General features: G+C 39.6%; 5 protein-coding genes across 5 annotated transcripts; 3 read left to right on the top strand and 2 right to left on the bottom strand.

Annotated features, from left to right (window-relative positions):
• Positions 1 to 1,419: 1,419 nt before the first annotated feature.
• Positions 1,420 to 25,842, bottom strand: LOC139734641 (uncharacterized; the record flags this gene model as incomplete). The annotated part of the gene is made up of 13 exons (XM_071645427.1): positions 25,528 to 25,842; positions 24,451 to 24,656; positions 23,641 to 23,971; positions 22,207 to 22,404; positions 21,398 to 21,518; positions 20,482 to 20,751; positions 18,184 to 19,229; positions 14,191 to 14,331; positions 12,971 to 13,171; positions 11,589 to 11,650; positions 6,392 to 6,542; positions 4,464 to 4,655; positions 1,420 to 1,510 (listed from the first exon to the last, which is right to left on the bottom strand). Coding segments are annotated over exons 1-13 (3,325 nt in total), but the record flags the coding sequence as incomplete, so codon positions are not given.
• A 20,490-nt stretch (positions 25,843 to 46,332) lies between these two features.
• On the top strand, positions 46,333 to 50,751 carry LOC139734640 (uncharacterized). Its single transcript, XM_071645426.1, has one exon. The coding sequence runs from the start codon at positions 46,333 to 46,335 to the stop codon at positions 50,749 to 50,751; it is 4,419 nt and encodes a 1,472-aa protein (XP_071501527.1).
• Positions 50,752 to 61,628: 10,877 nt separating this feature from the next.
• LOC139734633 (eukaryotic translation initiation factor 3 subunit M-like) lies at positions 61,629 to 77,454 on the top strand. The gene is made up of 10 exons (XM_071645419.1): positions 61,629 to 61,745; positions 66,283 to 66,418; positions 67,312 to 67,450; positions 68,621 to 68,744; positions 69,272 to 69,366; positions 70,225 to 70,408; positions 70,972 to 71,053; positions 72,219 to 72,362; positions 73,838 to 73,898; positions 75,082 to 77,454. The coding sequence occupies exons 1-10, from the start codon at positions 61,704 to 61,706 to the stop codon at positions 75,209 to 75,211; spliced, it is 1,137 nt and encodes a 378-aa protein (XP_071501520.1). The 5' UTR covers positions 61,629 to 61,703; the 3' UTR covers positions 75,212 to 77,454.
• Positions 77,455 to 78,942: 1,488 nt separating this feature from the next.
• On the bottom strand, positions 78,943 to 82,828 carry LOC139734632 (ciliary microtubule-associated protein 3-like). Its single transcript, XM_071645418.1, has 5 exons — positions 82,763 to 82,828; positions 81,983 to 82,137; positions 80,400 to 80,498; positions 79,861 to 79,994; positions 78,943 to 79,378 (listed from the first exon to the last, which is right to left on the bottom strand). Exons 1-5 carry the CDS (start codon positions 82,788 to 82,790, stop codon positions 79,168 to 79,170), a joined length of 627 nt encoding a protein of 208 aa, XP_071501519.1. The 5' UTR covers positions 82,791 to 82,828; the 3' UTR covers positions 78,943 to 79,167.
• Positions 82,829 to 83,221: 393 nt separating this feature from the next.
• On the top strand, positions 83,222 to 103,272 carry LOC139734631 (general transcription factor IIH subunit 1-like). The gene is made up of 13 exons (XM_071645417.1): positions 83,222 to 83,320; positions 85,753 to 85,909; positions 88,891 to 89,092; positions 90,062 to 90,158; positions 91,598 to 91,778; positions 92,291 to 92,440; positions 93,682 to 93,761; positions 94,760 to 94,872; positions 97,148 to 97,396; positions 98,047 to 98,164; positions 100,366 to 100,456; positions 101,189 to 101,397; positions 102,995 to 103,272. Exons 2-13 carry the CDS (start codon positions 85,756 to 85,758, stop codon positions 103,082 to 103,084), a joined length of 1,734 nt encoding a protein of 577 aa, XP_071501518.1. The 5' UTR covers positions 83,222 to 83,320; positions 85,753 to 85,755; the 3' UTR covers positions 103,085 to 103,272.
• Positions 103,273 to 122,962: the final 19,690 nt, after the last annotated feature.

Genomic DNA, 122,962 nt, shown 5'->3' with positions numbered 1-122,962 from the left:
ACCTTCAGTTATAGAATTCACTGGAGACTTGGAGATAAGAAAGAGTAGTTGGCATCAGTGAAGGGCTTGGCATTGGGTAAACAAATCCAGGCACCCGTTTAATCAAAAGATAAAATCATTTTCGAATTTCCTTACCACACAGGCTGCCATAGACTTAGAGTTAAAATCAACTTTATTATCAATTTTAACTCTTCATAAAACAGGGCCCAGGAAGGATGTTGGGAGGTTACCTAAACTCTGAAATTCAGTCACGTGTGTGGGAACGGGGCTCCACAGCGGTTGCCGGTGCAACCAGAGTTCAAAGACCTTTTCAATGCTGCCGAGGTTGATTCCGACTTGGGGCAACCAGAGTTCAAAGACCTTTTTAAGTTGCCAAGGTTGATTCTCATTGACATCAGAATGGTACATATCAAATGGATAGGTAAGTATTAAGCAAGATGACGTAGGCTCTCTTTATATATGCCCAGGGGCTTTTCTTAACATGCCCAGGCTCTTCCATAGAGAATCTATTATTCATCCAGACTTGACAAGCTGGGGATTAGCAAGCCCGCTCAAGAGTATCAAATGTGCCAATCAAGTCCAACAAGGCTCCCAAGGTGACATAATAGGGATTAGGGGAGATGGGACTCCTGGGTCATCTCTCTATTCACTGGCAAATCAGTTTCTAGACATCTGTGCGCAGACTTCATAGTGTGTTGTGTGTATTATGAAACTCACGAAGGGTTTGAGGCAAGGACACAGCTCCACACTCATTTGAGAAGTCATATTTGTGTGGGGGGGGGGGGGGGGGGGATGGGGAGGGGGACTCCCAAAACCACAAACCAATTTCCTAAGAAAAAGTGCACTATATACTCAGCTTCTAAGCTCTTTAATGATCTCCCTATAGGTCTTAGGACAATTAATATCAAATTATTTATAACAGAAATAGAGAATAGAGCTGTATGATTGCATGCAACAATTTATATTTAATCTATATCCCAGTGCTAATTTTGTGCATTCAAATATTTGCCCACAGACAGGTCTGTTTATTCATTTGACTCCCCCCCCCCCCCCCTCCCCACCCCCGAAATGAAAATTAATGCACAAGACTACATGCAGTGTTTTTTGGTTTTTTTTTTTCACTGGGGATTTAAATATATAGACTGCATGTACCTCAAATTGCATTTTCAATATGCGCTTGTGCATTGAGAGCGTTTTAAGTTTCTATTGACAGACTAGTGCCACACAAGAGAATCGGTGACTCGGTCTGCGCAAACGGAAAGCATGGCACAACCATGACCTCCTCTGAGCTTCCAACCCCCCAATGGGGTAAAATTGACATGGGGTGGGGAGGGGGAATGAAAGAGGGTATGAATAGCTTGTGTAGGTATGGACGAGCTGCATATCTACAGGCAAGGGACGGAGAGAGAGAGAACTCACCGTACAGGTTTATCATGGGAATGAATCGCAAGACATTGTGGCAGGCATTCTGGTGCTGTTCTGACATGTGGTTGCACACCCTCTGGAGTTGCTGTAAAAAAGGGAATAGGGAGGAAGACATGAGGAAGAGTTTGTTCTTGCATTTCAATTAGCCATAATAAGATCTTACTTGTTCACAAAAATTTCCCATTCATTTCCCCCTTGAAGTGGGTATAGAGAAAAAGACTTAATATGGAGAAATTAAGAAAAATAACAAACAAATATACAAGAATTGGAAATCAAATACATTGGAAACCAATTTTCATTCACGAATAAGTGCCATTCACCCAGTGATGATCAAATTCCAAGCCACTTTGCACTTTCAGATTACAAAGATATCAGAATTTTGAGATATTGCAAAAACTTTGTACATTTAATATGCAAAAAAAAAATGCATATCACACAAGAACTTAATGCTTTACACATGTTTCAACAAAATAAAATACTGAAAACAAGGCAATCGCCGAATTGTGTCTCGCCCATTCGCGTACAAGGAATTAATATTTTTTATAACTCCCCCAAGTTAATTGACCTGCTTATGACCTTTGACCTTGTGGTGACCTTCAACACCCTAAGGGACATTCACCATCCAAGTTTGGTCACAAACGGACAAAGGGATCAAAAGTAATGAGCCATAATCGAAACGTGCCATAAAAACTTAACATTGGGCCCTAAAAATTTGTTGACCCCTTTCTGTGACCTTTGACCTTGTGATGACCTTTAACTCCCCAAGGGACATCTACCGTCCAAGTTTGGTCACATACGGACATAGGGATCAAAAGTTATGAGCCACAATCAAAACGTGCCCTAAAAAATAACATTGGGCCCTAAAAGTTTGTTGACCCGTCTGTGACCTTTGACCTTGTGACGACCTTCACCTCCCCAAGGGACATCTTCCATCGAAGTTTGGTCACAAACGGACAAAGGGATCAAAAGTTATGAAACGGCACCATAACATGAAGGTACCCCCAGTGCATCTATGACCCAAGTTAGGTTGTAATCCAAGCAACTTATGTGAAGTTATTTGTCAAAAGAGAGTCTTGCAGGTAAACTTTAACATAGAAAAGAGAGTCTTGCACATACTCTTTAATTTATGACCTCAAATGACCTTTGACATCATCACATGACCTCTGACAACACCATAACATGAAGATACCCCTAGTGCTTCTATCACCCAAGTGTGGCTGCCATTGCTGTAACAGATGCCAAGTTATGCATCATAAGAGAGTCTTGCAGGTAAACTTTAACATTTGTGACGGACGACGGACGGACGACGGACGGACGACGGACGGACGACGGACGGACGACGGACGACGGACGGACGCCATTTGGATCCCTTAGTCTCGCCTTCACCTCCGGTGGGCGAGACAAAAAAGTATTACAAACTTATTTCTCACTTCAATCCATATATGCATACCAATTTTCATTGCCGTAGAGCCATCCGCCAATGTATATCAAACTTGTGGAATACATGTGAAACTTTCCATCAATACTACTACATTGTAACTGGATCAAAATGGGTAAAAATCAGTAGTAGCCGAACTCTTTGGTTACTTTTGAGTGAAATGTCATGTATCTCATCACTTGCAGAGTTTGTAGGATCCAGTATGTTGGGGAAACCAAGACAACACTCAAAAGATGCTTCTATGGACACCGATCTACCATCAACACAGGCAAGCTCGATACTCCAGTGGGCCACCATTTCAATCTACCCGATCATTCCATCACTGATATGACTCTACAGGGCATTGAATCTTTAGGCACTCGTCCAGACACAGTCAGAACCAGCAGAGAGAAGCTCTGGATAAAACAACTTCACACAATCCAACCTCATGGCCTCAATAGCCAGGAGGAAAATGACTAACCATCTTTATTTTTATATATTATATATAACTGTTTTTTAATTACTATTATTATCATCATTTTCTTTTCAATTCTAAATTTTATTTTGTTCTTGTTTTGTGCTTTTTCAAACTGCAGACCCTTTTATTCCCCATTGATTCCTTCCTCTTGTCAGAGTCTCTTCTATTCAGCCTTTTACCACCTACACGTACACACACTTTTTTGTTTGTGTTTATACATATTTGTGCTTACTATGAACATTTATGCGTGCTTATCAACATATACATTTTTTTCTTACCCTTGGATTTTGTGTCCCCACCCCCTTTTTCATAATCACATGTGGTTTGATTATTATTATTTCAATTTCTTTTATCAATATCATTATCATTATTGGAATTATCATTATTGTTTACATACTTTGATATGTTTGACTACTTGCATTTGTTGGTTGACTCTCACTTTCATTTTGTTACCTCCTCTTAGTACACCTTATTAGGGCTGGTTGCTCAGCCCCCACCCCCCCCCCCCTTCCCCTTGCTGTTGCTATTTCACTCTTTTCCTTTCTTGTTTGATGTTGCCTCCCTATTCATCCTTTTCATTCAGTGGTTGCCTCCATGGTCCTTGGAATCATCACTGACCCTCCTCTGCCTTTTGTCTGTCCATCCTCCTGCTCTAATCCCCCTCCCTTTACCTGTTGGGCTCCTTGCCCATGACCTCCTACCCTCTCCTTTTGTTTTCTTTGTTCTGTGTCCCTAGCCTGTCCCTGATTGTTCCTGTTGTGTGAAGTCCTTATGTGATTGCTTTCCCTGCCTGTTTGTCATTTTGCCTCTGATGAAGATTCTGCAAGGATCAAAAGCTCAGGTCCCTTTTGACTCTACTTTTGAGTGAGTTATACAGGAGGACTTAATGCAGGCCAAACTGGTTTACCATTTTTTTTTTTACCTTTTCGTTATATCCCCAGTTTTGTATTTTTTTTTTTCACAGTTAGATCTTTTACCATATAAAGACATGATCTTCCCAGAATTTCCAATAAGTAACATCTGCTCTATTAAAGAGAAAATCTTGTCTATTAAAGAGAAAATCTTGTCTTTTTACTTTGATAACAGCCAATGCTGTTATCAAAGTTAAAAGAGTATCATGTAGAATTATGACCATACACGTACCTCTTGCAAAACTGGATGGTGTTGGAAGCCAACGCAACTAATCAGGCTCTCCCGTCCTCGTAGGTGATGGGCCTGATTTTGGACCAGGGCCACCCGATCAAAGGTCGCACAGAGGATGTACAGCAGGCAAGCAGAGAAACTCGTCAAGAGGCCAGGAACCCAGATGAAGAGCACGCCCCCAGTGTCCAAAGTCTGCACGAAGCAAAGTGACAGCAACATTGATGAGATTGGTTGATGTTTTTTGTACTGCTTGTTTTTCTGGATTTGATCATGTTGATGTCTACATTACTGTATACGCCAAATATTTAGTGAGGTTTTTATTTTTGCGAATTTCGCGAGTCGGGTGCTATTCGCAAAATTAAAGACACACGAAAAATTTGACTTTGATCTCGATATGAATGTGACATATTGGTATGCCCATTTCTCTGTTCAGTTCAGTACTCCACGATCGCGAATTTAACCACTCGCGAATCCGTCAGGAAGTCGTGATTTGCGAAAATTTGGACTCGCTAAATATATGGCATATACAGTATATGGCTTGTTCTTCATTCTTCCTCTCCCTTCTTTCCCTCATTCCTCTCTCCTCCTATCTCTCTTCCTTCTTCATCTCTTCCATCATTCCCTTCTCCTTCTTCCAATTTATTCTTCTCCCTCGTCCTTCTCTCCTTCCTTTATCCTCCTCCTCTCTCTCCCTCCTTCCTCCTCTCCTCCTACTCCATCTCTCTCCTTCCCCTTCTCTTCCTCTTTTCTGTTCTTCCTGTCTTCCCTTCATCCTTCCCTCGTTCCTTTCCCTCCATCATTCCCCCTCTCTTTCAATGTATCACCTCCTTCCCTCCCTCCAACTCCATCATCCTCTTCGTATGTCTCTTCCTCCCTTGTCTCCCTCCTACTCTGTCATTCTCCTTCTCCTCCCTCAACCCCTCCTACTTCTCCTTCTTGCCTTATTTCTTTTTCCTTCCTTCCTCTCTCCTCCTCCTCCTCCATTTGCTCCTCTCTTCATTCCTTGTCTCTCCTTCCTCACACCCCTTCTTAAGTCTCCTCCATCATTCATCTTTTCCTTCTGCTTCTTGAAATTTTTGAAGGCATCCGTGGCGGTAGAATGTTGGTTGGCAGAAGGCTTAATGGTGCACCACGCATTCTTTCTAGGGTATGTGTGTGACCCTGAAAAGGGCCTACCAAATTCCAACGTTTCGGCAAGCATCTTCTTACCGTTCTCACGGTGAGAAAATGCTTGCCGAAACGTCAGGATTGGGTAGGCCCTTTTCGGGGCCACACACAAACCCTAGAAAGAATGCGTGGTGCACCATTAAGCCTTCTACCACCCAACCTCCTGCTTCTCCACCTCACTACTTTCCCCTTGTTTGCCCCCTTCCTCACTTCCTTTTCCCTCCCTCATCATGCCTCTTCTTCTCTTGTCTTTCTTCCCCTCCTTTGCCAATCCCTCACTCTACTTCTCCTCCATTCCTCTTCTTCTCCTTTGTCTCTCCTTCTCCCATCCCTCCTTCCTCTCTGCTCATCCCTCCATCTCCTTCTCCTCCATCATTCCTAGTCTCCTTCCTTTCTTCTCTTCTCTCTCTCTTCCTTCCCTCCTCATCCTTCTTTTTCCTTTTCTTTGTCTTCCTCTCTTCACCTTGCCCTTGACCTCTTTCCTCGCTTTTCTTTCTTCGTCGCTCTTGCGGGTTTATCTTCCAGCACCTTCACACTTGTGCATTACAGGACACTCCCGTTATAACGTACACGGTTATAACAAAATTCCGGTTACAACAAAGTAAAAATCAGGCCGCAACATTATCCACTCTCAGTATCTTTATTGTTTATTTGTTCGGTAATAACGGAATTTCTATATAACGAAAGAACATTGCCGGTCCCGAGGACTTCGTTATAACGGGAGTCCACTGTACTGATGGCAAAATTTTGCCGGATCTTACTCTGACAGCAGCGAGGCAGGTGAGGGCAAAGCTCCGCTTGACATTGGCATCCAGCTCAGCAGCGCAAGGTTTGGCGCCCTCTGTAGGCAGTGCTGGATTAAGGAGTCTAACACAGAGACCAGACAGCTTCTTTCTTCCATCCTCACAATTGCTACAGGGTTGGGCATGAATTCAGATAGGACAGAGAACTTCATTTTCAAACATCTCCTTCGAGCTTCAAAAAATAATGGGATTACAATATCAGTACACTCAAACCTGCAAACAGCAACCACTCAGGGAACACATACAGAAGGCTCTTCTAGAAAGGTGGCCCCTGTTAACAGGTTTGACTAATTATGTAATCATTACATCACAATTGAGTCTTAATGTTAACAGCAGTGGTACAAAAGAATTTCAAAGTAATCAAAAGTTCATGCCAAAATGTAATACCGGTATGCTGTGTTTAGTAATGCATTCAATCTTTAAGGCAAATATACAATTGTACATGTAGATTTGTCTAATGCAACAATAGCAGTAGAACACATCAGTGATGTTTGAGAAAAAATTCAGAGAATTTGTTCAAATGTCATAAATTTATAAAGTTTTGGTGCTGCCATTGCTGGATTAGAAAACGACAACAGTCCACAATGGCAGTGGCGTATCTAGGGGGGGGGGGGGGCAAGGGGGGCACGTGCCCCGGGCGCCACTCCATGGGGGCGCCGAAAACGAAAAAAAAAAAGAAGAAGAAGAAAAAAAAAAAGAAGACAAAAAAAAAAAAAAAAAAACTCGCCCGGACCGGGGGGGGGGGGGGTGGGGGGGAAGAAAACCAAATCAAACAAGATAAAAACAAAAAATGACAATGTTAATTATGTTCACACAAGAATTCCATGTTTTGTAATCTGAAATTTAGGCTCGCTCGCTGCGCTTGCTCGACAAAATGAATAGAAAAGAAGATAAGAACAAAACGTGATGATAACGCGGACAAAATGACAATGTATATTGTGTTCACACATGCCATTGTTAGAAAGCAAAATGTTACACGGAGCAGCGGCTGCAATTTTATTTCTTTCGTTCTGAAGCGATCGCCTACTGGATCAAACGAGGGTACCAAAGGTGTCGAACATTACGGGGGGGGGGGGGGGGGGGGGGGGGGGGGGGCGCAAAAAAATCAAACAAGATAAGAACAAAACGTAATGATGACGCGGAAATATACAAATTTCGGCTCACTCGCGCGTAATAATTTAGAGTATTTTTTTTCAAGTCCTCAGTTTGTTGGTATATATCGTTATCTATATATAAGGCCGTCACTATATCTTGATTAGAATTGTAAGATTTAATAAGCAAAAAAATGGCAAGAATTCCATGTTTTGTAAGCTGAAATACAGAAATTTTCGGCTCGCTCGCTGCGCTCGCTCGCCAAAATTTATCAAAAAAGAAGATAAGAACAAAACGTGATGATGGCGCGGAAATATACGAATTTCGGCTCACTCGTGCGTACTAATTTGGAATATTTTTTCAACTCCTCAGTTTGTTGGTATAAAGCGTTATCTATAAGGCCGTCACTTATATATCTTGATTAGAATTGTAAGATTTAATAAGCAAAAAATGACAAGAATTCCATGTTTTGTAAGCTGAAATACAGAAATTTTCTGCTCGCTCGCTGCGCTCGCTCACCAAAATGTATCAAAAAAGAAGATAAGAACAAGATGATGGCACGGAAATATACAAATTTTGGCTCACTCGTGCGTACTAATTTGGAATATTTTTTCAACTCCTCAGTTTGTTGGTATAAATCGTTATCTATAAGGCCGTCACTTATATATCTTGATTAGAATTGTAAGATTTAATAAGCAAAAAATGACAAGATTTCCATGTTTTGTAAGCTGAAATACAGAAATTTTCGGCTCGTTCGCTGCGCTCGCTCGCCAAAATTTATCCAAAAAAAGATAAGAACAAAACGTGATGATGGCGCGGAAATATACGAATTTCGGCTCACTCGTGCGTACTAATTTGGAATATTTTTTAAACTCCTCAGTTGGTTGGTATAAATCATTATCTATAAGGCCGTCACTTATATATCTTGATTAGAATTGTAAGATTTAATAAGCAAAAAAACGACAAGAATTCCATGTTTTGTAAGCTGAAATACACAAATTTTCTGCTCGCTTGCTGCGCTCGCTCGCCAAAATTTATCAAAACAAGGAAAAGTAGAAATTACGCGGTGCGTAATATATGTCCCCGCCGGAAGTAGCATTTTGTAGCAAAATGTGCAATATAGGTAAAAAATCAAGGTCAAAGGTCAAAGAAGTCAAAGGTCAAAATTCTGTGTAAAAGTTTTGAAGCCCTCACCTAGTGCCATCACATAAAGCAAACGGAATCGAAATCGGGTTAGAAATGGCGAAGGAGTAGCATTTTATAGCCAATGTACAATACAGGTCAAAAATCAAGGTCAACGGTCAAAGAAGTCAAAGGTCAAAATTCTGTGTAAAGTTTTGAAGCCCTCACCTAGTGCCATCACATAAAGCAAACGGAATCGAAATCGGGTTAGAAATGGCGAAGGAGTAGCATTTTGTAGCCAATGTACAATACAGGTCAAAAATCAAGGTCAAAGGTCAAAGAAGGCAAAGGTCAAAATTCTGTGTAGAAGTTTTGAAGCCCTCACCTAGTGCCATCACATAAAGCAAACGGAATCGAAATCGGGTTAGAAATGGCGAAGGAGTAGCATTTTGTAGCAAAATGTACAATATAGGTCAAAAATCAAGGTCAAAGGTCAAAGAAGGCAAAGGTCAAAATTCTGTGTAGAAGTTTTGAAGCCCTCACCTAGTGCCATCACATTAAGCAAACGGAATCGAAATCGGGTTAGAAATGGTGAAGGAGTAGCATTTTGTAGCAAAATGTACAATATAGGTCAAAAATCAAGGTCAAAGGTCAAAGAAGGCAAAGGTCAAAATTCTGTGTACAAGTTTTGAAGCCCTCACCTAGTGCCACCACATAAAGCAAACAGAATCGAAATCGGGTTAGAAATGGCGAAGGAGTAGCATTTTGTAGCAAAATGTACAATATAGGTCAAAAATCAAGGTCAAAGGTCAAAGAAGTCAAAGGTCAAAATTCTGTGTAGAACTTTTGAAGCCCTCACCTAGTGCCATCATATAAAGCAAACGGAATCGAAATCGGGTTAGAAATGGCGAAGGAGTAGCATTTTGTAGCAAAATGTACAATATAGGTCAAAGGTCAAGGTCAAAGGTCACGACTGAAATACTGTGTAGAAGTTTCAAAGCTCCCATGTAGTGCTATCATATAAAGCAAACAGAATCAAAATTGGCTCATAAATGACAGAGAAGTAGCAAATTGAAGATTTTGATCACACACGGACGCACACACGGACACACGGACGGACACACGGACGGACGGACACACGGACACACACACGTATGGAGCCCGTTTCATAGTCCCCTGCTCGAACTCGTTCGGCGGGGACAAAAAAAGAAGAAGGAGAAGATAAGAACCAAACGTAATGATGGCGCGGAAATATACGAATTTCGGCTCACTCGTGCGTACTAATTTGGAATATTTTTTCAACTCCTCAGTTTGTTGGTATAAAGCGTTATCTATAAGGCCGTCACTTACATATCTTGATTAGAATTGTAAGATTTAATAAGCAAAAAATGACAAGAATTCCATGTTTTGTAAGCTGAAATACAGAAATTTTCTGCTCGCTCGCTGCGCTCGCTCGCCAAAATTTATCCCAAAAAAGATAAGAACAAAACGTGATGATGGCGCGGAAATATACGAATTTCGGCTCACTCGTGCGTACTAATTTGGAATATTTTTTAAACTCCTCAGTTGGTTGGTATAAATCATTATCTATAAGGCCGTCACTTATATATCTTGATTAGAATTGTAAGATTTAATAAGCAAAAAAACGACAAGAATTCCATGTTTTGTAAGCTGAAATACACAAATTTTCTGCTCGCTTGCTGCGCTCGCTCGCCAAAATTTATCAAAAAAAAAGAAGAAGGAGAAGATAAGAACCAAACGTAATGATGGCGCGGAAATATACGAATTTCGGCTCACTCGTAAGTACTAATTTGGAGTATTTTTTCAAGTCCTAAGTTTGTTGGTATAAATCGTTATCTATAAGGCCGTCACAATATCTTGATTAGAATTGTAAGATTTAGTAAGCAAAAAATGACAAGAATTCCATGTATTGTAAGCTGAAATACAAAAATTTGTCAAAAAGAAGAAGATATGAACCAAACGTGATGATGACGCGAAATATACAAAAATTTTCGGCTCGCTCGCTGCGCTCGCTCGCCAATATCTATCTAAATTTATTACATTTAAATCACCCTCAAAAAGACCCCTTTTAAGTGCTTGAAAAAGCATATGTGGACCTTTTTTCTAAAAGTCCCTACCGGGATGGGGTTGGGGTTGAACACTTTTTCAGAAATTAGGGGCGCAATTTTCGCGCTTGCCCCGGGCGCCGTTTTCCCTAGATACGCCACTGCACGATGGCACTGCAGAACAACGATATGAAAAAATATACAAAGAATTCCACAAAATTTCATATCTCATAAAAAGTATACATTCCTTTGACATGTTACTAACATTTATTATTAAAGGGTATCTAATCATTCCCCCTGCTTTCTGAAAGAGATAAATCATTGACTCTTTCATTATGCTACAAAAATGAAATTTTGCCAGTTGAAGGGCAATTTGTCAGTCAGTTCCAATAAAATAAACACAACTGGATGCAAAAGTCATTAATTTGAATAAATACACAGTGCTCACTGCTACAAGGGATTTGAACCATCACTCTTTATCACGTGGAAGCGCAGTAGTCTAGTGGATATGACGCCTGTCTAGCAATCAGAAGATATGATTCGTTCAAATCCAGCCTGAGTATGTATGCCCATGATTTTTATCACCATGGCTAGTACTAAAACACTGAATAATTGGTGTTTATTTGCTTTGATGAAGGGCAATTCATCAATCAGTTGCAATATCTAATGTTCTGGGTTACAATGCTTGCCACATGAATTCTCTCCCTGGTTTTTACACCTCATTAAGCCGGCAAATCACAGAAAAATACACTTAACCCATTGAAGATGAGTCCCCAGAATACTCGGGCAGGTATCTATGGAAAATGCATGTTATAGCAAAACCAGCCCATCCTCAACGGGTTAAGCTGCTGGCGGTGAAGATCAGATTTACTTACTGACAGACTGTTGTCTCAAGTGTTTCCAGACACAAACCACTCTCCATGCCTGCAGGTTCAAGCTGTTGATTAAAGAAATAATGTAACATTTCATACTCAAGTACATATAAATACCATCAATACATGGAGATTATTTTTACAGCAAAATTCAGTTGCAGTTTCAGCTGTACCCATATTTCATGGGGGGGGGGGGGGGTATATCAAAATCAAATATAAATCTATCAACTCAAACAAGCAAATATATATTGAAACTTTGTTTATTTATTTATTTATTTATTTATTTATTTATTTATTTATTTATTTAGTCATATTTATACAGGGTGGCCCTATCAGTAGTCAACGCACTGTTCTCCCTAGAGGCCCTGTGTCACAAACTCATTCATAAAAGTCAAACGAAACAGACAAATAACACTACAGAAATATACAACAGAGATTACACTTTGTATTACACAAGCAAAATAAAAAACATGTAAAATGTAAAATGCAGAAAGTAAATGCAGAGGAAAAAAACAAACAGACAATGCATTACACTACACACACACACACAAACAGCCCACTTACAACTGACTTTACTTATTGAATAAAGTACTATCCAGAAAGAAGCAAATAGTGGCCAGAACTTGATTGTGTACATTTTATTTCACCCCATTCATTCCATTCATCCCCTCCCCCACTGCCCCACTCCAATGCCATGCATACACCATATGGCGGGACGTTTATAGATGTCACTAAAACATACAAAAACATTGCCTCATGACTCTGTTGCATATTGAAATAAAACAACAAAACTCCAAGACACAATGAAGAAGAAGGTTGTATAGTTTTGGCTGAGACCTAATTTCAGATTTCTGACATTTTCTTGGCGAGATAATGAGAAACCTCACGTGAAATGTGAAAGAGCGTGTAATTCCAAGAGGAATTCAACATTTATTTCATGAAAATTGGTTTTGAAATGGCTGAGACATCCAGAACAGAGCAATCCTAATATAAGGTGGGACCCACCTTTTATTAGGATTCCAAGAGGAATTCAACGATTATTTCATGAAAATTGGTTTTGAAATGGCTGAGACATCCAAAAAGAGCAATCCTAATTTAAGGGGGAACCACCTTTTATTAGGATCATTTTGTTTTACTTTGTTTTTGGATGTCTCAGCCATTCCCAAACAAATTTTCATCAAATAAACTTTGAATTCCTCTTAGAATGGTATGCTCTTGTCCGATTTCAAAAATGGTTTCTTGGTATCTCGCGAAGAGTTAAAAGCCCAATCCTCATCTACATCTAATACTATACTATCCCTTTAACTTTCAAGTCGGACTTACTTGACGAAGATAAAAGATATAAAACAAAAAAATGGAAACAAAATTCTAAAACATTCACTCACCACCACCCTCACTCCATGGGAAGTGGCAAGGTTACCGAGGGGCTCCATACCCCGCCCAACAAGCAGCCACACCTCTTTGCTCGCCACATCCTCAGCTCTCTTTCTTTGGTTCAAATGATTCTCAACCTCTGAGATCACGGGGAGTGGGAGGTCGATAACCTCTTGACTTGTAGAGTCATCCGCACTAGTCTGCTTGAGGACCTGCAAGTGGTAAACAATGCCACTTATTACTGTCCACACTTTCAGGCTACTGTGGAACAGATTAATACATTTGTAATGTATTTAACAAAACATATAAACATATATACACACACACACACAATCTTGAAAGCAAATGGGACATTACAGAATATGTTTCTTCCACTGGCCCAAATGGGCATTTGTGCATACGCCCCACTGGCAGCTCATACAGTGTATATGACCCGCTACAACAAAAGCATCCGAAAGTCGGGGGAGGACAATTTTCTGAAAATGGCATGACATTATTCCCTTAATCTTCTACTTTAATTTCATATATAGCAAAACTAATAAAAAACACTCGGTTGCGGAGATATCAATGATTTTATTAGCGCATGTCAAGTGGTTGAGGCAATCAGTTTCGAGAAAAACACCTTCAAAGTTTTCCTTCCGACGCTATCAGTTTTCACCGCTTGACTATAGAAGGCATGTTCCTAGCAATCTTCATGATGTTCATTCAAGCTTAATAGTGCCAGCGGTCTACGCATGACCAATCAGTAATCAGCATGCCACGCACTGACCAATAAGATCATTCCCTCGTTGCTAGGGGCGGAGTTTAGCTGCGGCGCTAAATCCAAATCTTTGGATACGTTTCACTTACGTTGAAAGTCGGAAAATCATGGCCCAGAAAAACTATTTCTTGCCTTTCCTTCGATCATTTAGCTTCAAAATTTCGGCAGATGATAGACAAAACATTAGACTACAAAATCATGCCAAAAGCAGAAATCCGGTTGTATTGACCAATTTTGGTGATGCGACTTCAAACTCGATTTTCTCGGCTCAGCCGTCAGCGACTTTAGGATCCTTTTGTCGTAGCGGGTCACATGTATTAACCACTTCCAACTAATCACTTCAAGCTGCCAGTCAGTTACGAGTCTAGACTCCTTTTGAAAACATACGTGATGCTGCTTAAATTGATGGCTTTTGTCATAACTACATCTGCAGAACAGTACAGCACTACAACATAAACAATGTTACGGTACCTGCACATTGCTGCGGACTTTCCTCCACTGCTCGTACAGCCGCGATTCGCAAAACGGTGACATGAGCACCGCCTCCGGTGGTCGACCCGTGACTGGCTTCCAGGAAGATGCTGGTAGGGCGCCATGGCCCTCCAACGCGATCTAGGGTGGGAAAAGAAAAAGTGCACCAAGTTTGAACTCTTCTGACAGCCTCACTCTTGCAACACACATTTGTTATATATACAGGCGACTCCCGTTTTAACGAAGTCCTTGAGACCAGTAGTTTTCTTTCATTATATCAAAATCTTGTTATAGCTGAACAATAAATCATATAATGATATTATAGGCAATAATTTTGGGACCTGAATTCTTACTTTCAACGTAACAGAATTTTTTTATAACTCTCTTTGATATGACGGGAGTGCACTGTAATCTTGGTTCACAAGTTTTCATGTTCCGCCCAGTCACTGCTATACAGTAAGTTTATTTTTCCTTTAGGCTTTAGCTGGTGGCATTATGAATTGTGATTTTCCCTTGTGATGCAGATCAGAGGAAATTATTACGGAGCGGTCTTGAAGTTGCACATTATATTTTGCACAAAAACAACGGTTAAAGTGAAAACAAAGTTCTGGTTAAGCTGGTATCTCACTGAGCCGCGAACGTTTGCGAACGTAGCGAATTTGAGATTCGCCAACTTTTCTGACGAATGTTTGCGAAAAATCAAAGTTCGCTTCTGCCATTAGCGACAGTTAGCGACTTTTAGCGACAATTAGCAACACTTCAGCGAATGTTTGCGAAAGTGTTTGCGAAACACAGGTGGCGACTATTAGCGAATGTTAGCAAATGTTAGCGACAATTTTGCAAGTGTTAGCGACAATTTTGCAAATGTTAGCGACAGTTTTGCAAATATTACCAACTGTTTGCAAATCCTTTGCGACAATTTGCGAATGTTCTTGGACCTAGACAGGTACCAGGCGATTATGTGTAGTCAGACCCATAAAACGAACGTAAAACCTTCCCCTGAATTCAGATCTCTTGTGACAACCGTTCAAGATGGATTTCCAGTATGGAAATAAATTTCTGCCAAGAAGAGGCTCAACGTGTTGCTATCCTTGAAGAGCTGCTTTGTCTGGCTGCTGCTATAGCTATTGTGCAGCATAAGAGAAAGAAAATAAAGAAAAACAAGAAAGGAGGAAGAAAAAAAAGACTGTTGGGGTCAGAGAGTGGTTGTTGCAGAGGACAGACTTTGGTCAATATGAAAAGCATTTGCAGCAATTACAATCATGATGGAAATGTCAAGAGCTTCAAGAACTTTCTTAGAGTGGAACCTTGTCTGTTTCAGAAGCTTTTATATAGGAACCATATGGTTACTTGTTCGCTAGCAGTGGCGAATCAAATAAAAATGTTTTAATAGCGACACCGTATTATGACCGTTTGCGAATTCTTAGGAGTGTTTTGCAACTGTTTGCAACTGTTAGCGAAAATACAAATTCGCAAAGGTTCGCAAAGGTTCGCAAAGAAATTTTTAACATGTTCAAAATTTCTTTGCGAAAAGAACTGTTTGCGACAATAAAAACCGTTTGCGTACTTTCTTGCGACTGTTAACGAACATTTTGCAACCCTTTACGAACCCTGGCGAAATCCCAAATTCGCTACGTTCGCAAACGTTCGCCGCTCAGTGAGATACCCCCTTAAGGGCTTGACAACCCGTCTGGCACCATTTCATATTTGCTTGCAATATATCGAAAGAGTCTACATAGAAACTTACCTGGCTGACGTGGTTTGCCAGAATGATGAGTCGTTTTGGAGTATTTTGAGAAAAATAACAAAAGTCGGAAAACTGACTTTTATTCAAGAAGGCTCCAGACTAACTCGGTCTCAGGAAAAACTCGACCCTATTTCAGACAATTTGCACGCAGTTCGTGATCGCCATATTCTCTACTGTATAATACGAAACGAGGCCTAACTGAACAGACAGGAAATTGGGTGATTTCAAGTTCGGTGCTAGTGCTAGTGCTAGTGCTATCTCAGCACTAGCACCGGCGATAAAACCGAACTTGAAATCACGTCGGTGTTGGGAATTGACCTCAAAATTATGACGTATTTCCGGTTGCTGGTGCTGGGCTCGGTGTTGAATGTCGTCTGCTGAACCATGGCTGAACCGAGCTCCGCCGATTGTGTTAGCGATTTATGTGCTTTTTCGCCATTGACTAACACTAGCCCCTAGGGATTAACATTTTCGTCATTTCAAGTTCGGTGCTGGTGTTAGCGTTGCCGTGCGAGACTCATATTCACGTCCATAATAGATGCACGTTTTACGTGCAAAGTCTATGCTAATGCAGTGGTCGCCCACGTAACGTACACGAACACTCTCGACATGGCTTCATAAATCTGAGCCTGGGAGCAAAATTAAGATAGTTGTATTTTGGGGAGTGGATGAAATTTGTGGCATTTTAATATTTCTTCCCCACTATGTCCCTAAAACTAAGCAATTTTGGCTACATCTTTTAATATTTGACTGTAATCACGCGCAATCACTTTTTTCGTCGCGCAATTCTCGCGGAGCTCGCGGTGCTGTGATTCCAACACCTAGTGCTGGTGATCGATAATTTTGATCGGTATCGCCTCGTTAATCTGACAGTCGGTGTTGGAGCTCGATTTAACGCTGTTATTCGGGGGCTAGCACTAGCACTAGCACTAGCACCGAACTTGAAATCACCCAGTGCATGCTAATCCTGTACAAAACAAATGGACAGCGCGCGGTTATCACCTCAGTTGCTGAGACGTTTGGTCTTTGAAGTTTTTGTTGTTGTTTATCAAGCGTCTCTGATTGTTTGTAGAGGTGCTTGATAGGCGCACACTAATTTTGCATGCGCGCCAAAGAGGTTTTTGATGCGCGCCAAAGAGGTTTTTGATGCGCGCGTTGTAACAACTCGGACCATTACTGCGAGTAGCCTGTAACACTGTGTAACCCTAAGCGCTACAATGAAGTAGTTTATACAGGCCGCTCCCATAGTTACAACACTGTACAATCCAGAGGGATAACCAATACAACTCATGCCACGGGTCGTCAAAGCGAGGCCGAGTAATCCCCGAGTCCGAGTTTAGCCTGACCCCGCATTTTCGTCGTTACCCATCGAATATCTTGTTATAATAGCGTTATTCCGCACATTTCCTAGGCATATGTTCACATTTGGGAGCGAAATTTGACAACTTTTGCAAGCAGTACCAGAACTTTGTTTGGGCTTTAATGCCGGTAGCATTCAAACCTAAAATATGATCTCAAGATCTGCAGTGTGGGGAAATGTCTACATTGGTTGGCTGTACACCAATTCACACTGAATGTTCTTGTAAGACACCATGAAGATACCATTTTTCTAGAAGCTCTTTCTAAGAAATATTACACAAGTTTTCAAACAAGCTCTGTCTACACCACTGCACTCTACTCTGAAACTGATATCACCTAAGTTTGCTACACTGGTAAGCCAGTTAGAAACACTTTTCTAATCTAACTATCTGCAAATTTTGACTGTCCAAACCAATTTTGGCTATTTAAACAGACAGAGAAACATGCAAACATAAAACAAACAGGGGGCAGAAATTCTCATATCCCTCATTAATGTAAACAATAATGTTGCATGCATTAGGCATTCCTCCATTTTCTTTTTCTGAAAATTTGACAGGCCTGGGAGTAAAAGACATTTTCAAACATGTACATACTAAATAATTTGAGTGGTGGCATATTGTTATCACAAAACGAAATTCTGGTATTGGTGAATGAATACAATAGTCTGATGTACAGTCTCATTTTCGTGTAAAGTGAAAAGGATTGCACTGAGAAAGCAGTCTTGAGTACAGACCTGGCTGAAAGATGAAATAAAGCTTCTAATTTTTTTGTTCATGTTGATTTCAATCTATCATAATGCATTTCAATATTCGTGTGGAGACATAGACACGTGGCCACCTGTCAAGGTGAAAAACCATATCTTTCTGATCTTTTTTTCCAAATCTCACCATTGGCATGTCTTGTCTGATAATTCTGTCACAAACAGAAGAAGCAGAATCATCCATGTCCATATCCTCTGATATTGATGAGGGAAAAACTACAGCGCCCTCAATGCCAGCCTCCACACCACCATCTTGATGATGTCTTGGGTGGGATTCCTCCATTACAACATCCTTGCAATTGCTTGGAGTTCTCTCGGCACAGGTTTCAATGTCTGTGACCAGCTGCAAATGCACGTCTGTTTGGACGAGGGCGTCAACTTCTGAGGAGACCCCTGAGCTGTCTTGATAAAAGGCACCTGGATTCTCTTGGTGAGTCTTCATGTCAGCTCCTTTTGCTAAATTGACACTAGCATGGCTTGGATTTGAACAATCATTGCGAACATCATCAGCCCTTCTCTCATGTATCGAGTCAGAGGCATCTTTGTGGGAAACCCCAAGCGAGGCTTCCTCATGTGGACTACTGGGATGAGTTGCTAGTTCTTGACAGAGAGAACCAAACGTTCTTTGAACCTCCTGCAAAGACGTCTGTGGATCAGCTTGCCCTCCTCCTGCATCAAGTTCTGATCTTCCTAACTGTGTTAAAGCGGAGGATTCCTGCATCCCGCCAGGGTCTCCATCGACTTCCATGGCCCCCTCCTGCGGGCAAGTTGCATCACAGGACTTCAGGCATCTCTTGTCCCGTGACCAACAGATGCTGCTCCAATCTCCTCCAGCATCCTCAGTGTGAGTCAAGCGAGAGGCATCTCCTGCACCATGAGCACCACCAGCTCCTGGAGTTGCATTCTCTGACTCCACGGAGCAGTCCCCCATGGTGGCATCTCCTCGATGGTCGATAGCACAAGTTCCAGTAATCTTACTCCATGACTCCACATCACCCATCTTCCTCGTGGGTGCATGCCCGTCTCCCACTCCTTGCGTCCCACCCACTCCTTGCTCCAAGAGGCTCCGTTGAATGTCCAGGAGCTGCTCCGCCCAGGGTTTGTGCTCTCTCTCCTGCCTCTCCTCCAGGCTACCACTGAGTCTGTCCCGAAGATGCTTGGCAAACATACCACCAGCATTGACCTACAGCATAAGAGAGATCAAATGAGACAGTTATGGAACCCTTTCCTATGTAGCACCGTCTCATTAAAAAAAAAAAAAAACCAAGGGAGATTGTGGAATTTGAAAACTTTCTCATCATATCTGATCTTGATAAAACTTGTACTGTTCTGCTTGGGTACTTTAACTCTACATTAACTTGAACTTGGAATTGTGTTTTATGTTAGATACATCTAGGACAACACAACTTCTTTATCTTATCAACTTGGCAAAAACAAAAACCTATGTTCTCACTTGTATGCAAGCTTTGTTCTCTCTCTTGTGAATGAAGTCAGTTATTCAGAATTTTTTCCAATAGTATAAGACATCATTGAAAAAAAAAAAATATCTGGGGAATTACAGACCTTGGGTCTAAAGGTCAGAATGAGGATGCCCAAATTAACATTTTTCCATGTCATGCCTCAATAGCAAGTTTGAATGAAATCAGGCAAAAAAATGTGGCAAGTACAGTGAACACAAGGAGTGCGAACCAGCTGCCTGTCAATGCACAGCTACCAATCCTCCCTGATTCTACAAGAAGCCTGCAGCTGAAATTTGAATGATTTCTTCGAGTCCTGACTCCTCAAAAGAACATTTAACCTCATTAATGGAAACTGTTGATGCCAGTTGAGATGCATATAACACACAAATACGGCCCTGAAAGCTGCTTGGATCCTCCCTGGTTATGATGTGTGAATACTGGCAGCCTTGTGAATGTTGCGACATAGAGGGCAGCATCACCAAATAACCCAACCTAACATGACATCACTACACATAAAGCTAGAATTACCAACCGCAAATTTCCAAAGTCTGAATGAAATCCATTGAGTAATGAATGCGTTATTGTATTTGAAGCATTTGTCTATATATGCTCATTTGGTCATGATGACCTTTGGTCCTGTAAGAAAACAAACAAAGACGGCAGCATAACTGGGGGATATCTATTGCAGTTTTACCATAGCACACATCTTGTCACAAAACTGGAGGAACTATCACTAAAAACAATAGGCATCTTCAAGTGTAGATTGTGTAGATTGTGTCAAGATACACATAATATAGTATTTAAAAAAATCCATTAGGAGTGTGGCTGTACATACAGCATTTACAAGAAAAGTGAAGCTGCAGGACATCAGTTTTGTCAAAAAGGAACCTCTGGAGACTTTATTTATCTTAGTGGAAAACTCCCACATCAGGTCAAATCAAGAATCTTGACGAGAGCTACGGCAGATACCTTTGACCCATAATTCGGAATCAGCTTCTGGTTCCGCTTCACTGCCCTCAGGTGACAGCGCCTGGCATAGGCCTCCACGCACTGCTCCCTCACGCGCTGGATGTGTTGCCGCTTGGCCTCATCCGGGGACTGGTAGAGCAGGAGGTTCTCCCTTATCGCCTTCACCTGGGACTCGGTGAACTTTCGGCAGCACTCCTCCAACTCCTTGACGAAGGACCTGGGAAGATCGGACGGCCTGAACAGGGGTGTGTCACCGGCCTCGGGTCCTGAGAGGTAGAGGAATGGGTGGGGGGGGGGGGGGGGGGCAAAAAATGAAATAGCATGACTCATAAAATATCATTGTGTGTTTTATCAAACAGGGAAACTCGGTCAATAATGCACAGAAAAATCTTGTGAAGCACTAGCCAGTGACCCACCCTTGAACACTCCCTGAGCAGAGAGGGTGGAAGGGGGGGGGGGGGGGACCAGGAGTAAGGCATCAATTGCATCCCCTGTCCAAAGGCCACACATACGTTGCCCAGTTTGTGTTGGTAACTTGACTGAAAAAAAATAATGCATAGATTCGTGACAAGATGCACTGCATGTGTAATGCACTGATTATTTTCAACACAAAAATTACCACATCCAATATAACAGGCAAGCATTTTTTGAGGCATCACAATCTACACAAAATACTGACAAGCATAAAATCATAAATTGACAAATCTCACTGAAAATGGCTCAGCCCAGAAATTTAATCACATATCAGCGTCCACTCGAAAAGTTTGTTAATTTGAGCATGTGGTTCACAATATATGCCTACTATGGTCGAGTATGAGTGTTATGAAGAGCAAGGAAAATCTGTCGTAACTAAAATGTAATCTGTACAATATAATGAGAATATGGCAAAAGAAGATGAAAGCCAGTTCTTACCAAAGTGCTCCAGTAACTTGGTCAGCTGGGGTTGGAGCTTGTCTGTACCACAGAACTCTTTGCAGATGACATACACCTCCGAATTTCCCGCCTTACTACACGACGGTTTGACCACAGTCACCTGGTATGCAAACGAGTAATGCAATTATACAAGCCATATTCAAGAGATACCGTATACACCGAATATTTTGCGAGGTTTTTATTTTTGCGAATTTTGCAAATTAGACGCTATTTGCAAAATCAAAGACACAAGAAAATAATGACCCCGAGTCCAATGTGAATGTGATGCACATGTATGCATTTCTCCGCAGAGTGACTGTTTTCCATCATCGCGAATTCAACCACTAGCGAAATCGTCGGGAAGTCCCGATTCGCGAAAATTTAGATTGCTAAGTACTTGGCATATACAGTACAAGTGACTGGATATGAATCAAGACAGTGCACATAAAGTATTTTGCGGTTCATTATTATACACATGCAATATCACAAATTCTGTGTGTGCTTAGGCTGGATACTTCATGTGTCCACTACAGATCTTTATGGAAGAACCATGGAGTGCGTATGAGCAAGCTACAATGAGACAATGAATGGCTTCACGTGTAAAGTAACCTCTGAAGGACTATGATTGGGTACTATCACCTGAGGGGACAACCAACACTACTAGAAAACTTAAACTAAGGACCTCATGACCAAGGTCCCTAGTTGCACAGAGTTCTTTTGCTGTCTATGTATGTAATCTGCTCCTCAATTGGAGGATGGCTATTTATTACCACACTTTTTCTTGTTGCTTAAGATTTTCTGCAGCGCACCTCTTCGAAAGCACAGTTGAGGATGTACATGAGGCATGCTGTGTTTGTGTTGAACATGGTGAACATCTTGATGAGGAAAGAGCCCCCAGGGGCCAGGATTTGAACAGCCGTGAGTGCCTGGCAGTAGAGGAGGGGAAAGACGCGCCGCTCCTGGTGGGATGGGTCATCCTGGCAATTCACGCTGCCGTCTGCTGTCACCTTGGAAACAGAAAAGCAGAAAGCATGAGAAACTTCCTTGTGATCTCACTTAGTAAACCAAGCTTTCTCTCATGTTTTGAGATGGGATAGGGAATAAGGGGCCATTATATATCACATTAAAGACTGTCTTAACCCTTTGAGGACAAACTGATTTTGCTATAGCACACAATTCCCACAGACACCTGCCTGAGTATATTCAGGACTAGTCTTCAACATATATTGAAATTCACTTTGTCACACCAGTTTCCACATTTTGTTGGGAGAAAAATTAACATTTTATTAACATTTCATTAATCATGCAACATAATAACTCATAATATCATGTCATTACGACAGTCAAAACACCAGTGTTACAATGATGCAACCAAAAGGTAAAACTGAAGACTGGTCACATGACTGTTCTCAGCCAATCATTTGATTTGGATCCATAAAACCATTTTATTATAATAAAATATGATACATACCAGCTGATTCTACTGAATAGTTTGTAGAATGCATTAGGAAATTTCAAATCAATGTCTTCACTATATCTTTATACAATCACAGATGTATACACACTAAATTGCATTGACTTCCTAAGATGGGGTTTACACTCATCAATTACAGATTATGGGGCACATCCCAAACTTGATATTCTTGGTGACAAAGAAAAATATTAGAAGAAATGATCAAAGAAAATGGGATTTCCACAGAATACCATTTTCTTCGCTCATTTCATTCATACTATATATTTCTATAGTTTGTTTCCCAATTTGTTTGAATCCATTATTACTAAAAAAAAGTATACCGTAAACATGGAACTTTCTGTATGAGAATTCCTCAATTTGGCAACTTATTGTAAAGACTACCATTCACATTTTTTTCCGGTCCAAGCACAAATATTTTATCAATAAATTGATAACAGATATTACCTTATTTCCATCAACCAGAAATCTGCCTTCCAATTCAATGAAACAGAATGCAGAAATACAGTGTGTATATACATGTGCAAGTAGCCAACTTGATGCACAAAATAATGATTTGCTTTGCCTTTGAATAGAAATTGTGCAAGTTGCCACTTTGATGGGCAAAATAGTGATTCACTTTGCCTTTGAACAAAAATTGTGCAAGTCACCAATTTGATGTGCAAAACAGTAATTCACTTTGCCTTTCAATAATTCCCCCTATGGATGCATTCAAGCTGAATTGAATTTCTCTTCAACATCCTGAGAAGATGCAGTTACAGGTTGTACTCACAAGGTTCACCACCCCACCCATCCTGGAGGTAATTAGCTGCCGCAGACCTTGAAGGTTTTCCGGGCTCATAACGTCACCCGTGTTATCCTCCCCAAAGTACCAGCAGTCCGGGGTGTGGAGAATGAGCCGATCGTCCACGATGGTGCAGCTGGGGCTGTTACCCTCGTAGTGGGGGTTCAGGCTCGTCGCCAGCCACCGCCAGTCGACGCTCGTCCTCTCTTGGTCCGTCTGGAGGAAATGGTTGAGGCTGGCAATGAAGGCCCCGGGAGCCTCACAGATATGAACAGAATTGAGTTCCCCAGTTTTAAGGCAGCTACTTGGTATCAAGTGTCTGAGATAGTGGGGGAAAAACAACCAAACACAAGGAAACATATCAGCACAGATAGATAAAACTGAGATACAGTTAAAAACAAGTTCTAGCACCTCATATACACTGTACATGATGCACAATATATTCCATTCAAATGCCGTTCTTACATCGACTGTCACAGTGGGCATTTTTATGGTGTATAAATTTTCGTGCATTTCGTGCAACATCAAACTTGTGCAAAAATGTAATAAAATATTAATCTCTTTGAATCTACCAAATTAAAAACACACAAAATTCATTCAACCCAGCTGAGTGCAAAATGGTAATTGCATGAAAATTTCTACATTTACAGTATACAGGAAAATTGATCAATAAATGAACACAAACACAAACACACACACACACACATTGTACATGTCATTAAGAGCAGAATACTTTAGTGCTTGAGATCCCCTTCAAGGAACATCCCTGAGCGATTAATGTTATGAATGTAGGCACACCTGGTCGAGACGATCTCGTGAAACTTGCACCAGGCTTGCGTGCCGAGCTCGATGTGGTAGCGCCGCCGAAGGTGCGACATGACGAGACCGCCGCGGTGCGTGGAGGAGGTGTGGCTGTGCCAGTCCGTGATTTCCTTGTCGCTCAGGCCGTCCTGGACTCTCCTCAATTTCTGCTTCAGCTCACTCACGACAAAATTCCATTCATCCTTATCATCAAAATAGATAGAGAAAGAGGTTGTGATGTTGACACTGTTTTTCATTATCTCCACAACACATTGTCAAAGTTTGACAGAAAGTCTGGTACAGACCGATCTCACTTCTTGCTTGCTGCGCATTTTAATTCATGATTTCCGTTTAAATTTTGCTCCCGTGTGGATGTGATTCTTGTTTTGTTTTTTGTTTTTTCACTTTTTATCATCTCCTCAACTTCAACATCAGGATTGTCCCACAAACTGGGGCTAAAATTCTGGCAAAAGATTGGTGACCCTATGGCCCAAATTCATGAAGGTGGTACAATCTTTGTCCATGGTTTAAACCGACAAACATATGGGGTGCCAAGTGTCGTAACGAAATAGGCCATGCAACAATTGGCGCCCCATACAAAACTACAATCTCTGTGAATTCGGGCCTATGAGTAACAAAAACAGAACAAAAAAAAATGACATACTATGTATATAATTCTAGCTGCACTATTACTCTCTGATTGAATTGAAGGAAATTAATTCTTACTTGTATAGACATCTGGCATTTAGTTATAAGGAAAACTGGAGTAGGGATATGCATTTAAACAAAAAAAATAATAAAGCGCACTTCAACGATAGAATATGTTTTCTTTGCATTGTGTAACAATACAATTATGTATGTACTCCAATCCATTTGTACCCTCTATGCGATTCGCCACTGCTACCCAAAACAACCTGCACTAGACCACTCTATATGTGACCCTGGACCTCAAAACAAACAAAAAGTCGCCAGACATGAATTTTTAGCTAAGACCATATTTTGAAAGAGCAGACTTTAAGCTTTAAAATGATGTATGCCAGGGCTTGTGTAAATCCCAAAGGAGAAGCATCATACCATTTCTTCCTTGAAGTCCATTCCAGGAAACACGTCCTCCGTTGGTGGAAGAACCCATGGCTCTTTGACCGAAGTCTTATCAAAGTTGAAGCTATTACTGAAGAGTGCATTGACCTCCTGCTGGACAGTATCCGGCGACGTTCGCCTTCTCATCTGGCCCCGCCTCTTCCCTCTGTTGCCATGGAAACTGCATTCACCATACCGCTGACCACGCCCTTGGTCATGAGAGCGATACTCATGTTGCCTCTTGTTGCTTCTCCACTTGTTGTCATGGTAATGTCCATGGGGTGGGTTTTTTTGCCCTTCTGTTTCCATCATGGAAATAAGTTCAAGGCAGACTAAAAGCACATATACTGATGAAATGATGAAACGAGATTCCAAGATCACCAAGACTGCCCAGGGTTGCGTATCTACAGCCTGGATGATTTGAAATACAGAAATTGGACATCATGATGCAAATTCCAGTGAGATGACTTAATTCTTTACTGATCTTAACCCCCCCCCCCCCCAAAAAAAAAAAAAAAAAAAATACAGTTAAATTGTAGCGAATTACAGCAAATCACTAACTACATTTTGTATACATCCAAAAACAGAAACTGCATGAGACAACACACTTGTCTTAATTGTATTTGACTGTCTGTTGCTTCAAAGTGCTCAGCTGTGTGGACAAATCCTCATTTGGACTCAGAAATTCCTCTGAAACACATGAGGAAATCATAATCCTCGTCTTTAAATCCTTGAAAAAGAAAATTTATATCAGTAGGGGTGCAATATGGACACCTCATCTAAAAGATACTCAAAGGATGGCTTGAAAGGAGTTGAACAAATAATAAACACATGATAGAACACGATCAATGATAATGATGTTACAAAATATATTAAGTACATACAGTCAAACCTGCCTTAGCGGCCACCTGTCTATAGCGACCACCTGTCTATAGCGGCCACTGAAAAACCCCTGGAGAGAAAAGCCCTGTTAAAGACCCTGTGTATAGCAACCACCTGTCTAACGCGGCCAGTGGCCACAAATTTTGTTTCCCGTGGTAGATTTTAACCTGTCTATAGCGGCCAAAAACCCAATGGAGCCGTAGCCGACCCGATAATTCAGCATGTTTTTCTGCTTTGTAGCCGTGCGGGCAATGTTCAGTGATCACCACCGCTGCATTTATCCCTCATTCAGTCATAATAATGCACTAGTGTTAAGCTTTCTTCACGACAATACACATACTACTGCGCAACAATTTCATATACACTGGCATGGTTTAATGAATGAAACACACGATGTGTGCATACGTACAGTGCATGTAAGGATACAACGATGATACATGTACATGATTGTAAGCAATGCACACAAAGTTGGATTACCTGTCTATAGCAGCCACCTGTCTATAACGGCCACTTTTTCCGTCTCCCTTGGGTGGCCGCTATAGACAGGTTTGACTGTACTATATTAGTCCTGCAATTAAACACTGCAAAACCATAGAATAGTCCCTAGAAGGATTAGAAAATAAAAATCCAGTTTGGTTTAAATGGTCATGAAGTTACCTGATAAATGAATTGCCTATCAAACCGTTGGCAATAAATGTAATTTATTTTTTAATCAGATTTTCCATTGTGTGTCTAAAATAATCTTCCTCCCACCTACAACTCACTCTATCTGACTCACAGTAACTAAATGAGTGGCATGTTGATTTAATTATGCAAGATTATGATTCATATATTATACAACACCTATTTAGAATGTAGCTATCCGATTGGTCGATTGCCCATCACGTGACATTTAGCGAAAAGTTCCACTGCACGCTCTGGCTGTCTCAGCAGTGCAATTTTGTTTCACCAAAATGTTCCATTGCACGAGCTCCGATGTCACAATAAACAAACATGTGCCGTGCGCACTCAACAATTACCGTACATGCGCGCTTATAAGTGCATACTTTTGTCACTCATTTTTGTAAACAACTTCGTTTCGCATACGTACGTACACATGTACATACATGGTGACAACGACTGTGAGGCTACTCATTCGTCTTTCACGGCAAATGGTTGCCATTTCTGTGCTAAATTCAAGAATCTGTGACTCTTTTGAGTATACCAAATCTGTTGACGTTCGAGGTATTGTATAAAAACAAATAGTGTATGGTCTTTCCTCGCGCATTGGAACCAGATTTCGCACTCGGTGAAAGATAAGGCGCACTATTCAACTCAGCTTCGCCTCGTTGAATAGAGCGCCTCTATCTTTCACCTCATGCGAAATCTTGTACCATTATGCACTCGTGACCATTCACCATTTTATTACTAATAATAATACATAGACCCCACTGGGCCACTATAGTAGAAGTGTAGAACCCCAGCCATCAAGCATTCACCAAAACTGGCAAAAGAGAACAAGACTTTACAGTCTTTGAAATATTTATCTAGCCAACTGCCACTACTAGTAGTAGTACAACTACAAGTACAGTCACTACAACGTGTACTGGCACACTGCACTGTTCTTCTAATAGAGTCTGACTCTTGCTGGTTCTTGAATCTTGTTTCTTGGATCCGTAGGCTACTCTCTGTTCAATAATGATAGATATGCAAACTTAAAACCAAGGACAGCCAAATGATAACAATGAATATCGTGAAATACGGTACTACTATTAAGGTTACCAAGATGAAGAGTTCTGCATCAGTTACAAACGACCGCCAGATCGAATGGGGCAGCAGAGGCTTGGGTGGTGAAGCACTGACGACGAGCTCGCGGGTGGTAACCCTCTAACCGTTGGGCGTAGGCCTCTGTCTGACCGCCCTGGCCTGCGCTGCGCCTGCCCTGTCCCGGGTGCTATCCCAGGTGCGTGGGGCTCATCAGCTCCCATGCCATGGATGGCCAATGGTGCGGCATGAACTGCGAGCCTTTTTTGGCTTTCCCACCTCCAAAATGGAATCGAGTAAAAAACAGCCTCGACGATGCCACGATGCCTACAATCTGGAAATCTTCATCGCCTTTAGCGGTTGGGGTTGTCCCAGGGTACATAATACAACAGATCTCTATTCACCAGTTAATCAAACATGGACGGTGAAGGCATTAGAGCGCGCGTTTTTCCCAGGCTAAAAGGACGCCTCGGGTACCCGGTGTGTCTTTCTCAACTCGGGGATTCCCCATGCGCGTGAGTGGGGTGAATCTGTACAATGATCCCCTCGATGAGATCACAATTCACATGCAGAGTAAAGATCGGTTCAACAGAAAATAAATTGTGTTCATAAAATGCATGTCTGAATTTTCACATAGGCTTATTCGTATTTACATGATATTTTCGAATGAGCGCTTCTTCTTTTTTTCCCCTCATTAACATAACACCGCCGGCGCCATGTTTTGAAAAGTGGGGGGGGGGGGGGGGGGGGAGGGACACTTCCGGGTTTCATGAGCTAAAAAAAAAAAGGTCTTCAGCGCAAAAACAAAGCCTTACCGCGCTCACACTTCAAGGTTTCTATCAACTAGTATTTCTTTCTAGTGTCACTTACGCACTTCCGGGGTAAAGAAAGTGGGCACTCTAAATTCGTTGGATTAAAAAGTGATCTAATAAGACCATGAGGAGGGACAAATCCACATAAGATTACAATTTTTAGTCTAATTGATTTAGAAATTAAATCCATTAGATTTGGAATTAATAATCTTACTTGGATTTGTCCCTCCTCATGGTCTATTAGATTACTTTTTAATCCAACGAATTTAGAGTGTGTGTGTGGGGGGGGGGGGCAAAGTGGTGACACCTTATGTATTCCTTTATATGGTGCAAAAAAAAAGTTTGAGTACACTTCGTATTGTGGTCCTGTCCAATCTGTGGAACAGCTCTCTGATGTTGAGCTCTCTGATGTTGACATCAAAACTTGCCAATATTTTATCTAGCAGTAACTGTAAATCTAAATCGAATATAGATTCTTTTGCACGATTCACCCTAATTCCTACATTATAAAAAATAGATGGAATTATAGCTTAATACCCTTTTGTCTCATTTGTAGGGTCTGCTTTCTTGTCTCTTTTTGTCTTTCTTATGTTTTCATGTAGGCCTGTTTGTATGTATATTTTGTTTTCACATTATTTTGTTTAATCAAATGTATGTAACTTCTCATGACATAATTCACCCTTGGCAGACACTTTAATGGCCTTTGAATCCCACTCCGCAATGAATTATGTTCGTGTTTCTTGTTTGTACATTTTGTGTTTGAAGTTGCTTGCATGGTATTTGCTTCAACGCAATTGTCTTGTTTATTTTTGTGGAAATTAATGAGAAACAGAGATATTGATATTTACAAGGAGAGAGAAGAATCATTTTGTAAATCTGCCAATTTGAAAATAGCGTGTATACTATAATAAGGCGTGCGTCAAAATGATTAATATAAAAGCGTCAAGAACTAAAGCAAAAATTAAAGTTTGTAAAATGAAACCCCCAAAACACCGTCATGACTGTGGATTAATATGCATTCTATGACCAGCCTATGTCCCATCTGAAAAAAAACAAACAAAACAAAACAAAACAAAATAAGGTCTGCAATATCGGACAGGCCTAACGCAGCTAGAGACAGTCACATGCTGTGAGTTAGGCATTTTACAGTCACGTAGCCCCTCTACAGATAAAAACCAGCGAACGTCAAGTGCACAGCTGTGCCACAATTGATTCTAATGCCATTGTTTCGAATAAAACGATCATACTTATTACTTTTTAGAAAAAGAGAAACATGCATTATAAACATCCCAAATGCTTGATCGGTTGCGGTCGCTACTATGACAATAATGTAACAAAGAAAATGAATGAAAGTTAAGTAGGTTTACAATAGAAATGAGCATGGTAACTCGGAGATGAAGAGGTTGATGGTCATCTAACAAACATTTACTATAAAACGAGAACAGAGAAATCCGCAGGGAGAAAAGAGAATGTATATCCTATAGTCGGTAATGAATCATAATATTGATAGATACATAGATAGAAACTTAAATCGGTTTTAGGTAGAGATAAGGGGATGTAAGGTAGATAGGGATAGATAGATACATAGATGAATAAATAAATAAATAAATAAATAAATAAATAAATAAATAAATAAATAAATAAATAAATAAATAAATAAATAAATAGATATATAGATAGATAGGAAAGACAATATGGCTGATGATCAAACCACCATCTTGTTCGGAGAAGAAACACGGGAAGTAGAGCAGAGCAGAGAAAATAGGAGAGAAGAGGAAAGAAAAAGAGGGTACTAATAAAGAGAAGAGAAGGGATGAGAGGAGAAGAGAATGAGGAGATATTTAAGATAAGATATTATGATTGAAAAGTGTGTGTGTGTGTGTGTGTGTGTGTGTGTGTGTGTGCGGGGGGGGGGGGGTACCCGGAAGAGATGAGGACCGTTCAAACATCATGTTGCTTTGTGCACAGAAAGAGGAAAACAACGTAGTGATGAATCCCTGACATCATTGGTCTTTCAACTGCGGAAACAAGCAAACAAGCATAACAAACAACCATGCAAACAAGCATTAAAAAAAAACATTTAGAAATATCCAGCTTTTTCTGACCTTATTATTCATACTCAAAAGAAATGTGAAAAGTGTGTTCAGGATTGTTAAACATTCCCCCTAAAAGACCCCCCCCCCCCCCCCCAAAAAAAAAAAAAAAAAAACAACAACAACAACTATGGTACAAGGATTTATCTTGTTTGCCGAGTGCAGTGTGATTGTAATGTCTCATTCCACTTTCTTCCCTTCTTTCGCTATGAGACATGGGCTGTTAGGAACGATGTTGCTTGAGTTTGCTGGCGGTGTTTTAGAGTTGGTCTATTACGAATGTTATATGCGACTGTTAAGTAACATTGAATAAGAGGTTTCTTCATCGAGGACTACAATGACTCTTTATTCTCCCCTGATTATTATTGTTAGTCCATAAATCTATACGTCCGTCCGTCTATCTATCTATCTATCTATCTATCTATCTATCTATCTATCTATCTATCTATCTATCTATCTATCTACCTACCTACTTATCTATCTATCTATCTGCCTATCTATCTATCTAATCTATCTATCTATCTATCTATCTATCTATCTATCTATCTATCTATCTATCTATCTACCTACCTACCTACTTATCTATACCTACCTATCTATCTATCTATCTACCTATCTATCTATCTATCTATCTATCTATCTATCTATCTATCTATCTATCTGCCTACCTATACCTACCTACCTACCTACCTACCTACCTACCTACCTACCTACCTACCTACCTACTTATCTATCTATCTATCTATCTATCTACCTATTTTATACATACATACATACCTATCTACTTATCTACCTACCTACCTATCTATCTATCTATCTATCTATCTATCTATCTATCTATCTATCTATCTATCTATCTATCTCTATTAACTTGTCTATCAGAGTCTTAAAATTGCATTGTGAGACGCCTCCTCTTACAACCTGAATGTGCTTTCACTAAATAACAGTTTACGAATATTAAACGTTACGTGGATACTGGTACATTAAATGTGTGGACTTAAACACCCTTATTTAGACGAAGAAGAATAAAAGTAAACATGGTTGAACGACTATCAGTGCAGCACAAACAAAGAATGAAGGAAAAATGGATACGAGAGAGAGAGAGAGGAGGAGAAATGAAGAGAAAGAGGGGGAGAGTGAAAAGACACGTTACAGATAAAGAAGTCACAGTCTGTAAAAAGGCTTATGCAGTAACTATATAAGAAAAGGACGAAATATAGTCATCTTAACATGTGTCATTATATATAACTACGAAACTTAACTTAACTAGAAAGAACTGTGCTCTTTTCATACTTTTCACAATTAAATGATCCACTTTCATTTGGGGTATTTTTCTGTGTTATCTTATTAAGCAGGTCTATTTCTTTCGCTGTTCATGCAAAGGCTGCAATGAAAAGGTAATATAATTCATCACCACTTTTAATCACACAATCTTTGATTTTGAAGTATTTGAATATCTTCCAGAAACTGTTGGGAATTTGTGATTAGCACAACGGAATTTGCATGAAAATTTCCCTGCGTATCATTCCAGTGTTGGAGGTATTTCTTATAATGAAGCTCCTGCTTGAAAATTCGATAGTGCAAACATTGGGATTAAAATTATTTTCTTCTATATACATCCAATGACATCACTGTGCCACTCTTCCTTATAATTTTCATTTAATGTGGCGCGAACTAAACTTTTTGCTTCTGCTAGAGTGAGATTTGATGTACCAACTTTTCGTGAGACCTAGGTTGTCAAATATCTAGATTTTTAAAATATTTTGGGTGTTATTTTCCGATATTTGTAATCGAATCAGGTCGTTTTTATATAGGGTATACATTGTGTCTTGGAGTTTGCATTGATTAAGATTTCGAGGTGTCATTTTCCGATATTTGTAATCGATTTAGGTCAGTTTCACATAGGGTAGCTAGAACGTTGTCTCTTGGACTCGGGGTGTCATTTTCCGATATTTAGAATCGATTTAGGTGGTTTTCAATAGGATAGCGTTGTGTCTTGGAGTTTATGTTGAGTTTCCATTAATTAGTATTTCGGGGTGTCGTTTTTCGATATTTGTAATCGATATTACGTGGTTTTCACAATCATATGATAGCGTTAACCTGTGTCTTATAGGAGTTTGTGTTGAGTTTGCATTAATTAGTATTTCGGCCTTCAAAGTAATCATTAATCATTCTGTTCTTCATTTTCTACATTAAAAAAAAAGAATCTACCCGACATTTATTCGGTCAAAAAATATTTTAATATTTCAATACAAATGATTTTCCGCGTTTTAGTTGACTGTTGAAATGAGATGTTTGAAGAACTGAGGTAAACGTGACTTTAGTCATTCTTCGATAGGATGGATTTACTTGATCGATATCTGTTTCGAGACGACTAAGTGGCCTACGAAGAGCCAGGTCCAGATGCTGTAATAAGCCAGTTCGGGGTTCCAGTTTGAGCATGAGCAGAAAAGGTCATTTGTACTGAGAGACAAGACTGGTTTTTAAATTCACTGAGATAAGCATCTGTAATGCTATGATTATTCATGTAATCCTTATAAATGGTGCCCGACAGTACATCCACCTGACAGCAAGCGTGCCAGGTATTTGGCAATGTTAACAGAAAAATACAAACACCATAATGTATTCAAAACAGCACAATTGATGCTTCCCAAAGTGTTGACTGACGAACCATTCTGGTCACTTCATCTACGCAGGTTCATTCTTTAATTGAATACGAGTTCCATAAATTGCTATGTTGGGCAAGCTGATGCATTAAGTCGCTTTGAATTAAGTGAAGTGCTTAAAGGGGAAGTAATGTGCAGTTTAATGCAGTGGTGGATCCAGAGGGGGGCGCAACCGGCGCACGCCCCCCTTTATTTTTCTTTAAAAACAAAAGAAATAAAAAGAAAAAAAAAGAAATGAAACCCGGAAGTGGCACCAGAAATATTACATGCGCCCCCTCCCTTTACAGAATTCCTGGATCCGCCCCTGTAATGTTTCCAGGTTAGCATGCCTGTACAGTGACGGGGCATTAAACTGCACATTACTTGAATATGAGACCGTTCTGAAGCAAATAATTTTCACACAACAATAGATATATAATGTACTCTTAAATGAATCCCACAAGAATTGGAACAATCATCCCTCAGCATTTCCAATGATTCCCACTGATCAGTACTAGACAACAGCTGTTATAGCGTCCGCGTCTAAAGTAACAGCTTAAGCTCTCCACTACTACACCAGGGAAGTGTTATAATAGAGAAGAAGTGGAGTCTCTTTGCAATTTGTGCGAATAGCATATGGATTCTATAGCATGATAAACCCTAACGCTATAAACCCTTAGCATTTCAGTTTGGATATGGGGATCAAAAAAGGGGTTCTTTATTTTAAGAATTTTGAACCGTATTTAAGCAGAAATTTCAAATCTTGTGTGCAACTTGGTGGTTACAATCGTGTATGGAATAATACGGGTTTTTTTTTCCTTCAAATCTCCTTGTTATCAATACCTCCGAACTGCATATTGATTATTTCATAAGAAAGGTAATATCTAACCATATTGCGTATATTAACATTTGATTACGAAATTACACTGTGTTGTATACAGTACCTTTATTTTTCTCAGTCCCCCTGACATTCATAGCTCTCCCAAATTCAGGAACTGCTTGATTAACAAAACACATTGGAATGCACCTTTACAGTATTGTGAGCATAACTTGCATGTTTACCTGTAATGTCGTTTGAACATGGAAGCATGCCAGTTAGGCTTAGCTAGGAAAACCTACATTCCAATTTCTTTCATTAATCATTTACTACCTAGTTGACTGACAAATAATGCCACTGGTAGAATCTTGGTTTTGAAGTGGGCTTTTTTTTTTGTGGGCGTATAAGAAAAATAATTGAAGACTATTATGAAACGTATGACATGTATTTAGACATTCATTTGGTCATGCCACATGCCGTCGAGTGTATCATGAATCAACGCAAAGTCTACAGCATTTGCATTATAGGCCCTATAGTTCTTTTAAAGGAAAATCGAGTGTTTGTTCAACATGACTTTTGATAAGAGAAATAATTACATCAACCAAACACCTTAAGGAATTATATACATACATATATACATATATATATATATATATATATATATATATATATATATATATATATATATATATATATATATATTCTATTATGGAACATTTGGAAATCAGGGCTTTTTTTTCATGATTTCCCAGCAAAGTCATAATTAACAGCCATAGACAAATCAGATGAGATGATGAATCCGTTAAAGCTTATATTCCTCTCCTGCATAGATGTTCGCTGTTTTTATTTCTTTATTGAGTAATGTATTAATATATCATGCATGCTTATGATTCACAAAAGTTGCACAGCTTGCCGGAGGCTTGCCCTACCCTGGACCTAATATACATGGACTGTTCTCTGCAGTCTTTCTTCGATGTATGATCGTCGCCGACACCTGATTATATGCATCTTAATGAGTACATTCAGGTGTCTGGACAATAACGATATTGTGAGATCATGTATCGTCACTAACAAAAGAATCTTTTCCCTCATTTCAGTCTTGTTTCGGTGATGTCCCTTTTTTCAGACGGAAATGTCTTTGAATAAATACAGATGATGAGGAACAGCAAACCTGAGATCATGACAACTTTTGTGTCAAAAGATGGGAGTATGAAATTTTGTGTTTAGAGGTATTTTGGGGGCGCTGATTCAAAAAATTGCCGGATCCAAGAGACATGACCACTTGGTCGGGCCTTAATTCCAATATCATGGTCGCCATAAAGAAACAATTAGGGCTTAAAGATTCTTGTCTTGGCTTCGTACACAAGGGCTTTTGGACATGCTAAATTCAAATTCATGTGACGGATGGATTTGAAATGTCTGACAAACGGATCAACTGGTCTAGGGCAATTATCCCCTGGGCAATTACCCCGGACCCTTCCTCTCGCCTTAATCATAATCTTTATCCTAATCCTGAACCTAACCCTAACCCTAAACCTAACCCTAATCTTTACTCTAACCTTACCACCAATTATATTTAGCCGGGGGTAATTGCCCTCTGGGGGTAATTGCCCGGATACGCTGACAAACATATCGAATGGCCGCCATTTTGAATTTCAGTATGCCGCCTCGACCAAAAAGTTGAAAATCCCTATCTTAAGTTCTAAATGACGAATGTCGGTGAAATTGGTTGCAAATAAATATCATAACACGCTTGGTTAGGAAATGGAATAAATTAAATGTGATCTTTCTGACGAACGGTTTGCCCGCCATTTTGAATTCCAATATGGCTGCTAAGACCAATATTACGACTAATTACATGAAATATAATGGCTTGGATGGGGGGGGGGGGACTGCTGATTCAGTTTGCATCGGTGAAGAAAAGGATTTTGTCATGAGGGCAGGGAGTAGGTCTACACATCTTGCTCCTTTGGTTATGTCTACAGAAGTTGGTCTCAAAGGCAACATGCGCCGATAATTGCTTGAGTAATCATAAAATTCAATATTTCACAGTTTGCAGGATTCATATGACAGACCCCATGTAAAGCACAAGCTGTTTTGATTGCGTAACATAGTGTATGAAATCTGCTGAATCTCTGGTTGTTAGCACTGAAGACGACAAGGAATTTGTCTTGAAGGAAGAGACTTGTTTGTTTGTTTTCCTCCTTTGTAATGCTCGCCGTTGCTTGCCTCACATAGCAACAGGCAGTCAGAGTTTGCATGCATTTGCATAAAATTCAGCTTTTGAAAGCATTCACTTAACTAGAAAATGTTATCTACACTCAGTTTGGTGGCGCAGGCTGGTGGTTGCTAGAAAACAAGTGATATCTCTTCGCTCTTTTGCAAATTAATATGCGTAGGCCCTATAGCATGACACTTGAAAAAGTAGCATTTCTTCTGGCTTTCGAGTTCCATGTTCCAAACCGCTATAACGCCTCCTTGTTTTCATCCAGGTAGGCTGTCGGCAGTTATGATAGGATCTAAGTAGGAAAGCATGTTTAAAATGTTATATTTTTAACACTTTTGACAGAAACTGTAATTAACGGGTGATGAATGTCCATGGTCAAAGCACTTCAGTTGGGTTCACATGGGAGTATACTATTCGGGTATACGGTGCACATTTTGGAGGGCACGCGAATAGCTTGAATTGAACGATAGGATTTCCTAATACCGGGTCACATAAGAGGGCAATATTCGAAAATGCCGTATAGCTGCGTATAGTAAAGTATAGTGGGAATCGTGCTTGTTCGATTTTCGTGCAGTGTGTAGCATCTCCCGTTTATGAAATGATGAAAATTTTGGTCTGGATTTGCCCTTTTGCAAAAATAAGCATGTAGACTGATATTCTGATGCAGTGTTGTGTATCATGATCAAAATTAATATAATGTTATTAAACAAATTAAAAGATAATCAGTTTTAACTGATTTACCCAAAATGACCTCCAGTGGAGTTGGGTCAGTTTTTTTGTATTCATATATTCAATTAAAAGCTTTCTTGTAACAAAAATGGTTCGTTGCAATATAATCTCAATTTAGAAACCGCTAATAACATTGCTGGGATGGTTGTGTAGGAGGAAGAAATCCTCCCTGCATGGGATAGGGAGTTGATGGTGCGGGTGATGGTGTACTGGGTCGACTTGACGGCGCCAAAACAACATTAAAGTAGGACACGCGTGCTACCTTATGTGACCCTCCATGCCCGAGTAGCGTATAGCGAATAGCGAATAACGAATAGCGAATACCGTCTACCGTCTACCGTCTACTTCTATGTGAACCCAGCCTAAGAAACAGCTGATTTTGTTCGTAGCACCAATGAAGACACGGTATTTTGTCAATAGGGCAGTCAGTGGACAGTTTGCCCCTTTTGTATTGTTCCTAGTATAGTTTGCCCCACATAACATCAGTTGGCGGGAATTCGCATGCATTTGAATGAAATTAGACTTATGATTGGAATCCCGTGACAAGGAATGTTAACCCCTTCCTTACTGAATTCTGAAATCCCCATAGACTTAATACACAAGCCACCAGGTTCCCGTATGGAACGGGTTAATCGCACCCACTTTGGGTCGCGTGACAGAATATATTGAGAAACTGCTGATTTTGTGAGAACCAATGAAAACGAGGGATTTTCTCATATGGGCGTTGAAGAGAGTTTTTACTCCTGTCATTGGCCATAGGGGGTAGATTCAGTGAAAACAGGGAGGTGGGACCACCTCCCTGGTGAAAAGTATTAAAGGGGACAGCGTGGATAGAGACCAGCCTGTATCACCGCTGGAGGAGAGTCTATGCTACATGGAGGAGTCGGAACGAGTCATTTTTCGCTGCAGCAAGGCATCCGACATCATGCCGGCGAGGAGCGGGAAGGACTACACGGCCGTTTCGTACACGTAGACATCATCTCTCCCGGGAGTCGGGCAGCTGTCTACTTTGGCTCCTTTGTACCGGCATTCAAAGCAAATATAAGTAAAACACATTAAGCCCTCTATTTATTTATCCATCTATTTATTTGCTTCATGAAATATCTGTAGACTATATAGATGTATGGTCTTAGTGAGGAACAAACTACACTCAATGTGTGCATCCAATGCTTTTTTTTGTTTACAAGTTATGTAACATTGTATGTGTAGAACCTGTATTAACTGGTTACTTATTTTTATGCCTGTCGTATCAAAGGTGAATTGAAAAGGTGAAAGGCCACTTTTATCTCTTTCATCTCTTGTACAGGTTCCGTAACCATTTATAGAATCTAGCAGTTAGCTCAAGTGGACATCATTTTTAGCAAAATACGGTTTTAAGCAGTGATAATTGGCTGTAAGCTCTCATTGCCTTTGGTTTTTGAATTCCATATTTGGAACAGAAAATATAGAAAATTGCTATGCTACTACATACCATGTGCCACCATATCATCTAAATCCTCGGACTTCCGTTTGGTTTACTTTTTATTTGAAAAAGTAAAAAAAAAAAAAAAAAAAACAAGTGAGAAGTAGTACCGATTCTGATTAGTGTAGTGAGATGTAGATTGCGGAAAGGTTTATGAACGATATCATGCTTTATGTCTCTAGTTAATAGACTTCTACAGGTTACTTGTCCAGTCTACGACCCAGAATGCCGAGCATCTTATTGCCTTAGTGGGGCATACAACCAACGAGACTAATCCACGCTCAAACAACCCACTAGAGCTGACCATATAGAGCCATCTTCGACGGCCGGGGCCTCTCCTCCCGTACTTCACATTGTTCATCACGGTGGGGACGACCTTTACGATCCCCGGTAATGCATCTAAAGTCTTTCTTAAGTGACTTGGCTGTCTTTTTGGGGACTGGTTGTTCTTTGCTTCATCCCAGATAACTTTATTCCTTTATGATAAAATCTGAATGATCTTAGAAGGCAAATGACCGCGAACAAGTTTCGCTTTTAATTGTACATATACTTTCGGGTGGAACTGCTGTTAAAACATGCATTTGTACATCGAGTAAGGTTAGATGATATTTACATCAGATCCACAATCCATTTTTGTATTTCCTGCCAGACGATATAAATCTAATATCTTAAACCATAAAACTGAACGGAGGCTCTCCAATAAATGAATTTAAACCCTTCTCTTGGTTTCAATTCTCTTCCCAAGAAACCAACAAAATAGCTGGCGACGTGCTTTGTGATTTATGTCTTATGTACAACAGTATTCCTTGTTGCCTCGAGACATTTAGCTGAATAACATGACTTACCCTTCACGACAGTTTCGTCTTAAGACTTGAAAATCGCTCAAAGACTTGGTCAAGCATCAAATCTTTAGTATAAATACAGATTGATGGAATTATCTTGTACAGTTGATTGCAATGAAGAAGAAATATGTTACGAAATCAAAATAAAAGTTTGTTTTCAGAATCTGTTTTTGTCTTTATTTTCAGAGTGCCCAGATTGAAATGTGACACCCATTTCATTTTGTATGCCGAGTATATAAGATGAAATATGTCAAAAAAGTGCAGAATGTACAGACACCATAGGGTGGTGCTGTCACAGTGCCCACCCAGTCAGCACTGACAGCGCACACCCTGGGTCTGTACACTCTGCACTTTTGACATATTGATCTTCTACATTCTGGCATACAAAATGAAATGGAAAAAAAAAATCATTTATTCAGGCTTGTAATTTCGGGTATTTTGTGAAAGTGCAAAGTGTGAAATGTGACATCCACTTCACTTTGTATATAACATCACAGTATACAAAATGATTTCAAAATAAAGTGTGTGTGTGTGAGTGTGTGTGTGTTAGTGTGACTGCGTGGCGTGTCCCATATCATGTACTAAACAAAACTATACTACAAAACAATATACAAAAATATTAATTTCTTAAAAGACACAAACACTCGACCAGACAGGACCCAGTATCAAGAATGTACCACCTAGTGGATGGGTTCTAAACAAAATACACTCTTGTTTACAACCCATCCACGAGGTGTACTACATTCTTTGATACTGGGTTTTGTCTGGTCGAGTGTTTGTGTCTTTTAAGAAATTGATATTTTTCTATATCGTTTTGCAGTGCAGTACGCAGAGCGAGAGTGTGCCACACCCAGGGGGTGGGGTGCCACCCCCCAGATAGGCGTTTTCACATCAGCCCGATAAAAACCCAAGCTCGAGATATTTTCCAATTTCCCAAGGCAGAAAATAGCGCGCTATTTCGATACATCGGATGTGAAAACGCTTAGCATCTGAGGACCTCACTAAAAAAGGAGTATTGCCAATATCAAATTGTGTCAAATAAAAATAATCCGCCCCCCCCCCCCCCCCCAATCCAAGAAGTGGGGGGGGGGGGGGGCAAAACGCATTTTTGCCCCCCCCCCCCCCCCGAAAAAAAAGAAAAAAAATAAATAGATAAAAATAAATTTAAAAAAATATATATATATACATGTTTATATAAATAAAATACAAATAGGAAAATTTATTAGCTAAGACTAGTAATTCTAACTCTCATAAATGTTTAGACATTCATTTTTCGTTGCGCGTGAGCAGATTATCTCAACCGCATTCAACGGTAACCGTTGCAGTTTTTAGAGGCCTTTGGCTATGGAAAATCGTGTAAATATCAAAATGTTAGCTTTAAGCACTGGCGGATTTAGAGGCGGGCACAACTGGCCCATGCCAACCCTCCTTTTGAAGCAACTTTTTTTAAAATTCTTCTTTGTTTTGTAATTTTATACGTGTTCCCCCCCCCCCTTGAGAAAAAAAAATCTTCCATACGTCCCTCTTCCACCGCTAGTTGTTACTAACGTGTTTTAACCCCCGCCCGCACCGCCCCCCCCCTTCTTAATTTCCAAAGCGAAAAAATATAGCTACAAACGGCAGTTTTGGGACTGTAAAATGTCAAAATTGTCAAGCTCGTTCGCTCCGCTCGCTCGTATTCAATCGCTATACCATTCTCCTGATGTTGCTGCCAGTAATTGCCAGCAGTTGCGCCCGGTGCGTCCCACCCCCCTTAATTTCCAAAGCGAAAAAAAGTATAGCTACAAACGGCAGTTATTATACTGTAAAATGTCAAAATTTTCAAGCTCGCTCGCATTTAATCGTTATGTCATTGTAAAAGAGAATGTTACTGCCAGTAATTGCCAGCAGTTGCGCCTGGGCCGCCCCCCCCCCCTTAATATTTCCAAAGCGAAAAAAAAAATATAGCTACAAACGGCAGTTTTGGGACTGTAAAATGTCAAAATTTTCAAGCTCGCTCGCTTTGCTCGCTCGCATTTAATCGTTATGCCATTCTCCTAACGTTGCTGCCAGTAATTGCCAGCAGTTGAGCCCGGTGCGCCTCCCCCTTAATTTCCAAAGCGAAAAACATAGCTACAATCGGCAGTTTTGGGACTGTAAAATGTCAAAATTTTCAAGCTCGCTCGCTTCGCTCGCTCGCATTGAGTTGTTATGCCATCCTCCTAATGTTGCTGCCAGTTATTGCCAGCAGTTGCGCCCGGTGCGCCCCCCTTAATTTCCAAAGCGAAAGATATAGCTACAAACGGCAGTTTTGGGACTGTAAAATGTCAAAATTTTCAAGCTCGCTCGCTCCGCTCGCTCGCATTTTATTGTTATGCAATTCTCCTGATGTTGCTGACAGTGCTTGTCGTTTCACACCGTCATTCCATAATCCATGTAAGGAAAACTTACAATGTTGCTCAATGACTGCGTTGTTGAATGTATCACATTCCGTAATGTATTGTAGTCCCATTAAGTTTGCAGACTGACAGCGCACGCACACACGCACAAGCATACACACCCTCAAAATTGCTCTTCGTGCACAAGGTGCCCCCCCCCCCCCATGTCTCGACCCACGGTACGCCATTGTACACACACACACACACACACACACACACACACACACACACATATTATATATATATATATATATATATATATATATATATATATGTGTGTGTGTGTGTGTGTGTGTGTGTGTGTGTGCGTATGTGTGTGTATGTGTATATTGTGTAACATATGTATGGTCTATCGTGAGCCCCCTCCAATATTTGCCCCCCCCCCCCCCCCCAATCCAAAACTGCTTCCGGCGCTCCAGGTATAGGTGATAACGCAATATCATGGTTCAAATCATATTTGATAGGTCGGAAACAAAGCACAATGATCCAAGGGAAAAAATCTGATACACTGGCACTCAAATCAGGAGTACCGCAGGGTTCTATTTTAGGATCCCTGCTCTTCACGTTTTTTGTTAACGACCTACCCTCTGTTGTCATACACAGCAAAATCGTTCTGTATGCAGATGACACTGCTATTATGTATAGCGCTTCGAGTCCCAAAGAACTAGAGACTGTATTGAATGACGATCTGAGGCGAGTAGAGTCGTGGTTGAACAAAGTTTTTGTTAGTCGGCACCCCACAGAGAGTAAATGGTATCAGGGAAAACATTGATATTCAGATTGAAAGTGTGTCGGTAGAACATGTGAAGACGGTCAAATATCTTTGTGTTTGGTTGGATCAACACTTGACCTGGAATGAACATGTTGCCCAGGTATCTGCCAAAATTGCTTCCAGGCTAGCTTTGCTCCATAGAGTAAGAAAGTATTTGACTGTAAAGAGAGCGCTAAGCTATTAGCAAATGCTCTGATCTTACCTTACTATGATTACTGCTCAAGTGTGTGGACAAACTCAAGTCAAAGAATAAAGGATATTCTTATCAAGCAACACAAACAAACAGCAAGAATAGTTTTGCAGACAAACACTCGAACCTCAACGAATGAAATGTTTACACGTCTAAAATGGATAGATATGGAGAAGAGATGGAAATTTCAGAAAGGAAAACTAATGTTTGACATTCTGAATGATTCTGCCCCTGTATATCAGCAGAGTATGTTTTTAGCTGCCATGAGTGTACATCGATACAGTACGAGAAACGCTCAAAGTAGAGGTTTAGTTGTACCCAAAGTAAAAACTGAAAGTGGCAGAAAGGCATTTTCTTTTGATGGTGCAATACTTTGGAATAGTTTTCCAGGTGATGTGAGAAATGCTAAAACAAAGCAAACAGTTTGTACTCAGTTTCTGAAAAGTCGGCAATATTAAGATGCTGTATTGGTGATTATCATATACATGATTACATTTGATAATTTGGTATATGTTTTTTTTTTGTCTTTTTTCGCAAGCAATATTGTTTTGGTAATGACTTGAAGTTATATACACACATGTGTTTTCTATGGTATTACAAGTTTGTAGGAATGCAGACCCACCTTTGGTAGTTGTCGGAGAGAATTTTGTTTTGCTTTTCTTTTCTTTTCTTTTCTTTTCTTTTCTCTTCTTTTCTCTTTTTTTTTTTTCCTTTCTCTGTTTTGAAGGTCATTCAAATTGCCAGTGGATGAGATAGGCTTTCTGGTTAACTGTTGCACAATGTGTTGCCATGGTAACAGTACATTTTGAATGAAAAATCATGTTAAAAAATATGGATTTGGAGTATTTGGTTTGAAATTTGGCATATGTGATCATTATATGATTTAGATGTTTCAATTTTTGTTACGTTATATGTGTAGTTGAAAAGTGCGTTGCCATGTTAACAACATCATTTGAATGAAAATTATAGAATAATACTGCTTTTTTGTTTTTTAGTATTTGATTTGAAATTTGGGATATGATATGATCTATGATATCATAGTTGTGTAGATTTTTTTTTCATGTTATACATTGTGTTACCATGGCAACAGCGTTTTCACTGACAAACACAGAAATTACCGATGTATTTATTTTTCTCAGATTTTGGGCATTAGACAAGAGATATGATATTGTGACGAAGCATATTAAAGGAATATAGGGTCTATAATGAATATGACTAATAACATATTCATTGCACATTATTGTGCTTGGACATAGAGCTGTAGATCGGCCCAGGCAGACCATCCAAAGTAGAAGAGAAGCCAAATTGCTGATGAGTGTCTTTCTCTAAAATGAGGAAATTGCTGAGAAGCTTCATTTTGGGAGACAATGTACATAATAACAAATTGTTCCTGGTAGACAATGTACAGAATAAGAAAGTGTCTCAAAGTGCTGATATGACCCTTCTTTGTACGTTACATAAGGTATCCTGAATCCGATGAGAGGGATCACACGTGTTTTAATGGTCAGCTGTAGGCACCTGGAATCAGACAAGGGAATACCAGTTGTAAAGAAAAGGTATAACTGGTGGAAGTCTGACACTGGTCAAAACAAGATGAGGAGTGACAGTTTTATCTGCCCCATGAGTACTAGCTTTAAGTTGACTAGGGGGTTAAAGGGACTGTACAGTACTGGTTGAGGTGGGGATTCATGTTCTGAACATTCCTAAGTGAAATGATGAAAAGCCTCTTATGAAATATGAAAGAGCATGTAATTTTAAGAAGGATTCACCATTCATTTGATGAAAATTGGTTTTCAAATGGCTGAGATATCCAAAAAAGTGCTAATAATGAAAGGCGACATGCCACAACTTTATTAGGATCTCTTTGTTTCACCTTGTTTTTGGATATCTCAGCCATTTCAAAACCGATTTTCATCGAATAAACTTTTGATACCCCTTAGAACTGCATGCTCTTTGACATCTCATAGAGTGGTTTCTGAATATCTCGCAAAACGTTAAAAGCTAAATCCTCACCTCGACCAGAACTGTACACACCCTTTAATGTGCTGACATTAGTCCCTAGGTGCTGACACTAGTCTTTATTGTGCTGACACTAGTCTTTATTTTGCTGACAGTGCCTTGTGGAGTGTCCACTTCATAATTATTCATCAGATGACCAATGGTCATCTGTAGGATTGGTTAATTGTGTCGGCAAGGGGAGGGACATCTATGTGCCATATTTAATGTAACATTTTAAATTGGTTTCCAAGAGGGGCGGACTCAGTAAAATAATCATATGCATGAAGCTTGAGAGCCTGAACAAAACCAGGGTGCAAGACCCCAAAATAGTTAGTTACAACTCGACATCTTCAAGTAGCTCATTGAGTGAAGAATCATTTCACTCCAACTGTACACATCATTTTTCGGCTGAATAAAAGTCCAGCGGACACCAAGGTTCACATACGACTTGTGTGGAATGGGACTTTGATTTTCAACGACTGCCGGTGTGTGTGTGCAGGTGAATGATGCGTGAAAGGTACGCCAACATCCATGAATGTTGAAAACCTCGTTACACTTGGTGGCAGCGGTGGGATGAACTCCCATGAAATTGCAAGCAAGCAACCATCAGTTGAGACTGTTTCTGTGTGATCCAGAAATATCACCTGAGTAGCCGAGTAGCAACCATGCTGGTTGTGATGTTGCTGTTATAGAACAGTTTCTTGAGACTCAGAAGTTTGGCGAGTCCCAACATTGAGAGAACAATTTGAAAAGCTAAGCTGAGCTGCATGAAGTCAGTCGTCTGCAACGCAGTTGTGATGTCTTCAACGCTTCCGACATCGGGCTGACCAGGTTGCAGACAGACGCCGGTCCAGGGACGGGCTGAGACGAGGACGTGGACGGTGCCGTCAGGACGGAGTCTGGGACCCAGGAGGGACGAGACTACACGGAGCAGCAGACAGCTGAGCAGGGTGACCACAACACATCGCCAGGCCACTGGACGATTGACAGGGAGAGCAACAGTCTTATCGTAGGGGGTAAGTGAGCTTCTCTTGGTCAATTTCACGGCAAGGCAGAGGGGGTAAACAGTACTACAATAATAACTGTTGTATCTTAAGTTAAGTGTTGTGACAGGTTGTTGGTTAAGACTGTATTAATATGGAGGGGGAAAGCAACTTAAGTCAGTTAAGAATGCAAGAGTTGAGGCAAAAGTGTGAAGAGTTGGGGCTGCCACATGAAGGACTGAATAGGAATCAGTTGGTTCAGGGCATAGAAGAGGCAAATAAAGGGCAAGTTTCATCTCAGCCAGGGGCGACTGTTGTTAGCACAGATGGGGATGAGGCCCAAAATGCTGCTGCACGCAAAGAGTCTTTAGAAGAAACGCGCATGCGCTTTGAATTAGAGAAGTTGAGAATGCAAGTGCGGCTAGCAGAGCTAGAAAAAGAAAAGCGTGAAAACATGCCTGGCGCAGCACCTGGAAATGCAAGCGTGGTGGACGGAGGTATTAGGCGGCAACTTCCCTTTTACAAAGAAGGGGAGGATGTAGATGTATTCCTGCGTACTTTTGAAAAAATGGCCCATTTGAATAACTGGCCTAGGGATGTATGGGCACTACAACTGGCCCCACTGTTGTCAGGAAAGGCTAGAGAGGCATATGCCAGACTGTCATTAGAGAGTAGTAGGGACTACGACGCAGTGAAAGCAGCCATACTGCGTAGATATGACCTGACCCCAGATGCGTACCGGGTCAAGTTTAGAGAATTGAGAGTCGACAAAGAAGAGACGTACACAGAATTCTCTGTGAAGCTCTCCGACCTGTTAGGGCGTTGGCTAGAGGGGGCGGGAGCAGACAGAGATGTTGACAAATTGAAGGAGCAAATCCTTATGGAGCAAATGTTGAAGCAAGTCCCCTATGACTTAAGGGTATGGCTCCGGGATCATGAGCCGCCAACACTTCAGGCCATGGCGAGGCTCGCAGACCAATATGTGCAGAGTAGAAAAGGAATGGGAAAGCCCCAGGCATACACAGGAGGCAGACAGGACCTCAGATCATTCCCTAAATCTGGAGGAAAGCCCAGTTTTGGGAGCGGGAAAGGGGAAAACATACCCCAGAAACCGGTACACAACCAAGAACAGAAAGGCAGTCGGGGGAAGATACAGTGCTATAAGTGTGGCAAACTAGGGCACATAGCAGTAAACTGTCAGAGCGCTCAAAAATCTACCCCTAAGGAGGAAAGGGATGCAAAACAAGACCCTGCATACTTTTGTAGATCTAGACCCCACAAATTCTTAGAGGCATACACTAGCCAGGCTATGCTAGGAGGAAGAAAGGTGAGCCTATTGCGTGATTCAGGCTGCACCCATTCCCTTGCTAGAGTAGACGTAGTAGACCCTGACCTCATTATCCCAGGAGAGACAATCCATGTTAGGGGTTTATTCATTAAGAGAGAGCTACCAGTGGCCAGAGTACATCTGAGGAGTGATGCCTATGGTATTCAGAAGTGGATTCGTGTGGGAGTGGTCGATGATATTGAAGTAGACATGATACTGGGCAATGAACTTGTCCATGAAGAAGACCCGGAGTTGAAAATGCCCGTAGTGAGTGGAAAGGAAGAGGGCTTGGTAGTGACACGGAGCCAGGCTCGCGTGGAGAAAGAAAAGGTAGAAAACGAGAGAACAGAGAGGGAGAACTCCCAAGTTCGTGTGAGAGACTTATTCAGCATGAATGAGGGAAATGATGAAGTAGTTGATGCTGACAAAGCTCCCATGGATGGGGAATCTCACGAGGGGGAAGAAAGTAGCCACAAAGCAAGAGAACAGATTGGGAAGAAAGAATCCACAGACTCGAGAAGTAGAGGGCACAGCCAATTAGACATAGGGGTAACAGAATTAATTCAAGCCCAGCAAGAGGACGCAGGCCTAAAGTCAATTTGGGAGAAAGTAGAGGAGGAGGATGGAAACAGGAAATGCTACTTTTATGTGGACAAGGGGGTGCTCATGCGTAAATGGTCTGGTGCAAATCAAGCCCAAGGGGAGGGATACAGACAAATAGTAGTCCCTAAGCAGTACAGAGGAAAGCTGCTACATATTGCACATGACAATCTGACGGCAGGTCATTTGGGTGTTGGTAAAACACAACAGAGGCTGATGCAAAATTTCTACTGGCCAGGGATATTCCGGGATGTAGCAGAATTTTGCAAAACATGTGGTCCATGCCAAAAGTGTGCAAGTCAGTACCGGGGAGGGAAGGCAAAACTAGTATCAGTCCCAGTGATCGGCAGGCCATTCAGGAAGGTTGCTATGGATATTGTGGGCCCCTTACCAAGAAGCAAAAAGGGCAATAAATACATCCTTGTCCTCTGTGATTACGCAACACGTTATCCCGAGGCAGTACCCCTCCCCTCAGTAGAGGCTGAAAAGGTGGCAGACGAACTGATAAAGATCTTCAGCCGAGTAGGGATTCCAGACGAGCTCTTAACAGATCAGGGGTCAAACTTTATGTCCCTCCTAATGAAACAGCTGTGTAGTAGTCTGGGTATCAAGCAGCTAAGGACCAGCCCTTATCACCCCCAAGCCAACGGACTGGTAGAGAGATTTAATGGGACTTTGAAGGGGATGCTGAAACCCTACACTACAGAAGGGGATGTGACCTGGGATGAACTCATCCCCTATGTGTTGTTTGCATACCGGGAGGTTCCCCAAGAATCAACGGGATTCTCCCCATTTGAACTTTTGTATGGGCACAGAGTAAGGGGACCCCTAGATATCATTCGGGAGACCTGGACAGGTGAAATTCCCTCACAAGAGAGCATAGTGACGTATGTGCTAAGGAGCAGAGAAAATCTGGCCGCAATCACGAAAGCAGCCCAGACAAACCTAGCCATGGCCCAGAAGAAACAACAAGTGTGGTATGATAGGAAAGCCAGAGCAAAAGACCTGAATGTAGGCCAAAAAGTGCTGGTGCTACTCCCATGCAGCACTAATAAGCTAATGGCTAAATGGCAGGGCCCCTATCCAGTGGTACAAAAGCTGAGTGACGTTAACTATGTGATTGAGATGGGGGACAAAAGAAAGAAACACCGCGTGTTTCATACAAACATGCTGCGTGAGTGGCGAGAGCGGGAGAGTACATTGTACATAGACGTTGAAAGTGCCGAGTGTGAGGAATTAGACGAGGTCATCGAGTCAATGACCTGTGAAGTGTCCCCATCTGAGGTTAAGATACCAGACTACCTCTCAGATGCACAGACGAAACAAGTGACTGACATAGTGGGGGAGTATAGCGACATCCTTAGTGACAAACCTGGACGGACGGATGTAGTGAGACATGACTTAATCACTACAAATGACCGCCCAATCAGACAGAGGGCATACCGACTCCCACATGCGTTAAAAGATACAGTAAAGAAAGAACTAGATGAGATGTTGGATGCGGGAATCATCTCCCCTTCTGATTCCCCATATGCTAGCCCCCTTGTGATTGTTAGAAAGAAAGATGACACCCTTCGACTTTGCGTCGATTATCGCAAACTTAACCAAGTAACTGAATTTGACGCATACCCAATGCCCAATATTGAAGCCATCATAGATGAGCTAGGAAAGGCCAAATTTATGACCACGATCGACCTGACAAAAGGGTACTGGCAAGTTCCCCTCACCGACAATGCAAAGAGGAAGTCTGCATTTATTACACCCTTTGGCCTCTTTCAATTCAATGTGATGCCTTTTGGGATGCAGGGCGCGCCAGCCACCTTTCAGCGGCTTGTAGATCAGGTGCTGCGTGGATTAAGCAAGTTTGCGACTGCGTACATAGATGACATTATCATCTACAGTGAATCTTGGGAGCAGCATCTGGTCCATGTCCGGGAAGTGCTAGAAAGGTTGAGAGCAGCAGGCCTAACAGCAAAACCTAGTAAGTGTAAAGTCGCCAGGAGGGAGGTACTCTATCTGGGGTTTGTTTTGGGAGGGGGTTGTGTGAAACCCGAACCAGCTAAAGTGGAGGCAGTAATGAATTACCCGCAGCCTGCAACAAAGACGGATGTCAGAGCCTTCTTGGGCCTAACAGGCTATTACAGGAAGTTCATTCCAAACTATAGCAAAGTGGCAGCCCCACTCTCGGACCTCACTCGTAAAAATGAACCGAGACTAGTTAGGTGGAACAACGAATGTGGCCAGGCATTTGAGTCCCTGAAGAAGTCCCTTGCTTGCTCACCTGTGCTCAAAAACCCTGACTTCTCCAAAGAATTCATTGTACAGGTAGATGCCTCAGAAAGGGGAATTGGAGCAGTTTTGAGTCAAAGGGATGATGAAGGTGATGATCACCCAGTGGCATACATAAGCAGAAAGTTACTGCCAAGAGAGCAAAAGTATGCCACTATCGAGAAAGAGTGTATGGCAATCGTGTGGAGCATCCAAAAATTCCAGCCATACTTGTTTGGACGACAGTTCCTCGTACAAACCGATCACAATCCTTTGAAATGGCTTCACACGATGAAAAATCAAAACCCAAGACTGATGAGATGGAGTCTGGCACTACAGACACACTCAATGAAACTTGAGCACAGGAGCGGTAGCAAAAATGGGAATGCAGACGGTTTGTCTAGAATGTAATATATCTGAGATGGCATGATATGACTAAGATGGATGAGGAAGTACTTGTAAGTCATATGTCCAGTTAAGATATAACTGTAAGTATGTCTATATGCTAATTGTATGTTAGTTTAAAAGAAATAAAGGCCAAGTTAGGTATCCGTGTAACTGGCTAATTTCAACTCCTAAAGCAACCAATCACGGGAAATATTATACATGTTATAAAGCCGGACTAGGCCCGGTGAGCATGCAATACTTACCTTTTGAATGAAATAATTATGTGTGTCAACTCTGCCTTGCCAATAGTGAAAGAGAGCTCACAATTGTACCCTAGACGTGACATGTTGAACATTGCTATCCAAAGGAAACCGTGCATCAAGAGACTGAGTAACTAGAAGTCAAGAGATTCGAACAATCAGCGATGAACCCGAACACACATGCATAAACTAGCATGGACACTTTGAAAACTGGAGGTGTGTCGTCATTAAATGTGACTAAATATGCACTGACTAAAGAAATATGATCGATTATGCTTCTGGTGTCATGTACAAATGCATGAGTAATAATGTTTATGTGATTTCTTGATTTATGATTTAATGATGATTGTTTCACTTCATACAGAACAGTGACTCTCAGGTATCCATCCAGCTATTGTAATTGGAATATGAAAAGGGTCTTAATGAAGTGAAAACTTTCAACAGCATTCCATCCCCTTTTCATTGTCTTGGGTAGGGGGATGTCTGTGACGAAGCATATTAAAGGAATATAGGGTCTATAATGAATATGACTAATAACATATTCATTGCACATTATTGTGCTTGGACATAGAGCTGTAGATCGGCCCAGGCAGACCATCCAAAGTAGAAGAGAAGCCAAATTGCTGATGAGTGTCTTTCTCTAAAATGAGGAAATTGCTGAGAAGCTTCATTTTGGGAGACAATGTACATAATAACAAATTGTTCCTGGTAGACAATGTACAGAATAAGAAAGTGTCTCAAAGTGCTGATATGACCCTTCTTTGTACGTTACATAAGGTATCCTGAATCCGATGAGAGGGATCACACGTGTTTTAATGGTCAGCTGTAGGCACCTGGAATCAGACAAGGGAATACCAGTTGTAAAGAAAAGGTATAACTGGTGGAAGTCTGACACTGGTCAAAACAAGATGAGGAGTGACAGTTTTATCTGCCCCATGAGTACTAGCTTTAAGTTGACTAGGGGGTTAATGTGCTGACATTAGTCCCTAGGTGCTGACACTAGTCTTTATTGTGCTGACACTAGTCTTTATTTTGCTGACAGTGCCTTGTGGAGTGTCCACTTCATAATTATTCATCAGATGACCAATGGTCATCTGTAGGATTGGTTAATTGTGTCGGCAAGGGGAGGGACATCTATGTGCCATATTTAATGTAACATTTTAAATTGGTTTCCAAGAGGGGCGGACTCAGTAAAATAATCATATGCATGAAGCTTGAGAGCCTGAACAAAACCAGGGTGCAAGACCCCAAAATAGTTAGTTACAACTCGACATCTTCAAGTAGCTCATTGAGTGAAGAATCATTTCACTCCAACTGTACACATCATTTTTCGGCTGAATAAAAGTCCAGCGGACACCAAGGTTCACATACGACTTGTGTGGAATGGGACTTTGATTTTCAACGACTGCCGGTGTGTGTGTGCAGGTGAATGATGCGTGAAAGGTACGCCAACATCCATGAATGTTGAAAACCTCGTTACAGATATACAGCTGCATATGTGAATGCCAGTGGGCAGTGTATTCGTATTCTTATTCTATGTTGAGTAACATTATGTTCATAAGTTTGTTATTAGTAAGAATATACTGGATGGTTGCTGGTTGGGTTCGTTTCTTCCCGCTTTGGGTGGGGGTATTAATCACTCTCAGTGAAAGTTTTAATTCTTGATGAAATTTATTGTTTGGTTATGATAGTTACGTAGGCCCATCACCATGTTATTATTGCTTGTTTGACTAGTAAGCGTGTAATTGTCAGTGTATAGTTATTGTGTGACTGTATGTAGGGGACTCAGTGGAAGAATTGTACCTGTCCACATACAGTGTGTTGTATTTGATGTATATGTCTCTGTCTTGTCAACTGTAATGTTTGTTTGTGCAGGGCCCCCAGTAAGAACAGTACTTGCCTACTGATGGGGCTACCCTGTTGAATAAAGACTGAATAAATAAATTAATTAGTAATTTGCGTTAGTTTGCATTAATTAGTATTGTACTAGTTTGCATTGAGTTAGCATTGAGTTTGCATTTGTTTGCGTCAGTTTGCATTATCTCAGTAGTTTGCATTAGTTTGCATCAGTTTGCATTAGTTTGCGTCAATTACACTGTTAGAAAAAAATCAACAAGGTTGTTTAAAATTTTAAACAACCACAAGTTAACCGGTGAATCGCTCAACTGTTGTTTAAAAATTAAACAACACGTAGTTGTTTAAAGTTTTAACCCTTTGTTGTTTAAAAATTCTAAACAACTGTTGTTTAAAAGAAATTTAAACAACTGGGGTTGTTTAAAAAAGTTGTTTAAAAATTTAAACAACTGTTGTTTAAAAGTCATTTTATACAACTGGGTTGTTTAAAAAAAGTTGTTTAAAAGTCTAAACAACTGTTGTTTAAATGTAATTTTATACAACTGAGTTGTTTAAAAAAAGTTGTTTAAAACTCTAAACAACTGTTGTTTAAAAGTCATTTTATACAACCGGGTTGTTTAAAAGTAATTTTATACAACTGGGTTGTTTAAAACAAATATTAAATATTCATGTTTAGAATTTAAACAGTTCGTAATCACATATTACTGTACAACTCACTTGTATATAAGCACAATAACACAAATGTTTATTTTTTTTGGCCAATTATATATTTCAGCACATTTTCACTGTCTACATCACTGACAGCGTATCATTAGAAAACCTTCAATCGGTCAATCTGTCCATCGATGTGCAAACTTATTACAAATAACAAATTGAGCCAATCAAGAATTGTCTCATCCATTTTCAGAATATATACAGAGTAACAATTCTTCTTATACAGTTAACCTTTGATAAGTCGAAGTTCTCGAGAACCGAGACAAACGTGTCGACTTGCGCGGATTTAGTAAAAATATGCAGTTTGACTGCAGAGGAAAAATCATGAGCTTTTGTTATGCTTGAGTTAAGTGATTTCCCAGCTGAATTGACCTCGACTCATCTAAAGCTTAGTGTATTGTCAAATGTACATTTTGATACCACTTACATACAAATGGGGCGCTTAATGCCGTAAAAATCACATTTCACAATATTTCAACTAAACTGCAATGGCAAATTGAATTTGAAACATGAAATAATTAAAGAATTAATTATTATGCATAACATGGATGTGTTCAGCTTGAGCTTATCTATACCTGTGCCACATTGAATATTTTGTTGCTTCATTTCTCATATTGTGTGGGTGCATGGGAACCATCAGTTGCCCTCAGATGGGTCCAAAAGGGCTAACTGAATGAACAGTACACAGAGAATGTAATTTTTCAGAATGCTTTTACAGTCCAATGCACACCTTACAGACACATTATCCAGTTTTATAGTGATCATACCCTGATAAGACAAGATAAATCTTGAATGAGTCTTATTTCCTGGAATAATTATCTGATTTTCTTAGAACCACTGACTTTGTTCTTGAAGTGTTTGTCACTATTACATGCGCTTGGAAATCTCATAAGCGAAGCATAAGGGAATGGCCCTCTAAGGATTTGCTTTTCTGTCCCAATACTGTACTTTGTTGCCCCACTAAGAAAATATTACTGAAGGTATTGCACTACACAGCTTCTCTATTAACTAGATCATTTTTAGCAATGTTCAATTTGATGTAACAACATTTTGAATCATTTCAGTAGCAATGCTTTTGGGGAACATCTGCAATTGTAAGTCAGGGGTTATTAGATTATATTTCCTTGACAGTACAATGATGACTGTAAATATACTGCAGATGGAGAAACCATTCACATTAAGAAATAAGTTTTATCTCTTGTGAAAATTCTACTCCATACCTATATTCAGCATATCTGAACAGACCAAATAACATATACAGTACATTGTAATTATAATGAAACTTACTCCTGTTTACTGGTGTAATTTGAGAAGTCATACCTGCTACCAACACATACAGTTTCTTTTTTTTCATAACTGGGATGTGCATTGTACAGCACATCTGTCCAGCAAAGATCATCTCTGTCACTCCTGTGATAGAGATGGCAGTAATGAAGATTACTCTATATACAATGAAATAAATTCATAATGGAAATATACATTCTACGAAACAGTTCATCTTGAATTCTATGAAGGCCACATTCAGTACAGAGTGTCACCTCCATTATGCTCAACAGATATGAGGTTTTAATTTCACAATTGCTATATTTCTGAAAATTGACTGTCATGCTTCAGTATAAACCTGTGAAGATCTTGCCCAATATTTCATTAAGTGACTACTATGCAAAATACCTTTTTTAATTCATTTCTAGCCCATCTTTATCACAAGTTTTCAAGGGCCAAAATTACCCACTAATAGAACAATCTTCTCATGACCTTTGATCTTTCCATGTGACATGTATCCATTACTTATTGAGTTATAAACAAATGAAATATAGATACCAAACCTTTGCTTTGACGAATGACCTAAAAGTCAACTTTGTCAATTAAACTTCTGATGACCATGAAAATCTCATTCTACGCATCTAATCTTCCTGATTTGAAGAGTTCAGGTATGTCCTGATCTCTTTCACAGAATTGGACGTCACTTTACCAGGCATTTTGTACACAACTGTCTCCAAGAACTGCCAGGCAGCAAAACATTGAGCCTGGTACTCTACATCTAGGACATAATGCACTTTGAATGCACAGTCCACAGCCTTTGTCAAAGTTGGAAACAAGAATCCCTGTCTCTCTACAATAGGGAGTTTTCGCAAGCACAACGCGGCCTGGAGTTAAGCATGTCGTGTGCGAAATTTGCTTCTGCACATGATCAAATCCGAGGAACGTCCCGTCCGGGGGAAAACGAGTACGGTAATTGGCCAAAATAGCGTTCGGTCCCGATGCTGGGCAGGAGTGAGCCAGCCAGTCAGCCAACCATTCAGCGATCTTGTCCTCATGCCTCCGTTCTGTACAGGAAAGCGAAACTGCATAGATATGGGGACGGGAGTCAGAGTACGGGGACTGTCACAGGTGATCGCTTCCTCGTATTCTCGGTCTTCGCGTCGTGTAACTTCCTAATGACAAAGGTTTGCAGTGGCTTCTTCCAGGATCCTCCCATCAGCAAGATGAAGGGCTGTGGTCTCTGCTTCCTGTCAATTTGTCCAATGTAGAAAGCCAGGTCTGTGCCCTCCTGTAAAATGAAATGGAAGTGGAAAAGAAATATGCATTATATACATCTCGATAAAATCTTGAAATAATCTACGCAGAAGTGTTGGGTTGAGGCATTGGTATAATGAAGTCCATCAGAACAGATATATTTCCCACACCTCTCCAATGTTCAAGGTAGAGTTCATAATAAAGTGCCTGGCCAAATTCTGCAACATTTCATTTGCAAACATATACCCTAAATTGGGTATTTTATGTAGTATATAACATCCATGTATTACATTTTCTATTCTTGCAAGGGCTAACCATGACCTGGCTGAATGAATTTTCAACTGTGTGGCCTATGGGAACTTCTGAAAGGCAATTAATTTTATTGCTGGCAAGCCCAGGCAAAAAGTATTATCAAACAAAAACTACTTCTGAATTGCATTTCATTATTTTGGGTAAGTTACTCTTTCCAATACTAGTAGTATAACAACTTTGTCCACTTACATTGTAGGAACATTAAGGAGTATGCGAGGTCTTTGTTCTTTTTGGTATGGGGGGGGGGGGGGGGGGAGACACCCTGTATCACATTGGATGTATATGAGTGGTATGTGATATATTTCCAGCATCTTGCTGAATATAATGATACCATAGGTCAAGTGCAATATTTATTGATAAATGGAATATTCCTTATTGGCGACATTTGGGACCAATTTTGCATTTCATGCGAATTTTTTTCCCCTTTTTATCAAAATGAAAAGGACATATTGATATTGGACAAGTGTGTGATTGAGCAGTCAGGCACAAAATAAAGTAAATATGTATGTTGACTATGTAATATAAGATTTTTTTTTTTCATTAAAAAAAAAATTATTGTGATTCACAGCATACATTAGCAACATAGTAAATTTGCATAAATATGTAGAATCCATGGACTAAACTAACAAATGAAACAGCATAAACTGGGAATTTCTGTAACTATGGACCACAGCTTGATGATTTTTATATTTTGTATTGCAATGTCAAAGTCCATCTCATTATTTTAATAAGAGGGCAACACATCACTTGTTTTAGAAGATTAGCCTCCGAACAGTTAGGTACTTACAGGTTGAAAGTCATAGAATAACTCCAACGACTCCTGAAAGGAGCACTTGCCCCACACCCTCGCAGTCCAGCCTCGGCAAACTAGCGGCAGCATGCTGAATGCAAGCGTCTCTTTTTCCTCTGTGGAGCAAAATGTATGACACAGGGGGAGTATTTTGAATGATAAGTACAAATATACCCTTTAAAAATATTAACACAATCAAGGCTGATAAAGAGAAATGCTGACAAGTATCAGCTCATATTCAGATGCTAGCTTATGTACTTATATTGTACTTGATTGCAACCAGGATTACTAACTGTGGGGGGGGGGGGGGGGGGGGCTGTTTTAAAGTTGTTTGGAGGGTATTGTAGAAAATACTACACATTTTGAATGAGGGACTGATTCTGGCAACGGCATTTACTACCAAGACGGGCAAGTAATTGTGGATGAGTAGAGCCAAACTTGTAAGGCCAAGCATTAGAATTATAATGTTGTAATAATCATCATGCTATTCTACAAAGCAGCAATCAGAGTTACCATGAACTTGAATGAAAGAAAGTTGAATGGTGTTGACAGCCAGTGCCTTAATAAGAATAATCTTGCACTACTGTTAAGTGCTTAACAAAGACTATTGCAATATGAATGACATTTGGGCTTTTGCAGGAGGTTCATGTCATATTCTGGCAGTGCATAAGGCAAGATCAGTTGATATGCATATATCTTAATTAGATTAGCAAGAGCAAGGGATGTTCAAGGTCCAGTGATTTTTATTTCAAGTAGTAGGAAAAAGAATGCAAAAACTTTAATAGTTCATAAAAGACTTCTCTGTTAATGTTATCTTATAATGACAAAAGCTTGATTATCATGTGAGTTGATCAGGCAGTGGAGAAGAAAAGGGGAATGGTAGATGAAGGAGGCAAGGACAAACCGTCCAGAAGTTTCAGTGTACATGAACTGTGGGGCCGTGGGGTGCTACAATGTGAGAGAGGGGCAGGAGACAGCCTCCCCCAAATAATTGTCCAAGCTGTAGTTACAGTCATTAAAGCTGCACTACCGCATGTGATACAAGGAGCGAAAGAAGTTTGTATGAGCACAATTAAAGATGTTCTGAATCCACATGTCATCTCTTGAGGATTCAGTTCCAGCAGGACGAGGTCCAACATGAGCTAAGGAGGGACAATCTCTGCCTGACTGACCTGCCAGAGGGGGCTGAGGAGACAGAGGAAGAGCTTACTGAGGGCGAGTCAAATGTTGCCAAGGAAGTTGGCTTAGACATTTGGAAAGAGGACATCTCATCTTCATGATCTTATCATCATCTTGGGGAAAAGGCAAGAAGGAAAGAGCAGGCAGATCAAAGTCCACTTTATTGCAAACAAAAGAAACAAACTGTATTCTGGGCATTCTAGTCTGAAAGGAAAAGAGAACATGAAAAGTGTGTACATCAATGAAGATCTAAAGGCATGCAATGTGTCACTCGATCAGTGCATGATAAATGCCAAGGAAGCTCATGATGTCGAATCGGCAACAAAACCAAATACGGGAACATGACATGCAAGTTGAATGATGGACAAAGCAGAGTCATCAAGAGCCCGGATGATCTCTTTGATATTGGCTTTGAAATCACAGATCCACTTCAGTTTTTGCAAGTTTTTGCAAAAGTCTTAGAAATTAATTAACAAGCATTGAATGAATTTATCGGTCTAACAATTTTTTTTTTTTTATAGTCATGTTCATACTGTAAGTATTTTGTTCATAATGTTAATAAATTCACCTCAACTCAAATGCAAAAAAGGAAAGGGTGGTCTGGGGCTGTAGATTAGAATCTCTACACAGAGCAATACTATTTAAAATGTACCTTGGGAAAGGCCATCGGTGTCACCCGTGTGACGAATAAGCAGCGTTTGCTACGATGGACATCTTGATTCCCCATAGTAGAGTACTTTGTCAGCATACATGGCCATGCTGCAAACATCCTGTCTTCAGCCATGATCTCCTGGCTGAAGTCTTGCTTCATCTGTACAAATTAGGGAACAAGATTGCACTTGTAATCATATTAAGGGTGGCCCAGACAGAATGCTATAAACCAAATGGAAAAAAATATAATACTCATGTTAATAACAAAAACATAAATGATGGAGTGAATTATGCATGATCATTAGCTTCTGCAAAAATGTTCATTCTATTACATTTTTCTCACAAGTTTGTGTGAATTTGCACAATGTGCTTCGTTTGGCATGGAAATCTTGACAGACTGAGAAGAAAGCTCCTAATCTTTGCATAGAAACTTATTTGAAAGTGACAAAAGTGCCAAAAATTGGTTCCAACCACCTACCTACACGAAACAAATAGAACTCTACTAAGGTGGTATATTATTACTACAGGCATTAAGTTTACGTGTGGTGCATAGACTATATTGTGCGTTAAAAACACCACAATCTGTTTTCTGTCTTTATCTTCATTTTCTATAGGGGTTCTAGGCCTTTTTTTCTACTAAAAGTTTACGTAGACCTTAATTCATCGAGCATCATTGATGGCAATGATGCTCAGTAAAGAATGAATTGCTCCAGCAAACGTAGCAGAACTTAACTTGCACTTTAGTATTGGATTTTAGGGGGTTCGTTATGTTTACAGTAGATTTTGGTTGTACGGCTGGACCTACTACTCATCGACCGCCTAATGTTTATTTGCTTGATAAGAATATTTAACACTACTAAAATTCATGCAAAAAACTTGACCTACATGATTGAGAAAATCCAGAGCTAGGCTATCAAATGCCTTTGTTCCCTCTTCGATTCGAAGTTTCAGTGCAAAAATATCGCCGTCGAACTTGCATGGCCTCGTTTCAGCTCCCCGCGGTAACGCTCCTTATTGTGATCGACCGCTGTTTTTGCATTGACAATGCACGCAAACTGAGTTGTATTGAACACCGTGTTGTACGAAGCTTTTTAGAAACTTCCATAGACATTACATTACGATTCGGTGAAAATCATTCGAAATTTTGTCCTTGATTAAAACCATTAACTTTGTTAATGAACGGTGAATTTTCGCGTTTTCCCACACCATCCTCAACAGTCAAAGCCAATCCATTTTTATGTGCTTTGCGTGCAGTGAAGTGCGTACTAAGCGTTCAGTGCGCCAATTAATACACGGTCGGTCTATTACAAGAGGGTGGTCGATGTAGTAGGGCTATCATACAGCCGACCATAAGTTCTAAATTATGAGGTAGGATTCATAGGAAATGATCGAGACATGTCATTGTGTAATTGAACTTAGTCTTAGTTAGCACTAGCAGTCTAAAATATAGGCCCTAGCCCTTGACTAGGCCCTAGCATTGCCTAGCTAGATAGGCCCTAACCGTCACGTTAGACCCTATGCCTAACTAACTTGTTAGTTGTGTTAGATTTCTACATCATCGAACTCGGACACTGCGCCTATATAATTGTGCATGATGTGATCAGGCCTGGATGTGATACGGTGCCTGTTACAACTTAGAAGTTAGAACCGGGAATACTGTACAACGAATAGGCTACTGTACTGTGTCAACAATGGGAATATTCCGTACGCTGATTTAGAGATTAGTTTTTGTAAAAGAAATTCGTATTTTATGTGAAGTTTTGAAAATGTATGTAAGGATTGAATTATGCAAGTGTTTATACAAGCACGAGTTGGTTGAAAAACATAATGTACGTACCGGTACAGACGACCTAACTTAACGTACATTAACAGTTTCTTAGATCTAACGTTACATGCATAAAGGCGAGGCGTAGCGCAGCCCGGCCAAGAACCCAAAGCGTGAGCCGTGACTATGGCTTCATACATCATGCAAATTACAGATGGGCATGAAGCGATGTAACTATCAGTTAAATAAATAAATACCTTGGAATGACTGGCAAAGTTCTTCTATAGCTAGACCCCATTTGCTGAGAATGTTCGTGACTCCATATAGCTGCATTGCAGTCATCGACACCGCCGTCCATCATGATGAATAGCCGCGTATGAGCTGTATGCTAGCTATACGTACATAAACGTGTGATGTACGTGTGTGTGTGTGAGTCGCGCGGTAGGTGGCCGCGGCGCCTGGCGGCGACCGATCGATTGCGACGAAGGATACAATATGCAGGCGCTCTGATTGGTTCATGACTCTCACATGACTTTTGCCCATCAATTTCTAAACAACGATGTTTAATTGTTTGGACAATCATTCCGAATTGTTTTTAAACAACCGCTGTTTAAGGCAATCAAGCTCCAATTTTCTATATTTAAACAACATTGTTTAGAATTTTAAGCAACAATATTTTAAACAACGAAATTTTAAACAGCGTTCTAACAGTGTACTAGTAGTAGGACCGCAAGCAAGAGACTGGCAGCCTGTTCCCCCCCTTTTTTTTTACTCACGAGCAGCGACTCGACAGCGCATACGCATACTATGTGTACGTGTACCATCACCGAATGAGAATCCCCTGGCCCCCATACACAAACGGATAACAGTCTTCACGCACATTGCATGTGGTTAGTCCAGTCGTCGAACATATGGGAAATTCGTTGAAGTAACCATGAGTTTACCAGCATTCATCAATATTCCAGAAGCGGAACAGGTAACATTTAACACTTGAAAGGTTTTGACTTGGTGTGGAATGAAAACTGCCTTTCCAAAATAGCCTAATCTTCTCAGTTGCTCAATGGTTTACCATACGAGCCCCATATATTTAGATCTGTGTAAGTGAATCGATTAAATTAAAGATTATGCACTTCAGTTAGTCTAGTTAACCACGTTATAATTTTGGTGAAGAAATTGCTTTTTTAGGAAGGAAAAATAAGACACCCACAACGGAGTATTTCATTAAAATGTTTATAGAGCAGGATAAGTTGGAAGAAGAAAAGTTAGCAGTTATACGTAATGCGTTGTCAATACATTTACAAAAGTGGGAAAACTGGAAAAAGTATTGAGAATTTGTTATGCGTTTATTTAATAGAGTAGGGTCTGCTGCACATCCACCAGGAAATGCCTTTTCCACGCACGTCAGGACACACAGGTTTCAGTTGCCTTTGAGATTTTGTTGTGATGGGGGTTTTGGAAGGGGGAGGGGGGATGGGGTGGGGTAGTAAGAGGGAGAATGGACGGGGGTATAGAGTGGTCGGGGGGGGGGGGGGGTTAACAATAAACTTCAATCAATGGATATTGATATTTTAGGTTGGATTGAATGAAAGCTGAAAAGAAATTATTTTTGGGTAAGTGATTCAGTTGATAGAATTTATAATGTAATGAAAGAATAAAATTGTTAAGAGATTGAGGAATTAGTAATGTAAAACTAGAAAAGAAGAGACGTTTATATATGGATGGTGTACTGTAGTTATGGGTAAACTCGGCCTAGCGGGTAAAGTCGGCCGCCAGCGCGCACAGTACATAAAATTGTACTGTGCGCGCTGGCGGCCGACTTTACCCGCTAGGCCGAGTTTACCCATAACTACGGTATATGCCATATGGATTGTGAAAATAATGTATCAGAGTGTATCAAAACATGTTAAACTGATGTAAAGTTTTGGTATAAATTTTGTATTCATTGATGTAAAGGATTACAAAATTGTTCCAGACACCAATGTATACTATGTTTCCCATTGATGAAGAATAAAATATTCTTTAAAACAAAAAAAAAAACTTCCAGACATGCACTAGTAGAGGTCTAGAGTAAAATATCCTGTTTGCGGCAGTTTAAGCATTGTTAAGGGTTTTTCCAACTTGTAAACAAATCAGGCAAATTATTTTCAACCATTTCATGTATCATAGACAAGATTATTCATTAACGCAATTGTTTTCATAAAAGAAATTTACCATTGACCAACGGCAACGCAGTTTTCATGATTTACCAGGGCAAAACCCGGCACAATTTTCGCCGATAAGGGCGATATGCGACGTAGTATTTCTGCTTGCGGCACGATGTACAATCCCTATGCAATACGCACATGCTCCGCGATCTTTAGCTGAACGCCTTCACATGTCTCGCGAACATTGCATAAGCGCCAATTCCCATTTCGAAAGCACGTGAAAATAGCGGGCGCACATGCATTGGCCGCAAACAAGATCTTAAAGGGTGTGTACAGTTCTGGTCGAGGTGTAGATTTAGCTTTTAACATTTTGCGAGATATTCAGAAACCACTCTATGAGATGTCAAAGAGCATGCAGTTGTAAGGGGTATCAAAAGTTTATTCGATGAAAATCGGTTTTGAAATGGCTGAGATATCCAAAAACAAGGTGAAACAAAGAGATCCTAATAAAGTTGGGGCATGTCGCCTTTTATTATTAGCACTTTTTTTGATATCTCAGCCATTTGAAAACCAATTTTCATCAAATAAACGTTGAATCATTCTTAAAATTACATGCTCTTTCATATTTCATAAGAGGCTTTTCATTATCTCACTTAGGAATGTTCAAAACATGAATCCCCACCTCAACCAGTACTGTACAGTCCCTTTAATTCTGCCGGTGTTGTTGATGTCTTTCTCGTGTTTTTCTGATTTTTTTTTTATGGTAACATCCACTTTCCGAACACAAATGGCTGCCCACATCGGCTCGCGAAAGTTCTATTTTATGTGAGGATATGTTTTCAAAATCCATGAGCATCGGGAAAACGACAAATAATCAAGTTTCTTGGACCATTATTTCTTAATTGTTATGTTAAGAAGTACGGAAAATTTTATTTTGGATGCGATATGTTGTCATTTAGGTGAGAAAATTTCACTTTCGTCAGAAATCGTGCCCATTTAATCAGTTGGTTTTTGTTGATTGCTAGTGTGTTAGTATATGTGTAGTGTGCATGTAACAGTGCAATGCTGTGTTTAGCGGTATATTACCGTGTATGTTGTACCTGCTGCGAACAGTTGCACGGCCGCTTACTGCCGCAGTTACTCTAGTCTATAGCAATAAATGGTCCATCATCATGATCATGGTGATGAGTATCTCACCTCACTCGTTCGTCTAGTGGTCTGAGCTGAGTTAATGTAAATGCAGTCACATCACTCTACGAGTAGACTTTTGCCTGAACTTACCATCAATCACTGGCCGCGGTTCTGACTGTTTACGTTGAGGAAGCAGGGAAAAGTCGTACGTAAAATTAGCCTGCGCCCGACCATTTTTCGCACAGCGTCAGACAGACGGGGGCCTCGCCATCAAAGTGGGGAACCACAACACAACTACAAAACTTATAACAATTTATACATTACTTAAATTTTATAGACATTTGTACGTTACGTAAAGTGCATGCTTATATTACAGAAGGTACATAAGTCCATAGCATAGAGAGCCCTCGCGATACGTCCACTGAACAAAAAAATGGCACTTTCGAGCGAAATCCCCGACTGTCGAGGTTCATCGTTGCAGAATTCAAAATGGCGCGTTGACCACTCGGCAAATGCAAATTATGCGTGCGCATGCGTGGCTGGAAGTGCAGCGATCTACTGCGTGCGTGCGCTCTTTGTTTGGTAGCAGCGTGCACGGTCTGATTGCGTGAACTCCCGATTACTTTATCAGATGTACTGTTCGCGCATGCTGCATATAATCTTCATTTTCGGTAAGTTGTGAAATGTATGTCAATATCGATAACATAGCTATGTAGTGTCATTAATGAAGATTACATTTAATGAGTTTGAGGTGACAAAAAATGATGTCAAGTATCAAAACTCAAAGCAATCGTAAGGCGATTGCTGAGCTCTCTTTGTGTTGTGGGCCATTCCGGTACAGCCCTGTCGCTATTTATACAGCAACTGGGCTGTGTATAGTTAACGCAAAATTTGATTGGTTAAGCGGTTTACATTCGTGCCTAGATTAGCTATTTTTGCTACTTTTTTCCTTCAATTTTGTGACTTATATTGTAGACACTCTCAAGTCTCTATTTGTGACATTAATACACATTCATTTTGCAGTCAGCAGCAGATGGCAGTCTTGAAATCTAATTTTTATGAAATTTGACTCTTGAGTTCTCTTCTGAAATGAAAACAAACACTACGGTACCACAGCATGGTCATGCCAAGTAAAGCGCGTTGCCCATTTCTCGACCACCCATGCAAAGAACTGACACCTACATTTCGTGCAATAAACTTGTTACTATTAGTACGTTACACCCATAAGAAATGCACGGATGCAGATAAAGTATGTGTGTATACTTACTGATCACCAAGCTAAGGATATACTTGCGAATTTAGATTGAGGTATTTTAAAGAGACTTAATTGTGGAAGCAATTTAGTGAGCATGATTCAAATTTGGAGGGTCGCGACAATGATTTTGGAAGTCCAGTGACATGGCCCACTGTCATGCTCTTTGGAATGCGTAAGGAGGTAGTTGCATAGTTGAATTTCGCACTTTATTTACACCATTTTTTATTCATGAACTCGGAGAGAATGCACTTACCTTTATATTTGTAAGAGTGGTCGATTCAGGGAAACGGTCGAATCATGGGCAACATGCTTTACGCAATTCAAATTCTGTGCACAAACTGTTCAAAACAGGAACTTGTCTCTGTTGTCAGACAAGATTTTGACTAATTTCAGCACAGGGCCAGTCTGCCGCAGCAATATTTAGCCAGCACACCGGGTCAGAGCAGCTGTGGATGCACTTGAATTGACTGCATACATAGTTATGCAAGCAGTGTTGAGCATGCCAAACTTTTCCACTTGCTGAATGAGGAAAATCTTGACAAAGCTTGAGGTCAAAATGCTGTTTAACTGTATTTTGCACAAATAATAGCAGATTTTTAATAAAAAAAAAAGTTTGTAAATAATATGTGTACATAAGGCAGGTAACTACACATTCTTGGACATAATTTATCTTCCTGCAGAACTTCGGTTTTCTGATGATTTTGACTAATTGTACGCCTGTATTAAAATATCATTTTTATGCTTTTATATTTATAGAGTATTAACTATTAACAAAAATAAATGTAATTTTTTAGTAGAGCATAGCGAACACATTAAGATATTATATCTCTGTGGGTTCAATATGAGAGAATTTAGTATTTCCAATAGATCAATTCAATAGGGCAGCTGTCACACTTTACTATTGTATATTGTGAAAACAACAATGTGTACAGCATGTTTCATGATAAATTTGGGGAACTCTGTTAACTTTGTGTCCTTACTAGGCAGGAGAGCTGCGCTCATTTCTCCATGAAAAGGGGGCTGATATTTCAGAAACGATGAGCGAGGGCGGCCTCCAGTGTGACCTGGAAACGATAATCGACAACGTAGGAGTTGTGTGGAAGCTCTCTGATTTCAGCGGTAAGTGTCATCTAGATTTCTTCAAAGCCCTTGGTCTCATTTTTTATTTGAATTGTTTGAATTATTCAAAATCTATATGTAACATTGTACACATGCATTCAAACAGCACGAGGGACAGAGAAGTTTTCTGTGCACTACATGTAAGCTCACACAGCGAATGGCTCTGATGTGTTACCAGGTGAAAGCAAGAAGCAGAGCTTTTCAGAGCAAACAAGCTCTAATTATGAAAATAGATACACAACACACACACATACACATAATCAAAGGGACCAAAAAGATATTTTTAGTTCAGCAGTCTATTCATTACACAAAGTGATTGAAGTTTGCAGCATGCAGTTGGAACAAGTGAGTCACATACAATTGTACTAGTGCACTACAACTTTCTTTGAAAAACAAAACAAACAAAACAAACCATATCTGCACAGTTGTACAATAGTCAAATGGTCCATTGTGAATTGACTGAAAAGCAACCAGATTCTGCATCTTATAGATGTATCTTCTTTGTTGTAAAAGAATCTGTTTTGTGTTGTGTTGTGTTTTGTTGGTGCAACTGAAAAAAGAGAAAAACTGTCATATTTACTGACTGAGCAGACTGCGTACTGAAGTACATGTAGCTGATTGAAATTTGCATCATGTAACAGTAGTAGAACTGCACAAGTGCAAAGTATCGAGTTCAATTCAAATTTCGTGAGGAAAGGTAACCACATTCATGCACATTGTTTAGTTGGGGGCCCATTGCTTTGGACTGGAAAGTGATTCCTTTGTTAGTGTCTTAAACCTCTGTGTGCTGTGAGTGTCGGTCGGCACAGAAACTTTGTAGTAACTGTACGCACTTTTTTGGGTCCCTGGCACAGAAAGGGTAATATATATCTTGTCTTTTGTAAATCTTGTAGAAATTGAGGGAGTCTTCAACAGCATCCTGTCCCTCATCATCTACTTCCCACCGGAGACGATGGAGAAGCTCGTCCCAAAGCTGTGCGATCACCTCACCAAAGCCGGCACCCCGGAGCAGTCCTTTACAAGACTTAAGATGTAGGTGCAGTGCAGTGTCTTCTCTGCTTTAAGTCTTGATTTCTCTATGTGTCTTACTCTCTGCTGTATGGCTTCAGCTTTGAAGCCATGTATCTTTTAATGTTGTTGTTGTTGTTGTTCTTGTTTGTCCTGAAACATTTAATGAAATGTAACTTCAAAGTACATTTAACACTATTTTCTACTTACACATGTTAATAGTGACTCTGACTGTGAAACAGGATTTCAATTGTCAAGGATGAAACATGAGTAATATGATATTTTCTCCATCAAAGTCGATTCACTCTGTAACTTTTTTAAGGGCAACTGAACATTAAGGGCCAAAGATTTGATGTGTAATTTCTTGCTGTGTGGTGGTCCTTGTCCTCACAAAATTATTTTGCATTGAAATCACTCAAATAACCTTTCCTCTCTCATGCTTGCACACTTTAAGTCTGCTTAATAGCATAAATGTGACCCGCTACAACAAAAGGATCCGAAAGTCGCGGGAGGACAATTTTCTGAAAATGGCATGACATTATTGCCGTACTCTTCTACTTTAATTTCATATATAGCACAACTGATAAAAGTACTCTGTTGCGGAGATATCGATGATTTTATTAGCGCATGTCAAGTGGTTAAGGAAATCAGAGTTTCGAGAAAAGCACCTTCAAAGTTTTCCTTCAGACGCTATCATGATCAAGGGGAGGCGAGACAGTTTTCACCGCTTAACAATAAAAGGCATGCTCCTAGCAACATCCGCGATGTTCATTCAAGCTTAGCGCCAGCTGTCTATGCATGACCAATCAGTAATCAGGATGCCACGCACTGACCAATAAGATCACTCCCTTGTTGCTAGGGGTGGAGTCTAGCTGCGGCGCTAAATCCAAATCTTCGGACACGTTTCTGTGACATTGAAAGTCCGAAAATCATGGCCCAGAAAAACGCTGATTTCTTGCCTTTCCTTTTATCATTTAGCTTCGAAATTTCGGCAGATGATAAACAAAACATAAGATTACAAAATTATGTCAAAAATAGAAATCTGATTGTTTCGACCAATTTTGATGATGTGATCTCAAACTCAATTTTCTCGGCTCATCCATCAGCGACTTTAGGATTCTTTTGTTGTAGCGGGTCACAAATATACATTTGCTGTTGCTACACATAATCTGATTTGTTTTCTCTTTTACACAGCTTAAATAGTTTATTCCATGGAGTTGGAGAGTCCAATCCCCTCACATACCATGTCTACTGCGCCAGTTTACGAGTGGCTGCCAAATGTGAGAGCACAGAACAAGTCATCACAGACCTCGATAAGGTAATCTTCATGCCCAGTACAGCATCCCTTAAATGTAGAGATAAATCAATGTGACAGAAAAAGAAAAATACAAGCAAGAATAGGAGGAAGAAGAAAAATCGACCTGGAGGAATAAAAGAAATCAAAATAACAAGGATTGTAAGAGAAGGCACAAGAAAACATTTGGCTAGCGCAAATTCTAAAACCTGCAAAAATATCTTCACAATTTTCTCTGCACATTTTGTATGGGTTGACAGTTGTATAGCGCAAATTCAAGAACCTGTGAATATGTTTCTGAGCTGCTCAAGCGCAAACAATTAATTGTACAAATATCAATGTGTACACTGCAGTATTACAAAATAAAAAAAATAGGTAAAATGCTTGCACAGCAAACAGTTAAGCTAGGGTTTGAGCCTTGTGTGAAGCTTCATTGTCCTAAATACTAGAAATTCAGAGACAGTACATTTGTAATTTGGGGCTGGGGTATGATCAGTAATCAACTTCAGTAATGTTATTTGTACCGACTTGTTGTGTGGCCCATCCTGTAGGTCAAGAAATGGACAGTCCAATGGGAGCTGAACAGAGATAGAATCAACAATGTATACAGACTTCTTTATGAGGCCCTCAAGGAGAGCAAACAGAGGTGAGTAGAAATCTGAGAGAGAGAAAGAAATCCAATCTTTTAACCCTTTCTGTGTCAGGGATTTTGTACACTGTGTACAATGCTGTGGGTTTTCTGTGCCATTGGATACTAAAGCACACAAGGGGTAAACCTGATGCCATTTTGAGGGAGGAATGTTCAGTGAGGTAAAGATTTCATATACTACTATTTCACCTTGTGATTGTACCTACGAGTCCTCTTTGGATTCCTTTAGAAATTAATTCTTTCAGAGAGAAAAACAAGAATTTATGCAGAAGGTATTTGTATCGGTATTTCAATGTGTGTCTCAATATTTGATCCCCACTGGTCATAGATTGTATTGTCCAGTCAATCTGTAACCAAATATTGTTAGTTGATGTTGAGGTGCACATCAAATTGTTGTAACCTGAGATGAAATTAATTACCAAAAAGAAAAGAAAAAAAAAAAGGAAATCACAACTACATACACAGACAGCAGTATGATTTCTCATTGATATCCCCAAACCTCTTCATATTTATACCACTATCTCTGTTCTTGGGGACTCTGCTGTACATGTGTATCTACTTCAACAATTCCATTCAGTATGACCGTCATGAACTAAGAAAATGCCTCCAAAATATTAATATGGTGTGGAAATACACAAGGTTTACTTTACAGCAGAGGTTGACAGTATCAGGATTCAGTGATACCCAGCAATATCCACTATGCTAGTGATCATAATGACATGCAAAGCATGAGGAAACTCAGTCATAATTTATGTCTGATGCATAATATGAATCAACAGCAATGATGATAATGATATGCAAGCTGTGAGGAAAATAAGTTATAATAAATGTCCGATGCACGATGTTAATCGACAGCGACGAGGCAAGCGTCGTCATGGTGGAGCTCCTCGGAACGTACACAGAAGACAACGCGTCCCAGGCCCGGGAAGAGGCCAACAGGTGCATTGTCAACGCCATCGCTGACCCCAACGTCTACCTCTTTGACCACCTGCTCACGCTCAGACCGGTCAAGTTCTTGGAAGGAGACAGAATTCATGACGTGAGTGAAAGGAAGGCTCTTGCAATATCATGCTGCTAGTGCTGTAACTTGAATTGTAAACTTTAAGACTGCTGAGTTTGTTTATTCTTGCAACCTCATTATCTGCACCTATCTAACTTCATGGTTTGAATATAAGAATCACATATGAAATGCAAGCAGAGTTAGTCTTCATTTAGAATGGCAGTAGACACAGAGAGAAAGGAAGTTATTAGGACATCACAGAAGTCAGTATACCGTGCACTTCCGTTATAACAAACTCAATTAGAAAGAACTTTCAGATCCAATGAAATAATATTTGCAGCCCAAAATTATCATTTAGATATTTTTATACACTTCATTTGTTTAGATATAACAAATTTCATTGTAACGAAGGAAATCTGCCAGTCCTGAGGGCTTCATCTGTTAAATTGGAGTCACCTGTATCAGTAGATATTCAACACAGCGGTGAGATCTTGCCGCATGCACTGAAATTCTGTGACAGGAAAGTATGCTGCCAAGAATCATATACTGGACACATCTTGAGTGATTGTGTTTGTTTGTCTTTTGTGGATATTTGCTTTCAGTTGCTGACCATCTTCGTATCAGGGAGATTAGATGACTACCTGAACTTCTTCAACTCAAACCAGGACTTCATCAAAAGTTTGGGTGAGTCAGGCTTGGTCTATTATTGTTTTGCTTTGTTTTTTTGAGGGATTTTTTTTTTCATATTGTAAAGTATAAGTATCTATTATATGATAGTAATCATGATGATGTAAAAAACTATTTTGATCAGTATGATGATGACAATAATTAAAAGTGATAGAAGAAGAAGAAGAAGAAGAAGAAGAAGAAGAAGAAGAAGAAGAAGAAGAAGAAGAAGGAGAAGAGAACCAGACGAAGAGGAAGAAGGAGGAGGAGGAGGAGATGACGAGGAAGGGAAAAAAATAAGAGAAGATGAAAAAGGGAACAGAAATTGATGACTGAGGAGAATAAGAACAAAAACAATAACAGTAAAAGCTAACACTAAAAGCAGCATTCAAAAGACCAACAGCAGTAACAAACTACCAGCCAGCAGCAGACTGGGTGCCTGCTTTTGGGTGGCAAAGCACTTTCTCCCAGAGGGCCAGATATTTTGAATGAAATGAGAAGTACACTGAGTGCAGTCAGAATGAAACAATGCTCAAAGATGGCTGCTAGTTACATTTCAGTTGCCATGTCAACTACAATGATTGTGGCTTACAGTTACTGTAAAATGTGCCCAAATTTCATCGTTGCATCAGTCAAACTTTTAGAATGTAATGTTTGCTAAGTTGTGACAAAAGTTGAGTTAGAGATTAGAATCAAATATTGTCTTCATGAGGCACAGGCAACATTTCTTCATGAGGGATGGTATAGAATTGGTTAAGGTGAAAATTCAGCCTTAAACTTTTTTCGCGAGATATTTAGAAACCACTTTAGAAAAAGTTATAAAGCATACACTTCTAAGAGGAATTCAAAGTTTATTTGATGAAAATTGGTTTTGGAATGGCTGGGATATTAGAAACAAAGTAAAACAAAGCACCTTTATAAAAAGTGGGTACCACCTTTTATTAGAATCACTTTGTTTGGGGTATCTCAGCCATTGCAAAACTAATTTTCATTAAATAAATTTTGAATTCCTCTCAGAATTAAAAGCTCTTTCATATTCCATAAGAAGCTTCTCATTATCTCAAAAATTCATCTTCAAAAAAACATTGGAAACCTCAATCCCCATCTCAACTGAAACTGTACCATCCCTTTGAGGGATAACTACATCCCCGGTAGTCACCTGAGTGTCCTCTTCCCCCTGCAGACCTGTCACATGACGAGATGATGAAGAAGATGCGAATCCTGACCTTCATGGGGATGGCGGTGGACACCAAGGAGATCAGCTTTGAGCGGCTCCAGGAGGAGCTCAAGATCTCCAGAGAGGATGTGGAGGGTTTCGTCATCGATAGTAAGCATGCAGGGTCATTTTTTCCGGAGCACTCTTGCTCACTAGCCACAGCAGTGCTGATGTTATTTAAATATCTGTTAACTGTTGACATGTTAACACCCCAACCCCTTCCTCGTCACTGCAGAGACTACACAAGTGTTTACTTGATAGCACTGTCTTGCCTTCAAAACCTCTCTTAAACAGGTAGACTCTAAGCTTTGCAAACCACAGTCAACCTTGCCTAAGTTCAATCTATTTGGACTGAAGAAATAGCTTCGACTAAGAGAAAATTGACTTATGAGGGATTAAAAGCAATAGAATGTAAAGAGAAGAGGACCTTTGACTTGGGCGATCATTCATCTTGTGTGAGGTCGACTTAAGCAAGGTTGACTGTATGTGTTGCTTAAAATGTAGCCCCTAAACCCACTCAGTTTAAGTGAAGAAAGCATTACATTCCAAAATGAATAGGAGTGAAAATTAATTGATTCTATGAAGGTGGTTCATCACGCTTCGGTTGCTCGTGTCTCGTAGTGATATTGTGTAAGGTTGGGTTATTGTGATAAGAAACAATATGCACCAATATACAGCATGCTGATTGGATGCTGTCATTTCCTTTACAGTTTCATAAGAATGGGATCTACCTTTCTTTATATGGGATGGAGTATGACAGTCAAAAAAAAATTTCAATTACATGCTGGTTAGAGTAATGGATGCATGTACATGTAATGCATACTCTAAAGACAAAATCACAATGAAAGCATCATGAGAAAATACTTTTACCAAAAATATATTGCTGCTATCTTTATGTCCAGTTTCTTGAATGCAAGTGTCAGAGTGACACAACATTTGCTTCTGCGACACTTGCTGCAGTTTTATTTTCTCCAAGGACGTAGGGTTAGTGTTATGGTTGTGATAGGGTTTTAGGTTTAGTTTAATGCGAGGATTAGGATTAGGGTTATGTTTGTAGGGAGGTTTTATGTTTGGCTTAGCGTGCAGATATTTCCATGGGAGTAAATGTCATGGAGCCATTGTCAGACCATGATGGCCTGGGTTTGCATGAAAAATGTGGCAAAAAAGAAAGAAAGAAAAAAAGGCTATTCTTTCCACCAGCCCTAATTAGACACTTTAATAGCTGGATGGCTTAGTACCCCTGTTTTACCAGTGGTGAAATGCTTCACTATTAGAAAAAAAGAATTTGAATGCCTTTTTATGGACTTTTGCCATCAGGTTCAGTGATATGACAACTACTGTAAACCAAGATATTTTTGTGAAAATTTCATAAAATTTTTTTGTGAATTGGCAGCTATGGCATTTCTCATGGCATAAAATTTTCACGAATTGCCACTGGTACTCAATGCATGTAGTGTAGCCAAGAACTTCCTTGTGCATTTTAATTTTGCAAATCGTGGCTCTCGCGAAATTTGCGAAATTGAAATGCATGTGAACATTTCTGGTTTTACAGTAACCCATCACCACTCATGCTTGTCAATTTTCAGTTGTCAAATCCAAGATGGTGAAGGCCAAGATAGACGAACTCCAGGACAAGGTCAACATCAGGTAAATATTGTTTCATCTACATGAAAGGGATCGTGTAGATTTGGTTGAGACCTGATTTCAGGTTTCTAACATATTTTTTGGTGAGATAATGAGAAACCTCTTATGAAATATGAAAGAGCATGTAATTCCATGAGGAATTCAATGTTTATTTGATGAAAATTGGTTTTGATATGGCTGAGATATCCAAAACAGAGCGATTCTAATAAAGTGTAGGACCCACACTTTTTTACGATCACTTTGTTTTACTTTGTTTTTGGATGTTTCAGTCATGCCAAACCCGATTTTCATCAAATAAACTTTGAATTCCTCTAGAATGGTATGCTCTGTACTATTTCATAAGTGCTTTCTAGGTATCTCGTAAAAAGTTAATAGCCCAATTCTCATCTCCACCAATACTGTACCATCCCTTGAAGCTTGTAGAAACTTGTGGTGTGCAGCATGGAGAGACAGATAGTTGGATGGATAGATGGAGAGAAGGTTGGATGGATGGATAGATGGAGAGAAGGTTGGATGGATGGATGGATGAATGGAGGGAGGGAGAAAGAGAGAGACAGAGACAGAGACAAGGAAAGATTACACTCTCTGCTTGAACCTCTAGGCAAGTTGCAGGTTTGCTTGTTGCTTGACTTTGATTGGTCGGTACCACCCAGATTTTGTATGCTGCTTTTGGTAGGAGAATTGTGGTTGGTAACACATGGCTAAGGGTAGATGTAACCTGCCTAGACTGGCATGAAGGAATGTACTTGTAGCCGTAGTTACCACTTTGGTGTACAGACCACCTGTAACTCATGGTCTACAGAGTGCCTGTATTTTGCAATCAAATTCTCAATGGATCAGTGAACATGTAGAGTAGACTACAAGTTCTACCTTTGCATAAAGGTGTCTTGTCCACATTGGTTAATATGTATCTTCTTCCCTGTCCAGTGGATAATCTCTCTCTCTCTCTTCAGCCCACTGCAAACTACAGGACTTTCTTTTGCAACGACTGACCGACTTTGGATCTGAAATAAATCACAATAGACTCAGAATGAACACGCTTGTTTATTTCAGATTCAAAGTCGGTCAGTCATGTGACCGAAAGTTGTATAGTGTGCGGTGGCCTTAAAAATACAGGAAAAGTTGTAGTATTCCACCTGCTAGAGCTAACTGTTTCTCTGTCCCCTACTTTGTTCCCCACTCGCAGCTACGTGACCCACCGGACCTTCGGTCGACAGCAGTGGCAGCAGCTGAGGGAACACCTAGTCAACTGGCAGGGCAACCTCTCCCACGTCCGGGGGCGTCTGGAAGCCCTCTCCCAACAAATCATGGCCTGAACTGAAAATTTCAAAAACTTCTGCCCGTCTAGATTCTCTCACCTTCCGCCTCCTCCATCTCATTCTCTTTTTCCTCTTCTTAAAGTATTTATGTCTGGATTGTGTAGAACTCTTCATTTCTCCCTTCCTCACTTGTTTTCTTTTTAGTTGGAGGATGAAAATGTTAGCAGTAACTGTGCATCTAATTTCAGGGGTATCAGACCAATAAAATAGATATGTTTATGATGAGCCTCTCTCTCTCTCTCTCTCTTGGGCAAAATTGATGCCACTTTGTACAGCTGTGTACCAATATTCCACCAGAGATTGTAACATAAAAACAGACTGCTCTAAGTGCCATTTCTGTTCCATTCACTTTCATCTTCTCTCCATATTGCTGATTGACTGTATATGGTATATATGTAGCGAGTTTTATTGTTGCAAATAGGGACTTCATGACATTTTTGCCAGTGGTAAAATTCGTGATGTGGAGTACAGCAGTGGATGGAGAAAGCAGTGTCATTCACTCATTTTCATGAAGAAGTTTGCGTGTATCCAATTCACACAGTAGGCACGCCAATACTTTGGGTTACTAACTAAAGTGTATCATAACACACCTTGCTCATATAACTGTATACTGTGTGTATCAGTACATGCACACATGGACATTGAATTCATGTCCGGATCAGAGTCCATTTTTTTTTGTGTGTGTGTGTCGTTAAATTCACGAGTAGCAACAAACTCCCAAAATTTGCGAAAATAAACCCCCCACAAAATATATAGTATATACTGTAAATGAGCAAGAATATGTGTAAACAGATCAGTGAAAGATCACCATGATCAAAGAAAGTGAGAGAGGGTATACAAAGCTAATTTTTCTCTTGTTTTGTAAGCTGGGATTGTGTTAAACCCTCTTACCCCACCAGCCTAAAACCCTATTGACCTTGTACATTGACATGTTACCCATTGGGCTGAAAGTGTTAATTTAGAGTGTGACAATATGAGAACAAGTCTGCACACAGTTCATGCCAGTGTAGCAAGGGCTATAACACCACAAGGTCTCTCTTTAAACTTTAAAACCATTCCCCCACTGTAGCTATGCCATCATTTTGAAGTGTGATAAATACCAATTTAGCAATATTAATTAGAAAAATGCATGCAGATGTGCACACCTTATATTTTCTTTAATAATGTTGACACCTTATATTTTGTTTTAGTTCCTTTTGTTAAACACAAGTGTTGGTGCTCTTGACTGAGAAGCAAATTGCGCTAAAGCTGAATAAAAAAAAAATCTGATTGAAGATACAACAGATATAAGAGTCTCCTCACTTGAGGAGATTCAGTCATTTAACATGTCACCAAAATGGATGGAAAAAGAAGTACACTGTATATCTATACATGTATATAGATGCCCATCTACCCAGGACATACCATGATTTATCATTTACCATATTCCAAGATGGCCTTCTCCATCAATGCACTGATGAAGGCATTGGGTTACTTGTTAAAAGATAGATTATCTATGCTGTTGTTCACCATTTCCAAACTGTGTGTTCCTGTTGTCTTACGAGTACAGAGTAAATTCAGCAGGAGTCACAGTTACACACTCTTAATTTCTGCCCAGAAAGTTGAAGTATATCTACATTCTCTTATTTATGTACTTATTTTCCCTTAGTCTCAAGGATGTCTGTGAGGGCATGCAATGTGAAAGTCAAATTTAGAAGCAGAGCGCACAAAGACCACAATTGCAGTAGTATTTACACTGAAATGATCAATGTCACCGATAGTGTGTTGTCCCATGCACCCAAATCTGTGTTTTGCTGTTTGTCGGGCATCTATAATCCATGGTAAATTTTTGCAGTTTTGTTTACACATGAGCAGTGCATCAAGCTTTATGTTGCTTATGATCTGTGGGAAGTTAAAAAAGTCACAAAATACCTTTGGACATTTCCAGTCATCTATAAATTCATCACAAGGAATGCTGTACACAATGTTAGTGTGTGTAGACTGTCACATTTTTTTTTCTGATGTTTTGTCTTTTTTAAAACTTTATTGGCACTAGGCTAGTAATACATTGTAGGTAATGCTTATTGCCGAGATTGCACTGTACAGTGTACATTATATAATGTGTGTCTGATTTGTTTTCCCTTTTGCCCTTCAAACTGTAAGAATCTTGCAACAAAATTATGAGACATTTATACAATGTACATGTGAGATACCTGAATTTCCAAAATGCCAAAAGGCAAATAAAACAGAAAATAACATTGTCTTATGCATTTCATTGTAATGTTTATTATGTAATTTGTTTGCTTTACTGTACAATAATAACAGATGATTACACACATTTCATGCCTTTCTTTTCAAACAAATATATAGTGTACAAAAATAAGAGCAGCTAGCACTGTATCAAAAACCAGTACAAGTCATGGCATAGTGAGATCAGAAAGACATGTGGTGTGATTTCAGGCAGGATTGCTGTCTCAAAATCTATGCATTCACGTTTTGATACAGTACAATTCTGGCATAAACATTGAGGGAAAAGGCTTAATTGGTACTCTCATGGTTTGTGATACATTTATGGCTTTTATCATCTGCCATAACACAAGCAGTATGCATTTAATGCCATTTACACCTATTCATGGCTCTTGTCACCAGACACTGCGCAAGAAATATGCATTTACTGCTGTTTTTGCTTTTCCGGGTAAACCTGATTCACATTTACTTCTTTTCTTTTTCCAGTGACCTGCACCAGACATGTCCGAAAAGAAAATAATACTTCATACTTTTAATTCAGATACTTATTGAATCTAGAATCGGTACATGTATTTCAGTGAAAGAACAAGGAAGCTAGAAGGAAAGAGATTATGCAGTAAAGATTATGCAGTAAAAGAAAGATTTCACCACACATTGTACACTTATACAGGGGAACCCTGTTCAAACAAGTTCACTGGGACTGCCAATTTTACCTTGTTAAAAATAACAAGTACCTTACTCAAATGAACTGATAGGGAAACCACCTGAACACAGTGATGAAAAATTGTGACTGCAAAATTTACCTTGTTAAAAGCTATCTATATCTCCTCGTGAGCAAGCTAGACATATACATACATGTAGGTATGCTTGATAATACTTCAAAGAAAAGTGTGAGGAAATCCATTTAACTTCCTCTTGCATTTGTAAACTTTCGAAACCTTTAGGACCAAGCACAGAGATATACCGCGTATATATGATTTCTTGCTCGAGGACATACACATTCTATACATACAGGTCCAGTTTCGTTTGAAGAGAATTATAATATCTTATTGTCTGCTGTCGATATCCATGTAAGCAAGAAATCCACATGGGTTTATGAGTATGATCAGTACATTGTAGTATTAAATAGAGTCAAATGTAATGCTCTGTACTGTGTATGAAAGTGAATGATCCTTGCAAGGTTGTGTGACTCCACTGAGAAATCAAATACCTTTTTTTCAACAAATAATCAACCATTTCTTGCTGAAGAGAGCAGAAATTAGTTTGCCATGCAACAAGACATTCATTTTTTTTTAATCATTCAACCTTGTTTTGTAGATCTTTCCACCAAAACCTCAAGAGATTCACCCATGGGATGGATGATCATTCAGTATTTGTGCACCATCCTGCATCTTTCCCTAATTATATATCTTCATAACCAATGAAAGATGAGAGGAAGAGGTTGAGTCCAAGGCTGCTCACAATTGGCAATGTGCTGACACCTGAGATACATCATAACTTTCGTACAAACATTGACATTTCCTGTGATCAGCAAGTAAATGAACATGTGCCTGACATGTATAGGCTCCAAAATTCCATCTGCAACAAAGTCACTTCTTGCCTACTGGTAGCAAGGCCAGAATCTGTCACATATCTGGTCAGAGAAAATGGAAAAAAAAAACTAAAAAAAAAAACTAAAGCAAATGTCACTGATAACATCCCCTTTCACATACGAAAGTCCAGGAGGTCTAATAGTACAGGCTGAGGTACGCTTCCCTGATGGCAAATTTCCTCTTCTCCTTGTACGTCATGAGTCGGCTCTTTTGCGTCGTTCCCTTGCAGTCATCCGGCATGAGGACGCCATCTGTGGGCGGGATCTTCAGCAGCTGTGGTCCACCGAAGGTGCCATGGAATGCCACTTTTCTATTTCTTGGTACATTGTGTTCATAGGTGCCAGCCCTGTCGAAAATCGAACAGAAAAATGTGAAAATACAATACTTCAGAAATAAAATATACAGTGTATCAGGTCACGTGGAAAAGTGGAATTGTGCTTCAGGTAGTTGTATGACTTGCCAGAAACAGGAAATTAACATCAGTCAATACTAACAATCTAAAGGGCCAGTGAGGTGCATACATGTAGAAGTACATCAAATAGAGTAAAAACAAATAATGAAAATGAACATAATTTATAAATTATATTAATGTATGGTACATTTATTGGTTCTTATAGTAAACATATACCATGTAGAGCTATACATGCAAAGGTATCATTTTCCCCCGTCTAATCAATGAAACTAACATTATCAGATGCATCCAGCAAATCAAATGAAAATTCTATTGCATGGAAGGTTGAATGAAGAGCTTCTACTGAACATTGCAGTATTCTTGCCAGCACTCATTTGTGCATGAGTCAAAAGAGGAAAAATTGACACAGTGCTTACCCTGGTGTCATTTCAGGATCCTCCTTATTTCTGTAAAATCGGTTTGCTCCAACTTCAAATGGCTTGTTGGCAGTCGTAAATGTCTGCGGAGCTGACCACTTGGTTTGATAGGTTGTCGGGCAAGGCGTCTTTGTCTGTGGGAGGGCACACATAAATCATTTGATGATTAAATGCACTCAAATTCATCTTGTGATATTGAAAAGTAGAAATCTGCAAATTTGACAATTCGCCTAGTTTGACTGATCACCACCTCGAAGAACTCTAAATCTAAGGTGGCTATTGGTCACAAAAATGATATGTAAAATATTTATTAACCACTGAGTTATGATGGCTACAATGTTAAAAGTTTTCAGTGCAGTACTTACTGTACAAAAGATGTACATAAACAGGAAGGTGAGACAAAATTAGGATATCACATTCACTTCACAATAAGAAAAAAAAGCTTGGAAACAACGGAAAAATCTTCATGTAAGACAATGGAGTAATGCAGTAATTATTCACTATTCAATTAATTAATCACTATTAGAGCCAACACTTACTGCAAATTCCTTTCGTATCCTTGGAGCAGAGCGTGCCCCCATTGTGTAACCCTTCTTGCTCGTGATCTGGTGGTCTATATCATAGAGGAAGGTTGTTTTCTGTAATGAGAGACATGGAACAAAAGAAAGAAATATTGAAAACATGAATTAAAATTTAATTTAATCCAACAGATAAAAACACAAAAATTATAGTGTTGCATAGTGTACACCAAGAATTACTGAACTACAATGCTTACATGACACATATACTTTTCCATGAGCAGAGGCAAAACACAGGTCCCGTCTTACAAATCACATACTTGCCAACTCTACCGCTTTGGGCGGTAGACTACCGCTTTTTAGAGGTTTTGACCGGCTACCGATTTTCTCTTCTGATCTACCGATTTTGTAGCAAACCTACCATAAAATGAAATAGAAGTCATATTTTCCCTTCATTGTGCGTTGATTCCCTAAAATAAGCTAGTAATTAGAATACTAATAATAATTTCAAGGAACTCGTTCCTCAAAAACGCCGTATTCAGCCTTCCAATATGCACACAATCATGTATGCACACTGCAGTGGCGCACTACTAGAATCTAGTACTCTATCATAATCAACGTGCGTGCAAGACTTACTGCACACGTGTACGTGCAGCTAGAACCACGCATAATATGTTTTGGTAGCTCACGTGTGCGTGGTGCGGCCGATGCGGCATACGGTGTGGCATGCATGATCCCAGCCGGCCGTGTACGTATACGTGATTGTACCAAACGTAAATGTATTTTCTTATCTAACTTGTGATAACAATATGTTTGATTACTTTTTCACATATGCTTAGCTTACAAAAATTATTAACGATATGTCTGATTTTATCTTTATATGCATAGTCTACAAAATAGTTCATAGATTTACATGGATTATAAGTTTTTTATCAATACCAAGAACCCTTTTAAAAGGTTAAAAAGCATGCACCAAATCTCATATTTTTATATTGAAAAACAAAAAAAGTCCACACCGCGGGAGGGGGACACACCCTCCCCCCCCCCCCTCGCGCGCAAGCGCGCTCGGGCTTGGTCGCTTCGCTCCCTCGCAAAATCTACCTCTTCAGGATTTCAAAATGTTGGCAAGTATGAAATCGGGACTGCTAGAATAATTCTGTGAGTGCTCAAATTTGTAGAGAACCAAAGCAATGGAATGAAAAATGCAATGAAAGTAGCTATACATAGTAGTGTCCCTTTATGAAAGAAAGCTCAATGATTTCCCAACTTGAAAATATGTATATATTGTATTTGTGTTACACAAAACCATATTTTTGTGAGGTGTTACACCTAAAGTTGCAAATAATTACATCAGTAACATGTGGCATAGCATGCACTACTAAAAATCTCATCAAAGATCTGAAGAGATATTAAGCAATCTTATTCTCGTCCCAAGAAACCGAAGTACGAGAATATGGCACACACAACAAATCTTCACATCAAGCAGGCTCTGCAAAATTCAATCATTTCAGTTCACAGATTGATGTCATACAACTACGAAGTACAAAACCTATCAAGTATCTTGTTCCCTTTTCAGCAGTAAATTAATCTGTATTTCCACCCACCTCAGCGTTGTCGTAAGATCCTGGTCCACGGTGCGGGGATGTGTCCAGGGCCATTCCATTCCCAATACGGTTAACAGGTAGACTTGCGGGAAAGAGTGGCCTGTTTGCCGTGGTCCCAAAGGAAACATTGCTCTTTTTCTCCTTGCCGAGAAGAGCTGCACAGAGAAGGGACATTGTAAATTAAATCATTCATCAACATTCCAAATCATAGACATATTTGTGCAACTAGTGAAGAATTTGAAAAAGTATGATACTGTGGGCTTGTAAAGTAATTACTATCGAGTTGAGTGAAAAACATTGATACTGAAGCCCTAGCCTAGTTACTAAGTTGTGTTGTCCAAAAATAGAACGTATCTTGACTATCTTATCAATGTGAAGTGTGCATATGAATGGACACACACTGGACAAAAAAAAAAATGTATATCCTATGACTTTTAATAACATATCATATAAATTATATATATACATGTATAATTTATCTTTGCGAAACTTGCCGGGAAGTAAATTCTGTTATCAATATACGATATGACTTTAAATAAGAGTAAGAATACAAGATCAGGTACACCAATTTGAATAATTCATCACGAATTAACCTGTTAACAACGCACATAACAAACCGAATCCCCAACAAAACCATACACAATCCGTCCTTAAAATACCAAGGCCAATCAAACGGTCACCATCACGGCGACATATTGTAAACACAGTTCTACTGTGATTGGTGGTAGACCGGCCCTATCTTGATTGCACTAATTCATTTTGAACTTTATGAACGCGTACCTTCTAACGAGGGTAATGTTGTTGTCATCGTACTCCTTTCCAATTGCTCGTTTTCTTATGGAAAAATGGAATAATTCCAGATGAGTAGGTACATGGCTACGGATCGGAGCGTGTGCTCAAACAGTAAACAGGTGTCTCCATAGCAACGTACAGCAACAGGTGTATTTTGCTTCACTAATAGACGGTGTAAAATTACTGTTTCGGGATGACAATGTAGTGAGGGCTTCAAGTGTGTACTCAAATGAAATTATATTGTTGATATGATGGAAATATGATATTTTCCCTTGAAAGTGAATTGTAGTGCAAATGTATTTCAGTATTTTGGTCCGAAAGAAAAAAAAAAAAGGGGGGGGGGGGAATCCGTAACTAATTCTTTTATGACGATAGAGGGCGTTTCCACATTTGTTTTGTGACGTCAAATAGAATATGGCGACTTGCATTGATCATCAAATGCGTTGAGCAAAACTGCATTGGATCTCAGATGAGCGAGCACCACTCTTGATTTGGATCTGATTCTGGATTAATGCGTTTGCATCTACTCCAAAAATCCAAGATCAGGTCAGTAATCTTAGTTTAGGCCGATAATGTAATCCTTTTCGGTATCATGGGAAACAACGGAGGTCCGACCAAGTAGGGGTAGATTATCTAGATAGGTCGAAGTTAGTTAGTTGCCTGCGCCCTAGCCCCGGAGACCGCGTAGACTCCGTGTGGCGGCTGTCGCAGTTACCTGCGCCCCAGCCAAGCCCCCACCGCTTGCTCGGCGTGATTGCACCCTGCGCGCTGGCTGGCCTCGCCGCACGGTCGGGGTCGCGTCGGTTGTCAGCCAGCTGCGCTGTACCGGCATGCGGCACCGCACGCACCTCGCTGTCTGTATGTACAAAATTGTACCTGAACTAACTTTTTAATCCCAAAGAAAGTCCTGAAAATTACAAATTTTGCAAAATGATTCACTCCAGAGTCCAGCTGCGATTAAATTTAGTTTAGATTTAGGCCCTAAATTTACTTCTTTTTTTATTAGAAAATAGACCATCCACGGCATCAGCATACCGATGGCGATGCGATACCGATAGAATGAATACTGACTCAGTGACTGTCTTGCTCTTGCTAGCAAGTAGCATCAACAATGCACATCGTAATCTCAGTCCGGGAAACCCGCTCATGAGGACTGCTCCCGCGTACGAGGACTGCCCCGCCTCATGAGGACCGCCCCCACGCCTCATGAGGCCCGGGGGGAACGCCTCGTGAGGCCCCCTATTCACTTCTTATTCATCTCACATCTGACGTATAAATTGTCGCAACTTCGCACGGTGATTTTTTGTTACACACACATGTCCACTATCCATGATGAAAAGAAGAAAAAATCCTGTCTGTTTTTTTTTCTTTCAAAAATCGAGTTTTAATCATCCGATGCAGAGCGCCCATCAAAACACGGGCGCCAGCGTGTTCGCACAATGCAAGACTGCCGCACCTAGCGGCCTAATCCGACTAGTCGGATCAGGCTCAAGTTTCCTATAGAGACCTACGCTATCGACTCCTCTTTGTTGCTTACGCTTTGGCCCACTTTCCTGAGTCCGAAGAAGTCCGATTCGCTGCAGTCAGTGTGGTCCGATCACAGTTCGGCTCATGATTCGGCTAAGGGGGATGACAGCTTCAGCAAACTTCTTTTGTGATGTCATCTGCATGCACCCTGGCATTACTACAGACTGCGCGATGCGCAGAGAAGACAACGAAGGCAACGTTACTTAGCAACACCTACGCACTTTACTGTTGATGACAGCTCAACTTCGGTAATCTTCGTATCAATGCTAACGGTGATCGGCAGTATCATCAACAGCGCCCTCTACACTACCGGGACTATGCCCCTTTAACTACAACCAGCAGCCCCTTACGCATAGCGTAATGGGGCTGCGCACTGTAGCATTCAGGATCATGACAGATGAGTGTAGTGGACAAATATCAACTTAAAATCTAAAAATTTCTTCAATTTGAAGACTTACCAGTGAAGTTGAAGTAAATTTATTGGCAACAGGGTTCGTTCAACGTTTAGTTCTGCCAATTTATAGTCCCGTTGTGTTCAAATTGATGACTTAATGTGACTCGATCCAGAGGAACCTGGGAGAACTACACTGAATTGACGGCCAGCGCGTGCGCACACAGACATCCTATCCAGTCGATGGATTTGGGTTTGTGTGCTTGTGATGTATGCGCATGCGCTGGCAGTCAATTCAGTGTAGCTCTCCCAGGTTCCTCTGGACCGAGTCATATTTAAGTCATCAATTCGAACAGAAAGGGACAATTGGCAGAACTAAACGTTGCATGAACCCTGTTGTCAATACTTCAACTTCACTGGTAAGTCTTCAAATTGAAGAAATTTTTCAATTTTAAGTTGATATTTGTCCGCTACACTAATCTGTCATGATCCTAAATGTTACAGTGCACAGCCCCATTACGCTATGCGTATGGGGCTGCTGGTCGTAGTTAGTAGACAGTCTACAGTCGTACTGTAACTGGCTTAGTTAGACACGGTTGGGATTTATTACAAAATTGTGTCAAATTCAATTTGATTAAAATAGATCTACAAAAGTGTAGATACTGCCTACACATTCACATTGATAGATCTGCCTCTAAACTAGATAGCTACGTATGTAGACCTAGTTCCTAGTAAACTTACTGTATACACTATATGCTGTTATTTTCACGTAAATTTACAGATATTTTCGTGATTGATGAGGTCGCAGACATTTTTGCAAGATGTTTTCGCGAATCGACACCGATGCTAATGCTTTTACAAAGCGCATGGAGACAATTTCGCGTGTGGTTAAATTCGCGATCCAACTGTGATTCGCGAAATTCCCGAAAATTAAACCCTCGCAAAAATACAGCTTATACAGTATCTTTACTGAGCATTTCAAGCCTTTTTTTTTTAATTAAAAAGTGCAAAGAATTTATTGTCCTCATCTTGTTGTTTGCATTGTATTGCTCATGCTCAGAAGATGGCGACCTCATCGGAGGAAGTACTCCTGGTGGTGAACCAGGTGCGATGTCGGAAGAGCAACGGCAGTCTGTACCTCATGGGGAAGCGGCTTGCATGGCAGGAGGATAACAAGGACGTATTCACCGTCAGCCACTACTATGCCGACGTTAGACGTGAGTAGCTATAGAATAATCCCAAAATATAATGACTTTCATGTAGGGGCCTGGTAGTTATTATCTCTCAATATTGAAATACTACACTTGTCTTATCAGAGCAAGTTTCACAGTGAGTGAAAAGTACATTGCAAATACATGTACACTCTGTTTAAAACTTTAGTCAGCCCAATAACAATTTCACACATCAGAGGACTGGATTACATGAGTAATCATTATAGACGTTAGTTATAATAGTCATGTTGCTGGCAGATTTATGTACACGTAATGGGCATGCAATGCACCAGCTACTATTACATGAAGACATACAGTGTAATTACATTAATCAGCTCTGACAATGAAGAGAGCACAGATGTCACAGGATATTTAACTTTCCATTAATCTAATAGTTAGTTTATTTGTTATTTTTTATTGCAACTGATCGACAAATTGCCCTTCATGGACATGAATAAGTACCAATTATTCAGTGTTTGAGTGGTTAGCCATGATAAAAATCATGGGCATACACATACTGTACTCTGGCAGGATTCAAATCTACAACATCCTGATTACTAGACAAGGTGTCATGTCATGGACTTACGTTCATGGTCATAATCACTGGACTACCAAGGTTGGATATGGGCAATTCCACGCCAAAGTGGACATGACATCTAAAATTTCAAATTCATATTTCCCACGCAATTTTGGTATCAAATGAAAGCTTAAAGTTTGAATTTTATGGATTTGAGTAAAAATATTTAGTTTTATAACATATTCGGGGTCAATTTTTCAATTGTTTAACTAACCTTATTAATTTTCAAAAATGCATAGATTATAATACAAATGTAGCATGGCCTGTATTCAATATTTGAGGAATAAATGTTATGAATTGTTATATTTAGAACTTAGTAAATATGAAAAAAACAGTTTATTTAATATTTTTACAGTTTCCATGATTCGTTACGCTTCAGTGACTTCCTAAAGGTGTCCTTGTATTTTGTCCTTCCGTTACCACAAAAAGAGGTCTTTTTAATATTTTATCAAAAATAGTAATATAAAAACTATAAAATTTTCAGTGCAAAGCAAGTTTAGGTAGGCCTATAACTTGGCACCCATCCATCCATGAAATCCCTCCTCTTTGAATTATTATAAATAAATTAAAAATGTCCTTCCGTTACCGAAGCTGGTAGTGGAAGGACAAAGTTGTGGTAATGGAACGATTTAGAGTCTGTTTTTAGCTATTTAATGTCCCTAAGATGAGAACACAATGATGTGTCAGAACCTACTCTAAGTACCCTTGACTAAATTCAAATAACAAATGAAGCCACACCTCTTTCCTGAATGCAGGTCAACCCAAGATTGGCTCAATGTTGTAATTTTGTGTACAAACCCTATGGGAAATAGTGCTCTTTCATAAAACTCATAAACATCTGATAATTTTTTTCTTTTGATCACTTTGATTATTTGACTTTTGCCTAACTATGGTTAAAAAGTGGTCTGTGACAATTTTCTTTGAAAAAAAAAAACAACAAAAGGAAAAAAAGAAATACAAAAGAAATTCAAGAAACAATAAAATGTTAAAGAATTGAGATTGATTTTGCAATTTTTATCACTACATTTGTTAAATACCTCAAAATGAAGATCCACACCAAAAAATGTCTGTAAATTGCTTTACATTAGTATTCTATGGGCTAAAATATATTTTATTGACTAAATTTGCATAATCAATTCATATAATTAGGAATTAGCAGTATTTTGAACAATCTAACTATGGTCTCGTGTAGATTACTCTCCAGGGTGATGTGTGCAGATTTTAATCAGTTCAGTTCAGTTCAGTTTATTTTATTTTCGCACTGAACCGGCTTCAGTCAATGGCTGTTCTTCAGCTGGTCCGTCATGAAAATGCAAACAGTGTAAGAAATTGGAGGGGGGGGGGGGGCTGGGGATAAGCCCCCAAGACCCCCACCCCCCTGCCGTGAAATGGATCCATAAGATTTGGCTATTTGGGGGATTAAGCAAAAGAAAGAAAAAATATCACATTGGACTACAAGGATTAACGTTAAATTTGGAAATACAGTGTAACATCCTTCATTGTATGCACACAAAGCTCTTTGTCCTTCCATTGCCATACATTAGTGAAAACAATGTGTTGTAATTAAAAAACCAGTTGACATGTTTCAAAGTTGAATACATAAAAGTAAAACTAAAACTATTTGGATCAAACTGTATACCTGCCACATATGAAAAAATTATCAACCTTAGAGAGGTTTAATAAAAACTAACCATAACCCATCTTCCCCATACACTTTGCACAGACAATCTGCATGTCCTTCCTTTACCGTCCTTCCGTTACCAAACACACATGGACATTATGTGGTCTAATTAAAAAATAAGTAAACATATTTGAAAGTCAAATATATTCCATTATAGCTAAAACTATGGCAGTTAAACTGTATACCAATAAATTAAGATAGTTCCATAAACTTCACAGAGTTTTGATAAAAACTAATTTGCCTGAAAACCCATGTCCATTTTGATGTCCTTCCGTTACCGACCTCATTAATATGCATATTTCATTACTCTTTAGCAGGTATGACAAAAATTTTGGTGGAAATTATAGTCTTTGGCTCTGGTAATACATCTCTAAAGTTTAAAATGCTGTATCCATCAAACTTTTCTTAGAGTACTTTTTTAAACTGTGAAAATTCTGTCTGAATGTCCTTCCGTTACCATGGAATTGCCCACATGGTGCCTGTCTAGCAATCAGGAAGTGGTGGATACAAGTCCCACCCAAGTATGTATGCCCATGATTTTATCATGGCTGTACTCTAAACACTGAGTGAGTGGTGCTTATTAACATTGATGAAGGGCAATTTGTTAATCGGTTGCAATGATCAGTTATCAATTGTAATGATCTGGTACCGGTAATTTTTATGTTAATTCTATGTGTAAAGAGATATGTAAAGTAATATGCGAGGTGAAATTCTACATATGTCACCCAGAGCAAAGGATCAGCCAGGACACCAGCTCCAAAGTCCAGCTCCAGGTCCTCCTCCACAACGGGTCCAGCTCCAAGTTCCACTTTGCCAACCGCGAGGGCGCCGCCGCCCAGCGCCGCGACCGCACCGACGTCAAGGAACTCCTTCAGCAGCTCCTGCCCAAGTTCCGCAGCCAGGCGAGCAGGGAGCTGGAACAGAAGAACAAGTGAGTTTCAGGTCTCAATTCTTCTAGGTCCTATTTTCATCAAATTGGTAAGATAGCAACTCTTGCTGGAATAGCAACTTCTTGTAGCAACAGCCAATCAGGAAGCAAGATGCTTGTCATTACTATGACACTTTCCAATGCAGCAAGAGTTGCTATCAAAGCAACTGTTTTACAAAATGGGGCCCTAGTAGACTAATCTCCCTTTGCATAAAGGGGTGTCTTGACCACGTTTATGCTTCTTCTTATATGACGCTACTTGCATGGCTGATGCTTTTTTCACCTGGGGTGAACCACAAGGGCTCAGCGTCTCTCACTAGGTTTTGTTCTTCTTGTGTGGATTGGTAGGGCAAACTTTTTTACCAGGCAAGCTTTCTTACACTTTGCTCTCTGCAAGAAGTGATGTTAGATCTTCAACTTGTGTAGGTTATGACTCTCCCATGCATGGGGCCTCTATAGAATTATGCCCTGTCTGTTAGACAGAATACTTTGTCTCTTCCCATGAGGCATGATGACACACATCATTGCTCAGCAAGACTCAGTGAGCGTCAAACCCAAGCCACTTGATTTCAGGGCAGAGATGCTACAAACTGAGCCACCTTGCCACGTGTGTCATGCTAAGATTTTATCACTTCAGAGCCAAAACAAATTCACATCCCTTAATACACTCTTCATTGTAAATCCACACTGTAAAAAGAAAAATAAATAAAAAGTGTCCGCTAGACAGAAATGTGAATGGATGAGGGCATACAGAGAAAGACCTTGAAAAATCTGCTTAGGGGCTCTTTGATCATTTTGAGTTATGCCTTTTACTGAAAGTGGCTCTAAACCTTCCTTGTGGTAGCTTGAAATCTTTCCAGTGTGTTTATAAACGTAAGTACATTAGAGCCCCTGAATGACAATATAAGAACGTAGTTATGCAGAAGGTATGAAGTGTGCATATATTACGCCATCTCTTTTTGGTCATGACAGGATGTTAAAAGATGACCCCGAACTGTTCCAGCTTTACCGCGATCTGGTGATGAGCGGAGTGATGACGGCCGATGAGTTCTGGGCGAGTCGCATCAACGTAAGTCTCCTTGGCAGTTGGTTCAGTGCTAACCATTTCTGTGCCAGGGACTGGACAGTGTGTAACAGCACTATGGGGGTCTTGTGCCAATGGGCACTCAAAGCACACAAAGGGTCAATGCACTTTGCTGTCATGACATGATTTTAAAGGACAAGTCCACCTTCATAATACATGTGGATTGAGTGAATGTTGCAATATTAGTAAAACACATCATTGAGAGTTTGAGGAAAATCAGACAATCCGTTCAAAAGTTATGAATTTGTGAAGTTTCTGCTCAGGCACTGTTGGATGAGAAGACTACTACAGCTTGCGATGTCACATGCGTAGAACGATCTAAAGAAAATGTAAAGAAAATTCATCATATTTTCAATTTTCTCACGTAATAAAAGAGCACTTGACTTGCCTCTTTCAGAAGGCAGGGGGAATAATATTACCTGATTTTTCCCAAACTTTCACTGATGTGTTCTACTAATATTGCTGCATTCACTCAATCCACATTTATATGAAGGTGGACTCGTCCTGTAAAAATATAGCCTGTGGGGAACGTGTACGTAGTATTCATCACGTAATGTGACCGTGCAATGATTTGACACAGTAAGCACTCGTTGCATTAAACTCACAGCACATGCAAAAGTTTTGGTGTCGGCACGGTAGACATCACATGTACTGTATACGCCAAATATGTTGCAAGGTTTTTATTTTCATAAATTTTGAGAGTTTGGTGCTATTTGTGATTTTAAAAACACACAAATACATTAACTCTGATCCCGACATGAATGTGATGTGCAATGACATACATTCTATGTTCAGTGCACTGTACTCCACAATGGCAAATTTAACCACTTGCAAAATCATAGGGAAGTCCCAATTTGCAAAAAATTAGACTCGCTAAATATATGGTGTATACAGATCTGTTAGAGCTGATCACTCCATAGCATGCCATTTCCCAGTCCAGTTGATATCATGATTGCTTGCACAGTGTCAGGTGATTAGGCCACTCATAGTCTCTTAATGTGCTTTAAAAACAAGGAAACAAACTTGTATCCTTACTATCAAATTATTGCACTTCGACTTTCTGGTGGGATGAGGTTGTAGTTGCAAAACTAACAACCGAAAGCACTATTTTTGTATAATACTGTGGCATACAAGTTTAAATTCTGTGCAATTCAACGGCGCATCACACAATACGGACAATCAATACAGGCGCTGCACAGTCCTGTTGTATAATAGAATTACATTGTACAATAAAAGATGGGGCAAAAAGTTAAACAACAAGAGAAATGAATTTAATAGGCAGGTCATGTAAACAGGGGAGAAGAAAATGATTAAACATAAAGAGAAACTCGGTGATAACAAATCCAGAAAATGACAAAGAAACAAGACTAGGAACAATGACCACTTTGATCACTCACTTATGGTCTGACCGTGTCCCTCGTTAGATGGCCCAGCACGAAAGCGATATGTCATCACTTGCGGCGGGCAGCAGTAGTGGTGGTCATGGTGTTGGCGTCTCGGCTGCTTTCCTCTCTGACATCAAACCGCAGACGGATGGCTGCAATGGTGTCAAGTACAACCTGACCGCTGACATCATCGACTCCATTTTCCGCATCTACCCAGCCGGTAAGTGTCAGCTCTTTATTTTGCTCCTTGTTTAAAGCCATATAGGCAATGAATAGTATGTGTGATTGTTGAATGGAAACCAAATCCCAAATATAAATGTGGATTTAGTGAAACAGCATTTGTATTAGTAGAACATATCGGTGAAAGGTTGAGGAAAATTGGACAGTCGGTTCAAAAGTTATGAATTTCTATAGTTTTGGTGCTGCCATTGCTGGATAAGAAGACTACTACAGTTCATGACATCATTTTGAACAATATTGAGAAGGTTTTAGGAGAATTCCACAGAGCTTGATTTTAAATGAAGAGTACACATTATGTTCATGCATTGATGATGTACGTAAAAAGAAGGGCAATATTATTTCCCCTGTATTCTGAAAGAGGTAAGTCGAATGCTCTTTCATTGTGCTAGAAGAGTGAGAATATGTTGAATTTTCTTTATATTTTCTTCATGTGATTATTGTCCATAGTGATGTTACATATTTATGTTTTTCCCCCTCCGGTCTTCTTTGCAGTGAAAAAGAAACATCTTGATAGCGTCCCACACACCATGTCTGAGAAAGAGTTCTGGACCCAGTTCTTCCAGTCCCAGTATTTTCATCGGGACCGCATCAACGCCGGCAGCAAGGACCTCTTTGCAGAGTGTGCCAGGAGGGATGAGAAAGGTGGGTCCCATACTTTTAACCCCAGAAGTGAAAGTCAGACTCTGCCCCATTTTTGCATTTGTATGATTAAAATGGAGGTATTTCAGCTGTATAAGTTTCATGAAAATTGAACAGAAACACTCTTGTCCCTCATGTAGGACGGTGTATGAGAAAGTAGCATCCACAGATGTATTATAGGATCCTGCTTCATTCATTCATAGCAAAGAGCAGGGTGCAAATGCAGCAAAGTGGTCAGCCCCAAATGTGTGCAGGCAAATGCACCCAACCAGTCGATCGGTGCGAGTGTGAAAAAAACACTAGATGGTGGACTGAGGCAATCTCCCCTAAGTTTCCTTACTTGACATGACTTCAAGAAGACGAAATGATATCCCTGCTATCAAAGGCTTGTAGAGACGCAATAAGTAAACAGTGACAACTTTGTAAAGTGGAGGGTATTACGAAATTCAGCTAAAATATTGATGAGAGAGTGATTTCATTTTCTTGTATACAAAATCTACTTTCAAATCCCTCCTTGGTATCTGCCCACCAGGTGATACTTATCTTGCTGTGAAAGCTTCTTGTTACACAAGTGATGTGGAAGAATAATTAAGATGCCACATTTTATATGTTAACATCTCCAAGATGCAGTGGTCTTGATTTTGCTCCCTGGCAGAGATTTATGTAGCCATGGCCAGAGTGTTTGTGCACTTTCCATGAGTGACTATTGCATCCTTTTAGACTTTGCAAGTACTTGATGTGAGTAGGGACAATGTGCATCCATGGATGTGAATATGGGTTTCACACATAAAACAAACCCTTACACAGAACTTATACTAGTATCTGTAGGGGCTTGTATTAGCCAATAGGGAAAATGCAAGTAAATCGCCAACAGGAATAGTGGAGCGTATGTCAGCAGACAACATTCAACATAGGGCCCAACAACAGCTTATGGAAGTATGTCATAATTTTGAGGTCCATATGCTGACACCGACTGATTTCAAATGTTGGATTATTGCTGGTTAATTAATTGATTGATGTGAAAGTACCTGCACTGTGATGCACTAAGAGTCGCCATTCCTTCTGTATCTGATTTGTCTAAAGAAGATTGAAAGCCAAGTCACCTGTTATGGTATGCCATGAAGTGGCCTCCAATAAACTAGTCTGACCCGGGGGTACTGTGTCCTTCGATAAAACTAATTTAAAACCATTGCTACCAGCAGTTTTTTGAATTCTTATTCATAATGTTGAACCACTGATTACAGAGATGACGGAAGAAGCCATTCAGACGGTGAAAGACCCGCTTCTGGACATTCAGGGTCTGTCAGACAACACACTGGACGATGTAAGTGAGATCAGGCACTGTTTGTGTTAGATTTGTTGTTGTCGTGTGTTAGTTTTGTTTGTTGGATCACAACCATACAGACCTGAGACAGATTATAGTACAGATATTTACCTGATACAGACTACAGAAATTGAAACATGGAAATACACAGGTATAAATCTTCCTGAGATTCTGTACTGGAGGAGGGGAAGGGGGGGAGCTGACCCCATATTGTTTACCTAGAAGATTATCTGTATGCATTTGTGTGGTAGTAGTTATGGCTTCTCCAGAGGATAAAATTGTATGGCCTGACCTATGCTTTGCTTTGGTTTTACTGGATCAAAAGTACGATATGTGTGGAAGTCATTTGTGAGTTAATGTAATTTACCCAAAATGTGCAACCTTTTTATAATGCATACACATGCGAATAGTTATACTTTCACTTAGAAGCATGGATGTTATTATGCGAGGTTTAGCATACGTTTTAACAGTAGCTTGTTTTTATATAGCGCACTTCGTACTTCTTAAGTATCTCAATGTGCTTTATAGACTATTATTACCCCGGTCACTGGATACATTATTTCCAACCAGCACTGACAATGCTCACTCTCCACTCCCTGGGGAGCATTCCAGTCAGTCGCAGCCATTTTACAGGTGCGCACATGCTGATCAACCAACATAAACTTTCTCATCCTACCGGGTACCCATTTATACTCCTGGGTGGAGAGCAGCAATGTGGACAAAGTGCCTTGCTGAAGGACAAAGTGCCTTGCTGAAGGACAAAGTGCCTTGCTGAAGGACAAACGAGTCGGGCTTGGCATGGGCTTGAACCCATACCACGCTCATGTCATTCAAAGACGAGTGCTCTCATCCACTCAGCCACGACACCTCCACTACTTTAAATCCAATATCATTCACATGTGTTTGACAGTTGCTTATCTGATTCCATACTTTTTGTGCTTTCTTTACTGTAGAAACCTAATGGTATTCAGTTATTGATATCACATTCCCTTTTTCAGGGCTTTGGGTACACCATGGACAGCATGAAGACCTCGACCAATGCAGTAAACAAATCCATCATCAAACGATTCAACCACCACAACACACGGGTGCTGGCTGCCTCGGAGTCGAAGTAAGTTTAACCCTTTGTGCACCAGGGACTTATGATAATGTGTAGAATGTAGAATGCTGTGGGGCTTTCTAAGCCAATCTGTACTCAAAGTACACAAAGAGTTAAGTGTCATGGGTACTCTCAGCCCTTGGGGCTTTGGATTGTCGTTGATTGTTTGTCTTTTATGTTTCTTCTTTATTGGATCAGTACAGCCTGAGAAGTCTAGACCACTCCTACCTGATTCAGGGCCGGGGGGAAGAGAATTAGCTCTCCTTTACATTTCGCACAATAACGCGAGAAGGCCTCGTCACGAGGCTTCTTGACTTTTTGTGCTTTTGTGCTTTTTTTTTTGACTGTAGAAACCTAATAATATTGAGTTATTGGATTTAGTGTAGCCAAAAAAGCCTGGCTTGATTAGGACTTGATTGACAGTGATCACAGCACCCCTAACCATTTTCAGTACCCCCCCCCCCCAAAAAAAAAAAAAAAAAAGAGAAAAAGATGGTACTTCCTACAAATAGAGGTTGTTGTTGTTGTGTTGTTTTAATGAAACATTCTTTGAACACTTGTTATGGATTTGCAAGAATTGTGAATTGAAATGAAAAGTTTTTTAAGGAAACCATTTGTTGAAAAGCACTGAGAGCCAAGACAGCCAGATTTGTTCTGTAGAGTATGGGCAGTGCACCGGGGAAAAAAGTGTACAACTTTCTAACTTTCAGCTTCAATATTGGATAAGTAGCTAAAATCCCACTTATTTGTTGTGGGGGAGGGAGATATAAAGTCAGACACCAATTAAGGTTAGTTGATTAAGTTAACCTACAGCTGTATTACATACATTATTGTTATTTTTTATGTTGATATTATTAAAACTAGTATTGTTATTGTTGTTGTTATCATATGTATTATTATTATTATCATTATTGCTATTATGCTACTACTACTACCACTACTGCTATTACTACTACTAGGCACGTCACTCGCGCGCACCCAAAAATCAGCCATTTCAAAATGATCGTGCGTGTTCGGCCATTTTCATGTGAAGTAAGTGATGATACTGGGGTGAGAAATCGTGATTGTTTTGTCAAATTTTTGAATGATGAGAAATAAAAACATACATATTTAAGAAAAAAATATCTGTTTCTTGCGTGTCTGTGTTGATGTGTGTCCGTTTTTGATGACAAATACGAAAAAAAGAGGCTTGAAGCGCGGCTTACCGACACGGTCAGGGAAGCTCGAACGGCGATATCTCGGTGGCAACCTCCGCGCCACGCAATTTCGTAACCTGTTTGTGTGTGCTTTCTGCATCGTTTCCGGGTGCCACACGTAATATATCTGGAAATGAGGTTGCCAATCACCAAGCTGTGTACCTTGGCATCGGGTACCGAGTCCCGAAATTTTCCAAGATAGCGACTCGCGCCGGCAAGCGACGGGAAGGCAAGAAGATGTACTTTTTTACCCGAATTTGCTCGAATATCTAAATTTCGATATCAGATTATTAATTTTGAAGTATTTTCCTTTCATTTGATATATGATTCATTTTTCAATTATTTTCATGGCATTTGGGACAGCTTATTGTTTTCCGCCTTCCACTCTTTTTTGCACAACTTCCTACGCTACGCTACGGCCGCGAACCACGAGTCAGGGTTTGACCTTGTGCAGCGCTATGCCTATCTTTTACACATGTTAGCTGGACTTAGTTTATTTTTCAACAAATTTGAGTGGCCCGTCAGTGATTTCATGACCAAATTGAGGTATTTCCACGCTTTATTACAAGAAACTTACAAAATTCTGAATGCTCATTTTTTCTTTTCTTTGTGGTATGTCCAGCTTTCTAGCAACTTGACGGTGTTTGGGCAATTATGAATTTATGATTTTTTTTTAAATACTAGGTCAAAATGTGCCAAAAATGCAATTTTCCCAAAATGGCTGAATTTAGGGTCTTTTTTCGAGTCTTATTTTTCGCATAACTCGAGAACGAAAAAACGAATTTCAATTTTTTTTTCTGTTTTGTGTTTCTTTTATGCCCCTCCTTCCTCTGCAAACGGTTTTAAGTTAAAATAAAAAAGTTTTAAAAATGGTGTGATATGCCTACTACTACTATGACTACTACTACTACTACAACTACTACTACAATTACTTGTATTACTTTTTATAGCAATATCATTATTGTTATTATTATTATTATCATTATCATTATCATTATCATTATCATCACCATCATCATTATTATCATTATCATCATCATCATCATCGTCATCATTACTATTGTCTATCATCAATTTTTCATCACCCACAGCAAGAGGCCTTTCAGGGACACTACCGATGGACCGTCCAGCAGCCAGACCAGCTCGCAGTCTTCGTCATCGTCGGTGGCTGCGGCAGGCAGCAACTCGAACGCCAACCACCACCACCATGCGGACAGTGGGGGAGGCGATGATGAGTCGTCCGCCAAGAAGGCCCGCCTCCAAGAGGCCATCGCCATAGAGGACCTGGCCTCGGGGGCCGGGGCCAAAGACGTCTCTCTCAGGCTAGAGCGGACGGACAGGTGAGGAAAGCATCTAGAGAGAACGGCCGTAGTATGGAAAAAAAAGGGTGCAGCTGAGCCTTGCCCTTGGAGAACTTAACCTGAGAAATTGTGTTTAAAGTTTGGTTATTTGCATGTGCTCTAGAAGCCGCAGAATTAGACCTGTGATGGAATATATCTTATGATTTCCCTTATGCTTCAAATATTATTTGTGAACATTTCTTGGTTTGTTTGTTTTTTTCAAACTATTCATCACCAGGATTATATTTAGTTTTATGTACTAGGTACGTCCTTCTGCCAACAAAATTGAACAAGTGTTGCATTAGTCTCTGTATGGTGGAATGGTGTGTCTTGCAGATGCACCGTACAAATTAATTTCTATCACTTGCCAGCTCTCTAAGAGGCAAAAGAGTGTATCGCTTAGATACACCCCATTGCCATCAAATAACTGAAGATAGCTCTTATTATCTAGGAAACAAAAACTCTAGCATATAAGAGTTGGCTAAGTTTAAATAATATGTTACCTCAAAGAGTGGAGAACCTGTTGTGACTGAAACATTATTGCACTAGAAAGCTAGCTGGCAGTTACAAAGGCTTCAAGAGACTATCCTGACCCCCTCCCTCCTTCCCTCATCTCCCTCTATTTCCTCCCATGTGGATGGGGTGTGCAGGTACTACCACGGCCCCACCATCATGCAGTCCAGGGACTACTTCTCCTCCGAGGAAGTCGTCGGCGCCATGAGAGCCCTGCAGGAGGAGATGAGCTCCAGTGTTCCAAGGCTCAACAAGGTACAGTAGGACCTCAAATATCTGGCCATCCATTATACGGATTCTCTGTTATTCGAACGTTGACTGGCTGACGTTTTTTTTTTTTTTCATGTTTTCATGTATTTTCAGTGCCAAATCTCGCTCAAAACAAACACATGTTCAACCATTATTGTGCGAATACACGACAGAACATATTCCAGTCATCACAGCGGACTGTAACTTTTAAGTTCTTGAGACGATGTTAATGACTGGTGCCTCACTTGTCACTGGCACTGAGTGCACAGCAGTGGTTACAGTACAATCCAGCGGCAGTGTTCGACGAGTTGCAATATCAATCTCATTGTCAGTCAATATCATTCAAAGAAACAATACATGAAGGGATATTTTTCTTGTATTTTGTTCTATTTGGGTATCAATTTATAAAATATGAAACATGGCTATACCATGCAGATAATCATTAGTGAATTGGAAATAACATGTGTATACCCCTAGCATGATATGCTAGAAAGTGCTGTATTCGAGCATATCTCTCTTATCCGGCCAAATCAATTATCCGGACACCCGCTGGTCCCCGACGTGGCCGGATAATTGAGGTCCGACTGTACTTGGAAACCTCATGATAATGAGCTGCTTGATATCACTGAAATTTCCTTGTTATATTGGATATCTCGTTACAACAGGGATAAAAAAAAAAGAAAATAAAATGCAAAGTTTTCTCTTTGTATCAGGTATCTTGTTATTTTAACAAGGTTCTTCTGTAGAAAGGATTGTGTCTTCTAGATGGTCATAGGTTTAAAAAAAAGGAGGGGAGTGATTGTGACGATTGATAAATGAAACTGTTTATGTCTTTAACTTTGTGAGTTGAATAGGCAATATATCCTGAAAGGAATGTTTATATTCTTTTGAAATTTGTATCCCCCCCAAAAAAAAAGAGGAAAAAAACAGTTAGTGAAGATTGCGTACAGGCTAGTAAAGGCTTGATAGGCCAGTACTTGTATATCATCACATGACAACATTTGCTTAGTGATTGATTACTGTTTTGCAAAGCCATGGCGGACCTCAATGTCGGTACTTTCATATTTTCTTGTCTGATTTTACTAAAAATTGGGCCTGTATTGTCATTTTGACTTTACCAAGCTCACTAAAGTTACTTTGAACATGGACTAGAGTTTTCCTTTTACTTTCCCAAGATCTACTCTCTCTGATTACTATTATTGTGATATCTGAAAGTCTTGCCCAGTGCTCTTATAATATAGTCAAAGTTGGAAACTTACTGTTAAAGTATTCCAAGCTCACATTAGGAAATGATTCTTGTCAGGAGAAGTACAGGTAGTAGTATACAAATGACGCACAGGTCTGAGTGCGTCAGTCGGAATTGTGTGCATAAGGTAACTATGGAATGCTTAACCCACGAGGCGAAGCCGAGTGGGTTTAGGCTAAATTCCATAGTTACCACATGCACACTATATTCCGACTGACGCACGAAAAGACATGTGCGTCATTTGATTTATAGAATGGGTAATTTTCTTGTCAAAAACCCAGTTTTCTATCGTGTTACCCGATGACAAAATTACTGGATGCATTTCCTTTTGGCTTTCCGTAAAGGGCATGCATACCTGTACTTACGGTTTTTACTGGATGCATGGCCAGCCATGCATAAGTTTTTACTGGATGCATGGCCAAGCCGAGTGCGCGAACGCTTGCTTTAGTGCGCGAACCTTTGCTACAAGTACGCGTACTCTTGCTAAGTGCGCGATAACATGTTTACCACTGTGACTCAGCGTGCGGCCAGTAAAAATGAACACATAGCTCTCGACCAATCAGATCGCAGGATTCTCGCTACCCATTCTATAATAGAATATACTAGAAGTAGTAGTAGAAGTAGTAGTAGTAGTAGTAGTAGTAGTAGTAGTAGTAGTAGTAGTAGAGGTAGTAGAGGTAGTAGAGGTAGTAGTAGTAGTAGCAGCAGTAGTAGTAATAGAGGTAGTAGAGGTAGTAGTAGTAGTAGCAGTAGTAGTAGTAGCAGTAGTAGTAGTAGTAGTAGTAGTAGTAGGAGTAACAGTAGTAAAAGTGGTATGGTGCAAATTTAGTTGCTATCTTTTCTGAAACGGCAAAAGTAAGCAACACTTGATTCCACAAAGAAGTAGTGAAAGTAAAATGTATATAAATGTGATAACCATTATCAGCTCCTTTCCACTTTTTTTTTTAAATGTGTCCTTCAGGTCATTTCTAGTAATACAGCAAGAGCTGTCATGAGTGAACTCACACCAGGGGGTGCCCTAATGGGCAGTGCTTCACACCAACCAGTACACAGTAAGTAGCATTGCCGCCTGTAATGGTGTGGAATGTTTGACGCCGTACCTGTAACAGGTTCCTGGCGTGATATTGGTGGTGAATGTACAATTTCCAACCCGAATACTTATCTTGGGGAATTGAGAACAAGTTTTGCATTCCTTTTTGGTCCACCTAGCATGTGAAGATAACTTATAGCCGTGGCAAAGTGTAATAGCTGTGGCAAAGCTCAGGTTGCTTCACCCTTATTTGTACCTACTGTGTTTAAAATACAAAAATAAAAAACAAAAAATCTTGTATAATGTAGGCAATAAAAATTTGATATAATTGCATTGAACTCAGTTTTGGTCAGTTTTAGTTCTATGCAGTTCAGTTTAATTCATTCTGTTCATTTCCTCTAACCTCATAACCTCTAACCGCTGTACAAACTGTATCCACAGTGTGCACTGCATTTTACGTCCAGAGTGCTCTTAACATTGCTGACTGTCTATACAGAGTTTAGAGTGCTTCAGGAGCGCTCCTGAGCTTAGCTTGGAGAGGAGCATCTCGTCAGAGCGCTCCAAGGCCGAATTGTCTGTTCATACAGAGTTTCTGATGGATTCAAGAGCGCTCCTGGAGTGCTCTAAATCATATCCTGTGTGAATGGGGTGTCCGGGAGAATGGACCTTATGTGTAAGTCGTAGTAAATTCTGAATGGAAGTGATATCGTCAGTGTGCAGAAGTGATGTCATCAATACCTCCCCTGTTTTGCAGCCCTCTACAGTGCAGAGATCCAGAAGGAACTGAAGCGGGTCTACGCGGCGCTGTCGGAGCTCCTGCGCCACTTCTGGTCCTGCTTCCCGGTGACGAGCAAGTCGCTGGAGGAGAAGCTCTTCCGCATGAAGGGCACGCTGGAGCAGTTCCAGGCCAAGAAGATGAAACCTTTTAGGGAGACTTTGGCCAAACAACACATCGGTCTCAACGTGAGTCCCTCCATAGGTTTCCTTTTTAACTCTTAGTAGGGAGCTTTAGATTTTTGCGACGGGGACGTTCAGAGGGAAAAAAAACCCGGTCTGAGCATGCGCAGAATCGCATATCAGACGCGATCTATTTATAGCTCGCGTGCCTGAGTTTTCACTACGCGTTCTGGGCTATTTTTACATCCGCTCAGTTCACTACGTAGAGAGCTACTTCATGCACCGATCATATGGGGGCGCCATTTTGTTTTTTATACGTTGCGTCTCAGCGTAATCCAAAGCTACTTTTCAGCACGACGCAGGCAAGAGGAGAACGTCCAGCTCAAGCATCAGCTGAAACGTCCGCACAGCAAATCTAAAGCTCCCTAATGTACCATGGTGCAACCTCCCTGTGTGCCACATTATTCTGAGACAATACCGTAGTCTTATGCTTTGAGAAAACATTCTGGTTTTCAAATCTATGTGACTTTCATGGATATCTGTTACTATGGACATGTAGTGAACGAAGTTGTAGAGAAACTGCCAAGCTTTTCTTGGATGTAAATTACGTGACAAACCTACAATTTTTTTTTTTCAAATAACTACTTGCTACATTTTTGTAGAGTCGTGACTTTTGCATACAAAACAGTTACAAAAACGTAGAATTTACCAGCAAATCACGAGGGAATACTGCTTGATAGTCAATCACCACGTAAAACGCAAGGTACATGTGACAGAATTGGAATCGCAAGAAATGCTTTCAATGTAATGTGGCATTTGGCGATATATCTCAGTCAATTTGGGTGGGTTTGTGCATTTGAGCGGAATACGCAAACTTGGCACGCCGGTGACTGAGTCGGGCGTGCAAACATGGCACATACAGAGTTAAAGGACAAGTTCACCCAAATATAAGTGTGGATTGAGTGAATGCAGCAATAGCATTAGAACACATCGGCGAAAGTTTGAGGAAAACCGGACAATCCATTCAAGATTTCTGAATTGTTTAAAGTTTAGAGTGTAAGACAACTTGACAATTTTGTGTGGTCTAGCTGGTGAGCAGATCTTCATTCATGTTTTATACAGAATTTCACAAATTTCATTATTTTGAAATTGTTGGGCACAGCCAGAACTTATCCAGTGAGGAGGATATGCAAATACATCACACCTACTGTTTACCGTGATCTGGTTTGAAAGATTTTTTTTTCTTTTTTTTTTCTTTTTTTTTGGGGGAGGGGGGGGGGGGGGGGGGGGGGGGAGAAACAAGTTCATAAAACCATGCCAAGTATATTGTGAGCTGTTGAAGAATAGTTATGGTAATGTCAAAAATGAATCTCGGAAGCTTATTGTTTGTGTGTATTTTGTTGTACATGTATATATGGTGTGTTTGCAATGAACTTGATTTTCCATATGCTTATTCATTTGTTTATGTACCTAGATACTGTATTTACCTGTGCTGTATTAATTGTTTCATGTATTCGTATTCATGCATTCTTTTATTTCTGGGTGCATGTGTCTGTCATGTTCCTTGTTTCTGACTTTATTTGTTCATTTTCTCATTTATCATTTCCTGTGTCAATTGATGGATTTCTTCATCTTTTCATCCAATCATTTGTTGCCATGGCAGCTTCTCAACCACATGGAGGATCTCCTCCAGACGGCCTACAGGAAGTACGCCGCGTGGCAGAACAAGAGGATGGGTGTCGGGAAGACGTGACAGCTAGAGGGCGCCCTTCCCTGGCTTAATAGTCCCCTACACTTCACCACCAGGGTGGCCGGCACCAAGCGCTATCGTAATGGCTGTGGTAGTGATGACGTCATAAAAGAAATCGTGGCGTTACACGGGAACAATTTCATGGAGAGAGTCTCTCTCTCTCTTGTGTGTTTCTTCTTCTTTTTTGTTTCCCAGCGAACTGGAATGCAGCTGTTACCGTTACCGTTTTTGGGACATTGGCCACTCTCTGGACATCGAAACCACCTTGATTACTACCACAATACTTCAAGCATAATAACGTCAGTGCTTTGAACTGGTTTGACAGTGTGTTGATTGGTGTATGTTACTGATGGGACAGTGACCACATCATTTTTTTGTGTGTGACGTCATAAACTGTGGTAGTCTTCTCATCCAGCAGTGACAGTGCAGAAACTTTAAAAGCTTATAACGTCTTAAAGGATTGTCCAGCTTTCACGGATGTGTTCTACAAATGTTACTGCATTCACTCAATGCACATGTATATGAAGGTAAACTTGTCCCTGATTTACAAGTTTTGAGGTATGTGAAGGCAACCGTAGTCTCCAATCAGTAGTCACTGTCTTTCAAATGAGACTCGGGCTGATAGTGCCATGTTCTGTTAAACGGTATGGCTAATTGCCCATTCTCAAATCACAAAACATGCTGTAATTTTGGACGAGTTAGATCAAACACCGCTGGGAAGACATCAGTCTGGAAACATCTTCAGTGCATTTCTCTTCCAGAAGGAATTGTGAGTGAATTTGTGAGCTCATGTGAGTATTATTTTCTTTCAGCGAGTGATGGAAATTTATCATGCAGCACACAAGTGCAGGTTCAATGTGTGTCAAGTTGACTTTGATAGATAGAAAAATATCAAACAAATGGAACAACAAACTTTTCATCAGAATCAGACATTTAATTAGAAGGTCATGATGTGATTTCATTATGTCCTTTTCAGTTCTTCATGTGTTTTGCTATTAAACTTATATTAGTCACAAACCACATATGCAAATGAGATGAGGTAAAAAGGTCGTGACCTCACTGGTCTCTTATTGACTTTCACACAGATCTTTAATAAATGTCAAATCAAAATTTGTTTGGGGAGATTAAAAATGACTCCTTTGCTTCAGGTTATTGCTGCTTTGTAATGTGTTGTCAGTGGTGGCCTATAGGGAAAAGTGATAATAGTTGTTAGTCTTTTTTTTAAAAATCATTATTATTTTTTATATATCCATGTGATATATTTGTGAAAAGAAGAGTCGACTGAAAGTCGTTCTCTTATTAGTTAGAGATATGTGAGGGTGTAAATGCGCAAGACAGTAGTAAGATGTCTAAACCCTATGGTGCCTAAATGATCCTTGCAATGCTGTTGATGTCTAATAGTAATTACTGTAAGCAGCATATATATATGATACGATGTGGTTGGAGATTGAATTTACAAAATGAAATGAAGCATAATATGACCTAGGTAGGGAAACATGCCCCATCTTCACAACACACACATACACACACACACACGCACGCACGCACGCACGCACACACACACACAAAGGACAGGAAGGACATGGACTGTTCGTGGATTTGCAGGAGATGTGGTTTTGGATAGTTCAGTCCCTGTACTGCCCCTATCTTCTTTTTTTTTTGCCAACTTTTGAATGAAACCAGCTCAGTACTTGGGTCTGATACACCAATATTCACTTTGCGGTATTTAGGACGACAACCAGATTAGTTCTGCAAAACAAAGGAGGTGCGAATAAGGAATTTCTCCTAAGTGTTTTCATTATGCCTCATACATGTATGCAAATTTTCTAATATTGCCAGGAGGAACTTTTTGTAAGTGTCCCCAGTGATGACAGTATTTTGTGTCTTGCAGGTTGTACACTTGTTCCAGTTAGAAGAATGGTTTGTAGAACATTTTCTTTATATTTGCCAAGCTAGAGATTACATTTACATAATAAAGATTGCATTGACATACTTATTGAGGCACTTGGTGCCAATTGCCCCATTCTAGAGTGGGTATATGTCTTGGAGCTTGCTAATCAAGGGCAATGCAATAGCAGAAGAGTTGACCAATGACCAATCAAATGTATGGACTAATATCTCTTAAGTATGCAGAAAATGTCAGTGACCAATCAAACATATACGGCACAGTATCAAGAATTTCACCCGTATTGTACAATGTCGCATATATGACCCTGTTGCGAGAGGTAAATGCTGTTGAGAGAAACTAGACCCAGAGAAGTTGTAGGAGATTGGACTGTTGGTTGTACAAGTGTACCGTATGTGTACAAACAGATGGCAGATCTTTGTGCGGGAATATTTTGTCATACGAGAGAACATCCCATCGAAACATCCATTCTCTTGCAGCTAGTGGAAGGTAATGAAGAGTATGTTTACTGTATAAGCTTTTGTTTTCGCAAGGATTTGATTTTCATGAATCACAGTGGAACCACAAATTTAGCAACACGCAAAAATGTCGCTGTGCGCTAGGGTAATAGCGTATTTACAATAGCCTCGGTGTCAATTCGCGAAAACAACATCTTGCAAAAATAACAGCTTACACAATATGTTATCAGAAACATTGGGTACAATTACCATTGAGAGCGTTTGACATATCCAATACTGGTATTTGAAATGATCTGATACACTTAGACGTCTGCTAGATGGAAACACATCTGTGAGAATAGATTTCTGTTTATTTTGATGTCTAGTTGTGCCAATTTTGTATCAAAAAACAAGTTTTTGTATGTCTGTTGATGATTTTCTACAATGTTCCAAGCTTTCTTTGTGAAGGAAATGTTGATATACCTGAAACGTCATCGGGACGGTCCTGATGTTACCACAAAGTGAATGTTGTAGAGTTTCTACTTCATCAGCTGCCGTTCTAACCGATGATGAGCCAGCTTCTGCTGCTACCCAGGCCTACCCCCTCCCCCACCCAACCATTTCACCTTCTAGTGCAAATGTATGTATCTATGTAATGTTAGATTGTCACCTGTGACTTCTTAGAAGCTGACGTTTTGGAAGATGATATCATGTCATGCCCATAATCAAAAGTTAAGCTGTTTTTATCCAGGCGAGGTCTCCACTGCAAGATTCATAATCCAATCTTAAAGGGGAAGTTTCCACAAATATATCCGTGGAATGAGTGAATGCAGCAATATCAATAGAGCACATCAGTGAAAGTTTGAGGAAAATCGGACAAGCCCTTCAAAAGTTATGAATTTCTAAAGTTTCAGTGCCGCCATTGCTGGATGAGAAGAATAAAACAGTTGGTGACGTCACTGCAGAACAGTACTGTGATATCAAGGAAATATAAAGTGAATTCCACAAAATGTAATTTGTCTACCATAATGAAAGAGCAATTGACTTTGCCTCTTTTAGAAAGCAGGGGAAATATTACCCTTGATATATGTCAACAGCAAGTCCAAGGAATGAGTACTTTTCATGAAAAAAAAAACAACCTCAAATTTTGTGAAATTCTGTTAATATCTTCTTTATATTGTTCTGCAGTGATGTCACAAGCTGTTGCTACCTTCTCATCCAGCGGTAGCAGCACTAAAACTTAAAAATGCATAACTTTTGAACGGATTATCCAAATTTCCTCAAACTTTCACAGATATGTTCTGCTAATATTGTTGTATTCACTCAATTTGCATGTATATTGGGGAAACTGCTAATTTAAATCATGTAGCAAAAACCTGTGATACACTCTGTAGATGAGAACCAAGAATCTACCGTAGAGATTTCAAGTCGGTGTGTTCATTTACCAACTCACTTTGAAATAAAAAAGTCAATTTTGTATGATGTAGTTCTATTGCTTGTGCTCTCCAAAAATCAGTATTTTGTTTTACAAATGTGCTGATTACATATTGTAGTCAGATTGATGGTTGTGTGTGTGTGTGCATTATGTTTGTAATCGAAAGGCGATTGTTATATGTGTGAGCATGCAAGTGTGTACTAAAAGACCTTTTCAAAGTTAGCGCACATTCTCATAAATCTACAAAAATACGAAAATATACAAATAACATTCATGACATCTGTGTTATATACATATGTAATGGCAAAGGAACAAAACTATGTCCACTTGAAGAAAGTAATAACCCCACGACTCAAAAATAATGCATTTTTTTTCAAATCCTTCAAAGATCATGAGTAAACTGGAGTACACTTCAGAAGACAGTCAACAACTTTTCATTACTTCAAAACACTCGTTTAATTTCAAATAACTGGGGTTACTTTGTAAAAGGTTATTCCTTTTATATAACATTATACTATATTGTAGGTCAGTACTTTTTGATCTTATTTAGCAATACATGTAGTCTGAATACATTGCAAATAAAATTTCCGATTGAAGACATAGAAAAAAGTATATATGTATCACGATATACACCATGCATGGGATGATAAGGATGATTATATGAAGCGCCTGAATTTCATGCATTTTTTTCTCAACAGATTTGCTCGATTATCACATAATTTTGAAAGCCACGGCCCGATATGGAAACAGTCGGTGCCTTCCGCAGTAGATAACAGAATTTGGTATGGTGAACAAAAGTGATTGACTTAGCACGTCCCCAGTGGCGTTCATCCAATTACTGAAAACACATGCCGCATTTCATGCGCATATTTCCCACAAAAAGCTGATTTATGCTTGGCCAAATGCCTGCCGTTAACGCGATATACATGACATAATATAATATTATTCTACACCTATCGACTTTCCCCTTTTTGACGTTTTACCTCTTCCATTTGTGTGATTGTTGTTGTTCTTTTTCTTCTGTTTCCTCTCTTTTCTTTGCCTTCTTTTTTGGCAATGGCATTTTGAACAAACAAAGCATGCAGGCGATCCTGCATATTTCATAAAGCAATGTTATGGTGGGACCGGGGCCATGCATTTTTCAGGCGCCAAAGTGTGCAGTATTTTGCCGGGAAAGATGATACCCGCATTGCCGCTAGCTTTCAGTTAGGCACGCACCAGAATGCGAAAAATCAGCTCCCCCTCACCACTACCCCCCCCCCCCCGCCATGGTGGTTTTATGATATAGGGGCGGTTTCAGTGCATGTGAACACAAATTGCCCTAATTGCAGACCGCAGATTTGATTTGTCTCATTAAAAAGAGGACGGCTCTTCGGTGACGCCATGCATTGGTAAAAAGAAAAGATTGAAAAAATGAGAAACAAAACCTCTGAAAATATGTCACGTGTTAAATCGAAAAAGAAAATGTTCGTTTGTGCTGATTCTGAGAAAGAATTTGAAGAGCATGAAGAAAGAAAAAAAAAAGTGTTTGAGACCAGTAAGATTCATATTGATTTGGAAACATGTACGACCTGTAATGCAATGTAATGTAATGTATTTTTGTTAGGCAGCTCACCACAAGCTATGCTTTTTGAGGTTCTGCTTTCCTTATACAATCTTATGTGATGTACAACATGAAAAAGACGGAAAATAAATGTTTTACAAACTTGAACTTGAACTTGAATTGTACACTGATACAAATTTTGAATGTATAATACGAACTTGGACCATTGCACATTAATGTATAAGAAATGAAGACGTTTTAGGTCAGTTTGGCATATAACGGATGAGGGCGCCACATACATTACCTGGATGTAAGAAGCCATTTAATTGCTAGCTGGACTCAGTTCAAAATCTAATAATAAGGTCTTATTTACTCAGGGTAGCCTCTTCAGCTTGTGTTGCCACTGCTCTACCAGAGGGCCCTGCCATTACTATTACCCTAGCATTGCCAGGTACCCATTTATACACGTTGGTCGAGAGGGACACAGTGGGTAAAAAAATCTTGTCCAAGGATATAAGCACTGGGCGGGATTCGAACTCGGGTCCTTCGATCGAGAGTCGGGAGTCTTATCCGCTATGGCACAGCGCCCCCACTGTTTACTTCTTTTTTGTTTTTATATGAGATTTTTAACACTGCTGAAGTTTTCGTTTCATATCGGTTGAGACATTTTGAACATTTCAACCAATAACAATAAAGAATGAAGGGTAATTTGATGCACATAGGCCTACTAATTCATTTGAAATTACTGGTTGGATCAAGTAAAACATGGCAAGATAGGTATGTAGATAAAACATGACTTCACTTCTGTATACTACACGCGTCGACGTAAATAATCACCAAATATCCAATGTTTTACAAGTAGTCATGATAAAAACAGTAAAAAATCTGTAAAAAAAAAATAGAATAAAAATGAGCATATACGCAGGTTGGACTCGAACCAACTACCTTCTTCCTGATTGCTAGGCGTAACAGCTGGTTCGAGTTCAACCAGAGTATGTATGCCCATTTTTTTTTAATAATGGCTACTACACTAAACACTAACTAGTCGGTGCTTATCTACGTTGATGTAGGGCAAGGTGTTTATCAGTTGAAATAAAAAACAACTTAACTCAAGAATTAATTAATTGAATGATATTCTTATTACTTGTAATTCTGCATTCCTCTTCTTTTAATCTAATATCGAGACTACTTTCAATTAATATTTTAATGCCAATTCCCTGGTCTTCATTTATTTCATCTTTTATCATCATGCACTGATTATTGCACCTGCTTTGGTCACCATATACTTAAAGAGTAACTTGGCCTCAGTACCATTGCTAAGAGCGAGACATAACCATCAACTCCTTTTCCCCCATCTCTTGATATTACATTATAGAGCCTCGGATATCAGTGTTCATGAGTGAATTCGTTTTTGAAAAATTTGCTCCTTAAGCGGTGAGTTAGTTCAGTTGGTAGCGCGTGTGTCTCACGATCCAAAGGACCCGGGTTCGATACCCCAGTCCCACTGAGCAATGTTGTGTGTAATCATACCGTCCCCAACACTCTGTCCCTCGGATAGGACATAAAATGGAGGTCCAGTGTGTGAGAGAGTCATAACTCACGCAGGTAAAATATCCTCCTGTCATCGTAAAGAGAAGGTTGTTTAACCCGGTGAAGTGGTCCCGCCTAACACCCAACTGGACCCCATGGGAGACCAGCTATAGTGCAGCTGAAATTGGGCTATCCAGCCATCTTCTCGGATGGAAATGAAACAAACAAACAAACAAACAAACAAACAAACAAACAAACAAACAAACAAACAAACAAACAAATCAGACAGAAAGACGTGGACAGGGATAATGACGGAGATAATGAAAGTTATGATATAATGTTTTCACAACATTATGATTGTCATAATCCTAAAAAAAATAATATTATTGTTATCATAAGTATAATTATCATTATCATTATCATTATCAATAGTTTTATCATTATCAGCACAATCATTCATATAATGAAAAAAAACTATTATCATTATAGTTACCATAAATTTATTGTATTGTTATTTTTATAATATTTTTTCATCATCATCATTACAAATCACAATGATTATAGTTTTTATAGCAAGAAAAAGACATATTCAGATTTATATTGGTACTCATCTTTGTTTAAAGAAAGTGCCCGTTTTAACAAATTCTAGAATGATTATTGTTATGATTGAAGAAAAAAATAACTGTTAAGCATCCTTATTATTAAAGTTCTAACTGTTGCAGTTACCTCCCTGATATAGCGTGTGTAACTTAATTCTTAATGGATACATTGGACGTAGACGACAGACCATCTAGAGTAATAAAAGCCCGCCATTAAGAGTGAAAAACATCCGAACAGGAAACATAGAGAACGAACAAACTAAATCCGTGGTAGAATCAACACCCGGATATCATCACCGGCACTTATCATCACCACAGTCTACATGTACTTCCACAAAAGCAGAGAAAGAGTCATCCCGCCCAGACCGAGAATGGTAGATAGATTCACATTTTCCGCTGCGTTTTTCGATAAACGGTTCCCGAAATAAGTGTTATAGCTACGTCTTTACGCGACCTGTTTTGATTGATGTGACAGATTGTCCCAGGCTTGTTGTTCACAACAGGAAAGACAATTTTGCTTCTGAAAATCTTCGCAGAAGCGCATGAGCTTTCCTCCATTAGTTTGCTGTATTGCTAGTATTGCAGCTATACGTGTCATATTTTTTATTAACGACGCGTAAACAGGAATATCAGCGGCAGTGACGTACGTTTCTCGCAAATAAAATGCAGAAAACAACACACAGAAAGATTCGCCCTTTCAATAAAAGTCTCTCTGTGAATAATGTTTCAATGTGATCATATCAAATGCTACAATTTTTTTTTTGCATTTAATTTCTTGGTGTGTCTCAAATGATTTTAATTGTGTTACTTCGTATTTTCGAAACAAAGTAAAACAATGTCAAGGGTATTTTTTAGGTATTGCAGTGCAGTGAACGCTAACTGATAAATAGAAATTATATCACAATAGTATAGTTAGTGATACGGTGATGCGACATTTGCTCCTGTGAAAATTGCTCCGGCCTTATTTTCTCCACGGACTTAGAGTTAGGGTTGTGATAGGGTTTTAGATATATTTGATGTTGTGATTAGGATTAGGGTTATGTTTGTTGATAGGTTTTATGTTTGGCTTAGCGTGCAGATATTGCATTAGAGCAGTTGTTGCAAGAGTAGATGTCATAGAACCAGTGGAACATGCATGTATCAAAATGCTTTCCAAGAACATTTTGACTCGACTTGTCTATCTCGGAAACATTCTTATCGTTGGGAACAGTCGAAATAGAGAGAAAAAGTGAGAGAGAGAGAGAGAGGGAGAGAGAGAGAGAGATAGGGAGAGAGAGAGGGAGAGATGAAGAAGAAGAATAAAGGACGAGAGGGAGGGGAGAGGGGGAGAGAAAGCTCTGTGAATGAGAACAGAAGGAAATTAAAGATAAAGAAGAAGCAGAAGTCTCGGAATTGAAGTCGTGTTAGATATTACGCGAAGAGGGTAATGATTTAACATGTTTTCCTCTTTTTTTGGCATAGCGAAAGAGGATTTTAGTTGCTTCCTTAGGAACGCAGGGTAAGTGTGTCAGTTATAATAATTTGAGAAATGTATACTTTTCATTGAAAAATATTAAACAAAAAACCTTTTGAACATATTATGTCCGATTTGCTCTAACTTTACAAGCAGTGTATGGCCTACATATTTGAGGTGAACAATGGCGTATGGGGACACCACCCACCCCCTTTTAGGGAATTCCTGGATCCGCCCCTGGTAAACATTCTTGGTTTCGAAAAGGGAGCGTTATATCTCGTGCAAGAAAGAAATGATGTTATTCTTCTCCAAGTCTGGCAAAGAATTTATCAATATGTATATATATATATATATATATATATACATATATATAAATATTATACTCACGTCAAGTTGCTAAGACTCAATTTTCCTCAAAAATATCATGGGAGTTAAACCCATTACATAAGCTTTTTTCCGCGTCTCTGGAATGTTACCTGTTCACTCCCTTTCGTGATTTTTTTTTTTGAAAGGCTGATTAATGGCTGCTATCAATATTTGTGAACATAGCATTCAGATGTCGCAGTATGTAAACAACTTCAGTTCGACTTCATTCAAATGTGAAATAATGATAATGTAGGTCAAAGCCTGCCGCAGTGGTCAACTCGAACGCTTTTTATCGCGAATTTATTACTGAGGGAGTCGATTTGACGCGATGGTGGAGGCCGGATCTTCCCGCTGCGACGGCCCGCCGCGGCGCGGGCATAAAAGGATGTCAAAAGCGGATGTTTTGATCGGCCGCATTTAGCACCAGAGATTTGATAACAGTCGCCTCTCAATGAAAAGAAATGAAGAGAGAAAAGAGAGAGAAAAAAAAATTAAACGTGCTAGATACATTACATAGAGGAATAAATCACACTCAAGTGCACGTGAGTTTTCTGCCCACATTATCAAATCACACCGGATCAAACTGTCTTATTTGTTTTATGCATTTTTTTTTCTGTTGTTGTAAGGTCAAGTGCGTGCTCACGGTTATCACATTGCGGTCACAAAGTAAATGATATACTGTCAGGCAAAGGATGTTTGTCCCCGTCATTTCAATCAAAATTGGTTTTTTCCTTGTATCTTTCGGTCATGCTTGTTATAAATTTAGACCGTCTAAAAACAAATCCTTACCCTATATTCGTTTTCTCCCGCTTTATTCATAATCAGCATCGTCAAGCAAACACAAGAGGAAGAGAAAGAAAAGAGCGACGGAAGAAGGAGTTATGAGAAGACATGAAAAGAGTTATCTCCATTTTTGTTAATTTGAGATATTTGAGTTCAAATATGCTTTAAAAACAGAAAATGATAAAAAAATGAACATATTTTTACCTTGAAACGGACCTATTTCAACTGGTTAAAAATGTATACATACATAATCATAATATATATATATATATATATATATATATATATATATATATATGCATCATTATAGCTAGACATACAAGAATATCTATATCTATATAGTAAAAGAGAAAAAGAGAGAAAGAGATATATAGAGATGGAGAAAAAAGAGATGAAAATCAAGATGAATGGAGACATCATCTGTTCCATTCAAGTGTATGATATTCATCATCTGTGTTATGCTTGGTAACGCAATTAGATTAGAAAAAGACACAGCTGAAGTCAATTCAAGTCCAATTTGATTTCCAGTATAGCATTTGTTGTCGATATAAGTTCAAGGAAAAATAAACGAACAATGTATTGCAATAACTTGTAATACATGTTGTTTTAATACACTGCTTCAAATACAAATAGTTTCATAATATGAAATATATTATATTCATTTCATATACGTATGAAATTATTTGTTTCATTGCTTATTATGTATGAAACTATTTGTTTAAAATAACAGTATTACTGGAAAAGAGAGGCCCAAGTAAAAGAAAAGCTTATAGAGATGTGCGCCACTTAATAAATTGAACTTACAATAAATTAGAAAAATACTAAAGGAACGGAAGCACACATACATGCATTGGTCTTATATTTTTCTCGATTGTTTGTTTGTTTGCTTGCTTGTTTTTTTTATTCGACTCAAATCCAGAATCAGAAGAGACAGGTGAAAGAAGAAACACGTGGGGCACTGAAAACGTGCAGAGCAACAAGCGACGCATGTTGATATAAAATGAGGGATATAGAAGAAGAGAGAATGAAAGACAGCGACTATTCTTTTGTTTTCCTGATGCCTCGCGTCTATTCAAAGTTCGTCGTCTTTCTGAAACTCTTCCAGTTAAAGCCGCCATTCCCCAGCGAGATCCTGACCCAGGGGAGAACTTGCCTGGTACGTACGGTAAACCTTCTCTTGCTTTATACCCACCGATCGGGTCGCCATCGGGCAGACGTTACACGCGCTGGTTCTCCAGAACGTTGCTGAATGTTTAATGGCAACTGACACATGGTAGACAACAGGGCCCGGACAACAGCTCGGAGACTTCAGAACAAAAGGCAACAAGCATATATATTCGCCATTGTGATTCATTCAGGGTCGTCGCAGTGAAGTGCAATATCACATCGTATTCAAGCTGACTTCAATAATTCGTAACCATCAATAATGTTCAGCAAGACGAACAAGAATGGTAGGAGTTTAATAATATATGGACATAAAACAAGAAGAGAGATGGTATTGTTGGAAGCATCAGTGTTTCCACCGAATCGTGACATTGGTTTCTTCCCAAACAGTTGTAGTAACTGTCACGAACTCACCGTTCTGTCATCAGGGGGCATTTCATGAAGCGTATTTCTCTGACAAACTGTTACAAGCTACTGAAATCTTTGCATTTGATTGGCTGAGAGCAAATTTGTCTGACAACTTTGTCAGACAAAATGCTTCATGAAATGCCCAACTGGCCATTGGTTCGTGCACAACAGCATTATGATGAAAATCATGATTTAGGTCTATGATTCTGCAACTATAGAATCCGTTTCCCCCAAACATTTGGTCACGGCATTCATTAAGTTATCGCAACATATTCGATAGCTGATGCAAAGGATTCAAGTGTTTTGATTTGATTTCAAGTAACTGATTATTGTTACAAATTGCGAGTATCACATGATTGTCTTTATGTAACAGTGATTAAAGTTGCAAATCCATATGCAACTAAAATGAGGTGATGTTATTATCACTTCACAAATCTTCCAAGTGACCGCCATATAAAATCTTGACTGATTTCACATTTGAATTTGGAATTGAAAACCCGCATCTTTTACATAAAATCATTTCAGTTTTGTAGTGACCTAACTATCATTACTTTTTGGCCAGAGCAAAATGGAGGAAGTGTAATCAAATGCGGACTTGAACAGCGAGGAATTCAAGTTTCACATGATATTTCATCGAAACGGTGATAGTTATATCATCCATTTAATACGCATATTTAAATGGGACACATAAAAAGCATCCACTTAACTTGTCTTTATACCATTGAATTTCCTTTGCTTCGTGAAATCGAAATGAGCTAGGGGATGGTTTCATCGTCTTCATTTCTTAGCGTATTATGGGGTTCCGACATTATTATATTTGCTACGTGAAAACATATGACACTTTAAAATGCCATATTTGTCCCAGTTCATTATATCCGGATTTAATAAAACTCTTGATAAATCTGAAACTACTCTGCTCTTTCATGTTAGCTTGGACATCATGTGAAATGACACTTCAAACGGGTGCGCGTCACGCACTCGACACCCACGAGCCATACCACACTTACATACAGACCACGAGTCATTATCATATACGACCCACGAATTACACAGTCTTCGAGTCAAACAGCCCATGAATCATACAGTCCACGAGCTAGACAAAGTGAACATAAGGCCCATGAGGTCGACATCAAGTAAAATAGAGCTCGTGGGCCTTTTTTGTCTCGTGTCGAAGTTGTGGGCCTTATTTGCCTAGTGTTGCTGTATGACTCGTGGGCTATATTACTCATGGACCTTTTTTTTCAATGTCAAGCCCATGGGTTGTACATGGATTTTTCTTCGATGTCGAGCTCGTGGGTTGTATCACTCGTGGGTGTCGAGCTCGTCGGTTTTCTGACTCGTGGGTGTCGATCTCGTGGGATGACTCCCTTTAAACCACCGAAACTTTACTATCGCTCAAATCTCCTCTTATTAACTAATTTCCAGAAATGAATTCAAGTGACCAGTCACGTAATGCTTTATTTTATGTTTTTATGCTTTTATGAAGACATGCAGGATGAAACTCATGCGAGACATGAAACGTGAGTATAAAGGGAAGTGAATTCATCGCAGAATCTTTTTCCTCCCTACGCATTAGGAGCCGCCACCTATAACATTACAGTCGTGCTCGCCAAACATCACACTGTAAGACAAATAGCGTCAGCATGCTGGATTTCTTTCGTAAATGCATAAAAATGATGTCTCCGTCCATTGTTTTTGTCGTTTATAGTTCTGTGTTTTATTCTTTATTCCCCCAAGTCCGAAGGGTGGCGATTTGTGATTTTATTCTCTCCTAAACAAGTTGAAAGAGGAAAGCTTATGCAAGGAATAAATCTTGCTTTTTTTATATATTTTACATATTCCATTTAATATCCATTTCTGTATAGCTAATGGTGTGACCTTACCTATAGCTAAATAAGAGAATCTTTCTTTCAATAAGTTGCCAAACGATGTCAGATATAGGAGTGAACTCCCATATTTCATTTTGAAACACAATTTTTCTTTGATCAACAATGATTTAATCTTGTGTTTTATTTTCATTGATACACCATGCTGTTGTTTGTTTGTGTTTGTGTTTAGATTCTACTCCTTTGTGTCCGGATGTACGCATTCCCCTGATAGGATAGTGTATGAAGTACTGCCCCGGTCCATTGTCAATGTCCCGTTTTTCGACAAAAGAAAATGTGGGATTGAGTCCACGTGAGGGCGTGTGTTTGTGTGTCTGTGCGTGTGTATGTGTGTGTGCGTTTACGTTTACGTGTGTGTGCGTGTGTGTGTGTGTGCGTGTGTTTGGGGATGGGAGGCGGTGCGAGAAATCCCTGTTTGTAAACCCAAACCAAGGCGACTCTGGAGAAATTGTATACCAAGGAATGCCTGGTTCAATAGTCCTGATATTTCCCTGTAAGATGATTTCTTCAAGGCAGAAAAAAGAAGAGAATGTATATAAACACTCTCACTTTACTACTCCTTTGTTGGAAGGTTGCCGGCGGCGTACCTTACACGCTGAGTGACAATCTTCAAAGAGTATAGAAGGCAAGGAGAGAATAGAGCCTTCTTCGGAGACAAAAGGAATTCCGGTTTTCTTTTGTTAATGGGCGAGGAAGAGAAAATATCACTTCTAGATGTAAGTGAATCTCCTTCAGCATAGCTCCTGATTCTCCTGGGAACAGTAGGGAGAGAAAAAGAAGAAGAAGAAGAAGAAGCAGAAATAACATAGAGGAAAAAGCAACAACAACTGCACCAACAACAAAAGACCAGTATGAAAACATTCAATGGAAGATGTCGACTGGGGATTGTAGCGACCTCCTTCAAAGCATACTACCCATACCTCTGTTCTTGGGGGTTATTTTAGCTATATCTTAGCTAAATTGTGTTGAATTTTATTGGAGAGATAAGAAATGAAGTTAAACCCAGATTTCTTGCAATATATAAAATATCTCAAATGACTTTTCTTTTAAGTTTAAGAATCAAGGTGTCTGCTGCAGGTTGTGTAGTGAAGGGTATTGCATTTTGCCAAACAGGTTCTCTGTTTATAATCAATTAGATATGATAAGCGTCATTATAGTATATGTTGCTTTTTATCATGCAAAAGAAGATTACTAGTTCAAGACTTTGAATTCTGCATAACAACATACAAATTGAAAGTACAAATTTATTTTGAGGGGTAAAGGTTCAGGTGTGATTTTCTTCAATTTGTCTCCCTGTAAAGGGAGACAAATTGACGAAAATCACACCTGAACATACAAATTCTTCGCAAACGTGAAGGTAAGTCATAATGTCTGGTGTTGAAGTTTATAACGTCTTCAAATATATCACGTCAATTTTGCTGCTCCTGTAGATAGGAAATACAAGGGATTCAAACTGAAAACTCAAATCTAAGTATATATATATATATATATATATATATATATATATGTATGTATATACTGAAAGAAATTAGACTGAGGCGGACGTTGCTCTCGATCTTGAGTCTCCCTTTTATTTGTCAAGCTTTCGGCCAGTCATCAGGCCTTCCTCAGGATCTACCAACAGAATAGTTATTATATGAATAACCTGATGTGTCATATAATGTAATGCAATTTCATATATTACCAATCTTCTAAATCATTTCCTTTATATACACAAATCAATCATTCAATTCAATACAAATATCCAATCTAACCTCATCTCATCATCAAAATCACATCATATATCCAGAAAAATATATAAATAGATTCTTATATCATAATGGTGCCATATAATAATCATATTTTCTCATAATTCTTAGCATGGCAGCATTATGATATAAGAATCTATTTATATATTTTTCTGGATATATGATGTTATTTTGATGATGAGATGAGGTTAGATTGGATATTTATCTTATAATATTTGTCTTATAAACACCGCAGGAGCCAAAAAATTAGTCCAATTTTATGGCTCCTGTGGTGTTTATAAGACTGTATTTACTCTTGATATCTATTTACTACACACCGACGCAGAACTTTCATAAATAAAAATGTAAGATTCTTGGAGTTCCTTTTTGTGCTACCTATTTCCGCTACTCAAATTACACACGTTCACGCCACGAGACCGACACCCACGAGTCATACAGCCTACGAGTTATACAGCCCACGAGTCATACAGCTCATGAGGTCGACACTAAGCAAACAAGGTCCATGAGACCGACACATTAAACCCCGTGTTGTATCTGTCGAACTCGTGGGCTGTTTTTACCTACAGTGTCGGTCCTATGGGCTTTATTTGCCTAGTGTCGAACTCGTGGGCTGTAGGATTCGTGGGTGTCGGTCTTGTGGGATGACCCCAACAAGATTACCTACTTTGCTTGAGCGAATTTTCGTATAATGCAGAAATCTGCGAGTGAACTGGTCAGTAATAATTATCGTCAAAAATGTGCTAAGAAAAGGCAGGAAAGATTTATTTTCGTCACCAAATATCTTTGTGTGAAGGGAATGACGTCAAACCCATACTTGAAATAGTCTTAAAGGAAGGATATGGAGAAAAAACTGCTGACACAAACTTCAGCTGAAAAAGCATATAGATACTCTTGATCTATCAATATTGCAAATAACGGAAGATGCAGTTGTACGACGAAGCAAAGGGGACATTCGATATTCTAAAGAGATATAATGTACTGACCTTTGTCAAATCCCTGTACCCTCTGACGAGAGGTACCGTTTCGCCGCCCTGAAAATAATGGACCTATTAGGAAACATTTGCTTTCGCCCTCAAGCCTTCCATTAAACGCTCTCTTGCACTTCATGTTCATCGAAGGGCCAATTACCCGCCAAATTTCGTGCAATGAATACGGAGGGCAAGGCATTGGTCAATGCTTTTAATAATTCTCAACGTGACACCGTGCTCAAAGGCTTGTATAAAAGGGTACAGACAGTCGAAATGGAGGTGTATGGACACATTTCGGGCACTTCGTTAAAGGCATTATTTACCATTTGCGGATGAAACAAAAATCTAGTTTTAGTGCTTCAAAATAGTTCTAAAATGTGAGTAAGGGATAGAAACAACAATGTAAAAAATTGAATCAGTATGATTAATGTTAAGTACTGTTACATATACAAAATGTGAACAATTGTTATGATCAAAATGTTTCTAGACTAAACCGTCTACAGTTATGGTTTAGTGAAAAATAGCAATATCTCCTCGTATTTTAGGCTTTATTGCAAAACTTTTAGATAGTAGGGTGTTTTGTGATACAACTGACCTACACATATGCATCAAATGTTATATCTTGAATATTTTTTGAATCATTGCTCCCAATGGTAAACAGGACCTTTAATGCCCCGTCAAACTAGAGAGAATGCCCACCGAATTAATGCCCGAATGAATTCCAAAGTTTGAAGATACGTTCGCAGTCGTTGGTAATAATAGAATAGTTCTTAACATGTCTGACATTCTGAGGGATTCGTACAGATATGCTGGAGCCGATATTTTACTTTGAACATTTCCAAAATCTCCAGCGTATCTCTGCGAATCCCTACGAATAGCTGATGCGAAAAAATCCTTTTGACACAACAAAAAATAAGCTGGAAATTACCCGTAAAGGCTTTCGCATCAATACTACCAACCAATAATGAATCTTCATTTTGGACTAACGAATGGTTAATAAATACAAATAACGTCAAACATATTAAGATCTATTCTAGTATTAGTAACGGATGAGAAAGTATCTTCAAACTTTCGAAATCGTTGGGCATTCGTTGACCATTTGCTCTAGAGTGACGGGGCCTTTAGCAATGACTTATACGGCATTATCACGCATTCAATCCATTTCATCAACACCGTTGTATAAGAATCAGAAATACGGAAGCCTTGACGTGATAATAAACAGCTTTATATCTTCCACAAGTCTAGGGATTGATAGGTGAACTTATCATGGCCCTCGGTGATTCCGAGATGACTGAGACGTGACACTGTTCATGTCTTAGAGCTAAATGCATATCATTGTACCCAATGATCATGATAATCACCCCCCCCCCCACGATAATAATGATAATGAATCCGAATCCCAACTAGAACGAAAGTCAGCTCGAAGATGTCTCCAAATAAGTTGACTGTTTGTGAATGCAGAGAAAAGCATGGAAAAATAAGCTGCATTGATTTTGCTTGAACATACAAAAGTCAAATATCTACTCTAATTTGTTTTGTATATTTATGCAAATGTCATATTATTGTACTCAATACTTTTGTTTGGAATAAAATAGAATGAAATGAAATGAAAGGAAATAAAAGGAAAGGAAAGGAATCATCCCACATTTCATTTCATTTCCTACAACAGTATACCAGCCGTTAACTTTGTCTTATAATTTTATATACAAAATCAACTAGATTTTTCCCTGCAGATCCTAAGCGACCACTGATTGCTTATAAGATGTAAGTTACACATGTGGCATCATTGTAAAAAAAAAATGAAAAAAAAGTATTTTGTCGATGGACTGCGTCAGGTATTTTGAGCTCATATCGGCACACTAAATTGTGTACAGAAATAAATGCGGTTTCCTGTCTCCTGCTATTATCTTTTTCTTTTCTTTTTTTTTTTTTGCAAAGTGATTGGCATGTAGTTCAAAAGTAGGGGAATTATGGCATAGTGGATAAGAAAAATCATAAGTAAACGTTAGCGACCCGAAAACGAATGATATACCATGTCTTTAGAGGGGATTAAACCTTGCAAGGCAGACCCAGACTTTAAACCGTCAGAGCGTCACTTATTTATAGCTGATAACAAAATCTATAGCTCTACAAGAAGTCCTCGGGGGAGAGGGGGAGTTCCTGAGCTGTCCATAATCCAAAATGAATCTCCAATTCACTTTCATATTGCTTTTGCCCCAAATATTCTGATCCACTGGGCAACTCATACATTTTAAAAGCACATTAAAGGGTATGATTCCCCCATCACATTATGTACAATTGCAGCTATATGTTTAAAGCTATTCTGATGAGAGACGTCGTTATCTGGACCGAATAGTACTGTATTTGAAAGCGACTTTTCAAGCACTATAGCTGATGGGCAAACGGGCCCCAAAATCTCTTGAGAGGTTGTGAAAACTGATACTGTTTTCACAATCCAACGCGATGTTGTGCTTTGCCAATTTAGATTCCAAAATGACCAGATTCAAATACTAGTTTGCCAGTGTTTACATCGCCTAGGGAGAACCTTTTACCATTCCTAGTCAAAATGTTTACCGACACACATCTTTACACGTCATGTCATTAGCTTTTTTTTTCCCCAACATTTATTTTCTTTGTTTATGTTGTCTCTGTTTTTCAAAGGTTCCATTACAGTTTTGGAAAAAAAAATATCACCGTTAAGTGAAATAGAAGTTGATATAAAGAGAGAGGTCTGCATTAAACGGAAAGAAGCTTTCTGAAGGTACTAAAATGTTTTTCTTCTTCTTTTTTTTTTTTTTTTGGGGGGGGGGGGGGTGACTACCATCTTTATTAACCAAACATTTGTAAGCTCCCATTTGGAAATTTGAAGAGAAATTTAGCGAGGTAAACTGCTCGCGCGAAGTTTTGAACCAGGATCTGAAAGAAAGAGTGAGACAGTTTTGGAGCGCTTGTACTATACAATTATGACCATGGTGGTGATGGTGGTGGTGGGGGTGATGGTGGTGGTGGTGGTGTGAGTGTGTGTGTGTGTGTGTGTGTGTAGGGGGGGGGGGGTGATTTACTGTTTGTGTCCTTACACAGACTACATTGTGGGGTACACAGTATGCCTACAGTGAACAATATAGACTTATTCCGTCAAGCTTGTGGGTATAGAAACCAATTTGGGGCGTACGTAACACAATACGACAGAATAATGACAGTAGTGGTAGTATTAGTAGTAGTAATAATAATAATGATAATGATAATAATAATAAAGACAACTGTAATAGAATAATGAAAATGATAATAACAATAATAATAATTAGAACAATAACAATAATAATAATACCTGTAATAATAATAATAACGCTGATGATAATGATGACAGCGTTAATATGCGCTTAAAGAGAGTTTTTTAATGCATTTAAATGCACAAAAAAAAGAAATTGAATTAAAATGCAGAATATTATGACGAATATTGTGATATGTCTAAAACAAGAAAAACATTCCAATATTGATTGAGTAGGTGAGTTTTGAGCATTGATCAGTTAAACCTTTGTCTACATTTTGAATATTTTGAACGTGAGAAGGGAGTTTGTTCCGAAGAAATGGAGCAATGACAGAAAATGCCCAATCACCATGACGGATTAAATGCGCCCTATCGTAACGGATCAAT

Source organism: Diadema antillarum, unplaced genomic scaffold, assembly GCF_040938485.1.
Source record: "Diadema antillarum isolate AM-2024a unplaced genomic scaffold, OU_Dant_1.0 seq00000536_RagTag, whole genome shotgun sequence".
Lineage (NCBI taxonomy): Eukaryota > Metazoa > Echinodermata > Echinoidea > Diadematoida > Diadematidae > Diadema > Diadema antillarum.
The sequence above is the reverse complement of the archived record's forward strand: the minus strand, read 5'-3'. Positions and strand labels throughout refer to the sequence as shown.

Excerpts from the sequence above, each read along its gene's own strand:
- LOC139734640 (XM_071645426.1), top strand. The coding sequence starts at position 46,333 with ATGCAAGAGTTGAGGCAAAAGTGTGAAGAGTTGGGGCTGCCACATGAA.
- LOC139734633 (XM_071645419.1), top strand. The coding sequence starts at position 61,704 with ATGAGTTTACCAGCATTCATCAATATTCCAGAAGCGGAACAG. Across the intron at positions 70,409-70,971 it reads AAGGAGACAGAATTCATGAC|TTGCTGACCATCTTCGTATC; the intron begins GTGAGTGAAAGG and ends ATTTGCTTTCAG. Across the intron at positions 72,363-73,837 it reads GGAGGGTTTCGTCATCGATA|TTGTCAAATCCAAGATGGTG; the intron begins GTAAGCATGCAG and ends GTCAATTTTCAG.
- LOC139734632 (XM_071645418.1), bottom strand. The coding sequence starts at position 82,790 with ATGACAACAACATTACCCTCGTTAGAAG. Across the intron at positions 82,138-82,762 it reads AACATTACCCTCGTTAGAAG|CTCTTCTCGGCAAGGAGAAA; the intron begins GTACGCGTTCAT and ends TTCTCTGTGCAG. Across the intron at positions 79,379-79,860 it reads GATCCTGAAATGACACCAGG|GGCTGGCACCTATGAACACA; the intron begins GTAAGCACTGTG and ends GATTTTCGACAG.
- LOC139734631 (XM_071645417.1), top strand. The coding sequence starts at position 85,756 with ATGGCGACCTCATCGGAGGAAGTACTCCTGGTGGTGAACCAGGTGCGA. Across the intron at positions 91,779-92,290 it reads TTTCCGCATCTACCCAGCCG|TGAAAAAGAAACATCTTGAT; the intron begins GTAAGTGTCAGC and ends TCTTCTTTGCAG. Across the intron at positions 100,457-101,188 it reads TTCACACCAACCAGTACACA|CCCTCTACAGTGCAGAGATC; the intron begins GTAAGTAGCATT and ends CCTGTTTTGCAG.